At 34.0% G+C, this 144179-nt stretch overlaps 3 protein-coding genes and 3 long non-coding RNA genes across 11 annotated transcripts; 2 read left to right on the plus strand and 4 right to left on the minus strand.

Annotated features, from left to right (window-relative positions):
* Positions 1 to 38254: 38254 nt before the first annotated feature.
* On the minus strand, positions 38255 to 53275 carry LOC112286931 (myosin-9). Of its 2 annotated transcripts, none has more exons than XM_024529353.3 (39): positions 52592 to 53275; positions 51309 to 51437; positions 50268 to 50411; positions 49987 to 50132; positions 49555 to 49711; positions 48838 to 48896; positions 48529 to 48685; positions 48073 to 48222; positions 47746 to 47882; positions 47400 to 47546; positions 47155 to 47256; positions 46886 to 46943; positions 46580 to 46681; positions 46390 to 46427; positions 46135 to 46261; positions 45766 to 45939; positions 45388 to 45519; positions 45151 to 45260; positions 44830 to 44890; positions 44520 to 44697; positions 44192 to 44397; positions 43913 to 44032; positions 43505 to 43603; positions 42985 to 43206; positions 42712 to 42851; positions 42419 to 42533; positions 42160 to 42219; positions 41845 to 41928; positions 41434 to 41604; positions 40988 to 41143; positions 40631 to 40837; positions 40292 to 40435; positions 40082 to 40152; positions 39772 to 39871; positions 39569 to 39625; positions 39304 to 39360; positions 39087 to 39167; positions 38888 to 38970; positions 38255 to 38723 (listed from the first exon to the last, which is right to left on the minus strand). In XM_024529353.3, exons 1-39 carry the CDS (start codon positions 52610 to 52612, stop codon positions 38597 to 38599), a joined length of 4629 nt encoding a protein of 1542 aa, XP_024385121.1. In that variant the 5' UTR covers positions 52613 to 53275; the 3' UTR covers positions 38255 to 38596. The 2 variants fall into 2 exon arrangements, with proteins under 2 accessions (XP_024385121.1, XP_024385122.1); XM_024529354.3 differs by having other exon boundaries at positions 46390 to 46424; positions 52592 to 53057.
* A 5617-nt stretch (positions 53276 to 58892) lies between these two features.
* On the plus strand, positions 58893 to 59807 carry LOC149988402 (uncharacterized). 2 transcript variants are annotated; one of them, XR_016504884.1, is made up of 3 exons: positions 58893 to 59100; positions 59364 to 59549; positions 59728 to 59807. It is a non-coding gene; the product is annotated as an uncharacterized LOC149988402 (long non-coding RNA). The 2 variants fall into 2 exon arrangements; XR_016504883.1 differs by lacking the exon at positions 59728 to 59807 and having other exon boundaries at positions 59364 to 59645.
* Positions 59808 to 59933: 126 nt separating this feature from the next.
* On the minus strand, positions 59934 to 70392 carry LOC112286932 (myosin-12). Of its 3 annotated transcripts, none has more exons than XM_073536474.2 (21): positions 69984 to 70392; positions 68758 to 68886; positions 67663 to 67806; positions 67394 to 67539; positions 67046 to 67202; positions 66003 to 66061; positions 65708 to 65864; positions 65341 to 65490; positions 64878 to 65014; positions 64531 to 64668; positions 64273 to 64374; positions 64059 to 64116; positions 63706 to 63792; positions 63318 to 63355; positions 63060 to 63186; positions 62758 to 62928; positions 62291 to 62422; positions 62023 to 62170; positions 61819 to 61910; positions 61472 to 61591; positions 59934 to 61115 (listed from the first exon to the last, which is right to left on the minus strand). In XM_073536474.2, exons 1-21 carry the CDS (start codon positions 70005 to 70007, stop codon positions 60135 to 60137), a joined length of 3297 nt encoding a protein of 1098 aa, XP_073392575.1. In that variant the 5' UTR covers positions 70008 to 70392; the 3' UTR covers positions 59934 to 60134. The 3 variants fall into 3 exon arrangements, with proteins under 3 accessions (XP_073392575.1, XP_073392574.1, XP_024385123.1); XM_073536473.2 differs by lacking the exon at positions 69984 to 70392 and adding an exon at positions 69663 to 69835; XM_024529355.3 differs by lacking the exon at positions 69984 to 70392 and adding an exon at positions 69583 to 69779.
* A 10284-nt stretch (positions 70393 to 80676) lies between these two features.
* On the minus strand, positions 80677 to 87839 carry LOC112286917 (uncharacterized). The gene is made up of 7 exons (XM_024529318.3): positions 86884 to 87839; positions 84357 to 85263; positions 83991 to 84073; positions 83694 to 83791; positions 83462 to 83535; positions 83101 to 83228; positions 80677 to 82927 (listed from the first exon to the last, which is right to left on the minus strand). The coding sequence occupies exons 1-7, from the start codon at positions 87059 to 87061 to the stop codon at positions 81885 to 81887; spliced, it is 2511 nt and encodes an 836-aa protein (XP_024385086.1). The 5' UTR covers positions 87062 to 87839; the 3' UTR covers positions 80677 to 81884.
* Positions 87840 to 96925: 9086 nt separating this feature from the next.
* On the minus strand, positions 96926 to 97401 carry LOC141045793 (uncharacterized). Its single transcript, XR_012218216.2, has 2 exons — positions 97242 to 97401; positions 96926 to 97094 (listed from the first exon to the last, which is right to left on the minus strand). It is a non-coding gene; the product is annotated as an uncharacterized LOC141045793 (long non-coding RNA).
* On the plus strand, positions 97085 to 98019 carry LOC141045792 (uncharacterized). 2 transcript variants are annotated; one of them, XR_012218215.2, is made up of 2 exons: positions 97085 to 97227; positions 97414 to 98019. It is a non-coding gene; the product is annotated as an uncharacterized LOC141045792 (long non-coding RNA). The 2 variants fall into 2 exon arrangements; XR_012218214.1 differs by having other exon boundaries at positions 97088 to 97227; positions 97395 to 98019.
* The last annotated feature ends 46160 nt before the right edge of the window (positions 98020 to 144179 follow it).

Here is a 144179-nt window from a genome sequence, read left to right on the forward strand (position 1 = left end):
TAGAAATATAGATATGAATGGGAGAAATGTAATATATTGATTATGGAAAGTTGAGAGTGTTCTACAAGAAGAAGTCTATGGAGTCTGGAAATGTGTGAAGTAGATTAGTGGAAATGACAATTAGTTTTGGAAAATTCGAGAGATTGGATTGTAGAATATTTTATGCAGTCTTTTAAGATAATGTAGTATTATATATGATTGCTATAAGTTTAGAGTGGAGAAGAGACAATGAATGTATAGAATAGAATTATCAAGTACAATATTTTATTTATTAGAAGAGGAATTGATAGAATATGGAAGGTATTGTAGCTTTCTTGGGTATTTTTACTAGATCAAAAGATAATTAATTGTATGACCTTAATATATAAATTCATGTAGATAGTCTTTTTTCATATTCAAACTCTTCTTTACAATTTTATTTTGGGAAGATATTTGAAGAATAAATAAAATAATAATTATATTTTGGCATTGTTGTTGGAGATTGACAATAGTATTGAGCATTAGGAATTAACTACCAAACAAGTGGTTTTGGATGTTACACAAAGAGCTTATAAAATTGATGTTAGTTTGAAAGTAAAGCCAAATGTACATTTAAATTAAAAATAGAAAGAAATTTTAATATTATATGATGAAAGATTATAGTTAATAATAATAAGAACATTGTACTAAAAAAAATACATCAATTGAAAGGAAGACAAGAAAGAGTACAAGCAAGAAATTTGTTGCAAGACAAGCAAGAGCATAATCTAAAAAAGAAGCATGAAATAAATTGGATTAAACCATGGTTGCATGCCTATCGGCATATTCGAGTATACCAAGAACTTGACAAACCTTTAATATTTTAGACATATATATCATTAAAAAAATTACCAAGAATATTCAAAGGAAATTTTGTCAACAATCCAGTATATCTCTTGAACCCGTTAATTGAAAGTGAAGGAGGTACAAAAGAATTGGATATTCCATTGGATACTTTTTTAATAGTGGATACAATCAATTCTAACAAGATTGGTTCTTTAGAATGGCATAAATTGCTTGCCAATAAGAGCCAATTTAGCATGTTTCAAAATTTATTGTTTTTACCTCTAATTCAATCAATAAAATTATTTATAGATAATAATAATAAATTGAAGAGGCTTGAAAGTCCAAAAAAGATAATTGAAAAAGATTGTATTTATTTTGATAAAGAATTAAGTGGAACATTATCATCTTCAATGGCGACAGGAGGTCCAACAGTTCCAATTGCGGTCCAAATGGATGTGGTGGGCAATTGCACAACTAGCATAGCTCCATTACATTTTTTTAGATGTTTGCTATGTATAAATCTAGATCAACATTTGTCTCAATTTTTGACTACATGTGTTGTTAATAATGGTAGAACTGAAGATATTTGGTTGAGATGGCTGTCAGGAACCTTGAAAGACATAGCATTTGACTAGTATAATTGCCAACTTATGGACTAGTTTCCTAATTGGAAGGCATTGAAAAATACATTTTTAACCCATTTTTGACCAATTAGATTTAAAAAATATCTTAGAAAAAGGTTAATGAATAATATAATGATACCAGGAGAAGCGATATAGTCATATTATGGCTGAGTAGCAGATATCCTTTGTAAGTGGCCAAATAACCAAATGTCGAATTCGTTTGTTTTATTTATATTGATTAATAGACTATATCCACCAGAATTGAAGATATTTATGAAGAAGATCCAACCTGCCACTATTGCTTCCTTACTTGATCAAGTTAAGGTATGAGAAGAATGTCATTATGATCAATTCCTAATCACCGGAGCCACAATCTTAGGGAGGTTATCAAATGCCAGCTTAGAATGAAGTAGTGGGCACTTATCCATGAATGATTGATTACGATACAAATCTTAGTCTTAATCTGTAGAGAATAGTTAATATTATCCCATTACAGGCTGTACTATCAATAATAGTAATTTCATATTATCCATACTTTTCATATCAAAAACTAATACCTATGAAAGAGTCTCTTAATGAAATAGTATCAAAGTATCTAAACAAGACTTTTTTGTTAACTTTAACAAAGAAGATGGACAAATTGGCTATTAATTTGATAAAAGATAAGAAAAAGAGATATAAACCAACCAATATGTACTCCAATATTTGATGCACTAATTATAAAGGACAAGGCTATTTAGTAATGGAATGTTCTTTACCACCCCAAATAACTATGTAATATACATTTTATCGGGATAAGCATGCCACTACAAATTATTGGAATTTACAAAAGAAAAAGATCCAATTTAATAATTAGATACACCAATTACAAAGGACTACTTCAATCCAATTATGAGAATTCCAAATCCAATATATATATCAAAAATATTATCCATGATCAGACCTAGTCTATTTGCGCAACTCAATGATGTTCCTAAAACCGAGGTATTGATTCAACCTAAACCAATATCATTATCTGGGAAATTTTAAGAGCCATCTTATACATTAAAAGATCTTCTCATGCACAGACATTCTAAAAAATTTCATTCAACTATTCCACTTCCGAATTCCGTAAAAAAAGATATATTATTTCAAGGGATTAAGTTGAAACACATGAAAAAGAAGAGGATTTTGGAAATCACTACCAATATAGAACCATATGATATTTTGAAAGATTTGGATACAATTCAGCCCTCTATTACAATGAAGTAACTTTTGGCAGTAGCTCCGAGATGTCATTTTACATTGAATTCCTCATTAATAAGACGTAGGTTCCATAATAGAAAAATTTGTGAACTTAGTTTGAATCTCGATCCGAGAGCACCAACTATTGATATATCCATCAATGGTATTCTTATTTTTGGAGTTCAAGTGGATGGTGGCTCTAATATAAATCTAATGAATGCCAATACAATGGAGGAAATGGACTTAAAATAATTATTATCCATGACATTGGTATTGAGAATGGGAGATCAAAGACAGGTGAAATCAATAGATAACTTATGCAATATTGACACTATAATTACTGGAATCATATATAAGATTGATTATATTATTTTTTTATTACAAGGTTTCACATCATCCTATCCAATCTTATTGGGTCGGCCATGGCTATATCAAGCCAAAGCTAGGAACAATTGAGATCATGGAACATTGACTATTAGAAAGGATAGAGAAAAGATTGTATTAGAAATATATCTAGTTAAATATCTTAGAGAATCTAAAATTTTGGGTTCAGAGGTAACATCTGATGATGAGGGTCAATCTGACATGGAATATGATGAAGTTACCAATACAATGCAAGTTAGTGATGACCCAATTCACATACAGAAGTAAGGCGTTGTTGTATTGTAACATGACTATATAGTGAAAGATGATAATATGGATCTTATAATAGAAGAACTAAGTTTTAAAATAGATATATATATATATATATATATATATATATATATATAGATAAGAAATAAAAAGGTAATAAAACATTTAGTAGTAATGCTTCTTTTTTTAAAAAGTGACTTCTACTTACTTTGTAGGATCATAAATAAGACAAATCAAAGTAGATTAGAAAAATAAATGATATAGGCATCTTTAAGAAGAAATTGAGAGTAAATTCTAGTAAAAATTACCTAGAAAAATTAGATATTGATATCCAGAGAGGGCCGGTTATGAACTAGGGTCGAAATCAGACCCTAAGGCACAAAATCAAGCCTTGATGATGATTCTGAGTTTCTTTGGTAGATTAGAAAATGGGATTAGAGAGCAGACTTGATAAGGTTTTGATGAATATTAGGAGTGGATGATTTTGATTTATATTAACTTTGTAAGAGCTTTGCAAAGTCAAGATTTATTTTGGATGACTCTAGATTTGTGAAATAAAGTGGGTGATATTTTTTGGAGAATTTTGTAAGTTTGGCAAAAGATCTACAGATAAAATTTTAAATATTTTTGGATTTACATGTGTTCAATATATGTTGTGAATTTGAGATGGATCAAAGAGTTGGATCGAGGATTATTGAGGTTTAAGTAGATTGGAGTCTTGGAAAGTAGAGTTTTAGATCTAGTGTAGGTTTCTAAGATTTCTTGTAATTTATCAATTCGATTGGAGTGAAAATTATTTGTGTAGATAGTAGACTTATTTTTCTATGTATATAAGAAATTTGAAATCAATTGAATGGTTTGATAAGGAGATATTGACATTAGAAATTAAACATTTAGATTAAATAAGGAGGCCAACCAACATCCGTGCAAATATTAGGATGATCTTCTTTTTGGTAAGTTCGATCTTCTTTAAAACATTAGTACTTATAATCAACTTAATTGTAAAGAGGTGTGAAAAATTTGAGTTAAAATCAATGGACCATTGATTATAGAGGTTTTAATTTGTTATAGAAATTACTTGAATTATTTAGAGTTTGGTTAGGATATGTTTAGGATTTGATTAAGATTTGATTAAAGTTTATTTAAGTTTGTTTAGAATTTGGTTAAAATTTTTTAAGATTTATTTATGATTGATTAGGATTTGGTTAGGATTTGGTTAAGATTTGATTAGGTATTAGTTAAGATTTTATTAAGATTTGGTTAGGATTTAGTTAAGATTTGTTTAGGATTTGATTAAGATTTATTTAGGATTGATTAGGATTTGATTAGAATTTGATTAGAATTTGATTAAGAATTGGTTAGGATTTGGTTAGGATTTGATTAGGATTTGATTAGGATTTGATTAGAATTTGACTAAGATTTGATTAGGATTTGATTAGGATTTGATTAGGTTTTATTTAGGATTTGATTAGGATTTAGTCAAGATTTGTTTAGTATTTGACTAAAATTTTATTAAGATTTGTTTAAGATTTGATTAAGATTTGATTAAGATTTGTTAAGATTTGACTAAAGTTTATTTAAGATTTGATTAGGATTTGACTAAGATTTAATTAAGGTTTCTATTTTAATATTTTATTAAGATTTCTATTTTAGTATATTTTTGAATTCTTATGTTATTTCTTTATGATTTCTTTAAAGGGTCTTTAAAAATACTTTTTGTTTCTTACATAATTTTTTGTAATTTTTATTGAATTTGATTGATGTTTGATTATACTTGCTAATCTTTAATTATAATTTATTTAAGAATCTATTAGAATTATTAGGACTTATTATTGTAATTTTTCTTTTAACTTCCAGAGCTAAGTGCCCAGTGCATTTTCAAGCCAAACGCCACATATTACGACAACATGTTATACCAATGTCGAGGACTTGAAGAATATTTAATATATTTAGAGGATACAACAAACTCTGATCATGATGTTATCAATTGGATGAATAATTTTGTGGTTAATAAAGTCAGTGCATTGAAACCAGAATTGGATAGTTTTAATTTGTTGGATTATATGAAAGATTAAGAAACAGAGAAAAAAAATCAAATTGGATGTTGTCAAGGAATCTGTGTGCTAATCTATCAACTTAGGTACTAATGAAATACCAAAGGTTATGAAAGTATATAACAAGATTATGGATATCAAGTTGAAAAATTAGAAGGCTTTCTTCTTAAGTCATAAATCTTCTTTTGTGTAGACATATGTGGATTTGAAAGGCATTCCTGTTAAAGTTTGTGAGCATTGAATTATTTTGAAGGAGAATGCTACACCAGTTTGACAAAGACAACATCAACTCAATCCAAAATATTTCCTTATGGTAAAAGAAAAATTAAACAAACTTTTTGATGGGGTTTTATTTATCTGGTTACGTACAGTGAATGGATTTCATCAATTGTGATGGTGCCAAAGAAGAATGGAAAAATCCAAGTTTGTCAAGATTTTTATAAAGTAAACTCAGCTATCAATAAGGATTATTTTTCTTTATCTTCAAAGGATAGTATCCTGGATGTGGTAGCTCGGCATGAATGTTATTCTACTTTGGATTACAATCAAGTTAAAATTGCACAAGATGACCAATTAAAGACTATTTTTACTATAGACTAGGAGACCTTTATTTATAAAGTTCTACCATTTGGATTATATAATATCCCAGTCATATTTTAGAAGGTGATAATGCAAGCTTTTTAGGATCATTTATGATATTTGATGGAGATATTTTTAGATAATTTTTGCACATTTAATACAAAGGCCAATCATTTGGAATATCTTTGTAAGTGTTTTGATTGTTGTGGCCATTATGGAATCTATTTGAATTTAGAGAGATGTTAATTTGAAGTACCATCTGGTAAATTATTGGGACACATTGTCTCATTGGCTGATATTACTATTCACTCAAATAAAGTTACTCATATATTGGCTTTATCAAAGTTAAAAATAATATTGGGTGTTTGTGGTTTTGTCAACCATATCAATTATTATCAAAAATTTATTCATTCATTTGTGGTCATATATCAGTCTTTAACTAATTTCTTAAAAAAACTACTATCGGATGGATCTAATCTAATTTGGATTAAAAAATATACAATTACATTTGAAAAACTGAAACAAAAATTAGTATTTGTACTAGTATTGGTTGCACCTTATTGGACGAAATTATTTCATGTTTACATTGATGCATCAAATGTTGCTATTAGATCTGTGTTGAGTCAGAAAGATGAAAAGAATTTGGATCATTCAATATATTATGCTAGTCATATCAATTACAATGCTTTTAAGTATATGATTAATAAACCTCAATTGAATGGACACATTCCTTGATAGATGTTACTACTTTAAGAATTTAACTTTACTATCAATATCAGACTAAGAAAGAAACATGCCAATGCGGACCACATGTCTTGTTTATCCAATATACTGGATAATGAGCCTATCAATGATGCCCAACCTGATGCCAAATTATTTGCCATTGATGTGATTATACCTAAATATAATGAATTGATTCAATATCTGACATTTCAAACATTTTTGCCTACATATAGTGAGAAACTTAAAAAATACTTGATTTTAAAAAGTGTGCCATATATGATGATTGGTGATGCCTTGTATAAGCAAGGGCCAAATGGAATTTTACGCTGTTGTATCTTTTAAAGTAAAGTGTGTATCAGATTGGAAGGTTGCCATTTGAATAGTTGTGGTAGATATTTTACAGGTGATAGTACTACTCATAAAGCTTTAATGGTTGGATATTAGTGTTTTTGGATGTACATCAATATGTCTAATGTTGTGATCCTTGTCAATAAATTGGTCGACCTACTGAAACTTTTGCCATGTCATTGGTATCAATTTTAGCATAAGCATCATTTGAGAAATGAGGTATTGATTTTGTAGGACCAATTGCACCAGCCTCACAAAATAGACAGAAACCATGTATTTTAGTAGAGACCAATCATGTAACAAAATGGGCTGAGGCAGTGGCAATAAAAATTGATATTGCCAATACAATAGCTACATTTTTATTTGAGAATATTATCACTCGATTTGGATGTCCTAAAGAATTGATTAGTCATCAAAAAATCCATTTTATTAATTCTATGATTGCCGCTTTGATGGATAAATATGAGATCAAACATCAAAAAATAATCCCATATGACCTTTGGACCAATGGATAGATTGAAAAGACCAATGGTATTCTATGTAAAATTTTAATTAAGACTATGTCTACTGCAAGATTGGATTGAAATACAAAATTATTTGCAACTTTGTGGGCTTATTGTATAATGTATAAAGTAACTATCAATTCTACACCATTTCAATTGATGTAGGAGTAAGAAGAAATATTAACAATTGAATTGGAAGTTCAAAGTTTGAAAATTACATTGGATAAATGTCTTAGCGATAAGAAATTCTTCCAATATCAGTTTATACAATTGAAAAAATTAGATGAAGTTAGGGCTATGGCTCTTTTAACTATAGAAGCTATACAATATTTCCGTAAGAGTTATTATGATAGTAAATTATGTCCCAAATCTTTTCTATCCAATGATCTAATACTTCTTTATGATAGTCAATTTCTCAATTTTTTAGAAAATTTTTAAGTCCATTGGCATAAATCGTATCATATAATAGAAGATTCTCCTAATGATTTAGTTCAATTGGAAGATTTTATGAATATTTAATTTATCACATGTATCAACAGAAATTGATTACGACTTTATTATATATAAATTGAGGATTAATTTTAAAAATTAGAAGAAAGAAGGCTTATCTATTAATGATAGATTTTTTATAATCATAGGTGTATGATGGAGACTAAAGATGGTTGATGGTTGGTTTTGGATCCTAATACCAATTAGTCAAGAAAATTAGAAGTGATATTAGAAAAAACTGGATTAAAAATTATTGATTCAGACCTCAAATAAAAGATTAGGAGCAAGGCAGTTAATGAAAGTTTTCTTTAGTATTTCAAATATTTTTATTTGGGTTGTAATTATTAGAGTATAGAGTTTATTTCAATAAGCAAGAAAGTAGTGTTATTATAAGCAAAGAGTGAGAAGCAAGTATTCCTTAATATTGATGAAAAGAATAAAAAGAGCTATGGACAAAGAAAAAAGTTCTCAAAATGTAAGAGCTAAGAGTAATTTAGGATCGCCGTTCTTAGTGGTTCTTATCAATATAGAACCAATGAAGTTGGAAATTTTTTGTTCTTCAAAAAAGCAAAGAGATTTTAGAAATGTGGACTTATATAAGTTTTTGTAAAGATCGGATAACTTGTTGCCAATTGATGTGGAAATTATGACCTGGATGATGGTTCAAGTATTGTCATGGAGAGCATTATTGGGATCAATGAGACTACCTTACAAAAGATATTGCACCTCCCAATTGGTGAGCTTGTAGTAGGTGTTGAAGTGTTTAGTGATTTCAAATTGAGAAGCTAATTCAAAGGTGGAATGTTATCATTTGAGAAGAATTAAGGTTGGCGAACACCGGAGGTACTTATACCAAAGCTTATGGAGTAAATGCGTTTTGTTCATAAGTAGCTAGACTTGAATTAACACACCATGCATATGTTCAAACGGTTATTATTTATTGCAGTAAGAATACTTGAAGGTATGGTATTTAATTAGGCAACTTTTGTAGCAACTATAATCCATGCAAAGATTGGAGCCAAATGAAAGATGGAAAAATTTGCATCTTTACTTTGCTCCAATTATATGCACTCTATGATTGTATATACATTGAGTCAAAGACCACCAGTAAAAGAAAAAAATATATCCTTTTCAATGCCTCAACGATATGTTTGGAGTTTAATGACACTAATAGTTAGTCCAAGGGTTGTGGTTCACAAAATTGGAGAATCAAGTAACTTGTTGGAACGGGAGGCTATACTAGAGATTACACTAGAGTAGATTTTAATTTGTTTGAGAATCGAGATGAAAAGTGAAATCCCAGTTTTGATGGACATCAACTAATTAGCATTTTTACATAGTAGAATATCAGAAGGAGTGAATCTCAAAGAAGTTATATTGGATCAAATTTTTCAATTACAGCTCACAATGAATAAATTGGATGGAAAGGAAAATTTAAGGCAATAATTGGAAGTGAATAAAAAAGAAATATTAGAACAAAGCTGCCAAATTAAAGAACAAGATTGAATTATCTAAGAAAATGTGGATTCCAAGTTGCTATTGGAGCATAAATTTGGGAAGAAATAAGAAGCTTGTACAAAAAAAAAATACATTTAATGTCTTTTGAAAGGCCAAAGGCAAGAATTATTATAGAATTATAGAATATAGAATTTGAAATGGTATTAGATTGCATGGTTTTTTATCTGAGAATAAACTAGATACCTAGTTGTAGAAATTTTAGTTTTAACTTATTAGGCAAGCTCTAATAAGTTATTTAATTTTTAAAGTAGAAGAAAAATAAATACTATAATATCAAAAAGATATTGTAATAATAAAACCTTTTATATTTAAGAAGGTTTATACATAAGGCTTTCTAAAATAGCTAAGAATTTCCTAACATTCTTGGTTATACCAAATCATAACTAATCATTTGCTGATAAGTTAGATTTTTAATAATTCTAAAGAAAATCCATAATTTCCTCTCAAAAATTCATCTTTATATCAAAATTTAATCATAGCCCCATATATCCATCTTCAACACATACATACATATATATATATATATATATATATATATATATAAATTCTTCCAAAAAAATCCCTTTACTTTTTATAAAATGCTCAAATTATAATAAAATCCCTTCAAAATATCTTTTTACTGCAAAGGTTTTTTTCTTTCTAAACTTTAGAAATTCATATCACTTGATCCAACCATTTAATTCTTTTAAAATTTACAAATTATATATAATTTATCCTTAAGCATTACTACAAAAAAATTCAACCACAAATTTTCTATCAATCGTCTCGCATCTTAAAAGTCCTAGCAAGTGCTTCAAATCCTAATTTATAAGCATCTGAGTACTATTTTCTTTATATCTTTTAAATCCAAAATTCAAATACTACAAAATTTATATATAATATTTATGAACATGATTGCACACATTTTTAAAAATTTTGAGCCAAAATTTCATCAAATAGCTCAAGATGTAGCTCAAAATATAACTACTAGTGAATTACATGACTTAGTACCCTTAGATTTGCAAGCCTTAATTTCAACCTCGAATATCTCTTTCATTCCAACTTTGAATCCATCAAATAGTATACCAAAACTATAATTGAAAAAGTTTCCTCTCCAACCCTAGTCATTGATCTTCTATTGTTTTTTATATGCATGCGTTATATCCAAAAGAGTGACAATAGGTACAAAATTGACACCTCAACTTTGAGCACCTATATTTCTTTTATAAAAACTTCAAATGACTCAAAATTTGTACCAAAACCATAGCCAAAAACCTGAATTTATTGATCTTAGCCTCCAAAAGCTCAAATGGCTCGAAAATATAATCCTAATCTCTAATATGGCCTCAGGCATCCTCCTTGAAGCCCATTGGTCATGATTTTTGATCAAAAGGAATGGAGATTTTCATCATCCATCTCCATTCATCTATATGGATGCCCTAAACTCTCTTTTTGCTACCAAAATCCCTGTCCAATTTTTTTTTTTTATAAGATTTATATAATATATGCCCTAAACACTACATAAACGAAAAAAAATAAGACTTTAAGGATCACCAATATCTAACAAAGGTGATTCTAAATATATAAAGATTACTACTAATAAAATCAACTTCAAAGTCACTATCAAAAGAAAAAAAAGTTATATAAATTCTAATAGAAGTTCTTTTAAACAACCTCTTTTTGACATAGTAATCTATCTACAACCTATAATCAGCAAAAATCAACTAATATGGCTTTCACGATGTTATCTAGTATATTGTGTATTAAACATATAAACACATTATTTTCACATGGTAAGCAAATTACAACACAACAATGGGAGGAGGTGAAGTGTCAGTTGAAAGTGAAATGAGAGAAGGCAAAGTTATTCAAGTAGAAAAAAAAGAAATTAGGTGTCAAATATTGAATTGAAACGAAAAAGTTACGGGCTGAAATTGGAATCTTGAAAGCTATATTGATAAAATTGGAGGGTGATTCAGCCAATATTGGTTGGTGACAGATGTCTGCTCTATGAGTTTCAATAATTGATGAATTGGAGGAAAAGATGAAGCGAGAGTAGTACCATTTGGAAGCAAAAGATGTCAAGATTCTGCAATTGGAGGCTCAAGTTTGTGAATTTGGAGCATGTAATGAGGACTTACTAATCCAATTGAGGAGAGAATCAATGGAAGTATCAAAAGAAGATGAGGACTTATCATTAGAATCGGAATTAGTAGAACCATCTATGGAGAATGTTAGGATTGATCAATCCAAGAAGCCAAAGGGATAAAAACTTTGTAAAGATATTGTTGGAGAAGTTTTTATTTACCAATTCCATATTTGCAAGGACATTACACAATTAAGAGCAAGACTATGTAGAATTGATAAAAATTAGTTTTTTATAGAATATTGATTAGATATTAATAAAATTGATTAATCATTTATAAGGCAATTAATTCAAGAGGTAGGATAGATGATTTAGTCAAAAAAAAGTGATCAAGTAAGAAATAAAGGTTAAAATCTCTATTTTAGGGTAAGTATAAATTGATTAAAGAAGAAATAGACAGAGCTAGATTATGATAGTCATGAACTGAGGTAAGCTCGGTACTACCTCTCGTTTTTATTTTCTTTATAGAAGAAGGGTAATAGATAGATTTTGAATAATGTAAAGTAAAATTTTGTAATGAAAGAAAGATCTGATTTATATGATGTCAAATAAAAAATTAAATTTATTGTGTGCTGAATTATAAGTGAAGAATTGGAAAGTTGAGAATTGAAGATATTTGTGAAGTATGGATATGAATAGAAGAATTATAATACATTAATTATCGAGAATTGAGAGTGTTCCACAAGAAAAAGTCTCTAGAATTTAGAATTGTATGAAGCAGATTGTTAAAAATGATTGTTAGTTTTAGAGAATTGTAGTAATTGAATTATGGAATATTTTATACAGTCTTTTAAGATAGTACAATATTACATATTCTTGTTATAAGTTTGGAGAAGAGAAGAGACAATTAATGCATAGAATAGAATTATCAATTTCAATATTTTATTTGTTAGAAGAAGAATTGATAGAATATGGAAGGTATTGTAACTTTCTTGGATATTTTTAGCAGATCAAAAAATAGTTAATTGTATGACCTTAATATGTAAACTCATGTGAATAGTCTTTCCTCGTATTCGAACTCCCTTTTACAAGTTTATTTTGAGAAGGTATTTGAAGAATAAGTAAAATAACAATTATAAGAGACAAGTTATTTTTTTGAAGAGTTTTATGAATGGAAGTTATTGAATATTGGTCATTATTTGAATACCTTCACTAAACGAGAAAATTGGTCTATAAAAAAATTTAAAAAAATAAAAAAAAGGCATATGGATTTTTATTTTAAGAAGGATTTTTATAGAAAAGACCAAAGAAAGGAATTGGAATGCCATAACAAGTGATAGGCAATAAAGAAGAGTAATAAAAATTATTAAAAGGATTTCATGATAGTTTATGTATAGGACATAGGGAAATTTGGGCTACTTTTGCTAAATTTAAAGAATGATATTGATAAAAAATATATATATTGAGATGTAATTTTATTTGTAGAGTTGTATGAAACTTGTCAAACATATTCTAATATACGACACTGAGATAGTCTTCATCTTATATATCTTTTGGCTATTCATTTTAAATGGTTTGTTGATTTAGTTATTATGCCAATAGAATTATGGCAAATGAAATATTTGGTCTTGAATTGTGAAGATTTATTAAATCAAGTAGAAGGTAGAGCATTAAAAAAAATCTATAAACAAGATTTGTAGATTTTTGCTTGAAGATGTTATTTGTTGCTATAGATGTGTAGAAAATATCACTAAAAATCATAGAGAATTAAATACACAAAAAGCTCATGAATTCTTTGAAAGATGTAGAATTAAGTTATCATTGATTATTGCTTATAATCTTAAAGAAAATGTAAAAAATAAACATAGTCATCCACCAATTGTAAAAGCATTAATTAAAACTTGTAATAGAAAGGTTAGAAAATGGCCACGACTTTTACCATTTGCATTATGAATTGACAGAATAATTCATAATTTAATATTGGGATATATATCTATTGAGCTCATGACAAATTTAAAACCTATTATGCCAATTGAAAAAAAGGTGCTTACTTAGAGTGTGCTATTATGGAAAGATGAATTGACAAGAGAGAAATTTTTAGCTATTAGAATTCAATAACTTGAGCAAAGATTGGAAGATATACAAATAGCATTAGAAAGATTAAAAAGAGTAAGGTTATAAAATAAGGCATAATTTGAAAAGTAATATCAATTGAGACCTAAAGCAATTAAAGAAAGTGATTGGATATTCAACTATGATAGTAGCTTAGACAATCAACATATCACTTTAAGAAAGTTTTTTAAATGTTGCTTTGGACCGTATGTAGTAGCAACTATTCATGATAATACAACTTGTTCATTATGAGAGTTAGATGGAACAAGGTTAAAAATATCAATTACAAAGGAATAAATGAAGATATTCAAATAAAGACAAAAAAAAATATATATATAAAAGATCTTATTGATGATATAGATTTTTAAAGATAAGAAGATGAATTTGACTTAAATAAAAAAAAAAATAATGAAGAGAATTTGGATGAAGGTGTAGAAAACATAATATGAATTAAACATGATTTGGGATTATTTAACATATATCAAAAGATGCACAAGTTTAGAGGAGGTGGATGTTATATAGTAACACGACTATATAGTAAAAAATAAAATTATGGATGTTATCATAGAAGAATCTAATATGAAGATGTAGTAAAAAAAACTACAATAAATGATATGAAGATAATAAAAGGTTTAGTATTAATGCTATTCTTTAGAGATGAGGCTTCTATTTGCTTTGTAGAAGCATAAATACCTCAAATCAAAGTAAATGATATAAATAAATGATAAAGATGTATTTAAAAAAGAATTAACAATATATTTAAATAAAAATTATCTCAAATTACCAAATATTGGTACCTAGAGAGGATTAATTGTCAACCTAGGTACAAAACTATACACCTATGGCGATTCTAGAATTCTTTGGTAGATTTGAAAGTAGAATTCAAAGGCAAATTTTTAAAGAAAGTTTTGAGCATTGATTTTATATCAATCAAGTTAATATTCAATTTTTGAGAGATTTTTAAAATTAATAATATTCTCAATTGGATTAGATTTTAAAAAATAAAATTATATTTATAAAATTAAAAATCTCTTGAATTCTATGATATATATATATATGGATAAATTTTGGATATAGTATTGGCATATTAGTTGTGAATGAAGTGTATAAATTTTGAAATCAATCAAATAATTAGATCAAAATGTGTAAAAGTTTTTGTGGATTGAGGTCTCAAAAATTGGAATTTGAAGGTCAAAGAGAATTTTTTTAGATCTTCAATAATCTATCAATTGGATTGAAGTGGATTTTTTTTTTTTTTTTTTTTTTTTGTGGATATTAGACTTGATTTCTAATAGTTTAGGTAAATTTTGGAAGCAATTCAAAAATAAAGGCATAATTAAAAGAAGCTCAAGAATAACAAGAGATTAATGCAAATGTCTATTACAATGAACAACTACAATTCAATGTGGATAATAAGGTATGATTACTTTGTCACAATACCAAGACTGTTTGTCTTTATAACAAGTTGAACTATTATAAACTTAGACCATTGTAAACTTAGACCTTTTTTTATTAGTGAATAAGTCAATCCTATTGCTTATTGATTATATCTATCAAATTTTATGAAGATCCATCTTGTATTTCATGTTCCTCTTTTTGAATCATATAAGATAATGAATATCTTGAGAAAAAGACAAATACCACCTCTTCCTATAGAAATGGATAATAATTAAGAATTTAAAGTAGAAGAGTCTTAGATTCAAGGCGACATTGAAATAGATTAAAATATCTTATTTATTGGTATGGATATGGTATTAATGAATGCACATAGAAGCAGGTAAAGAATCTTGTAAATGAAACAATGAAGTTTGAAAATTTTCATTAATAAAATCCATCAAAATCAAGATAAAGAATAGGAAATCTTTGCTATAAAAGATTTAAGGTTTGAGAAAGACAGTATTCTACCTTCTACTCTTCTTTGGTACTTTTATGCATTTGTGATGCTAAGAAGATAGAGAATCAATAATTAGCAGATTCAACTCAAGAACTATCACTTGCTGACTTATTAAGCAAAATATTGTAATTATTATAATCTTTAAGATAACGTAATGAAGATGAAGATCTTCAAGAATAATACATCTTTCCTTGAATAGATCGAAAAATACAACGTGTTTGGTATCATGACCTTGGAAGAGACTCTTGATGTTTGATAATTTTATTAGAAGTTAAAATAAATCTTAATAGTGTTCCAAATATTTTATTTGAAGAAAGTTATAAAGGCCACAATAAAGATCAAATAACAAGATGGTCTTTCCACCTTGATATGAAATACTATTAATAATTGAGAGCACTTATCAATCATCTTTAAAGATAAAAAAAAAAAAATAGAATATGTAGCAAATATAATTTATCGCATCTTAAATTTCTTCAATATATGATAATTCCTTCTTGTGGAATTCATCTCTAAAAAGGAAGATAATATCACAAATATATATATTTATTCTAATATTTATCTATATTATTAACTAGAAGTAGATTAAAGTAGATTTATTCATAATATATTTTAGAAAAGCTTCCTAAAAGCTTAATAGATACTATTTTGACTTTATATATATTTGTAGTTATTTAATACAATAGAAATTTGGTCAATAAGTTAATCACATATTGATAGCTTGTGGAATAAGCTAACTATGTGGTGTACATATAAAAAACTTGCCTTGAAAGTTAAGATACATGTCTTACAAAGTCAATACATTTTGAAGGTCTTATAGGATATTACCTTATAGCTCTTAATTAAGAGTATATATAGAGGCAAGAGTGAAGTCTTCTTTACTCTTGTTAATGCCTTTTAAGTCTTAAGTCTTATTTTTAGACTTTTTAATCTTCTTATCTTTGGCAATAGCCATTTTAATTCAATATTATATCGTCTTTAAGTAATTTTTTAATTCTTTTGAGTGACATAAGAGTATATTGAGGATTTTTTTTTTTGAGCTTCATATCATTGATATCCTATTATGTCATCTTAAAGGGTATAATTATTATAATGTCTTATTCTATAAGTCAATAAATGATGGCTATTCAATTGATTTGTTGGCCATTGATTCTCTATCTCTTTGATACGACAATTACATAAAAACTACAAATAAGGATAGAAGATAGAATACAATCTTTCTCAAATTAAGTTTCTTTTATAACAATGATTTGTTATCCTTTATCTTGCTTTTGATGGATGTTATTGATGAAAAGCTTTGATCTTCTCTGCTATATTTGTAAGATTTTTTGCTGACTCCTATGTGTGTTTACGAATGTCATATTCACGTATTAGCTCAAATTTCACCATTCAATGAAATTGATGCTACACAACAAATTCTAGAAGTAGAATGAAAGAACTCTTAATTATATAATTGCTAAATTAATCTAAATTTTGTTATTTACAATTCAATTAACTTTAAGCCTTCTAAGCAATGGTTATCAATATTAATAAAAAAAATTAATAAAATTTATTATAGTCTTTTAAGGCTATTTGCATGATTTTGAGTTAAATCTTAATGATTTATTTAAGATCATTTATATGTTCCTTGATTAGTAATTTTTATAAAATTATAAAATTAAAATTAATTAAAATAATTAATTAATTAATTAGTAGAAACTTATAAATTATTATTCCTTAAATAATTGATGGTAAAAATAATTAATCAAGTTATTACCATTAATCCATAGTTAAAGTAAAAATATTAAAAATTAGATTAAAGTATAAGTGAAAAATAAAATAAAAAAATAAAAAAATATGTAAAGATTAAAAATTAAAAATTAAAAATTAAAAATAAAAGAGAAGATTAAAGGTTAAAACTTATAAATTACTATAAAAATAAAAGTAAAAATGGGACTAAAGAGAGATAAAAATAAAGGTATCTTCATAATGCCCAAGAATTGAGAGCACCAAATTCCTTCTATTCCAAAATTTTCCAAAAATCGTGATTAACTCCAAATTAAATTTTTTTAATTTTTTACAAATTTTACTTAAAGATGCTCTTATTTCAATAAATTTAAATTCAATCCATTATCTAAGCCTCAAAAAATACTCCTTTAAAGTTGAATGACTAAGACTACTGCGGCAAGCAGCCTCGTTCTACTTGAAAATTAACCAAAAATTCAATTCGTCTTAAATTCAGTGAAATTTATGCCATTAGAAGCTCAGCTTGAAGATGCACTTAATTTCAATGTTTCACAATAATTTAATTAGGAAGCATTGAGAAATGCCTTTTTAAAGGTGGATGATCTAAATTGCCAAGGAAGTCAATCTATAAATAGTCAAAATTTCACCAAAATTTCGTCTTTATTCCAAATTGAATGAAAAGATAATATCAAAATCTAAAACCACAAAAAAAATTACATTGAAACTCAAAATATTGAATGGCTGATTGAAGAAAATTTGAGGCACTTGAAACCTTTGGAGTATTTGAGAAACCAAAAGAGCTATCTATTATAATGAAGTATGTTTTAAAATCCAATGACTATTATTTAATACTCAAGATCCATGTACACATAACCACAAAGTTTACAATGAGAATTAAAATCAAAAATAAAATTAAGATTAGAGTTTAGGACCAAAAATTTGAAATGGCTTTATCTTTTATCAAAAGAGGAAAGAGAAAGGGCTTGAGGAACCAAGCCACTCTTATACAATTGAATGGTGGCTTGTGGAAGGGTGGCCACATCTCCAACCTTGATATCTAAGATTCCTAATGTAGATCTATGACCTTCATTCATCCAAGAGCTAATTTCATAAATGAGGCTGATGGCTCTTGTAAGTGGTCAAAGAAAGTACTTTTTGATAACTTTAACTTCACCATTGTATTCAAAACACCTTTTTATGCTAAGATCGACTACTCACATGCCTCAATCCATATTCATTTGCAATTTTTATGAAAGTTTTTACTTATAAGGATCTTGGCAATTCTTGTAAAATTCTTCAAAATGAGAATTTCATTGCTCTACTTGTATTTTGAAGGAGAGGCTGCTAATCTTGTTTTGTTCACTCCATTGGGAGAATCCGGTGCCACCATTGCATTTGAAAGGCTTCCTTTAATTAGAAGAATTACTATGCTACTTAAATTTGTTGAATATGGAAGAAATCTTAAAACTATCATTGCTAAACTTTACTAGATCTTTTAAAAAATTATAATTCTAATTCACTCTAAATCATATGAGATGATTGTAGGTGAACTCATAGGCTCTTAGTCAACCCTCATAGTAGTAACTAATAATCTTTAAATTATTAAAACTAACTAAGTTGCTATTCTAATTTTCCCACTCTTATTACTTTAGTCCTAATTAACCTAAGTTAAGGAATTAGGCTATGATTTATACCATCAAATATTAAAATTATATAAATTCTATAAAATTAAATTCTACCTATATAAATCTTAATTTAATATGCTTAATTATCATAAAATAAAGAAATAATAAAAATTTAAATGTTTGAGCATAATTGAGAGCTTACACCTATGCTAATGAATAAGATATTCCAACCTACATTAGTATCACCTTGAGTCTAAGACTTCTTTTACTTCAAATTCTTTATTATTATCTACTTCTATATAGGGTAGTAATATTTATCTTCTTCTCAAGATTTTTATTGTTTTATATGGCTCCAAAATAGACATGTAAAATACAAGATGGATTTTTATAGATTTCAATAGATGTAATTAATAAGTAATTAAATTGACTTATTTATAAATAAGAAATGGTCCAAGTCTATAATAATCTAACTTGTTACATGGACAAATAATTTTAATATTATGATGAAGTAACTATATCACCATTGTAGAAATGAGGTTATTCCTTGCCATAGGCATTTGCATTATTCTTTTGTTATTCTTAAGCCTCTTTTAGTTGCACCTTTATTATTGTATGTAGCTCAAATAAATAGTTTGCCAAATCTTCCATCATAGGATTATCAACTTTTGAAAAGTCAAAAGCATAAAGTTGTGGATGATAACCATAATTAATAAAAAAAAATATTTATTATATAAAAGAATATATCATGTTATTATAAGTAAACTTTGCTAGTGGCAAAAGAGTTGTTTAATCATCTTATTGATAGTTGATAGTACACGTCAAATATTACTCTAAAACTTGATTTATATGCTTTTTTTATCCATCAATTTGAAGATAAAAAATCAAAAATAGATTTATATCTATTTTTAGAATTTTAAAAAGTATTTTCTAAAATATTGATATAATTTGAGTTTTTTTATTCAATATAATATTCCTAGGCAATTCATAATAGCAATAGATATTGTCAAGAAAAAATTTGGCCATTTCTTCACTTGTGATAGATTTTGTACCTCATATAAAATGTACCATTTTAATAGAATAATCTATTATTATAAATATAAAAATATAAGAACCTGAGATTAAAAGATTTTTGATAAAATCCATAGAAATAAAAGACCATGATTGTTTTGGAATAAGTAATGGCTGAAAAAGTTCATAAAGTCAATAATAAGGAGTTTTTAATCTTTAGCAAATATTACAAGATTGTACAAAGTTTTTGATCGCCTTCCATATTTGGAGCCACCAAAAATCCTTGAATATTAGTTTAAAAGTCTTATTGTTGAAAAGTTATAATAAGCTTAAAGAACATATAATCAAGTTTCATCTATTCGAACATATAAGTGCTCCTTGAAATATAATAGATTGTCTTGAATTCCAACTTGGAAGTATCATGAGATTTTGAGGGATATTTTTTAATATTACAAATAAGAAAATCAAAAGATAGATTTGACTCAACTTGCATAATAAAAATTGAATCAATAGTTAGTATTGATTTCATTACTCAAAAATCAAGATGCTTTGGCTTCAAAAAAATTATTCATTGTTGATGAAAAGTGGCATCTTTTTCTTTGATACAAGATAAGATCATCTAGAAAATATATCTGACAAACCTTATTATTTTTTTAATCAATAAGTAGTCTTGAATTGAAATCTTGACAAGGACATGTTCCAATCGACTTGGCTATAATTCAAAATATATACTAATTTAAAATACTTAAGATTCTTATGATCTATATATACAATGATTGGACTAGGAGCGCCTTCTAGATAATAATACCATTTTTAAAATGAATCCATGATTGCAAGAAGTTCTTTATCATGAATCTTGTGGTTGATCTTGGCTACTGAAAATTTTCTAGAATGAAAAGCTATTGAGTGAAATTTATCATTTATTTCCATTTGTAACAATATAACATCCAAAACAAAGTCTATTGCGGTTATTTTCATAAAAAATAGTTTAAAAAATTGACGCAATACAAGATTGGTACAAAAACAAAGGTTGTCTTCAAATTTTGTCTTCTTGATTCCATTGAAGTTTATCTTTATAAGTCAAACATGTAAATAGAGCTGCAACTTGAGAGAAGTCTTTGATGAAGATCCGATAATAGTTGGCAAATTTAAAAAAGTATTAAACATCTCTTACTGTTTTTGAGATCTTCCAATCTACAATAGTTTGAATTTTTTTAGGATCTATCATAAGTATATCATTTGAAATAATGTATCCTAAAAAGTTGACTTGAGTAGTATGAAATACATACTTTTTTATCTTGACATAGAATCTTATATTTTTTTAATTTTTGTAATGTATAGCAAATATGAAGTTTATATTTTTTACATTCTTAATCAAACTATTATACATTAGAAGATCTCAAAATATGAAGTTTATTTGATCTTTAAATATGATCTTTAAAAATTAAGATGTAATATAGATAAGAAATAATAAAATCATCTAAAAATTCTTAAAAGATATCATTTATTAGATGTTGTAAAATTACTGATGTATTTGTAAGTTTAGAAGGCATGACATTATATCCAAAATATTTGTACCTAGTTTAAAACAAAGTCTTTCATTCATCTCTTTTTTTGATGCATATTAGATTATATACTACTTATAGATCTATTTTTGTATAGATCTTAGTTTGATTCAACTGATCAAAAAATCCAAATATCAAAGATAGGGGATACTTATTCTTGATAGTGATCTTATTGAATCTTTAATAATTAACATAAATTTGTAATGACCTATCTTTTTTTTTTACAAATAAAATTAGAGCCTTTGCTCAAGATTTGAAATAGTATATGAAATTCTTGGCTAAATTCTCTTTAATATATTCTTTGAGTTTAGCCAATTTATTTTCTAATAAATTATACATTCATCCAATTGGCGATTGAGCTCCTTCTTTAAGGTCAATTGAGCAGTCAGATTGACAATGATCTGGAAGAATATTTTCATTTTATTTTTCAAGTACATCTTTAAAATCTTAATATTGGTTAGGAATGCCATTTGAAGATTTTTTATCATGAGAAACAGATATAATATAAATGATTTAAGATAATCTTTTTTTATAGCATGCAAAAAAGCTTTTATACCTATAAATACAAGTTTTATTGTACTAGACTTATGACTTTCTATTTCATTAACTACACCCTTAATTATATTTTCAAAAAATTCAAGACTATGATAAATTCAATTTATTTTAAGATTGCATTTTTTTTAACCACAATAAATCTAAAATAATTGGATTAGAAGGAGATCTAATGATATTAAATACTACAAAACTACTATGATCATTCATTACTACTTTTAAAAGAAATATTTTATGAAGAATATCTTAAGAGAACAATAGACAACTATCTATAACTTCTACATGAATAAGTTTTATCTTCTTTATTAAAGATATATTATGTCTTTTAACAAACTCTTCATCTAAAAAACAAACCAAGGCTTGTAAATCTAGAAATGCAAAAGCTTTGAGATTTTTAGTTCTTAAATTAATATCTATTATAAAACAAGGAGAGGATTTTGAAGAGAGAATAGAACCTTCATTAGCTATTATATAAGGTTCCAGTTGCACTGTCCTTATTACAGCTAGATAAATTCAATTTTTGACATATTGTCTTTTTTAACAGTTGTACTTCTCATTTTATGATTGCATTGCTTCTTTGAACAAAGTTGAATAGTGTATTTTGGTTTTTTATAATATAAACATAATCCTTCTTGATAATAACAAGTCTTTTCTTACTCAGTAAAGAATTTGAAATGTATCATATCAATTTGCATATCTTTTATTTTCAAAGATATGTATTGAGAAGACATTGGTGTTGCCAATAAATTATAATAATATTGAAGTCTACTTATGCAATTTTTAGACTAAAATTTTTAAAAATTAATTGTGATACTTTATAACAAAATCAATTGCTTGACTTAATGATTGAGGATCAAGTAAATTGAGTAGCAATTGCTTTACATCATATTTTAATCCATAAAGAAATTGGCAATGACTGCACTATCATCCTACTTGATATCAATTGCAAGTTTTTAAAATTATAAAGCACACAATGCTATAGATTAATTTTTTTATCACAAAATATGAATCTTATTTGCTATAAGACAAACTACATCATATTCTCTATACATAAATCAAAACTTTGCTTAGAAATCTTTCAAATTATCTAATATTGAATCACGTCATTTAAGAAAAGATAAAAATTATAATAATACAAAATCAAAAAGTAATGTTTCAATAAATTTAACTTATGATCTTCGACTTGAATAGCTTTGAACTTAAAGTTTAATTTCTAATTTTCCTAGATTGAAGAATCTTCAAAATTTTGATCTTGTATTATCAAACTTATTAGATAAGAAAATTCTAGTTTTTCTAGCGCTTGAATAGTGTTTTATTATAAAAAAAGGGATATGATTTGGTACAAATGTTGAAAAAAATTTAATTATTTTTATCATTATTCTTTCTTTTTCTAGTGGTAAATTGAATTGATGTATTATAAGTACTAATTTCTTTAATTGTTCTTGCATTTATGCCATTATACTCTTTATTTTGATAAGCTCTATAATAATAACACTTAATAAAAAAAAAATCTAATATCACTCAGAATAAGTAAAAAAACTTTAAAATAGAAAAAATACTAAAAATTATATTATTTTAAAAGAAAGTAATCTTGAACTTTTAATATGCTTTTGTCTTATCAAGAGAAAGGAATAATTCTCTTAATCAAGAAAAGACAAAGCTTTAATACTGTAAGTGTATTCTTATCAATTTATCAAGGACAAGAATTTGATAAAAGCAAATAAACAAGTGAGACTTTTTCAAAGAATTATGATAAAATAGAAATAAAAAATTATGTATATTAAAAAATAAATTAGAATGGCTATTGCCAAAAAATAAAGAAATTAGAGATTCTTAAAATTAAACTAAAAGCAAGAAAAGAATTGAGAAGAGTAAAGAAGGCTTCACTCTTGCTTCTATATATATTGTCTATATAAGAGCTACATGGCAACATTCTATAGGATTGTAATAATCTAACAAGAAATATGAATTTTACTTAATTTAAGTGAAATTTTTGGAATATATTATTTCAAATAATAATTTATAAATAAAATTTAAAAAGATAAGAATTATTATAGATTTTAATATATTTAAAATATTATATAATATTTTTAATATTTTTTGGAATTTAAAAAATATCATTAAACATTTATTAAAAAATTCTTTCACATTGTTGTTTGACTTATACAATTAATTTTTAAAAAAAATTGAAATAAAATAAAGATGAAAAAGTGGCATTCTAAGATTTAAAAAAATCTTTAATTTAGGTCCTATTTTATGTCATCTAATTTTTTTAAATCTATATTTTAATAAAAATAGGTGCATCAAAACATTTATTAGATAGAATTCTATTATAAATAGATGCAAATAATAAACTTCATCGTATTGTCTTCATTGAAAAAATATTTTTTAATAAAAAATATTAATTATAAGATCTATACTAAAAAAATCTTGATTTAATCTAAAAATAGAATTATTTCTTAAAAGAGGCTTTTTATGCTATGTGAATTTACTCTAATCACAAGAATCTTAAATATTTTATGTTAGCATGTATCTCAAACTATAGGCAAACATATGGAATATGTCTTTAGCAGAATTTGTATTTAATATTATATATTTTCTTAAAAAAAATAAGGCGTATCAGATATCTTATCTAAAAATTCTTATTTTATACCTAAAAAACAAATGCATCTTATATTTATAAATAATAATAATAATAATAATAATAATAATAAAAATAATAATAATAATAATAATAATAATCTATTGAAGCTTGAATATTTTACACTTTTGAGCCATTATGCTAACAATTATAATTGACATTAAATTTTTTATAAATTTTATTTAAATACATTGATAAAAAAAATCTAATTTTTTAAATAGTTTGCATAATGACTTTGAAAATTTGAATTCAAGAAAAATCTTTTTTATTGAAAAAGATATTTTTATATATTTTTTTAAATCAAGTATAATTATATGCTTTACAATCACAATATTACTTTCTAATATTAAGCTACTTCAGACATAATAAAACTTTGGAGCTTATTTTTTAAAAAAAAATGTGGTTTCAAATGTAAAATGAAGTAAATGCATCTATTTAATTATGTGACACTTTTTCTAGAGCAAAGATTGTGCATCATCAACCTTATAGAATTTTTCAACCTCTATCTATTTGAAACCAGCCTTAATCAATTTTTTCTATGGAATCCATCATAGATCTTTAAGTTTCAAATTCTTAGGATTCTATTTTTTAGTAGTGGATTTTTTTACTAAAATTTCTTATTTTTTTATCATTTTCAAAAATAATTACTAGTCAAAAAAGAATTAAACACTTTATGGATAATATTTATCAATACCATAGACTTCCAGGTTACAATGTATTTGATTGTAAGCATCAATTTACATCAAGATTTTAGAAGAAAATCTTTAATATATAAAAAGTTGATATCAAATTATCATCAATTTTTATTTTTAAATTGAAGAAAAAAAATGTATGAATCAAGTATTAGAGCAATATTTGTAGTATATCATCAACTATTACTAAGAAAATTAGATAATATTTTTTCATTAATAATTTTTTTATATAATAATATAGTAAAATTTATATTTAATCAACTTTATTTTTTACCAATTATAATTATTATCTACAATTAGATACTTAAGATCTTTTCAAAGTCAAAAAATTAATAATAAAAGATTTAATAAGTCAAATAAAAGAGCTTCATACAACAATAAAGATATAATTAAAAGATATTCAAAAATAAAATAAAAAAATTAATAAAAATATTCTTTTAAAAGATCAATCTTCATTCAAAGTTAGAAATAAAATATGATTATTTTATTGTAATATCAAGACTAATTTTTCTTATTAAAAATTAAATTATTGAAAGCTTAAATTATTTATCATCTAAAAAATAATAATCGAATGGCACATCAATTGTAATTATCACTATTATTGAAGATCCATTATGTATTATATGTCTCGTTTATTGACTCTTATACAACAATCAATTTACTTAGAAGAAAATAGTCACCACCACTTCTTACTGAAATACATAACAACTAAAAGTTTGAAGTTAAAGAAGAATTTGATTCAAGGAAATGCCAAATTAAATTAGAATATCTTATATATTGATTTGGATATGATATTAGTAAAGGCATATGGAAGTAATATGAAAATCTAGCAAATGCATCAAAATTTGTCTTTGTTTTTTTTATTGACAATATTTATTGAAATCAAAGATTTATTATTGGCAATAAGATGGTTTAAATAAAATAAAAAATAAGTTCAAGAATCAACTTGTAGAATTTTTTTATAAATATAAAAAATAAAAAATTAATAGATTTATTTAAAGATTTATTTACAAAATTATCAAATAAATTACATCAATCTTAACAATATTGCACTTGTAATAAATATTATAAAAAAAAAACATAATTTTACTTAAATAGGTGACAAGTTATAATGTGTTTGGTACTACAATATTTGAAGAGACTTTCAATGCTTAATAATATTATTGAAAGTGGATACTATACTTCATAGAATATAAAATTTATTATTTAACAATAGTTATAAAGACTTCAATATTATTCGAATAACTAACTAGTCTTCTTGCATTGATATGGAGTATTATAAATAATTTAAGAGACATATCAACTACTTTAATGCAAAACAAAGATTAAAATTTATTTCAAGTATCATATAAAAAATCTTAAACCTCATATTTAGACCATCAATTTATGAATAATTTGGTATTTTCTTGAATAATTTATTATTTAGAAAGAAAGATAATATAAAAAAATATCTATATCTACTAATGTATTTATTTGGATAAGAAAATTTAAATTTAAATTAATATAAAATAGATTTAATTGATAAATATCTTATTAAAAAGCTTCTTAGAAGTTTTATAGACTTTATAATTTTTTATAAGTGATTGACAGGTTGAAAACTTAGCCAATAAGGTAACTACATATTGCATATATTAGCAACTTGTAATACAATATTGTTATGTAGCACACATATTAAAAACTTTTCCTACAAGTTAAATAAGGACCTTGTGAATTAGTCACGTATCATATGGCCTATAAAACATTACCACATAGCTCATTAGTAGACAGTATATATATATATATATATATATATATATATATAGAGAGAGAGAGAGAGAGAGAGAGGAAAAAAAAAAAAAAAAAAAAAATGTATATATAAATAAAAATAATGCCTTAATTAATCTTATCAATAATTTTTTCTATTATAATTTTAATTTAAGATCATAAAGTTTTTCTTTTATTTTGGCATATTCATTAAATTGAACATGCATTAGAAGTTTAATTAAGTTGATTTAAAATTATTATAACAAGCCTTATATAAAATTTTACCAATTCCAATGTAATTCATTTATAAGATTGCTTCCTAAATCCAATATGCTTATAGCTAATTTTAGTATAAAACTTATCACTTAAATTCTCCAAAACAACCTCTTATCTACTCAATAATGACAATCAAATGTGAGAGGATTTACTAATTAGAAGACATGGTTTGATTGAACCTATAAGCATTCTTCTTATTTAACATTGAAATACCTTAAACCATGTCACACCCTTGAACTAACTTGTAGATTATATCTGAAAATGCCCTTAAACAACCCAAAATTACTTTTAAGAATGTAAAAAGATTATAAGTTGATTCTAAATCCACCAATGATTGAAAAACTTCACAAAGATGAAGGTGGTGGTTTAGTGTGATAAAGGTGGTGATTTATCTTATTGTTATAGATAGTTTTGGCTAAGTCTATACCTTGGTTTAAGAATAAAATGGAACAAGTGCTTTGGTAATTTTTTTCAATGAAACCACAATTGTAATTCATTTTTTTTTCTTTTGGAGCATCAAAATCTTTTTTTTTCACCAAAAAAAGAAAAAAGAAAAAAGAAAAAAAATCCAAAAAAAATCCAAAAAAATCTACCTTGAGATAGCTGAAAAATCTTAAGTCGATGGTTTAAGGTATTCTGATGTCAATATTAGTTCATCTTGCAATTGTAGTGCAACTTCAATGCTTGAATCATTAATAATGAAGATTATCTGATATACCAATTATTGGATCCATTTCTTATAGATTCTCGTATTTTGTACATGTTGTAAAAACTTTCATATAAATACCATCTTTATTGCATCAATTGAAAAATAGTGGTGCAAATTTTAGAGACCTATCAATGCTTTCAATATCCTTGTGATGTAGAAGCGCCTTGTACTAGACTACCCCTCAAACTAGCACTGCAAATTAAAAAAAATTAGTAAACTGCAATAGCAAACCATGGATATTTTATAATGTCAAGAAATCAAAATCTATTAGTGAGTTGATTCTTTGGAGTCACCCCCATGCTGCTATATATACACATCACTATTACTGATACCATTTGCTTAACTTTTTACAAATCAAATAAATATTGTATAATATTGCATAATGATTATAAAGATTTTGAATACAAAACTTCTCTACAATATGTCAAAACTTTATTGTTTTGATTATACAATGTTAAAAGTATTTCTATGAGTGAAATATCCTTGATTGATCGATTGTGCATGCTCCTTTCAAATGATTTCTCTATTGCAAAATACTAGAGAAAGCTTAAAATTGGAGTTGCAACCTTACTAATTCAATAGATGAAGCATTGTTGAAGATAAAAAAGTTAGGTTGGTCCTCTTTTTTAAGAATTGAGATCATTTTTGTCCTTGAATGAAATAGCCAAGAAAAAGCTAGAATTTGCATGAAATGGTTGAAACTAAAAGGTAGATTTTTCTTACATGGTGATGAAAGAAAGCATGCATAATGATTATAGAGCTTTTGTACCTAGAATGGTGTCTATGTTAAGATTAGTCTTCTTTATTTTATATCTAAGATATAATGTTTTAGATCATATATATGACATTAAGATCCTTATGTAGAAAATCAATTTTCTTTTATAAGAATTATATAAGTGATTTTTTAAAAAATACAATTTGGTTGTTTATTGCAATTAAGAATATTATCATAATATTGTAACAACTTCAAAAGTGCTTAATATAAAAATCCTTTGAAGTATGAAGGTTATAGTACCTCCATGAAAAAATCATGGGTTTGTTGGTATTAAAGTCATGCTAAGTTTTCAAAAAAAGTTCTATTACCCCGTTGGACATATCTATTTTGCTGCAGAGTGTATACTGTACTTACCTTGAAATGGGGAGTGGTGTCGTGATGGAGAGTGGTGTCGTAGAAACATTGTTTAAAAAAGAATTTACAATATTCGGAACCTTGGTTTGTGCAAATTGTTTTTAAAGAAATAGATTTGTCACGTTGAATGTTTTTTGTTGTCTGCCGAAAGTGACTGAAGGCTTCAGATTTTCAGGACTTCAGATTTTGACTTCATAGAACATCCATGTGACAAAGAAGTTGATATCATAAAAGCGAAATTAGAATTTTCAAAAGTAGGAGTTTGTAACTTATCATGAGAATTTTCACTGTCGTCTGAGCTAGATTAGTAATGCAAACTTTTGGAAATATTAGCTTCAATTATGATGTTGGCCAACAGTAACACTTACAAATCATCTTCAAGACACTAGTAGAACTGAGCACTTGATCTCTACGCAAACCACAAGCACTCTTCTCTATTAAAGAATAGCTAATTTACAATGATCACTAATCAATATACCAGAAGTTACCATTTACATTTCGATGTAGTAAGTCAAATGAACCTATTCATCCAACAAAAGCAGGTTACCTATTTTGTATATAAATGCAAATGGTAACTTCTACTATGTAGATAATCGCTAAATGAATAGGTAAACGAAACATAAAGAAGGGAAGCTAATCGGTAGGGAAGAGGCCGCCGTCTTTGTTGCCCACGTCGCGGCCCCGACGTGAATTTAATTATTGATGGTCCTGGCACGTCGGACCCGGCAGAATGTGTCGACTTCGGGAACGACCCTTAAAAAAGTGAAATCGGAGTAGAAGCATCGAGGACTGCGATGCTACCCGGGAGAACGAGAGGATCACCATCATCGTGGGGTTGTACTAAACGGACTGTTCCCTTAAGAATAATGTGTCTGTTTCTGCATCACGTTGTGTGCAGTATCCGAGGTTGTTGGTATTCTGAGACGCTAGAGTCCAGTCAGTACTGTTGCTTGGATCGATATCTTCTCGCTTGCAACATCCAAGCATTGTAGACTGCGATTGTGCAATGACTCACTCGCATCGAAGAAGAAGAAGAAGAAGACGAAGAATCGACGTTCTGGCTCAGCTGAAAACTTTGAAGTAGTCAAGGGGTTGCAGTTTACAGTCCATTTTGTATGAGGTGGTCGGTAGATTTGTGGATTGTTCATGATCTGCGCACCTTGCAAGGCCTGGTATACTAATAAGTCGTGTGCGGTCTTATCAAACTGCAAGATTATCTCACAACCATGACCAAGCCTTCCACGGTCTTCAGCGTTCGTCATGTGATCCAGGTGTTTGTGGTGATGTTCGTATTCTCCTTTTTGGGGCTCATGCATCACAATGAGTGGAGAACGGATTTTAGCAGTTCGGACCTTCTTGTGAAAGATCCCGTGAGAGTGGCGGACGAAATTGTGGATGGAGTAGTCCTGAGCATGAACGACGAAAGATACAATTACACTAAGCATGTCCTTGCGCACCTAGGCATCAACGTTATTCGGAAACATCCGCCACAATGGCAGTCAGCGGAGTTGAACCAATCCATGGAAGCCTTCTTCGGACATCGAAGGTTTCATAATCCTACCAACCTGAAGGTGTGGTCCAACCGGATAGCGTTTACGGATGCCATGACCGAGTTCTCACAAGACCCTAGACTTGATCCTAAAAGGTGGCGGATCTTCCTTGAAGATGACGTCGCGATAATTCCGAACATCACCGATGACTTCGGCAAGCAGATTCTAATCAAAGGTCTACAGCTCGCAGATGCAGATGGGTTCGTGTATCTGGGACTGTGTGGAGGGTCTTGCGAGAACAGCACCGTACTTGAGCAGAACGTGGAGGCTGCCAAGTGCGAGGGGCTGTGCACGCACGCGTTTGGGTTCCAGAAGAGGACGGCTGCTCAGTTCCTGAAGGACATGGAGCTGGACACTCACCGCCTGGGCGTGAGATCAGTTTTGCGACCCTTTGATCAGTACTTTCATGGGTATGGAATGATGGTGAAGAGGATCTGGTTGATCGGCAGCAACTTGTATAGTCCGTCGGTAGAGGGACACAGAGGAATTCTGTTCCAAGATAGGACTAGGTTTGCAGGTACTACTATTGGATTCGGCCAGAAGCGATGACCGCCCCCTCACCTGTTTCTCAGACTAGGTTACTCAAGCAAAACATGTCTTATTTTTGACACTGCTATTGATTTGACGATGTCCACCAGCTACCCGATGTAGTGATACATGATTCTTCAAATTTGTCCCTCATATCTAGTGTTCTATTTTCGATCTCCGCCAGCTTCAAGCAAAACTTTCCGTCTTATTCTCACCATTCTCGATAGATGTGTTTATCGACGCATAGTTGTCCTCGTCGTTGTCGAATCAAGTTGCTCCTCCTTTCACCCTGTAAGCATCAGTCCCCTACCCCAGTTTCCATTGTTTTCTCAGGATGCATTTCGGTGTTAAGCGTACGTTCATTCCGAGAGCCTGAAGTCAGTCGACAGCTTGATTCTGGTATCAACGACACCGGAGTAGGTACCAGAGAAGAGCCATGATGTGGTAACAAGGCCTCTTGATTTTTATAGCATGTTTTGCTTATTGAAGGGTGCTAAGTAAACATAAGTGTTGTTTTTTTTGTTGACTTTGGTATCCTGAGTAAGTGTGTAATGCAGTGAACGTTATGTAATACCCTACATTCCTGCATTCACTGTAATGTTGTTATTCAACTCCATTCTCGTTTCAGTAGATTCTATCAGTTCCGGCTGTAAAAACAGTAGCGGTGGAGCGTCAATCATCCATATTCTGGGAGGAGCAGAGATGGAGAAGTATTAAAGGAGTTGCACAGAAGCCACAAGAATTGCAGAACAGTAGTGGAATTGAGCACAAAACCTCAAGACTGGGCTTCAACACCGCCGAGCTGAAAGATCGCACGCACAAACGGAGGAATCCCTCCATCCTTTGTTTTTTGACATAAGCATGAGCCCGCGCTCAATCAGAGAAGTCTTTAGACAAGTCCTTTTCCCTTGTATAAACCCCCAGTCTGCCCAGTTCCAATTTCCTCGCTTCTCAACAGCCTAGCCTTCAATTCACGCAGTCATTATTGCGGCACTTCTGGGAGAAACATAACCAATCCTCTATCAACACCTCATCATCCTTTTCGTGATTTGCCTTCTTCACCATGCGGTTGCTGACCTCGAATCGGTACAATTCAAGGATGACATCATCAGGAACAACTTCCGTGTCGTTCAAAGCCAAAAGCTCTTCCACTCCCCCTTCTAGATCTACATTACTAGCGTCCGTTTTTAGGAAAACTAGACACCGAAATATCGGTTCCTGCAACAGACCTACTCTTGTGCCCTGTACCGTCATCTTCCTCCACATTGCAGCCCTCGATTAGGAACACACAGAACTGTGGTAACACAAAACTCGTTTCCAAATGCCGCTTGTGCAGATGCACGAAACGGATCGGAAACAAAGTGTGGTAGGCATCCTGGCCACCGATGGATGCATGGGCCTTGCAAGTGACGAAACCTCACATCATCACACCTTGTCAGCGTTGCAGTAAGAAGGTTTGTCGAACCATATCAGTAATTCATATTTCAGCAGGAATTTCGAGTGGGGGGGTTCTGATTGAGTTCGTTCTAGCTGTGCCGTTGTTTGCATGCTGCGTTGTTTAATGGTCGATACATGAAACCCGAAGGCTAAATTAACAAGTCCAATCCTGGAGGGTAACTTTACTGCAACTTGTCTGCGTACTACATCCATCCCGCACCAGCCCGGCCCTGCCAACCTCTGCCCAGGTTTAGTCCTACCACTGCCCCCTCTGCCTCCAACAATTTCAGCCCGTTGCCCAAAGTGCTTGCCCGGGTCTCTCAGCCTGCCCTGCTCCTCCCCTCCCGCGCTGCCCAGCACGCACAGAGCGGTGGCGGGTCCCAACCCTGGTCACCGCCGGCCACCATTATGGCAAAACATTTAGTGAAACTATATTAAAATATAGGTACAATAGTTAACCGCATTTAACATTTAACTAATGTAGTTACAATAATTAGCATGCTTCTACACTAAGGGCATGATTGGTAGCCCAATATATAACCCCAATATTGACCCCAAAATAGAATATGACCACCATTTCTTACAACAAACAAAGGAAAAAATGAGCAAAAGAAAGAGGTATATTATTAATTAGTTGTATATTATTAACTAGTTGTCTACAAGGAGGTCATAGGGATATAGTGATATCAATTGAGGATGTAGTGTTATCAAGTCTCTTTATATATTAACTTGAATTTATTAATTTTTATATATTAAATTGATTATACATTATATAATTATAGCATAACATTATTATCATTATCATTATTATAATGTGATCATTACATGAATTCTTATTTATTATATAGGAATATTAAATTCATTATGATTCTACAATTATATAACTATATGTTTTTAGAAAATTGATATTTCCACTTACACTTTTATTATTTCCACCCATCATGGGACTACTATTACAATATAATAGTTTTTCTACATACGTGGAGTTACAAATAAGGCATTGTATTTCCTCCACAAAGGTCTATGATTTTTTTACTATAATATGTATTATATTAAAATCTTTAAGATTTGGTTCTTGTAATATAATCTACTATAATTTTATAATAATATATGATGAAATTAATTTTTGTATTTTATTTCATGTTTATTTATATAATTTTATGTGATTTTTATGATTATTTTTTATTTCATAATCATATTATATTTTATTATTTTTTTAAAATAATATCTTATTTATACATTAATATTACATATTTTTAATTAGATATATATATATATATATATATATATATATATAATATGTAATAAATTAAACATAACATCAATAAATAGACTTAATTATGTATTTAAGATAATTTTAAATTGATTTATCAATTATTATAAATTAAAAAATTACAATACTTTGTACATAAAACTTATGTAAAATAAAATAAAAAGAAATAAATATTTAGTCATATATATATTAAAAATATATAGTATATAAATGTAATTAGATCAAATAACATAATACTACATAAAAAAGTATGTTTAATTTTCTAACATATGAGGTTTAGTTCTAGAATTTCTTTACAAATAAACTTCTATGAAGTTTCTCTTTTGTTTAATAGATGTACTTGGATTGTCTATCCTTGATTCAAAAACCTTTTTTGAACAAATAGAGTTGGTAGAAATTTGAAAAGTAAGGGTTTGTGCTTCATTATATGTTTAATGGAAAATTGTAGCAAAGTATTGTATTGCAACAAGATCCTCCCTCTACAAAAAAATATGCACATTTTGATCTCTCTTTTTATATCTTTTACATAAAACTCTCTCATGGATGCCATTGATGGTTCTTCAACTTTATTTTTTTCTTCTACTTTCTCATTTTCCTTCTTCTACTTCTTCATTTTTTCTATAACTCTCACAAATATCAAAATCAATAAACCTCTCTTTAATACAATGTAGTCTCATTCTTCTCATCCTCTATGTTTACTACCCTAGAATGTTCCATATAATTTCAATAAAATTTTCAAGGAACAATTAGATATGTAATAAAAAAGAATAGCAATTTTATGTTTGCACATATTGCTTCTTATAGTATGCTCACAAGAACAACATGCATAATCTAAAACAATATTAGAAATTACATGCGAAGGTTGGAGGTCTTGAGAATTTTGATATTTCACTTTCCAAAGATCATCTATTGAAGTTGGTTCCACAATGTCTTTTTTAGAAAGACTCATTAGAAAGATTTTAGAAGACTTTCCTTTATAATTCCTTTGATCTTTTTGATGACAACAAATCTATTATACTTTTGGTCCTCTTAATACATGTAACATATAACAATAAAAGTTGTGAAATCTCACATTGACCAATCTATTCTTCTTTCCAAAGATTCTCTTATCTAATTGAAAAAACCTCTCCTTTAATGCACATTTTATAAATTTTAATATTATTATTAGTATCATGATTTACATGAGGAAGGCATCACAATCCTACTAATCAAAGATCAATTACAAAAAAAAAAAAATAATAATAAGAGACGAAATTCTAAATTAATTGAAGATGTATGATATTTAGATTTCTCTTGACACTAATATAAACTAATCAAGTAACATCCAATCTGTCTTCTGTTCTTTTTTCTTCTAAAAAACTTAAACCAGCTTCCAAAGAATATATTGAGTCATAACTACAACAACTAAATTTACACTTGAACTCCTTATAAATCTTTGAGTAGATACCAAGTCATTATAACTCATAGAATGAAGAGGGGGATTTTGAATACTTAGAATATTTTTACCCTTGTCCATGCTTGCTCTTGATATATATCAAAAATAGAAAAAATTAAAGATATAAAATTTAAAGTACAAATTTTAATTAGAATAGAACCACTTACATATAAACAAGTAAACAGATAAACTTCATAGAAGTTAATAATAAATTTTTTAATAATTTTTGAGTGCTAAAAATAAAATAAATAATTTTAATAAAAAAAAATACATAATAAAAATATGTATAACAACAAAAATATTGTAATATTACAAAAAACTAAAAGAAACTAACTTCAATGCATAAATACTAAAAATTATATAAACTAAACAGTAATCTCTAAAAAATGCATTTTAGTAGTAATATAAAACACCAAATTATTATAATAATAATAAAAACACTTTAAAGTAAAGTATATATCAAATTATTAATTCTAAAAATAGAATTTAATTTTTTTTTTTGGAAACCTTTCTTTCTTAAACCTTGTGACTAGAGCAACTCTACACAAATCAAGGAATCGCGATGCGGTTTTCATGGAATCGCAGGAGAAAGTACCAGATGGGGTTGCGATGGAATCACAGTCGCTTAGGAGGTAGAGCAAGGGGTCACAATGGGACTTGAAGTCGCCCAGAGATTGAAGCGGCGAAGCTAACTGGGGAGCGCAGGGAGTGGATGAAGAAGTCGAGGACTTGCGGCGAGACTACGAACTCAATGGGAATCGCAGCAAGGAGCGGGAGCAGCAGGGAGCAACAACCGGGACAAACTCAACATGAAGTAGAATCACAGCAGGGATCGGGAGTGACAGACAGGTTGCGATGGAATTGCAGCAGACGGGACGAACTCAACAGGGTTGCGGCAGGGAGCAGTAGATGGGATTGGAAGTCGCTAAGAGAACACAGCAGCTGAGCTTGTAGGGGAGCGTAGGGAGAGGGGGAGGAAGCCAAGTGCACGCAGCAGCAGCGTGTGCAATAGGTAGACAATACTTGGTATAGGAAGTAAGGTACAAATTGAGAGCAAATATGAAAATAATTAAATAAATAAAAGGATATTATACTCCCAAAAATGGTAGGCCATCTGGGCAGTAGAGGGCACATTTGAAAGGACAACCAGATGGAGGCAATTCATGGAGACGGCAATTAAGTTTGTTGGGTTCATCCATTAGCTGAACCTAATGACCTTGGACTAGATCCTAATTTGTTCAAGGAGTGACTTCTAAAATAACTCCATTTCTAAGAATCAACATGTAAGGACCACATTTTGATCTTGTGTAATGGCTATCCGTATTACTCAAGTAAATAGTAGTAATTAGAAGTAGAAACATGTAGGAAAGATTATATCTTTTCTTAAAAAGTTTCAAGGAAGTTTCTTTGATGCAGATTAGATACTTAGAGTTTTGTAAACATGTAATGTAGCTATTGAAACTTGTATTACAAGTCACTCACTTTTAGAAAGTCACGTTGGAAGTGACCTACAATTAAGGACTTGGACCACAAGTCTTATGGTCCTTAAGCAGTTTCTACAAGACCTTCATAGTTGTTATATGTTAAGGCAAGATTGGAGCCATCCTCAATCAAGTCAACATCTTTTTTGTATTTTCAATCTTAATTAAAGACTTCTTAGTCTCTTTGAATATGACAATAGTCCTACTAGTACATTTCTATCTTATAACCATTTCTTTTATTGTAATTTCTCTTTTCTTCATTTACAAATGAGTATACTATCTTTTAAGTTTTTTTGTGATTTATGTCTTTGACAATTTGATAAGACTATTAACTTTTTATAGTTGTTTTGTTTAAAAAGTGAGTATATTATCCTATTTTTTAAGATGTATGGTTAAGTTTTAAGAAATTGCAGACTGCTCACATTTAAAATAATATTGTTTTTTGTTTTTTGACAATGACTTTTTTTAAATAGAGTTGACTATCGTTCTTTGTAAGAGTTTATATTTAGTACTAGAGGTTGCAAATTATCCTCATCTAAGTTGACTTGTGTATTTGTTGGCATTATCTATTATTGAAATAAAAGAATATATATATATATATATATATATATATTTACTATGCTTAGCATAAGTGGGTATAGATTTATAACTATTGCAAATCTTCACAAGCTTTTTAATACTTTGGAAGAAAAAATCTCATAGATTAGCAATCTCAACCATGAAAGCACTATTTCTTCACTCATAGAAAAAATCAACATTGAGGTCCAATGTTTATGCAAAGAAGTTGTATAATTAGAAGAAGCAAGTACGAGTGAATCCAACAAATCTAAGAACTACAAGTAAAAAGGAGCCAAAGATACATATACAAGGGAAGTTTAATAGAACAAGATCAGAAATTTGAACATTTCTACAAGTCAAGTTTTTCTTAAGGTTACATCCTCTCAGTACTTTGAAATTTTCATTCAAGTAGAATTTACAGGCACACCCCCAACAAAACTATAATGTATAATTTCCACAATAGTTGTCAAGATTCAAGTGCGGAACTCCATTCATACTTGTCTGCCACCAAATAATGTGCATCCAGCTACTCATTTTTAGTGACCAAAATATTAGAGATAAACCACTCAAGTACCCCTAATTTGGTTAGAAAAAAGCAGCAGTAGGAAATAATACAAGCACAACAGTTGAAGCAGGTTAAGCTGGGTGAACAGAGTAAGCAGTTAACCATCAGATGAACAATTTTCAACAAGGGCAAAGATCTGTTATTATCAGAAATCTTAACATTGAACAAAGTAGAGAAATGAAAAGAGACATAAGAATTTACAACGCATGCTTTCATATTAATTTGAAAAAGTGGTAAATAAGTGACAATTCAGTGACAGTTTTGGTCTTAATATACTGCTTACTCACTGAAAGAATCTGAATATGGGAAACTCGGCAAATGAAAACGCAAAATATAGCTCACCCAGCACATAATCTTCCTACAACTGTTGAGTAAGCCCAGTGTCGAGCAAATAACTGCTCCATGGCCACGGGGAAAATGCTATCAGGATGAAAATTACAGATGGTGGACAGTCACAGTCCATGCAACATATGCTCTAAACTATTTCTAACTACAATCTTTAATCAGTAATTTTGAGTCTACTGAAGATACAAGTAAACTAAGAATCTGGTTGTGGCATTAGAAAGTGAAAGGCAGGGTTATCCTTCAACAAAGGTGGTGGTTCAACTTCAGCCATGTCAACCTCGGGCATTGACTTAGAAATATCGTCTACAGAGAATGGAATACTGCGACAAACCAAAGTTGATTTTAGTACTCAACATTAGAGAGAAAAGTTGAACTCAGAATGCGAAGGTAGCATTCGTGGAATTCCAAGAAAACGGTAATTATTCTTTCATATTGTAACTTAAAAGACTCAAAATAGACTATACAGTAGAGCTCTTGGTCATACCTTGAGTCGTCATCTAATAGGAAGGAGTTGCTGACAGCACTGTTTGAATCCTCAGTCATTAGAACTCTCATGTTAGCAATCACCTGTGTAGATACAAAAGTGAACCAAAACGGTGAGTATACAATCAAATAATATTAATGTCATTGCTCAAGCTTAGATAAGGTGCGATAATCCAGCATGAAAAACAAAAACAATTTACCTCTGGTGAGACGCTGTGGGTGCCGTACTTGTCATCCCAGTACATAGTACTAATACGATATAGCTGCTGGACACTCAACACCTGAAGAAACAAATAATGGCTTTAGTAAGAAACAACGCTGTACTGTAATAGATAAATTGAATCATTGATCACAAAAAGCGCTCAACATGAGTTTGATAGCTTTACACTACGTGTTCTACTGCTGAGATATACTTACCGGACAGAGATCATGAGTGATCTCATCAAGCGACTTCTTTGGCTTTTGATGAATGACCTGCAGTGACACATTTTCAATCGTTAACATTTCATTTTAGGCTATTACAGATGATTAAACTCAGGAAAAGCAGGAAAAGGTAGGAAACACACGCGATTTTATAAGAACTTCGAAATGAAGTCACCAATGTGGGCAATGAAGAAGAAATTCAATAATTACACTTTTTCAGATTAATTAAAAGCTTAAGTAACAGATTGAAAGTGCTTACCAAAAATCCAACTGCTTGTCGGATATACTTGAGCTCATCCCATGACGCTCCAGCATACTGCACACAGGACAAGTTTCATAAGCGAAAGATTCTGCAGAGACAACAAACGAAAGTCCAACAGCAACATCTTTTCATCCATTAGAGTCAACCGTGAACTGGTAAAAACAAATTCTAAGCTAGAGTTCGAAGTAATGAGGATATACCTCCTCCCCAGCTTCATAAATCCAGTGCTCTAGTTCTGCAAGTCCAGCTTTCACATACTCTCCGTTGCTAAATGAGCAACACTCACGTCTCAGCAGCAAACTGCATTGGATCCACAAATTCACAAACTCAGTAATAAAGCCAAACAATGCCATGTAAACGAAGATCGGGAACTAGAACACACAAGTATTCAAGATGTGATGAATACGGTATCCAAAAGTTCACGCCAACAATTAGAAAAAATACGGTTGGCATAAGAGATTGAATCCAGAACAATTTGACATATCATCAAAACTCATGGAAAGGTCTGACCTGTTGAACAGCTGAACATTGATGAACGAAAAGATCTGAGTGAAGAGCTTGCGAACAAGGAAGGGCGGAACCTGAAAACAAGATTCGCGAATTTAGAGCAGGATAGACTTGATGAATTTCACTTTGTTCAGCTTCAATATGAATTGAGCTCCGTATCATGTTATAAAACAAGAAACTCAACAGAAAATAGTTGCAAATTAGGAGGCTCACATGATTGGCACGCATAGTGCTCAGCAACGAACTGAGGCTGGAGATAATACTGTGCCAGTGGCTGCTGAGTGTCTGCTGTGCACTGACATTAGAGCTTGGTGACCTTGAAACCTTCCCGAGACTTGCCCTTGAGGTCCTTGGTGCCTGCCAGATATTTTAAACAAATTCCACCAGTATCACGTCCAATCGTCCAACTAAGAAAAACGGAAAGCAGATAAAAATTGAATTTGTTTAGCTCATTCTAAGTTAGGGTTCCAAATTACAACAATGAATGGTCTACGCCAAATTATTGAGACATTTCAGAAACAAAGAATGTCTACATGAGAAAGTGGATCATACCTGGATACAGAGCCCAAGCAGAGGTGAAATCTCTTTCTTCAGATTGTCACGGACCATGCCATAAATTTTCTCCACATATGCAGTGAGTTGCTGCTTGAAAAGCAGAGCAGGATATTTGGCTTCTACTTGCCGCGCCATTTCTAACCCGCCCATGATACCTCCATTTCCAAATGTGACAGCACCTGGTTGAGGAGACTGACGGAAACCCTGATAGCCCAAATATTGGTCAGAATCTCGTGATACCGACAACAAAGTATATGTAGAATAGTCTCCGGAATTTAATCTTAATTGCAGAACACACTCTTCAATACAGAAATGAATTTGAGTGGGTCGGCCGCACAAAATGTAATCACTTACTTGAGTCATTCTGCCAAACAAAGTCACAGAATTGGAGCGCCGTCTTTGAGGAGCACCTCCAGCAGCTCCGCTGGCTTTAAGGGTTCTTTGCAATAGAAATAGCAGAGTAGAGGTGTTGGATAGCCAATAGGCGAGAACATCGTTGTTGTCTTGGCTCTGCACGAGATCAATATTCATTTTTGTTACCACCTACTGCTCAATGTCCATAAACTAGCTCACATCAATGTAAGGGCCAGGTATAATTTGTTGTATAATTAGAGAAATTCATTGAAGGCACATTAACAGCTTCAAACCAAAAAAAAGAGGAACAGCAAATGTAGAAAATGCCAGCAAATGGTGAGAACAGGGCATGATCTAATGTCAAGATGAGTACAATGCGTCAACCAATGAACTGCTCAAGGTGCTAAGAATTTTGGATAAATCTTCATTCTGGAAAGTTAACTCACTTCAATAGCAGTTCCGATTGTTTGGATGATTCGGTCAAACACATTAGTCCTCTCAGCCTCAAAGGACCGCCATTGGAGCAAGGACTTGTACAGAATGCAAGCAGCAATAGGTCGGTCATTGTTAAAGCCGACATCTTGCATGACACATTGCAGCAAAGAGTCTTGATTCTCCTGAAAGAAAAAGATTAAAATGGGGTCAGTACTGAATTAGTTTTATGTTTTATTAGTACTGTTAAAAACCCAAATGCTGGTACTCTGTTGTGCACAAAATAAACTCAATACAGAAAACCAAATGGAACTAAAACACATTCAAGACATAGTTCCACTGTTGTTAGCATCCATAAGAGCCTACATTTGACGTCATACTTCATCATATCTATACCTGCAAACGAGTAACCAGATAAATCCTACCTGCTGTCTGTCGATCAACAACTTTTGACGCCTCTGCTCAGCCTCACTGTGCTCTCTCTCAATTTGAGCTGTATTTGGCGATTCCTGCAACACAGAATTGCCTTCAATCAATCGCCTACTCCTAAACTTATCAATAATATTCATCTAATTCTTCGCCTCACGAAGAGGTAACAATCAGTTCAAAGGTGAAGGAAAAAATATGCAGGCTTACATGTCAGGGAGCCATGCAATAAAAAATTTAAAGAAATTCCCAAAGCGTATTCAAAAGCGTCTACGCAGCATGAATAAACAATCTGTCGAATAACAACTACTCACCGGTACTGAGCGAGCCTCTCTGTGTTCGTTATTGGCAAGATAACCGTTGTCTGGAGTCCTCTGAAAATTTAGTAGAAACAGATAAAACATCAATATAATAGTGATTGAACATCATGCCACTTAGTTTAACACATTAATAATGGAAAAACTGAAAGAGTGTCGAAGATGTTGGGTATGCAAACACTCAAAATAAATTAAATTATGAAAATCAAAGGTCCACATTGGAAAATAAAAATATCTTTCTATCAAAAAATCTTACCTGGAACACGGTGCTTTTGAATCGATTCGACAAACCCTTGGTCGGTGACAATACGAGCGTTTGTTGGCGAAGGACTTGATTCTCGGACTCCATGTTCGAAAGCTTCTCTTGCAAACTGAACCATAACAGGCATAAATATAAGTTGTCTACACACACTAAGGTAAAATCTCATAAAAGTTGAAGAGCAGCCATATCATAATCTAAAACCGTACCCGGAGAAATATGAAAATAAGATAATCTTGGGCCCTATGGTGGTATGAAGCCAAAACCAACAATCCCAGGGTAGGAGATACCTCTGTAGCGCTTCCTGTGTTTCGGTGATCTTGGCCTCGGCTTGCTCTGCTCTCTTGAGTCTCTCATCGCTTTCTTTTTTAGCTTGAGCAAACTGCTCTTCAGCCTCGGCTGCTTTTTTCTTCAGATCCGCCAAGAGAGCCTGCACAAATAGCAAATTAGGGCTCTGCTTGTATAAATCCGCAAAGATCAGAACTTTGTACCCATGGGGACCATGATGCAAATGAACTAGTCTAACAACACAAAGATAACGATGAAAGAAATAACACGCAAACCTGCAATTCTTCGTTTTCTTTGGTTAGTTTCTCCACTTTAGCATCGAAGACTTCTACAGGTGGCACTTCCTTTATGACTTGAGCGGCTTGACCAAGAGCTAACTTATTGACTTCAAGCTCCTTAGTCAGATGAGTTTTAGCTTCCTGCGCTTGCTTTTGTTCCTCTTCGAATTTCTCTCGTAACTTCGCAATTTCCTGGTTTTTGGCTTCTTCCATGTCCGTCTGCATAACAATCATAAAAACAAATTACGAAGAGCTTTGCGGATTGATTAGAACGTATAAACTTAACGATCACCGAGTACTTCAGCCCTTAAGTCAAAAACATGTTGCGACACGAACAAAAATGCGTGAATCGAAATTTTAAATTAAGTTTAAAATTGGACGAAACAAATTAAATAGCACAACAAAAGTAAAAACGTGTCCAAATAGAAAACTTAGTTTAAGTAGTTTAACAGCAAAAAACCACATTGACATTGGCACAAATATGCAGAAATTTACTCAAAAGTGTAGATGATCATACCCGCATGCGCTTCTCGAGCTGCAGGCGCCACGTAAGCTCTTCACATCTCTTCTCCAACTTCGTTTTTGCTTCTTGTAGAGCTCCGGTTTCTTTTGCGGCCTACGAAAGTCACAAAACAAGTAAAAAAATGATTCGATTAGCTTGCTGCAATTGTTTAAAAGAGATCATGATAGACATTAAAGGGATCGATTCCAAATAGTGTTTAAGCTGTTAAGGAGTCAACAAAAGAGCAGCAAATGAACGAAAGAACACAGTACCCGAACGCTTCAACAAAAGCAACAAGTACACCAATACAGTTGACTTCAAACAGAACAGGTTACCGCACCGACATAAACGAACCAACAGGTTTTTCCATAGCACAGCTTAATGCACGATAAGAAACCACGGCCAATGCACTAAGATACTTACAGCTTTAAGCTTCTTGAGCTCATTTCTGGCAACCCTCCCCCTCCAAGCACATTGAATTGTGATAGCACTTTTGCGACACTTTTTATATTCGGATCTTGCTTTGTATCCACGCCAATGAGCCTATGCAAGGTAGAAAGAGATCAGTCAAAGCATTTTCGATCCAAGATTAAAAGCATTAGGTGATAGAGTCAAAATGCCTAGCAGTTCTAGTTACACCATTCAATCCAGTATTCTCTAAGCCACAGAATGCGATACACTACAAGCAGAGAATCATTTTACCTGAATAAGAGTAGCAGCTTTCGTTTGTCTTATAAATCGTGCATCCTTGCGAGATTTCATTCCTCGGAATCCAGATTGTGCCCGGATAACAGCCTCCTTGATTCGAAGGAACTTCTTTCGAGCAAGCCACATCCGAACGTTCTTTTGAATCATTATTGCAGCGGCTTCCTGACGCAATCTCTCATACCGCTTGCGAGCAAGGCAACCTGCATTGAAGCACAAAAGTCATAAAATACTCAGAAAGCTACTTCTTTTTAAATGATAAAAAAAGATCCGAACAAATTTCAAAGTACACAAATTCTACTGCACCTCGCGCTTGGATACGTACCTCGCCAATATCTCTGGATTGTAATTGCAGCCCTTCGCATGGCAATCAAATGTCTTCTCGCCAGCCAGGTTCGGACTTGTCTTTGAATCGTCTTCGCTGCGTTACTCAACATCTCAGCTCTCTTACCATCAAGTTCAGCCATTTGCCCAGATCGCAAGAACACCTTGGTTTGGCCCAACTGAAACCAAACGAGTTCATACACACAGCGAAATCAGTTAAAAGATACCTTGAAGACTTTGTAGCCAAACATCATCCTTGTGAAGCTCACAACTTAAAGTTCTCACACCATTAACAGTGAATGAAAGGTTACCTGATAGTTCTGCAGATCCATTTTCCTCAAAAGCTGTTCGGTTGCCGCCTTCTCGTCGTAACTAAGCACAATCAAGTAAAATTGCATCAGAACACATTATCCTTCGATGTTCCCAATTCAGCCCCAGATATAGATGGCATGAAATTCAATGCGTCCTTCGTATGCCACGCTCACATAAAGACCTTCAATGTCTAAAAGCTTTCGAGTACACACATTACAATTGCCGGGAATCAAACACCGTGTATGATGCATGTTGACACACTAGAAATGTGATACAACTACTGATGGTAGTGAGATGGGTGAGGTGACGAAGGTACGTACTTGCCCTCGAGGACCTCCGGTGCCAGCATCCCGAAACGATCAAGAAACTCATAAAATGTCCGGCGTGTTGGATATCCCGCACAACTAATTCGAATAGCCTCCAACACTCCCTGTTTAAGCCAATCCCACCCCCATATAACGACATCATTAAATGCGCATTACATATAAAACAAACTCTGCATAAAATTAACCCAAAAGCCAAACCAGGAAATCTACTAGAAAGGTGAGCGCACGTACTCCACATCGAAGCTGCTGGATGACATTCTGATTTTCAAATCGACCAGGCTTGTGCACCATGTTAGGTTTCACACATCGAATATAGTGAGGTTCCGTCGTATTCAAGGTTTCCATTAAAGCTCCCAATTGTTGCTGCACAATTAATTTATAATTAGTACATTTTAGCCAGAGGTGCTAGCAGCTACGTATACAGGTCACACGTGAAGCGGCAAAAGTATAATACTAGTGAACCTTCGTTTCAATAAATTACTGTAAAAATTAGGATTTTTTAGAAATATATCCGCATTTCCATTAACCACAGGTTGAAGTAAGCACCATATCACAATACAAGAAATTACTAAGCATCCAAACCAACGGATTCTCTTCGACAATTCTAACCTTGAAACGAGCGCCGATTGAAGTAAACTTGTACGAGGATTTAGAGCCTTGTTCGGGAGAGCTGGGGAAGAGGCTTGCAACGAAGGGGCATCTAGAAGAACCCAACAATGACTGATGTTCGGCAACGACATAATCTTTGTTCTTATCCAGGAACAAGTCAGTCTGATACGTAACCTGGGAAAACAAAACAGACAACATTTCAGAGCCCAGCAGCATATTGCCTTACGGAGAAGACCGCTAAGTAGTAAGAAGACAGTTGGTATCACACTTGATCAGTTGAGCTTCAACAATTTGAAAGGCACTTGCACCAAGCAGGAAACTACGTTAGCAAGGAAATTGTAACGGAATAGCGCATGAGTAGGCGTTTACATCTCCGGCGTAGTGATTGATTGTGAAGTCAGTCCGAGATAGTTTAGGCTTGGACAACCGCTTGTGATTTCTATACTGCTGAAACAGCTTCGTTGCGAAAGTCTCATTTGTTGACTTGGGAAACATGCTGAAAAAGTAAAATTCCGACTTAAAATCCTGAAATCCCTGGTTAACTCTGGCATTCTTCGATGAACACTTAACACTCAACAAACAGTTAGACAAAAGTAATGAAAAGTAAGGCAATGAGATGCATACCAGGCTTCATCAAGAAGAGCAATGATGCCAGAAGGCTTCTGTGTCACAAATTGACATGGAAGAAAGATAAGGAGGTCTTCATATACATATAGTTCCATATTATTTCAAACATAAAATATATTCGAAGAATTAAAAGAAGTGGTTAAACAAATTAGTTGTTTCATTTAGTAACGGATATGCCTAGAGAAACCTTCTCAATGAGATCCAGAACATCTTGGTTGTCAACAAACTCAATGTAGCTCCAGTTAATGGCCTCCTTGGTGTACTCTTCTTGCTCCATCTTGAAGACGTGCTGAAAGATGACCAATTAATTTTGTAAGCAAACCACTGTTTTAAATTAATATTCTAATGAACTGATTAAAATTAAAAACAACCTTTCAGAATGATGAGCAACCAGGAAAAGAAGTCAATAATGCAGCAGAAACGTGCTTCAGAGACAAAATTGTACACAGAAGTATTAAACCCAAGGATACACATTAAATTGTATAATCAGAACCTGATTGAAATGCTGCTGAAGCTTCTCATTAGCCAGATTAATGCAGAACTGCTCAAAACTATTACATTCAATTAAGTATGTCAGATGCAGAAGATGGAGGAGATATAAAGGTTCGAAGATATAGTGAACAATCTGTAGAAATTTTTTAGTAGATGAATTTGCACACTGGCTGTAGAAGCTCTTAGCCTCAGCTATTAGATCATGATTGACTAAACGAGAAACATACCGGAAGCTATCGAAGATATCAACAAAATAAGGCTGGAATCTACCTGTTGAACTTGAAGCTTTCAAAGCCGTAGATATCTAACACTCCAACCAAGTATGGTGAATCTGGATCTTGACCGATGGATCTGTTTACCTTGTCAACCAGCCTTGTACAAAGTGATAAGGGGACTGTTAAGTATTCACCATCAGAGTTCCCTCACAGTGTTACAAGCTAAGGATTGATCTGGAAATCAAAGACTATCAAAGAGTAAATCCAAGTTGTTTAAAAAATGATTAATCAAAGTTGTACCAGTCAAACAGACGAGAGTAGATCGTCTTCGCCAAAGTATCACGGTTGGTGGTGGCCTGATCCTGATTTAAAGTCATTGTGATGTTGCCATCACGTGTAACGAGAACTCGAGTGCACAAAGAGTCCAACAGCCCCTTCGATTCACATCTATCAGAAACAATTAAACCAAGACTCGGAACTTAGTGACAAGATCAAGCTAAGTCGTAATAAAAAAGACATGGTGTCACAAGAAACCTGGAATTAAGAGGTCTCATCACAAACACAAGAGATGCAAATTGCATTATGACTTTGAGAAAGCCTCAGATGGCTACTAATGGAGAAGAAAAGATTGGAACATGAAACTCACTGAAGAAGCTCTGCAGCAGCCTCTAGATGGAACTTGGACTGATCGTCTTTAAGCTTTGATGAATCAGAATCTGATCCAGCGACAAATTCAATATTTCCCAGGTGCAGCACTGACGCAACCACTCGGAATATCGCTTCCTGTTAATCCAATATAAAAGAAAACTCATGTCAGTAGGATGATAAAACGTCATGAATGTCAGAATCGGCACGAAAGATAGAAAATTACCGAATCATAATCCATAATCTAAAGAAACTCGGGTAGAATACAACATTCTGCTACACTTCCAAGAACTGCTTAGTAGAATGTAGTACTAGGAGACCATCATACCTGCTCCTCAGGGTTGATACCCACGACGTCCATAGCCCTGCGTGTTTTGACATATTCCCGACCATTGGTGGTACCATTCAGCTCAAAACAGTCACTTTGGTTCAAATAATGGAAACTTCTCGCGTCCCCCAGCTTATATCTTTCACAGTCCTATGATGAAATCCAAAATCACCATTCACAAACAGATCAGATTATTTCGTCCTTCATAAAATAAAGCAAAATGGCTCAGTTATCCTGTCCAGTATTGCAGCAACTAAGAACTACATCGCCTTACGAACATCAGTCGCAAAAATCATGTTTGATAGAAGATGTCTCTACAACTGAGTATGTGTTAAAAGAATAACATAAGATAAATTACACAAAGGAGAGCGGATACTACATTATGCTGGCATGATATCCACTACTAACGTCACAGACAATTTCTCGTCAATATCAATCTAGAGGAAAAAATTATACCTCAGGAGATGCACACAACTGGTAGAAGCAGTGGTAATTTCGCTCAGGATCCGCAATTTGGACAACTCGAGATCTTTCCAGAAGGTATGTACGCACAGCTGCACCAGATATCCGACCACTTCTATCGAATTGAATCTCCACGAATTTACCGAATCGACTGATGTCCACACAACAATAAAGATTAGTGCACCAACTAGATTATACATATCCAGACAATCCACAGAGACATGTCAATGACTGACATGAAATGATATTATAGAACCCTGCTCAAGTACAGCCACAAGTCATATGCTTAAGACATCCACATACCTTGAGTTGTCATTGCGAACCGTCTTCGCATTTCCAAAAGCTTCAAGAAGTGGATTAGACTACACATCAATCAAACAAAACAGCATTGAGTGAGCAGTGAACTACCAGTCCCCTCGCTGGGTATTCCAACTACATATCATATAGTTCTCTCTGGGTCTTATGACCAATAACCCACTGTTCCATATCGCTTAAGTAGACAGAACTACCGTGATTCTTATATTCTTTATATAAATTATTGTAAGGTGCAGATAGGCCCTCAACTGTGTATAACTGGTGTACTTTCTCGATAACAAATGGTGACTCCTTTGGGCATTTCTGCGGGGACCTGATCCTTTCACCTGTCAGCGAGACGTTTGATGTATTTTTATGCATTTCTTCTTGAATGGATTTTCGTTCATCTATCCTTTCTTGAATCTGCTGAGATAAGGTTCAACCTTCTCAAGCTCATTTTAAGCACAATTTAAAGGATCTTCACTAGATGTAACCAATAATGGCTTTTTCTTTCATTACTTAAATCTTCCATTTAACTTACATCTGCATCCATGCAATTTATTACATTTTTATTATTTTAATTTTCGACTGTATAGGGAGAGCACGTGTTTGAGAGGGAAGAACTTAACTGCCACGAATAGCTACTATGTCAATTATGGTCCTTGTTTGAACTAATGCGATACTCAGGAAGACGCATATCCGGGAGAGGCAGAAAATGAGATTCACCTCTAAAACTTGCTGCTCTACGGTTCGCCCATCAGTGTTTGCTCGACCACCCATGTAAGCCAAATACTGCATAATTAACTTTGTTGTCTCTGTCTTTCCAGCTCCACTCTCTCCACTCACCAATATAGATTGACTCTTCTTCTCTGTGACCATGGCTCTAAAAACACGGCACATTTTCTTTATGTTAATGCTACCTCCATGAGTTCAGTAAAAGGCAAGTCATTCATAGCACTGCGACACTCTACTGTAAGGGTCAAACGTAGGCCACATGTACCAACTCTGATACCAGATAGCATATTACCGATACTGGCTGCAATGCTGGAATTAATAAGATGTACAGAAGTCACAAACCAGAGAATCGGCACATAATTTTTCATGCACGGCGCCACATGTATCTAGATAGACTAGGCCGTAAAGGTGGGGTAGATATACCTGTATGACGCATCTGCCACTGCGAAGACATGAGGACTTAACTCTCCAAGTGGTGCCCCTCTATATTGCTCCATCATGTGACTATTGTACAAGTGAGGTAGCTTCGCAAAAGGATTAATCGCAATCAGGATATTCCCCGTGTACGTCTGCCACCCATCGCCGGAAAAAATTCTTTGAAATCAGATTCGGAAACCTTCTCAAGGTTAAATAGGATAACAAGCAACGTAATGTAACGTAATAAGCGCTTACACATTCAGTTCAGAGTCAGTTGAAACACTCACATAAATCTCATCCAGTTCATATCTACTAGCAAGATTATAAAGTACTCCTGGCTCATGCAAATAAGCCAACTTCGTCATATCATCCACACCACCAGGCTGAGCATCTGGATCCTTCGCATGAACATTAGATAAGCTTGTTGTAACCTACAACAGAACCATTCATGTAAGTCATGAAACCTGGAAGAATATAAGAATCTTCATATAAAGGATTCAATTCATATCCCACGAGAAACATGTTGACGCATGGAACATCTCAATACATCTGCTGGAGAAAACCATTCAGACTCCGCAGTAACTATTCGTTGTAGCAAAGCTCGAACATGCAACGTCCAGGGACAGTCTCGTTATCGTCGTCAAACCCATTAAGTATCCCTTGGAACGTGTATTCTGCTGATGGCAAGGGTATCACACAATGGACCACTTTTGGCTATTTAAACCTGGAGAGGCCCGTAAGTGTAGCCTCTGACTTCCTAGATGGAAAGATGAGACAAAAGAAACATGTGAAAAAAATTGTCATGTTTCGACACACCCCAACCGACCTAAAACTGCTCGGTTTCTCGAATGTATGAAGGATCTAAAATATGAAACCCATGCGAGTGCGTATGGCAGGTTCAATTGGGCCCAAGCGCTATGTTTAAAATTTAAGATATTTTAATGAACAAAAAATTAAACTCTATTCAAGTGATGAAACGATGAAAACCCTGCGCAAGGGTTCAGCCCTAAAAGAACCGTCTTAAAATACGGAGAGAGGTGTAAATCTAGTGCGTAGGATAATGTCGCCAGAGATTGCAAATGGGCTTCAAAAAACTTATATATCAACTAAACCGATTGATGGAATCACAGCTGGTAGCAAAACCACCAGTTAAGAAGCACGTCCAACTTCAGAACACACCTCCTACCTTGATCATCTATTAAACTTAGTAGGATTTTCCATGACACCAACATTATAATATTTCAAATTCTCCATGTGATTTAAGCTCTCATCATCTCTCGAATGCGTGGTCACTAGCCCCATACTATTGGCAGACTGCAGGCATTTACCTCATTTCCCTTGGTGGTGCGGACTTTAGCTGTTTTCCCAGTAATATCTATTACTTCTCCTTCTAACCAAGCTAACTCTGGGTCCTCCACCCAGACTTGGGCCCCAACCGTTACATTCCCTGCTGTCGCCTGCACAAAAAGCAGCACAAAAAAATAAAAATAATAATAATAATAATAATAATAATAATAATTACACCTCAAACTTTGGATACACTGGACACGTACATAAATGATCTATATTCGCTTACTGATAAACTTGTACATTCCAAGTATTCAAAAACGGTGATTGACATTCCGCACAGCTCAATGAAACCTCGTCGCGTACGGACTACACTCCGACAGTGGAGAAAAGGTGGTTCCCTGGTGATGAACTGCGTTGTTAGCAGTACCCTAATAATTTGAGCTCAGTCTAGGAATGGTGTTCGAGGAACAGTTGCATGTAAAGCTCCGCAATAAGGGGAAAGGAGATCCATGCTGCTAAATTGGCTTACGTAGACTTTGTCAATAAACACGAATGCTAAATGCGTTTCCATTCCTTGGTTTACCCAGGGCACCTCCAGTGCATCTAAGTAGGTAAGCTCCCGGAAACGTGAAAAAGAGACCATCAGTTGCAGCCATTCATGCTGTATTCTTCAACCTAGCATTCCCCTGCGCCAATTTCAAGGTGGAGGTGGTACGGCGCACGGAAGCTATAAATTAAACGTACTGCTAGGGAACTGAGCAAGTCGGCATGCTCTGCCATCCATAATTTCTACTACGAAACATAATCGTTTGCATCTACGATTCGACCCGAATGAAAAACCCGCATTGTGAATCCTAGGTGTATGCTCCGTGAAGGTATTCCTGGTCCATACGAACCCTCAGGACTTACTTCAGGAACCAAACGCAGGCCCAGACCAGCCAGGGTTGCATCCATTAGGTCACGGGCATGGCGAGTGAGGGCGGCTCACAAACATGAAATTCTACTGTCAACAAGCGCTCCCTCTACATAAACAGATCGGAAGCAAAAGAATGGAAACCAAAAATGTCCCATCAAGTAGCCCTTCAACGACGAAACGACGACTCACATCGCATACCAGAACAACAACTGAAAACCAAAACGACACCATTCATTTCCTGCACAGCAAGAGAAGAGGCGCCCGATCCGCTCTGTACACGCCCGCACCGTCGACCAACTACCTCACCCGCATTCAACCCTAAAATACGACCTGCCACCAAATCGCATCATTCCTTTCTCATAAAAACGAATCCCTACTCAAACTCGTCACGGACGCCACACTCACCATGACGGACGACGGCGCCATACGCAACTCCTGTCTCCGATCACTTCATCCACAATCGCATGGCCTCCACGAGATTTGATGAACGATAAGAACACTCAGCGAGGCGCCCCTGCACAGATCCACAACCTCGAAGCTCTCTGAACCCCCGTCCCAATCACCAAGAAAGCGTCCCCTCGTGTTCCTCGTCGTCGTCCTCGTTCGTAATCTAACGAATCTTGCTACTCACAGCAGCAGCCCCTCCCCTGAGCAGCGGCAGCAGCACACTTCCACAGCAAAGAACAAAACCTCTCCTAGCCTGGGAGAAATGAAAGTGTCGATGAAGACCCGGTAGAGAGCGTGCGTGCGTGATCCTAGGTGCCAGCCAACCACAGTAATTGGGGGGGGGGGTGTAGCTTCGACTGTGCGTCTGAAGAGGAGATGACGAGGAGGAGGAGGAGACAGCACCAACACAACCAACGCGAAATCACAATTGAAAAAGACTTCCTCTGACTCTCACGCGCGTTGTTAGAGTGAGTGAGTGCTCAATCAAGTCTACCCCGCTCCTCTACCCGCTTCTCGACGATAAAGAAACGATAAAGACCCTGATCCGAGCTGCGAGCGGGACGCTATCTGCGAGGGGAAGACGGACGAACGAACGACGACGGCGGCGTAGGCAGGACGATTGCGGGCAGGCGGGCGGGCGCAGGAAATCAAGATGGACGAGCGAGGAGGGCGGGGCTAGAATTTGCGGAGGTTGTCTGGGGCGGGAACGGCGAAGGTGGTGGAACCCGTAATTTGGAGACCCCGCGATCACGTAACATCCTGCGGAAATGGAGCGACACCCGGCCCACAGTCACGACGATGACCGGGCCCAGCCCACCATCGGGCTCGGATCCAATCCCATTGCGCCGCTCCTCACCCGGCTTTGCTTGCTTGGTTGCTTGCAACATGCCATAGAAGAAGAAGAATAGTTCCTTGGTTCCTTCCTTTCAATTCCATGTTGTTGTTCAAGTGTGTTCAAGTGGCGGGCGCGGGGCGTGTTTGCGGGGGGCGGCAGAATAGCAATCTCCCGTGCCCGGACTGGGCGAGCGCATACTGGGTCAGACCCCTGCTCCTCCTGCCATTCAAACTGGGTCTGCGCGGGTCCCACCGAACATGCTCCCCCCAAACCCAACCCAATCCAACCTCACACTAGCCTCGCCGTTCCCACTGTGTCGTCGCCCACACTCTTGCTGCTCCCCACCACCGTGTTTCCTGTGTGCATCACCGGGGGATGAATGTCGTTAAACGATTCCAGGGGTGCATTGGAGACTCCTATATATCAATAACACTTGGGTTCAGTCCAAGCTTCAGCGTTCGTTCCGTTTCACTGGGCCTGCATTCATTCATTCATTCATTCCCTTCCATTCGTTCCTCGTACACCACCACCCCGATTGCTTGTTCAAAATAGCCAAAACGGGTTCGTTCCAATTTCCTCATCTTCCACGGTCTCACACTCTACAATATATGGTCTTAACTTCATGTGTTCATTCCACATTAACTGGTTGCTACATACCGTGTTCCAACTGTGTGGAATTTCTGGTTAACCTCCTTCCGAAATCAATGAACAGAAACCACCTCCATGTATATCGCAAACTATAATAAATGATAAATGGCATTAGGTAACAATGATGATATTAATGGCATTTACATGTGCATATTTTACAACCCACTTTGTAGCTTTTTTGTGGCCCTAAACCAAATAATTCTTATATTGAAGTCGAGCAAAATATTCATAGTAATAAAAAAAAATAAAAATAGGAATGGTTTTTTAATATTTTTTTCAACTCCTATCCTGAACAAAAGTGGAGCAGAGACAGACATGTGGCCAGGTGTCAAAGGGGGTTTTTGATAGCCAGATGGATGGGTGTTGTGGATAAATAAGGGCCCAGTTTGTCCCCCCCCCCACTGGTTTGTACCTCAACAAAGCATTGGTCACTACTATACACATTCGTTATTATTTACTCATTTTTCTTAATGAGGATACATGAGCTTGTTATAATATATATATGTACATACATACATACATACATACATAGCGAGAGAGAGGGGCACTTCAGATTGACTTTAGTGGATTTCAGTCCTTTCTCTCATAAAATGAATGGGAACAGAACAGCTTCATCCACTCTAAAGGGGGGTGGGCAGACGAGTGCTGGATGGATGTGAATTGCGAGGATGAAGACGTGATAACTCGTTCATCTTTCGAGCTCGAGGATGGATGACTTCCCCAGCACGCTCACGTGGCAATCCTCGACCAAGCAAGTGACCTAGACCCTCACCATTGGGGTGAGCTGGCATCACCCCCCCCCAATCCCGTCTCCATGAGTTACTGTGCACCTTCATTAATTAATTAATCAACTGATAACATATTTTAAGCATATCACAATGATTTATCTTTGAATAATTTATTAAATTTTGCACAAAACTATTCTTTTTACAAGAGAAGATTAATAACTTATTGTTTACAATGGCAAGGTAGTGAGATATGTCGTTATTATTATTATTATTCTTGATTTATCTGCTTCAGATTAAAGCCACTACTACTAAACACATGGAATCGGTACTATGTGTTTAGTAGTAGTGGCTTTAATCTGAAGCAGATAAATCAAGAATAAAGTGAACGCTTACGCATTCAGCACCGTCCAAAGCACCGTCCAAAGTATTATGCAGTAAGAAACCAGTTTTTTTACATAACATAATATTATAGTACTTCTAATTTCAATAATCTGATTCCAAATGATATTCAATGTTACCAACTTTGTCATCCACAATAAAATGATTTTTTAAAGAAATACGTAAAGAAAATTGTCAGCACTACAGCCCTAATTAATATTGTTACACTCCACATGGCCTTCACACAACTTAAATTGACAAAAAAAACATGCCTCTATGCTTTGGGTGTATTTAGAAACCCTATATTTAGCCCATTATTGACCCCAAAATAGAAATGGTTAACGAAATAAGTTTAGTGGTTTTGGCACCAAAAATACTTATTGATAATACCAAATAACCTTACAAAATACCAATATATAATTGCAAGCTAATTTCTTGGCCTTTACATTATTCATCATTTCTATGATTAGGATATGGTTTTTCTTTTAATTGGTAATAAAAAATATATTAAATTCTTATACTATACTTGTGAGTATTTCATCTTTAATCTTGCCAATGGTTATGGTTAAGATACTATATGGCCTTTTGAGATCTGTTGGAAGATAATTTAGGCAATGTTTTGTATATATATAATTGATTTCTGATTTGTTGTTTTGTTTAAATAGATATGCCAATAACAATATATATATATATATATATATATATATATATGGTTTTCATCAGATTTAATTTTTACCACTCTCTATGCAATTGAATGCAACAAACAAATGTTGCATAACACATAATAAATATTATAATTCAATACAATAATGTGTTTATATCTATCTATCTTACACTACAAAGATCCCTTTTGTTGGTATAAACTTACCCAATACACATGATTAGATATTGTAAATCTGTTATGTTTGTTGGTATTTAAGGCTACAAATATATTTGTAAGCTCAAATGAATTCATACAACCAATTAAATTTCTTCTTACAACAGATGTGGATATTTCAAAGTGAACACAATGTTAAATTACTAGTGGGAAATATCATGTTTGTTATAAAGTCTACACACACATTATATTACCGAGTCTTTGAAGATACTTTTACTTATATTTGACTTATTCCATGCAAATAATTGTCCATGTGTTGGTGCTCTTGTCCACCGAAACTTATTTTTGCACCTTTGAACTTGTCATCAATTTGTCCACGCACCTTAATTTGAATCGCTCAATTTTGATTCCATTTTTCAATTTTATATGTGCACAAAACCTGAAAAATAAAATCAAAATTGTGCAATTCAAATTTATGGTTTAATGATCTGAAAATTACAATCCGAATTGTGGAACACAATCTCATTAGTTTTGTTCAAATATTCAAATTCCATGTACAACAGAAAACCTCATGTATTTATTATTATTAATATTATTTTATTTATTGTGTATAATTTTCACATTAGATTAAACTATACTTATTGTGAATATAACACATTTTAACAAGTTTTTCTACAGGATATTATATATATATATATAATAACACAATTAAGGGTTGTAATACAAAAGCTTGTAGTGTTAAACTAGAAAAAGTAACAATTGTAAGAAGTGGTGTAATGAATTGTAATAATACTGCCTGTAAATAAGGAGCTGACTTCAAAATTTACTCTAAAAACCACAATAAAATATATAGGGCTTAGTAATATTTATAATACGTATAAAATCTAGAATTTAAACAGATAATATGTAAAATTCAATAATCAACATTTATAATAGTTCATTAGGTATTTATTTTAAGATTAACAAAATTTCAATTTTTTTTTCTTTTTTTTCTTTTTTTTTTTCTTTTGAAGGTGAGTTCAGATGAAGTTAGAAACTAAATCATTTTTTTAACCTTTTATATATAATTTTTAGTCTCTAATTTAGCAAAAATTGATTATCTTTGTATGAGACTGTCATCTTAAAGCATGTTGAGTTTCAATCCCTCCGAAATGGTTCGATCTCACTTACATATCTTTGACCATATCATTTTTGTTTTTTTGACTTTTTTGACTTTTTTTGTTTTTAAATTCTTGTTCAGAACGACAATAATGCATATTATTATGTAGGAAACTACATCCCTCGGGGTAAAGTCCATTGGAAATATATTTTTTATAACGAGAAGTTTCACCACTCGATCAATTCTTACCCATTTCAAAAAAAAAATAATATAATGATAATCACAGTCCTCAACACATCCAGAATGTTGAACTTCAAGGTTTTTACCAACTGCAGCAACATGGTGTTGTTGTTGTGGTTTTTTGCAGCATTGTCTTGCTACATGGAACTTTTGTGGAATCACCGCATGAAGAATGGTTTCAACACTCTCGTGACCATTCATCCTAGCAACCAGATGCCATGACAAAAACAAAAATGACAACTTCGTTTTGAAAACTTCAAAGAGAGATTGTGGAGTGTGGGTTGTGAAGCCAGGTGTTGGGTCCTGTTGAGCATGAAGCGCGGTGGCAATCTAGACAGGCACGGAAACACTCTTCGACGCCGATCGAAGCTCCAAGCCGGCGACGCCAGATGGAATCGTCTAGATTGTCTAGATCGGGCCCCATCCGAGCAGATCAGCCTCACGATCGGCGGTGCAAGGAAGGATCTAGATGGGAAGATGAGAGGACTGACTGAGATCCTGGATGATTTATCGAAATGGGGCTTGAACAATAGTTCTAGCAGGATCATCGAGGTTGACTCGACGTCGAAGTAGGTGTGGATACACCGAAGCCTGCCTTTCAACGTTAGTTGCAGTTTTTTCCTTCCGCTGGTGTGGGAGGTGGGTTCTGGAAAAACGTGTGAAAAAACACACTTCCCACTTCAAAGATCCTTTGACCAAGTCTGCGAAACACTAAAGAGTTTGGTTCACAGTACACACCAGCCAACTGCCATTGTGTTGACTTCAAAAGTTAACCTTATAGGTTTTTTATTTTTTATTTTTTATTTTTTTGAGGAGGAGTGTATCTTTCTTCTCTTTTCAATTTCTCATTCCTCCAACAAAAAAACGGGCGATGCTCGTCGTAAAAAACGTAAGAAAATCGCAGGATGCTTGCCTTAAGCAACTAATACAGCATTTTCCTCAATGATTATTTGCTCCTGCTAGTGATTTTTCTCTACACGCCTGTTCTATTATGAAAAGACCTTGAAAAGCCACGATCTTGGTGTTTCACCAGCAGTAGTGTCCGCCCCCAGTCCAACAGTCCCTGGTTGAAGTTTTGTGTGGGTTCGGCGGGCAAACTGGTTCGGTTGCACGGTTTAACAGTTTTCTTGTCAGTTTTGCCTCCTTCAGAACTTGCAGAAAAATGAATTTGCTGAGACAAAGTGGGGGTTGGCCGTGGTCGACTTGAGCTCTAACCCGAAAACAAAGGACGTGAAATCCTTGGGTCCCAAGACTCGCGTCGTGTGATGTAAACACCTCCATGTTATGATCTTCAAGTATTGCTTTGTTTTCTTTCTTTTTGTAGCAGGTCACTACCACACGGGCCGCATCAAACATGTAGGGCACGAGAGGAGTCGCGAGGTCGCAAATCACCGTTTTGAGAGCGGTTTTACACGCCTTCCAGTTGCATTGCTGACTGCTGGTGGTTTTTTCACCTTTCCGACAACAGCCACGCTCAATTTCTTAGTACCCAACTGAATGATGGCGGCTTTCAAGATCACGAAGCATGTTGAATGCAAGGGTCATCTCCGGGAAGGCCATAAGGAGCTGGCGATTGGCGTGAGTTATCCGGTCCACATTCCGTAGAATCTTGTCACCGGTCGTCTCCGAGGATTCCTCCGCCAGTGACACACTCTTCAGATTGTGATGCTCGCCCCTCACCAATCCTTGAGGCGTACAGAACGCATTTGTGGTGGATATGGAGTAAGTGGCATGTGGACTGACGGTGATCTTCGCGTCATGGCAACTTCCGGACTCTTCCACGTTACTACTAATGCCTTCGCTCTCGCTTCGTTAGCTTAATCTAGCAGATCCTTTCATTCCGAATTCATCTTGGTTGCGAAGGGCATCAAATAGGCAGTTGATAATTTTGTCGTTCATGTTTAAAAACAGTTTCTGAAAGGGACTTTCGCTGGAATGGCTCCTTGGTCGGTGCCGCTAACACGACATTCTTCTGCTGCAATTAGGCTTCACCTTGTGGAGAATGGAGCTCGGAAAAATCCGTAATGACCTCATCTATCTCCTCAGCTTCGTGCTGTTCGGACATTTCAGAGGATGCAGCAACAGTGGACGTGGTTGATGATGACGTCACTCGAAACATTCCCTCCGATATTTAATCTTTCGGAAAGAAATCATAATTACATAACTCAATGGTAAACATTTTTCCCATGATGATTTTCATAAGAATTATGTGTTAAGAGCAAAATTTAATCTTTTCGTGCTCGTAATCTGCTAGCATGCTACATATTATGTAGTATCTAATTTTAGAGGATGCGTTAGATTTAGGGCTGAACCGATCTGCTGGATGTTGTTCTGGATCGTAACTGGCAGAATCTTCCGCAATATCATGTGCGTATTGAGCTAAAAGAAAGCAGGCAGGCAATGAATCGCAGAAAAAGCAAAATCTTGACGAGCTAGAAACCAAAGATCTTGCATGTAGGAAAGCAACAGAAATACTGAAGTTCGGTGATCGTGTGACTAATCAAACTTAGTTTTCAGAGACCACTGCCACCTTCCAAGAAGTCTCACCTCCGGGGTTAAAAAAGGCACATCCAATTTAGTCACAAATAATGAACAATTTCCTAGACATTTTTCCCCTCGTGCTCCAGTGCCTGCAGCTGTGCAGCTGTTAACTACAGAACTGGCAATGGCGCAAGGCTCCGTTCTCTGAAAAAAAGAAAAAAAAGAAAAAAAAGAAAAAAAAGAAAAAAAAGACCTAGCCTGCATAATGATACACGTCAGTCACGTTTCGCTTGTTGTTGAAGAATCCTATTATCTTCAGGATAATCGCATATAAAATTCCCATTACTTCTGTTCCCTAAATGAATGCTATTAAGACTCTTATCACCAAAATCAGAATTTAGAACCTTAGCACCCTCATGGCTGGGAGAAGCCAGCGAGAGGACCTCCAGAGGCCGTTTCAACCAGTCCGAGTTCAATCTTCGTGCAAAATCCTCAACCTCTCTGTCAACAATCTCTTTCAAAGCTGGGTCTATACCGTCGTCCTCAAAATTTTCTTCCTCGAACACTTTGTCCTGGTCACGTAGCAGCCTGTTATAGTGTTCAAGGATTGTGCTACTTGTTCCCCTAACTCGTGGGTTACTTGTTTCTCGCACTAATTTTTCATTCTCAAGCTTTTCATCATCCTCGTTGGCTACTTCAGTCTGGGGACGGGATGTGACTGCCGCACTTTCATCACTCTGCCCCTTCTTACGCCGATTTTTTTTCTTTTTGGGCTTCCCAACTTTGTTGTTCTTACTTTCACCATCAATAAATGAAACCAATTCCTCTACAGAACGCTCATCCTTAACCTGCTTTTCGATCGTCGAGTCCGTGGTATTATTTTTCAGCAGCTTCTTCTCCTGGAGCTCTTTCCGTTTTCGAGCATAGAGCCGATTTAATAACCTAATTCGTGGATCATCTGTGCTCATTTTAACAGGTTCCAACTTCTCCTCCTCCGTCAAGTCGTCAGGTAAGTGAAAGATTTCTCGTATTTGCTCAGGGGTTTTCCCTTCAATCATGCGTGCCAGGGCCCGACTCGTTAAGTCACCCAACGGCTTCATGTCTAGACTATCTGCTGCGGATGTTAGTTCGCACAATCTCCGAGTGTCTAGCCGCACAAACCTTTCATCGAAGACTTTGCGTTCCTTGTCAGACCGCCCAGGGACTCGATGAAACCGACAATACTCCAAGATCAATTTAAGTGCCCCTGGACTAACCTGCATCACGGTGCAACACCCCCCTCCTCAGATACCTGGATCAAAACAAGTGCCATACGTTCCTATTCCTTCAAGCATATGATAAGTTTGGTTCACCTCCTATCTGACTTAATAAGAGAGCGCTCTCGCAGATTATCGTTTACAGTAAGAACGGAAAAGAGGAGAGCTATGATAATATCTTGTCAGAAACAAGGCAAGCAATGAGATACGAGCATAAGAACCATCAAGGACAACAGCTTCCTCATGGCATGTAGCAAATAACTCTAAGCTTCACACAGACGTGGCTATTTCCGTTCTTAGAAATTAATTGCCACATCACGGTCGTCTGTTGACTGCGACTTTAGTCAGGACCTCACCGATTTGAACTTTCTCAGTTCGCGCCTGGCAACCCTGCCCCGCCAAGCACACTGAAATGTGATCGCACCCTTTCGCACTTTGTTATACTGAGATCTCGACTTGTATCCTCGCCATCGAGCCTGTTTACAAGGGTAGTAGACCAATCTTAGTCCTTTCAATTCATGACTTAGTCAAGATGATTGAGGTGTGTATTGAGAAACATAAAGTTATATCACACTCCAAAAATTTAGACGAGTAAATTTGCTGTGATATATTTGCAGATACAATCGAGCACATGCAACTAGATTATATGAAAACTCCACGAACTGGATGCTAAACAGAGGCAAGAACTCGTGAGTCCCCAAACCTGAATGATAGTAGCAGCTTTTGTCTGTTTCCTCAATTGATTCTGCATGTGATCTGTTTGTAGCTTAAGATACTGTTGACGAGCAAGAGTCCCTGGATAAGATAACAGAGGATGTAAAATAGTTTAGGTACTTCTGTAAGAATAAGCACATGGAAGTACCAACTCCACAAGAAACGATCTGCATCTTTGTTTAGAAAATCGTACCCCGCCAATATTTCTGAATTTTAATCACATCCATTTCCATGCCAATCAAGTCTTGGTTTCCATCCTTAGTTGCTGCGTCACTAGAAATCTCAAGTGTCTTGTTATCAAGTTCGGTCAGTTGCCCACATTTGATTGCATCCAACAGTCCCTGTAAAAATTATTTCACATTGAGTATGAATAAGACAGCACTTCGTAAAGATACTCCTATTCTACACAAACCATTCCAAAGCGAGAAACAAGCAACCGAGTAGAAGGGAACTGAACTTACCCCACGCCGAAGTTGTCTTCTGACAGCCTGGTTCTCAAAGCAGCCAGGCTTTTTCAAAATGTTAGGCTTCACACATCGGATGTAGTGAAATTCCGTTCCGTTCATCGAATCCATTAAAGATTGAAGTTGTTGCTGCACAAACGCTTGACACTCGGTACAAAGAACAATGGAATGCACAAATAGACAACTGGAATTTCGTACTGGAATAACCCGTGAAAAAGCTGGTGCATAATTTGAAAAAGAAAATGGCATGTTCAGAATCCACCAAGAACATTGAATCCTTGCAATGCAACAAGGTATAGGAAAAAAGAAACACACACATACACACACACAATAATAATAATAATAATAATAATAATAATAATAATAATAATAATAATAATAATAATAATAATAATAATAATAATAATAATAATAATAATAATAATAATTAAAAAAAAAAAAAATCGCAAGTCCTGCAGACTAACCTTGATTTCAGTAGAAATGGAGGAAATTACGCATGAGGACCTAAAGCCTTCATCACTAGAGCGGGGGAGGAAGCTAGAAACAAAAGAGCATGTAGATGATCGTAACAAAGATAGGTGCTCAATAAGATTACTCCTGTTGTCAATCAGGATCCTTTCAGTTTCATACGTAACCTGCCAAATAATATTACTATGGTTTAGTTGCTTGCTGAGGAACACCCTCCTTCAAAAATATCAGCTGCCGAACGGGGCTTGTCAATCGACCCTCGTGAACTCGGTAAAAGAGTTGGAAGGTCAGTGCTTACATCACCAAAAGAGTGTTTTATTGTAAAATTAGTGCTGGCAAGCTCCGGCTTGCTAAATTGCTTGTGCTTGATATATTGCCGGAAAAGGTTAGTGGTTAAAGTCTCGTTCGTTGCCTTGAAAGACATACTGCAAAATTATAGACAAAATTGTTCAGGCTTCTGATAATCGCTAATTATAATCAACCGACTTAACCTCTGAGCTAAGCAATCATCTCTCAAAGCGACAAAATGAAACATGGTCTTAGAACTAAAACTTACCAGGCTTCATCGAGATGAGCAACAATACCTGTTGGCTTCTGCACAATGACGGGTGAAAGATGAGTCGACAGGTCTAGACACCTAGCAAGAACCATACACCAAAAATAAAAATAAATAAAAAATGACACAGAGCACAAGCGATGTTTAGGCAATACAGCAAAACATCTAAAACGAAAAAAGAAAAAAGAGCGAAGATCTGAAAGAAAAATTAAATAGTTTAAACAATTGAACCTAAACAGTAAGTCAAGTCCTCTCTACAAGCACTGAAATTTAGAGATATGACTAAAAACAGAACAGCTATTACGAGACACCATATTCTTCCAGCACCTGCCTCTACCGACTACAACAGATAATTTATTGATTTCATGTTTGAAGGAAATGAACAGACTTCAATAAGGTCCAGAACATCTTGGTTGTCAACGAACTCAATAGGGCTCGGCTTGCTGGCATCTCGGATGTACTCCTTAAAAATATTCTGCATCATGACCACTAGACTGTAAGCAGCCTTAATCTAAATCCAATTACACCAATAACTGCCCCCACATTCTTGAATCCATACTTGCGATCAAGATGATGAAGCAGCTGATATACACATGAAAGATTCCTTCAGATGAAAACTCGAATCTCCAAGAGAGAGAGCGAGAGAGAAGGAAAAGGGAAAGGGAACAAAAATAATAATAATAATAATAATAAAAATAAAATAAAAATAAATAAAAACTTGAATAGGAGGAAATCAAATACCTGGTTAAACTGCTGCTGAAGCTTCTCCTCCGCCCAATTCATGCAGAATTGCTCAAAACTGCATCAACCAAATAGCACCTGAGAACCCTACTGTAACAGTTAAAGGTGTAAGCGATCACTTGAAATCCAAAAACCGATGATACTAGGCATTAGCACCACGTTCCTCCCCCGGATGTCCAAAAACACCATTAATCAGATGTGATCACTAACCCACCTGTTGTAGTTGAAGCTTTCAAAACCAGGACTATCCAACACACCAACAAAAAATGACGAATCTTGATCCTGGGCAATGCATCTGTTAACTTTTTCCACCAACCTGAAGACAGTGAAGCGAAGATAAAATGTCAGATATAGTACTTTTGTTTTAGAGAACTTTTCACACAAATGGGCCAAGGGTAACGCGAGCCAAAATTCCGGATCTGTCACGACAGTTCTAAAACAGTGGTAAAGTGACATGGAATATGAGTTGTACCAGCCAAACAAACGAGAGTAGATCGTCTTCACCAGAGTATCGCGGCTCAAAGTGGCTTGCTCCACATTCAAATTCAATGTGATGTTGTCATCCTGTTTTTGAGTAACCAACAAGTCCAACAGCCCCTTTGATTCACATCTACAAAAAATCAACAGACAAGTATGAGACGTGAAAACAAAAACCAATGTAGTTACGGACTTGTAATAAACACTCTAATTGTACACAACAAATCAAACCTACAGATTGACAGCATTCTACTAGTTCTGAATAGAATTACATACCTATAGACCTGCCAGACTAGCTTAAAAGTAGGGTGAACACATTTATGTGTACAACATGAAGCTCACCGTAGCAGGTCTGCAGCAACTTCAAAGTGATATCTGGACTTTCCATCTTTAAATTTTAATGATTCTGTATCTGGTTCCGCATCGAATTCAATATTTCCCAGATGCAACACGGATGCAAGTATTCTGAAAACAGCTTCCTGTCAATGATGGATACACCTCAAGACATTAGAATCAGCAACAGAGCATCTCCAAGTACACAATACTAGTCAGCATGAAGTTTACTATAACTAAACATGTAAAAGTAAATCCTAAACCTGATTTCACGATCCGAAAAATACTGGCCGAAGCGAAATATACAAAAAAAATAAAAGGTAATGCGTATTCCATACAGTCCTCAATATTCAAGCCTTAAATAATCCTACTAGATACTGGTGACAACAGTGGCTTCAGGAGTCATTATTTATCTGTGCTTGCAGAATTTAGGAGAAAAAAAGTGAAGTGATGCAGTTGGTCATTATCGTACCTGCTCATCCGGGTTAACACCCAGAACATCCATGGACCTACGCGTTTGAATATATTTTTGGTAATCGTTCACACCATCCAACTCATAACATTCACTTTGATTCAAGCAATGAAAACTTCTTGCATTCCCCAGCTTATATTTTTCACGTTCCTGTTTCAACAAACCAAAGCAATCATATGACTGTTCAGTTCATACAATAAGAACATGACACATTAGTAATTTATCGATCGCAAGTCTCAGAAATTATATCATTGTATCTTCCAACCAGTCCAAGAGCCTTTGCTTGGGTGAATTATACCCAGCTAGCGTAAGGACAATCAAACAATATTGTATTCCACCATAGTTTATTAATACTCGTGAAGTATACCTCTAGTGACGCGCACAACTGGTAAAAGCAATGGAAATTTCGTTCCGAATCTGCAATCCGCACAACTCGCGACCTCTCGAGCAAGTACGTACACACAGCAGCACCTGATATTCGACCGTTCCTATCGTATTGTATCTTCACATACTTACAGAATCGACTGATGTTCACAACAGCATGGGTTAGTAGATAGCTACCCAGCACATCCACATAATTTGAAAAATTCCCCCTTCAATGATTACCGTCAAACAACAATGTATGAAATATCCCCATAGTTTAAACTGAAAGCTGCACTTACCTTGAGTTGTCATTGTCTTTTATCTTGGCGTTACCAAATGCTTCAAGAAGTGAAATAGACTGCGCATCAGACAAATGACAGTATCAAATCACTAATCAGCCACCTAGCCAGCATTCCCTCATCCCAGCTACATACAACATAATAATGTCAGAATTGATTGCCTAGTACGCCATCGAAACCTGGAGCACGCTTCAGACTTTCCAGGGGAGAACGTTGTCAAAGCGCTCTGTAAGTTCGTTCAATATTATAATAAGGAGCAGATAGGTTCTCAACTTTGTATAACTGGGTTTCTTTCTTGATAACAAATGGTAGTACATTCGGACATTCCTTTTGGGACTCTATCTTTTCACCTCTCTGCCAGAAGTTTGAAGGTCTTTTACGCCTTTTCTCTTCAGAGAATATGTTTTCATTTATCCTTAGTTGAATCTGCTGAAATAAGGATTCCACCTTCTCAAGCTCATTTCAAGCACAAACAAAAGGATCTTCACTAGACGTGAATAGTAATGGGTTTGCTTTCATAACTTCCCAGGTTAACTTATATCTGCATCCATGCCGTGCATGACTATTCATTATAGCTGACAAATAATTAAGGCAGATATGTTTTTGATATGAAGAAGTGTTCTTACATAGGGGTGGCATAAATGTTACAACTGCACTCAACAACACCTCCCAAATACAGAGTAAAATGCAACCACCATAACAGCTTAAGTGGCTTAAATGTACTGACGAAGTCGTAGAATCAGCATCTGTCGACGAATTTATTATGCTACTTATCTTAGTCCCAGGAAGTTCTTTGGTATGCTTACTCTAATTCAACTGAAAAGCGACTGAATGAGGGAAACCGTTAAAATAGAATAACCATAGAAGGGCAAGAAAACCAAGATAAACCCAAAGCTGTTAGTGTTGAAATGCTCGATTACACACACACACACCCCCCCCCCAAAATATATATATATATATATAAGAAATCAAAAAGAATAATTTAAATTTTGTTTAAAAAACAGAGAGTATACAGCACACAAGGATAGTATAGAAAAAACCACCTCAACAACTTTATGCTCCAAATTTCTTCCACCACTATCCTCTCGATCACCCATGTAAACCAAATATTGCAGAAGCAGCCTTGTTGTCTCCGACTTTCCAGCTCCACTTTCTCCACTCACCAGTATGGACTGGCTTCTTTCTTCAGTAACCAACGCTCTGCAGTGCAGTGCCATTTCCCTTTTGTTAGGTACAACGTTCTCGAGTATATATAAAGTGTTAATATGCTGGCTACAAAGGAATAAAAAGGCAAAAACTAGACATGTGCTTCTAGTGCGAGATACAAAAGCATGCACAATGCTACAAAAATGGAAAGCTGTTGATTCATTATGAAAGCAAGGTAAGTTCACCTGTATGATGCATCTGCCACCGAAAACACATGAGGGCTAAGCTCTCCAGACGACACCCCTCTATATTGCTCCATCGTGTGGTTATTGTACAAATGCGGAAGGTTCACAAAAGGATTAACCGAAATCAAAATGTTTCCCGACTTTGTCTGGCAATTCATCACCCGGAAGTAGCATTAGGCACCGTGAGAATAAATATTTCTTTTTCGCATGATATGTTTTTAAATGTGCCACGATTGACTCAGGTCCATCAAAGTCGGTTGACAACTCACATAAAATTTACCAAGCTCATATCTCTTCGCAAGAATGTACAATACTGCTGACTCATGAAAATAAGTCAACTTCGTCATATCATCCACCCCTCCAGGTTCTACATTTGGCTCCGTGGGAAGAACGTTTGATAAGTTTGATGTGACCTGCATCAACAGCAGTAACGTCAATGTATAACACTATGAAGATTGTAATGCTATATAACACACACGAGACAGCCTTCTGTTGCATGAGTTCCAGTTTGAGCGATCATTTTCTTGGAACTTCGGAGGGAGAAAATTAAACAAATAAATGAACTAAACTAAAAATTAAAATTAAAACGAACACCCAGATATTCCGTCAAGTACTTCGTTCTCTGCTGAGCTTGAACTTAAGGAATTAATGCGAAAACCTGCGAAGTTTTCTATTCAAAAACCACCAACCAAAGGTCTGCTCGATCGTGTATATTAACAGTCTCACTACAAAATTCAGTAGGAATTCGATTTAGACGACGAGTTATGAATTTGAGAAACTACCAAGACTTGAACAGGGGTGAATTATTCAGATCATTAATAAACATCGTACATGATGGAAATCATGTGTAGGTAAATAACTGGATCCTATTTGATGAGATACCAATTCCGTACTCAGATATGATGAAAAACAGTTGGGATGGAATCGGAGGTTAACTTTAGCAACTTCCGTAAGGATTAACCGAAGCATAAATACAACTAGTTGTGAAATCATGCCAGAAAAAATGTCTAAACTCGATAGAGTGGTAGCTAGCATTTAAAGACCTACAGCTTGACGCGTCATTCTCTTTCTAAACCTCCAAAAGTCGTAGGAAAGCAGCGCATCTCGGTAGCAGTGCCGTAGTAAACCTCAAAATATGAAGAACCAACTAGGTCAATAGGTGACCAGCGGAAAAATTATAAAAGTTTCCAGGGCCCTGAATCACTCTAAATCCTCATCCGCAACCGTAATAGGGGATTCTAAAACATCCCTACTAAACATACTCACCCCTCCCAACATCAGTGCGTAGTTCATCCCTGCACAATGAATATGACATCCGATCTTGCTTTCAATTCTACTTGAGACTGCTGTAGGCAGGTGTTTACCTCGCTTCCATTGTTGGTACCGACCTTAACTTTGTTGTTATTAATCTCAATGACCTCTCCTTTCACCCAGCGAGATTCAGCATCTTCCACCCAGACTTGGACACCAATAGCCACGTTACCTACTGTCTCCTGCACAATGCACCAAACCATACTTCCATCAGAAGTCAACACCTTCCGGCATCAGATAGCAGACGGAAACAATAGGAGTAGTTAGACTAGGAGGTTGGGAATGTTTCGCTTCATACATAGCAGTGTAGATGTTTCTTTCCCAGAAGGGAAGAAGCTATATATGAATCTATTTCTTCAACCTACAGCTTCCTCGTGAACTATGCTAGACGACATTGGCCTTACTTGAAAATCAGACAATTAAACATGGATCACTACTTCCACTTCCGTAGAGTGCACCCGACTATAGACAACTTGCCCTAATTGCCGGATTCGGAAGTCCTACTGTTCGTAACGCCCCTTTCCTGCCTTGTTCGGAGAGAAGTTCCAAGGAATAATAACAAACTGCAGGGTATAGATATGATGGACAAAATTGACGAAGTATAAACCTACTACAACTCCAATACTACAGCGTCTATCTCTATTTCGGTGGTAGCCTTTGACCTAAAATGTAACCACATCACAATACTCGTCACGCTTAAATGATCAAAAACCTCCAATTTGGCAGTAATTCAGCACTGGTACACAACAGACAGTTGAGCGTAGGCTCCAGTTTCAAGAGGATTAACCAATAAATAAATAAATAAATAAATAACAGCTTCCTGCGCCAAGTCCATTTCTTTTCAAAACCAGATCCACATCTATGTATGCATGAACAACCTTAATTAATACTAGGCTCAATGAGCTTGCATTTCCAGACTCTTCCCATGGGTCACCAGACCTCATTCAGCAGAAAGAACCTGGCCAATAGCAGGGAGAGAAAGAGTAGCCATCCGCTAAATCGTGGACACACTCTGATACAGCTGGCTGCACAGCACTACAACCCTAGGTCAATTTCAAGAATGGAGATGCTATGCCACAGAAAGGGCTGCAAGATGCCAAAGAGGGCAACCGGACGCAGGGAAGCTCTTCGTCGAAATCTATTGCCAGTGGAATGCTACAGGGCATGACAACCAAGCACCGCATTGTAATTCCCAACGCTGTATTTTTCTGACCAAAACCCTGTTCCCAACTCCATCCTAAGTAACATGCTCTCGTCAGGTTGCGAGTTCATTCCCTACCTTGTTCTTTCCAGGTTCCAACATCGCGCACAACGCAGAAACAGTCCCAAGTGTTCGCAACCGATCCTCAGCGAAGAAAATTAATAAGTAATAAAAAATAATAAATAATAAAAAAATAAAAAGATCCGAAAAGCGCCACCGCTGCTGCAGCCCTGACTACATCGACTCACATTGCACCTTGACAACTTTCAAAAAATACTGTTCGACAGGAATTGGCGTGGGCGCGGGTGTGGGCGCGAGCGTGAACGTGGAAGGGAAAGGAGCGGAGACGAAGGGGATCTTGCTCCGCCCTGCGGTGGAGGTAGTAGCGATGGTATCCCCCAACCCTAAAGTGAAACCACGTGCACCAAATCTGACTCGGACGAACAAACTCAGAGACACACACACACATACCCAAAACCCCGAATAAAAATGACAAAACATATACACACTACGATCCCCCCACCCCCCCCAGGGCCAGAGAGAGACAGGGACGACCCCAATCTGGCCGGGCAGGAGAGATTCGGGTAGCGGGCAGATACCGATGAAAATCCAGTGGCGCCCCATCTCCGTGGTCATATATGCTTTCCGCGGTTTCCCACGACCAAAACATTCACCGCGGCATTGGAAGGCCAAATGGAACGGAGGCCCCAGTGGAACTCCTCCTCCTTGCCCTTCGTTAGTTCGTCTGTTCGTTCGTCTGTTCGTTCGTCTGTTCGTTCGTTCGTTTGTCCCTTTGTTTGTTCTTTCGTTCGTTCCCGGAAAACGTTCGTCGTGTTCCCAATTCTGTTCCCACGTTCTCGTCCCCCCGTCTTTTTCAGTCTCTTGCGCCGTATGCTGAATATCGATATTGAATGATATTGAATGGTATTGAAGAAGAAGAAGTAGATGCCGGCATTCCGTTGCAATTGAATTGGAATTTTGTACAACAAAATTGAATACCCCTCCCCCTCCTCCATTATTGTTGTTGTTGTTATTGCTGTAAATGGATGGATTTAATGTGTATATATTTTGCAATGAGGGATATTTTGCTTATTCTCTATGAACAAATCAAATCTATGTGTACTTATGAATTTGTGGTAAACACCATGTCATATAGTGAATTGGAGGATTGACATTCTTGTATTTATGAGTTAATAATAATAATAATAATAATAATCATAATAATAACAAAAATAACATTCATCAATAAAATAAAATAAAATTTGATGTGTCGTTAGTGCTGTTGTTTTTATCATCTCACATGTATTAGGAAATATTTATATATAACTCTACGAGTATAATGTTTTTAGATTTTTTTCAATTTTTTTTTAAAAAAAAACCTTTCTAGTTACCATTTACAACAATGTTGAAGCAAAGAAATCACCCATAAATTTTTTTTTCTAACAAAAACATTTGCCAAATGTTTTTTGATCTTTTCTTCAAATGGATCATGAAGTAACAATTCTTAGCAAACATCCAATCATATAATAAATTTGATAATTTTACATTTCTTCACACTTTGTTTTAATATTATTCTTCCCAAGAAAATAATATCTGTAAATGATAATGTGTAAATTACTAATCATTTTATTCAATTAAGGCACTTATTTATTGTAAATTGTTGATTATAATTTTGTGAGGTCCAGTATCTAAATTAGGACGTATTAGCATGTTGTGATAGTAACATTTATCAAAAATAACGCAGTTCAAAATATAACAAAAATGTAGACTATAATCTTCTTATTTCATGTAGACATTATTTTATACATCTTTAAATTAATTTTATTACAAGCCTTTCAAAATTTAGCACAGATAGAATTGTTATCATTGATCAAGAAATTAATTTTTTGTTTTTACATGTGTGTAAAATTAATGCAGTAAATTATAAAGTTACAATATTTCAAGCTCTAATCTATTTAAAAAAATTGTGTGTGTATGTGTTTATATATTTCATGTTTTTTACACTATTTATGTATGGACCTAAATGTAGTTATATATATTGGAGTTAAGTCTAAAATATTAGAAAGCTTGGTAATTCTGCAAGCAGTCTAACAAAGCAATAGTTCCAACAATATTCTATCAAGTTAACATATTAAAGAAGATTATTACAATGTCTACACTTCTGTAGGCTTATTTGATATAGTCTCAAATATAAAAAAAAGTTAATCTACATATGTTCATCACTAGTAAAGACTATCTTTATAAGCAATAATGATAAAATAAAAAATAAAAAATAAAAAATACAGGTTTCTATTTTTTATTTTAAATTTAATTTTTTAAGGTAATTTTTTTTATAGTCTCATCAATTTATTTATCTTTATTCATGGCATAGAATATTTATTATTTAATATAAAATCTATGAAAAAATATGGCTAGAATAATTGAAAAGAAAGTTTACAACCATAGAAACTCATGTAAAAAATTAGTAATGTAGAAAGTTCAATTTCAAATTTTTAGAGAATTTATCCAGGCTCAAAAATAAAAATTAAATAACATGTTTAAATAAGTGTATATAAAAAAATCAATGTCAACAACAACATCGATTTAAAAATAAAAAATAATAATAATAACTGTGTGGGTGTGTGTGTGTGTGTGTGTGTTTTTTTTTTTTTTTTTTTTTATCTTTATCTTTATCTTTTGGCATAAGGATTATTCTTCATAAGGTGTAAGAAATAATTCAAGCAATACAAGACTAGCAATTACACAAAATTTTAAAGAGTGAATGGATATTAAAATAATAAGAGACTGGAGTATATTTTTAATATGGAACAAGATACAAACAATCTAGATGTGACTTCAATCAACCATAAAAGCAAAGACCTTAATTCAATTTAAGTTGATAAAAGCTAATACAATAGAATCTGTTTTGCAACACTTGTTATATATATTTTTTGTTTATTTATTCTTTCTATTTTTACAGTCGTTTATTCATTTTCAATATTCTATCCGTATAATTTATTTTTCATGTATAAAAATGTAAAATTATTTAGATAAATGAGATATATTAAACACTTAAATTAGATTTTTTATTTGAAATAAGTATGTGAATTTCAAATTGACAAAAACATTGGCAATAATTTAAATAATTTAACTAAAAATTGTAATTTTAGACACCACACATTAATACCTAAACATTTATTGCATTACATGATCATGAAACCAAAAGATATAAGTATAAAGATACAAAGATAAGATGCAATTTGAAATAATATTCTCTCTCAACTATTTTGGAGTTTTTACACCTTCTTTCTTGATGAATGGTAAATGTGATTCTTTTTCCACCAAAATAATTGTCAATTTTATATTTTACAAAGTAATTGGTAGTAGGATTAAAAAGTTGTTGTGGATGTAATTTTGAAGTTTTTAGAGGGGTCATTTTTTACAATAATTAATTTTATTATTTGTAATTTATAAATTTTTGAAGATGAAGGAATAAATGTTAAGATACAAAGACAAATTAAAATTGGATTTAAAGAGCTCTAAGAAAATAATGCTCTCTTGATTGTAGTGAGAGGATTAAATTTATTGTCATTAACCAAAAAAATATATTGACAGAGTATAAAGTCAAAAGCTACATAAAAACATTTGTTACATTTAAAATTTGTATTTTATAAATTAGCATCAATAAAAAGAAGCTATAGAAAATTTTTCAACTTCATAAGGAAGTTTGGCTAAATTATTGTATTTAAGTTAAGGACCTAGAAAATAAATAGCATTTAAGACAAAAGAATTTGAAAAAATGAATATTTTTTTTGTGATTGTGTTGATAGAAAAAAAAAAAAAAAAAAAAAAAAAAAAAAACATAAATTAATTAATTTATCAATACAAGATTAAAAAAGAGCAGATTATATCTAAAATTTAACATTTAATTTATTCAAATTTTGTTTTAAAGTTAAAAAAAACTCAAAACCAATTCCTTATGTTGGATCGAGGAACAAATTAAAGTCATTTGAAATAGAAGATAATAAAATTATATATTTTTTATTTTAATCATTTAATAAAACTAAATTATTGTTAAATAAAATTTTAAATAAATGATTTGGATACATTTAATTCTTTGGTTAGTCTAATTAGGAATTAAAGACAATATATGAGAATTCAAAAAAATATAAAAAGAAAAAAGAAAATAAATATGATTGGAAAAAAAAAGCTAAATCAAATAAATATAGAAGTAAAAAAAAATTCCATCTTACAAGTTATGAAGAAAAAAACTAGATTGAAAAGATAATAATATTTCTAAAAGGATTTACTTAATTGATTGAAATCTAAGAGGTCTAATTTTGTGGACTTGAACTAACCAACAAAGTCAACTCTACTCAATTGAGCCAATTTAACGTAGTTGAATAAATTTGTATTAAAATTAATATTTATATAGAGCAAGTTTTAACAATCAAATAGGTCTTAAGGAAGAAGTAATTTGATATTAAGAAAATACATATATAGTGCAAAGTAAGACAATTTTTTATTTTTTATTTATTTATTTATTTTTAAAGAAACATTTGATGTGTTTCTTGATAGATTCATGACTAAATTTCGTTTTAAGAACCAAATTCTTATTGTTTTTTTTTTTAAATCTATAAGATAAATCTTTAGTAAGTTAAAGTATTTAAAATTTGAAAGAATCAATCAAGATATTTTTAATATGTTTAAAGATTAAATATGTATGTATATATATATACATATATATATATATATATATATATATCTAAAGATTTATTTTGTTAGATTAAGGTAGTGACCTACAATAGAATACAAAAAAATTGGTTTAAACATCGATATCAAATTATGTTAAATAAAAGAAAATGTTGATCATCAACTAAAGAGGATTACATTAATCTTCTTTTAGGGATTGATTGCTGATCACATAAAAATCTAAAAATTAAAAAATTATATACAACAAAATTTTAACTTAGTAGAAACATAAATAAAAATAAATTTGATTTATTTGATATTAAAAAATTTAAAATTTAAAAAGGCATTCAAATATTATTTTAATATAATTTAGAAAATTTTGAATTTATATATTTTCATTTTTACAACACTTTATAGCATCATTCAAAACTTTTAGAGAAAAAGGATTTTTAGAACTATATCACTGCAACTTGCCAACAACATTACTGCATCAAGTTTGATTTAGTCAATTTTTGCTTTTTGAATAAATAAATAAATATAAATATAAAAACATATATATCAACGACTATTCCAAGGTGTTGAGGGAACACTGTTTTGAAATAGTGAAAGTATTGTTTGCAATTTTCAAAAACCTTCACAGTTTGATAGCAATTTGTTGGATTGACAAATGCTTGTATGGTAGGCAAATGCTTGTATGCTTGACATTATATTGCAAATGCTTTAAATTGAAAATGTGGGATTTGTGAAAATTTTAAATATATATATATGAAAGGATATTAATCAATAGGAGATTTCTGAGTGACAATAAAATAGATGCACTTGAAATTGAAACATGTATATTTTTTTCATTCTTCAAAGTATAATTTGTGGCTGTCTTTGGTAAGCGATGAATGAATTAAGATCTTGTTTTTCTCTTTTAACTCTTCCTAAACCCTTCGTTTTTTTTCCTTTAACTATTCTATCTCCTTCTTTCAAATATTTTATCATGATTTTTTAGACAAAGTTATTATAATTTAAAAAAACCATGTAGAATATCAAAGTTAAATTATCCAAGGTAGGAAAAAAATTAATTATATAAATCTAGTATTATTTATTAATTTTTTGTTTCAACCAAAATAATTATTTTAGTGTGATTGTTTTGTGAATAATCCTAAAAATAATGATATGTATTATGGTTAGCATTTTATTATTTACTATATTTTTAATATTTAGAATTTAAACTAATTGAGTTATTTTATTGAATCAAAAATTATACCATAAAACATATAAATGAAAATTTAAAACAAATAATTATTATAATATGTCTATAGCATAATGAATTACTTTAAAAAAAAAAAAAATTTCATAACACTATTATTTTAGTATTGAGTGATATAAGTTTCTTACCTGTATTACTATTTTTTTTAAATACGCTGGTAATATAATTTAAAATTTAAGTAGAAAATTAACATAAATAGTAATAAATAATATAATGTAATTTTAAATTTATTTTTAAATAAAAATATTCCTTCAATTATCTAACATATGCCAAATATTTAATGGATATGTATTATGTATTTTGAAAATTATTAAACAAAATTTAAACTTAGTAGCATTTAAAATGTATAAATTAAATTTATAAAATAAAAAAGTATCTTATAAATGGTTCAAATCTTCTAAATTTATTATATAGTTTTTTAGTTCTTTAAATTAATTTTATAAGTTTCTCGTAAATCAAACTTTAATACCAAAAAAGATCTATCTTAAGAAAGTGTTGTGAATGTCATTATAATGTAACATTTTTGAGATTTGATATTCTTTTAATATTCTATAATATTCATGGATAAGCTTTATGTATAAAACATATTTGAATAGATGCAAATTCAATTTTTTTCTTTTGCAAAATCATTCGTAATCAATAATCTATATAGACTTTATAATAAAAGCCAAGAAATGTATTTTAAATACAAAATTTTATATGTACAATAATTTAATACTCTTAATTTATATACTGTGAGATTATACAGTTTTACATGTATATCTTTAACTTTATTTGTATATGTGCAATTATAGTTATTATTGAAAAAAATCGTAATAATTTGTATTTTTTAGATGATTTTGTAAAATATTAAATGCACTTAAAAAAATAATTTAGTTATTTTGAATCTCATCTAAATTATATAGTAATTTATTATTTTTCATTTGAATTTATTTTATACAGTAATGATTAATACAGTAAATAAATAAAACTAAGACTTTTTAATTCTATAAAGTCCATTATTGTCATTTATTACACTTCTTTGAGTTATTTCATTTTACAATTTTTAATTTTTTTTATCAAATAATTTTTCAAATATTAAACTAAATTTAAAAATTAAAAAATATTTTTCTTTGAGAAATAACATTCTAAATTGGAATACAAAATTTTTCCTTGCAAATTGTAAAAAACCTTATCACTAGAGTTTTAATTTCTTCTAAATTATTCAAATTTAAATTTTATACAAATTTATCAAATATGTATTGGTTTTTAAGTTTAATTTATTAATTTAAGATTAATATAAATTTAGTCATCCACTAAATAAAACATATTTTTTTGATTCTTTGATAATAATAAATTGAAAACGGAATATATTTTAAGTTTTATATCTCTTCAAATATCTTAAAATAAAATTTAAAATTCAACCATGTTAATTAGTTCTGTGCCAATCTAAGCAAGTAAAATTTTTTATTTATTAATTTTAATAATTTAATAGTAAATATGCCAAAAAAATCATATTTTGTAGAAATTTTTGAACTACTCCATAAATATAAAGTTTTAAAATAATTTTTAAAAGGTTAAAAATCTACAAATTTATTCTACTTTATAATATTTTATGCATAATTTTTTTCTTTTTAGATTCAATTTCCTTAAAATTTTTAAAATTTTAATTATATAAATATATATTTTTTAATTTAGAAACTATTGATGTAATGAACCACCATAATAACATTTTAAATATGAAATTACTATATTTAATAATATATTTAAAAATGTGTCTGGTTAAGTATATTATATAGTTTAAAAATGATTTGATTTGACACATTGTATATACATTTGGAATTTTTCCATGTTATTTTATTAGATCTATTGCTAAATCTTATAATATTTGAAATAGAAATGAAATTGTATAACTACTATAAACATTTTAAACTTTAAGTAACCATAGATAATTGTGTGAGAAATTGTTGGAGATATTTTATATGTATTATATAAAAATATTTATATATATATATATATATATATATATATATATAATTAGACGTATTTTTAAATTTTTAATCACTATTATATTTTATACTCTATATTAAATATTTTTATACATCAATAACTATGTTTTTTTTTTGGAACATTCTTATGTTTACTTCATAATAAAATAGTGTATACAATATAAGAAGAAGTAAGAGTTTTTTAATCAAATCATATATATGTTTTCAGAAAATTTACTTTTTATAAAATATTTTTTATTCATATAATTAAAAATATGGTTTTATTTTTATTAAAGACAAAAAAAAAATTACTAACTAATATTTTTAATATAATCATATCAAATTTAAGATTATATATAAGCCAATGATTTTTTTTTCTTGTAAAGATAAATGAATTGTATTTTTGTAGTAATATTTTTTTTATTTTCAAAGATTATAAATAATAGACTTTTATATAAATGTACATATTCTTATGTTTTAGTTTATTCTTATTGAACTAATAAAAGATTTATTCACAATCAATTTGCATAACATACTAAATATTTTTTCATCTTTGCTAATTGGTCCAATTTGAAAAAAAAAACCAAAAAAAGAAAAAGAAAAAAATGAAAACCAAACAAAAAAAATCAAGCAACTACATTCAAATCACTGTAATTTTATTCACTGATAAAATGAGAAAATTATATAAAATTTAAATACAGTTCCAATTGGTTTTTTTATGTTTATTTTAGCTTTAAGGTAGTCAAAGCTAAATCCAAATTAATTCCAAAATTAATGTTTGCCCTGTAGTGGCCTCACAATAGAAGGCTGTATAATTGGTTACAAGAGTGGCAATATGAATATCATTCTTTATCTCTATTCTAGTTAAAGGCGGACAATTTCTAAAGTAATTTTCTTGTCATTTTAATGTTGAGACTACTTTTATACATTTATTAGTCTTATCAAAGATCTATAATGTCTTTTGATTATTTTTTTGGTTAAATATTACTAGTTTCTTTGATATGCACCATATTATTCTTGGATCTAATTTGTGCAATTGAAAACTTAAATTGCTTAGCTTTGTGTTTTCAACACTCTTAACAATGTACTTCCTTTCATTGCAAGTTAGATAATTTTTTTATTTCTTTATTACATATTTTTATCATAATTATATTGTGGTTCTTGTATCATTGTCATCATCTTGTTGCTATTAAAATTCTTGAATTGAATTGAGGTCTTTTGATTGTATAGACCAAAAAAAAAAAAAAATAGAATAAGTACAAGATATAAACCAAAAGATATAATGTTAAATAATTATATATTAACTAATACATGGCAAAGTGATGGCTATTTATTTAAAATAGATGCTATTATTTTTAATTTCTTATGTATTCTGTACACTAAAAATATAAATTTTATTAGATTAAACACTTTATTATTCATGTGGTTCTTTTTATTTGACTTCTTTAATATTACAAGGAGTCTAAAGAGGACTTGATACATTAATTTGGTCATTTTGAATAAATGCTTGTGTTAAAATAGAATAGATTAATTTTTAAATTATAATTAAAGATAAATAAGTACAACCACTTTTTATTTTATATATATTTTTATTTTTAGATATAATAATTTTATGTGGTAGTGTAATTTTTTTAATATATATAATCCTAATAAAATGTAATAATAAAGTGAGCTATTTATTTTTTGTAGATTTTGAAATCTGAAATAATCTTAATTAATGGTTATTAGTTTTGTATTATTTTTGTATTATTTAACTAATTAATTAATCATTGAATTTAAAATTTAAATATTTGTACAAAAATGATACAAAATACTCATATCTTTAAAAGTTTTAAAAATAAATGAAATAAGATTTGAATTTCAAAAGTATTACATATAAAAGTATAAAAGGCAAAAAAAATGGTTATTGACGTTATGTACTAGTAATGTACTTTATACAATGCAAAAATCTAAACAATAGTAACAATACTTGCAAATCAAATGGCATACAAAGCATTGGTTTTGAGATGAAAATATTATAATATGCTATAATAATTATTTTTGAACTTAGTAAAAAGATTCATTTTTAGATTTTTTATTATATATATATTTAAAATAATAATAATAATAAATGTAACAAAAATACTAATGTAATAGGTACACCAATGTGTTCAGACATGTTAGTTTAATCATCATCATAAAATCCATTTAAACTATTATTGCAAAAATATAATAAATTAAAATATTAACGTATTAAAATTATCAAAAAATGCATTAAACTTCATTCTTTATCAAAAGTTTTTTTTTTTTTTTTTTTTTTTTTTATTTTACAAGCTTCTCTCTATTCAATACCTTAGATATTTTTCAAAGTCTAAACAATCACTTTGTATAGTCTAAAAATATTTTTTACTTTGTTATTCATGTTAGACTATTTACAATCCATCACATCAATATTTAGTACTACATATAATAAGTGGTCGAATCCATCAACAGTTAAATTTAATAATACTACACAGCATTAGATTTAGGCAATCAATTTATTTCATTATTTTGTACGTTAGATTCTCTATCTATATTCAATTTATGTAATATATAAAAGTTGGATATTATGGCAACCTTTGATTTTATTAATGATAAACTTGGTAAATTGAGTTGATTACTATTAAAAAAATCTCATAGAAAAATAAGATACTTTGTTTGATTTTGGTTTAAACATATTTAATACAAATTCCATAGTTTGGTTTGGTTTTGATTAAATTATTCTTGATTTGGTTTGATTAAATAGTGACTTGAATCAAATACCTTGGTCTCTAAGCACCTAATTAATATGTCTTTCCTCTAATTAAACTTGAAACAAATAAATCCAAGCTTAACAAAAACAAAATTGGACACTCCATGAGGTTAAATAACTGAATCAGTTCCACTCATGAATGAACCAAAACAGTTTCAGCCCGCACTCTTAACATTAGCAAAGTCCTTATGTACAATAACTGAGTTCGAGCTCTAATGTATGTGCACGTATAACTAAACATTCGGTCGGTAACTAACAGTTAGAATCTACTCCGTAGCAAAATGAAGTTAGATGCGAAATGAAATGAAGTTACGCAGATTCAGCTCCGAAGATAAGTCTGAGCAATTTAAGCACATACAGGCCCTCTTCCAGGACGCAATTAGATACATCCCCGCCAAGCTTCTGAAAACAATACTACAAAGCATCTATTTACAGTAACTGACAACCCTGTGTTGGTTCCATGCCTTGGAACGCCTTCACTTGCTTAAGGGCAAACTAGTGCACCCTTGTGCAACACAATCGTGTCCCCATCGCTGTTATAAAAGCTCGTGTAACCTCGCGGTGTGATAACTAACTCCACCACACAGCAAGTCACAGTCCGATCCCGCTCGGATCATTGTGATAGTCTTAGAGTTGGTTAAGTTTGATTAATCATTGCCTGTCCAACTCTTGCTTGGATGCCAGCTACAGCATCACCTGGACCCAGTCTGTTGCCACCATCAGCTCCCATCCATCAGATCATTTGCCAAGTCCTGAAGTGCTGGGAGAATTAACTTCAGCATAGCCGTCTCGGCAGCAAATCCATGCAACTGGAGACACCAGTTGCCGGGAACAGACTGGGACACGGACCATCGAAATCTGTGGGCTGAGGAGCATCAGGCGGAACGAGATTGGGGGTGTGGAAAGAAGTCTGACCAAAAACATTGTCGTCCTTATCGTACTGGGAATGAATCCCCTCCTACTAACTGGGCCCATGAAATGAATTGTTTCCGCTCACGCAAGGGCAGAAAATCATCATTGTCATCGATCAATTGTACATGCCGCCAATGTTAAGGTCGGGGGCCGTCGTACCACATAATTTTGTATCAACACTTGCCATATGTGGGACTTTTGAGCTAATTCTAAAACCCACCACCCTGCTATTGGTTGCAGACGGGGTAAGAGCCGAAGGGACTGAATCGCACTCCACGCGCTGCAAGCCGGTGTCCTCCATCCGTCTGGGACTTGGAATGGCTGCAGCCCAACATTTGGCCTTAGCACCATTACCCATCTGCTCGTCTGCCACCGCTCTACACTGTCACTCTTGCCCTCTGTCATTCGTTCCATGACTGCGTAAAAATGGGGCCGGATCCCATGTGCCCACCCATGCTCAAGTTGGACCGCTCCGTCAGCCCCTGCACTGTTGTGGAATTGCTGCCGATCCACGGCGACATTGAGTTGCTCTCCACATAGCTCGCCATCTTCCCTTTCGATCCCGACCCTGGCGACAAGTACAAAACTCCGCTGCGCGACAGGTCTCCCTGCAAAACGGGATCGTACCCCGAGCTTTTCGAGCTCGCTTCCTCGCTCTCATCCACCGAATTCTTCGGGCTGTCCACCACTGCCCCCCTATCGAGGCTACCCTGCTGCTGCTGTGGGTAGACCGAGTTGCTCATTGGTGGCGAGTTCAAAGTCCTGCCATCGCCGCTCTGGTACACGCCCGAGCCCCCGCCCTGGAAACCCGACGAGCTGATCATGCTACTGGAGCTTTGCATTCCGTGGCCCATCAGCGCCTGGTTTGCCGAACACGAGCTCTCACCGGCTCCTGCATTACGATCCTGCGGAAATGCTTCTAACCCCATAAGGTTCCGCAGCGACGTCCCGCTCGTGGGGGCTGGGAACTTCGACTGTGTATTAGGGGCTCGCATCGAATCCACCCCAAATCCCAACCAGCCTCGCTGGCTATCCCCCTGCGAACTAGATCCCCAGCTGTTTCTAGCCTGTTGCTGATACAACATCTGCAAGTCGTGGAGGTTCTTGGAAATCCCACCTTGACCGGACAGCACCTCAGTGGTTAGCAACTCAGTGGTGCCGGTGGAATGTGTGGTTGTCTGATGGTCGTCGTCAATCTGGCTGAGCTCGATCATTAGAGCAGTCTGCGCCTGACCTGAGTACTGCAAAGGCGTCGAGATCACAGATGCCGACAATTCGCCTTCCTTCGCTGCTTCTATAGACTCTAGCCCGGGGTGATCATTCACGGCAGCTTCCTGAATCTTGTTAGCTAGGTAACGAGAGATATGAAAGTTTGTGACGGCATTAATTCCACGATATTTTATGGCAGCTATGTCGTAGGCCTCCGCTGCTTCCTCTTGAGTGCCTGAATTACACAGCCAGTTTATTCAAACATTTAGATAACATGGGCACATCTAGATCCAGAACACTCCGACGTCTCTGGAAGCAACGTCGGAAGTCCTATCAGGAGAAATGACCGCTATATGGAGCGAGAGTAATCCGCTACTGTGCACGAATTCATGTGAGACCTGCACTTACTGTAAGTGCCCAGGTACAGGTCCTTGTTTCCCGCAACTCGCCCAATGCGTGCTTGCCATCTCCCATGCTGATGGTGTCTCGTCACCCCTCGATACATGGATGCTCCTCTCGAAAAGCCACTGCTTTTCCTGTCCAAGCCAAGTTGCGACAACAGTTCCACCATGTCAAAGAATGTTCAATTCATCATCACATGCTGCCATGGAGGACTGAAAGCGTAACACCATAAATTCAAAGTTGCAAGCGCATTTCCGTGTGAACGCAATCTCTCACAGTCTGTCCCTGAACTCAAAACCCTTGTGGACACAAATCACAACTATATCAACCTCGACTATGTTATCAGGAAACTCCTCAAGGATTGCACCTTCTCAACGAGGCAACATACTCCTGCCGAGACATGTTCTTCATCTCCTCCAGCTCTTGTTCGTATGTATCAAGCTGCCGCACAACATTCCACCATTCCACGTACATGAGGCACCATTCCTCAGAACTACTAAGCATCACACCCACCACATTCCTTGTCATCAAGCTCAGAACAGTTGTGGACACATTTACTTGCAGCAAAATGACATGAGGGCACACGTTCTATGACATACCGTGAAGTTGATGGTGGTGCTGACACCCCAATATTTGAGCGCTGCCAAGTCATAGGCTCTGGCTGCCTTGTCTTCTTTATCATATCCTCCTAAGTATACTGCTCAGCACATGACAGTACCCAAATACATTAGATCGTGAGATGCTGCGTATGCAACCTTCACCACATTGCAATTGTCGCCTGATTATCCAATGAATGCTCTAGCTCAGAAGTTCAGCAGACTGTCCTTTCAACTTCACTACGACTCAGAAGGAAACTTATAAAGAGAGTTCTGGGCTACAAGATCCTCCAGTCATACCTTGTCGACCTTTGCGAGTTTGACCTTCCTTTCTACAAGTATTGTCCCACAGATGTGCCTCGTACCGTCCAGTCCAACGATGCCTACAAATCAAACACACAATACACCCCCCAACATCCTCAGACCAGGACATGACCCTCAACCACTTCGACCTTCGCCAAGCCTAAATTCAGCTCTACACCCTCCTATCGGTACAATTGAATTCATCTGTCCGTAGGGCTGTTGCACAGTATCCACCGTGGCCTATCCGGTGTGTCCAATTCTAGGAGTTCACAAACATGTGATCTTGCTGCACTTGCTAAGGTATATACACAGATCACATTTACAACAACCCATCAAATGATCCAGATCCTGATGGACACCCACCTAGTGACGCCTCTGTACACAGATGTTCTCTGGCCGAAGGTATCGATGGACTTGCGGGGGGACGGATCTTTGTTGTCAGACCGCCCGGCGCCTCGCTTGCGAGGCTCGAGCCCGGTGGGGTAATCCGCAGTTGTTAATAGTCCGGCGGTTTGCGCAGGTGAATAGACGCTGCTCTGGTGGGAGCCAGCGCTCATGGATAGAGTAAGTGGTGGCAGACAAGCCAAGTTGGTCAGTGCTGTCTTTTCAGCTGTTGCTTGATGTCTCAGCCACATGTTCAATCCAGGATCCTCGCTGTTTTGATTCAGCGATCCACCTGATGGTAACTCTAATGCACTATGAGACAGCAGCTCCGCCGTCGTGGATCGATTCAGCGTCGCTTTCATAAGATTCTGCGGGTGCAACCGGGTTCCGGACAGCAAATTGTTCCCCTGAAGCTCCGGCTGCGAACGAGTGTGTGGATGTTCGTAATTGTGCGGACTCGAAAGCCTAGACTGATCCGGAACTCCACCGTATGCGATTCGAAACGACGATGGGACGTCGTGAAGGGAACCTGCGCCTTGCTGCAGTGAGTATGGCAAGTTCACGTTGATACGCGACTGGTTGTCTTGGACGTAACTCGTGGCAGTAGTTCCGGCGCTGTAGTATAAGGAGTCCAACTGCTGTTGTTGCGCTTCCCGGTCGGCATATTGTCCACCCAAGGATGCCCCGCCCAAAAAGTCCTCCAGCTTCGGGTCTTCGCAGTTCTCCGCAGCAGTACCCTGCATGTCATAGTGGCAGTGAGAACCCGTCATCTGCTGCTCGCGTGTGCCACCATTGCCCGCTAGTTGCGACAGTTGATTAGTCATGAGAAAGGTGTGCTGGTGAACTCCGCCATCCGACTGCATTGCGCGCTGCTGCTGCCAACGGTCTGCGGTGCATCCAAATGGACCATCACAACGCTTAGCCATCAATCTCACAATAGCGAACGTGAACGATAAAATCTATGCCATCTCCAGGCTAGCTGAACCGCGTCTAAGCTATACTTTCAATCTCAAGTTGTCAAAATGGATGCGTGATGTTCCTCCTAGTGTTACTCGAACACTCCAAAATAGTAATCTGAGACCCGGAGTTAGAACAGAACTACCTAAACTTAGATTCCTGCACAATCGACCCTCAGAAGATTACTCACAGTTTCATGCCTACAAGCCGGGCAACGTTTGTAACACGAGGATGCGCGTAATGATTGAGCTGGATCTGACTCCATTCAAACGAGCGACTGGCCACTCAGTATTTAGATCAACATCTCAATGTAATACGTGAGAGTTTCGGGCTTTCACCACAAGGTTTTCATTGTCGTGAAAGTAGAATCCTTTCCTACCTTTTTCCAGCCAAGAATCCATTCTTAAGCTACAAACAAAAGTTCTATGCAGCGCATCCGAACCGGAACCAAAGCCCATCATGTTCACAATTGTCTGACCAATATTCGGGCTCTAGTAACTGACATGTAGCGGCGGCATATCATAAACATGGTAATACTAAAACTAGACTGAACCGCGACAGAAAACAGCATTGACTTCACCTACTGTATACCAAACTCATAGGTGTATGCGTCTCGCTATGATCACGGTGCTGAAGCCGACTCGGAGCGGACTGACTGCGTGTTGTGTCATATTTACTACCGCTTAGTTTTCTAGCATTGAACTTGTCTTCGCGAGGGACAAGGTTGATGATCTAAACATAGTAGGTCGCAGTTTCATTGCTAGTTGTCCGCATTGAATGCAGACGACCTTCAGGTTTACTACGTCAATGTCGAAAAGAGCGAGAAAAACTGGACTTCCCTCCCCTCTCAAATCCACACGCAAGTGACGTGCGGATCAGTAGTCTTTAAGCAGTGTCGAGGATGCGGAGTGTGGATAATGAGACTCCTCAAAAATAGTAGTACCAAGTCACTAAATATTGAGGCAGAGGATAAAATGGCCTTGGGCTCGTGTTAGTGTTTAACGGGGAGGTTTGGAAACGCATAGCAACATGGTCTCCCATAGACAGCAGAATATATATATATATATATATATATATATATACTGCGCTGTTTAGACTGGCAAGAATCTCTCCCTTCTTAGTCATTTTCTGACAATTCGATGTTACTGTTCCCATTAACTGTACGCATCAGCTGGTTAAGTGAGGGACCTAGCGATTTCGGTTTCAGAGGCAGCGGGTAGCTTGAGTACTTCTATGTCTTCGGTGTGCAGAATATTCGATCAGCAATCTGTAGGTTGATTGCCTTTACTTATTGCATTAGCTGCTTCCTAAAAAGAACTTCAATAAGTGCACGCAAATAATGTATCGAATTTCTGTAGTTTGCGAGCACTTATTGAAGTTCTTTTTAGAACATTTCAAACAAGATCGACAGCGGTGGCAAACGTAAGAAACCCTAGATGATAAGCTACAGACACTGGAAACTGCATAAATTCGATACATTACAGTTTTGGTAAATGTAGTTTGCCTGTGAGACTTTGAAGTTGGGGGTTGGCAAGGTTAGCACTCTAACCTGCAGCGTGAGACCTACTGAGGGCTTCCACGATGCAAAGGGATCCATTTGACTGCATTCTCTCTAGTCCCTGACCAGAAATCGTGTTGCTGCCTTCGCCGCTGGAACGAATAGAATTGTAACAATTGTTCTCCGAGTTTTGGTATCCTCCTAAGTTGCTGCCATGGTTCTGCGACATACTTGTCAGAATGAGGCTGCTGGTACTGATAGACTGGGTCGCTGACGGGGTCAGACTGCTGTTTTACTCCACCAAAAGCGAATTAAGGGGCTAGTAGCGAAAACGTAAGCCAACCATAATTGGAGTTAGTGAATTGCCAGAATCACAGTCCAATTCCATCTGCAACCAGTGCATACACAGACTCTGACCGGCACCTTGTGAGGGAGACCTTGGATGTGGTATTCACGGATTGATATCCTTCAAACTCAAGAGCTTCAGAGAGGAAAAATGTAGGTGCTAGACTCTCCTCGTCATCGTCGTCGTCGTCGTAGTCACAGATGCTTCAGCAAACTGGTTGGCATTGCGTGAGAGCACTCACTGTTTGTGAAACCAGATAGCCATAGTTGGAATTAACTTTCCTAGGAAACAAGCTGTGTTATGCTTCATGGTCTGTTATGCGTTGTGAATCAGCAAAGCCAGCTTTCATTCTTAATAGATACTTCACGTGCATCAAATGCTCAACGTGGAGTGAAGTCCCTTGGGCCACCCTAAAAACTCTTCCATCGAGCTATTTCCGATGACTCCACCAGGAATGCGCGAGTTGAGAGTGAAGTTCCTCCCGGAATTTCCCGTCAACACTTCTACCAGCTTTGTGCTAAGATAGATGTCAGAGCCCCAAGCTTTAGCGTTGAAAGCCGCGGAGCACTCTACTAACGCCGCATGAGCTACTGGACGTCCACTTTGGCAGCTCTATTTATGCTACTCGTTGTCGTCTCAACACCAGGCTCAAAACCTGATGATGTTCAATCATGCACTGCAATATCCTGTGACCATCCAACTGCCGCGGCCATTGACCTCAGTGTCCAGCTTCATTGCCTGGATTACAACGGTACTGTCCGACGTATGATGACGACTACTGACAATAGGATCATTGCTACTCCACCATCATCTCTGGGAATCAACTATGCACGACCATCCTCTTTCAGAATTACAACGGCGGAGACGTTGGCCGACGGCTCAACCTCCTAATTTGCTCCTACTTAGTTGATTGCCAGGAATAAGCGTCGATCCCCAGTAACGTGGACAGTCATTGACAATACTCAACCCTGCACTCCTGTAAACTTGCGTCGAACATCGTGTTCTCTTGAAAGTGAAGCTCAAGGGGTTTGATCGAAGAGGGACGAAACACCACAACCTTGGGCCCTCTGCAACTCATCTTGCCCAGGTGTCCACGTCTAGCCAAAGACAATGGACCCATGGGCGGATGCTGTAACGTTGTTTCGGCACCTGGCTATGGACTTGGAATCTACACAAGGACAAGCTCGCTACCAGTTACCCCAGTTTTCTGATCCTACCAACACGGTGCTGCAGGTTTTAATACCAGCCACTGTTACGGGGTGGCAAGCAAGCGCTCGAGGGCTTGGCTACCTGTGTTACAACTTCAGAGTCGACGAGTTCAAGCACACATAACGGTACCGCCATGATCGTGAGAACCTGAAGTGGAGTAACTTCGTCCGACACACGTGTGCCTCGCCAAAGTCTCCAATTGTGTAGCACGGTCCAAGTGACAGCAAAGCCCAACAACAAGTCCCGGTCACAGTTCGCAGACACGCGCGTGGCACATGCCTTGCAGTGTGCTCCCTTCAAAACGCAGCTACCCTCCCGAACAAGCGGATTTCCCAACCCACTGTTTATTTGCACTCCACCGCCGCCGTCCTGAAGCATCAGGAACTTGTGGGCGATCAACCCAAAATCTTCAAGGTAGAATCCTGACTAACAAGAAAACCCTCAACCATCACAGCAATTGGCACCACTTACACGGACTGTTAGCGTGGAAACAAAGCTTGCCTACCCCAGGCAAGGTTTGCAGGCCCGACCAGACAGTATTCCCCTGGAAGCGGCGGTGCAGATGGAATGACACACACACACGGAAGAGCTTATCGAAACGGGTGGTGAAATTCGGGACCACTGCAGTAGAATCGAAAGAAAGGGAGGCATGGCAACGGGCTGGTAGCGCGAGGCTGGAATCAGACTAGTTTCTGAACAGCACCACCTCGACTGGTCTGCGAAACTGATGTTACGACGACGACGACGACGACGACGAAGACTCGTTTGGCAAAGACACCGTAGCATGAGACCAGTCTGGTCTGGTCTCCTCCCTCCATTCCCCCTCTCTCTCTCCCCCCCCCCCCCCCCCCCCTAGTTCTCTCCTGGGGCCCAGCACTGCTTCTCCTGCTATGATTCCTTGCAAATTTAACTTCCAGAGAAACTTCCGTACCCTCTCTCTCTCTCTCTCTCTCTCTCTCTCCGGCTCTCATCCACGTCCACAGTGCCAGAGCAGTAAATTTCCTGCTCTTCTTTCTGCCTACAGTTTCTTTGTCAACCATCCGCATCAGTAGTCGTGTACCTTCTTCGCCAGGGGCAAGAACCTCGAGCATCGCCCATGTTCGAGGCCCCACCTCAACCACAACCACAACCACAACCCAATCGTCCTCCCCTTCCTGCAGTAGTCGTAATAGTAGTAGTAGTAAAACTACTTTCTCTGAAGGCTGTGCCGGTTCCAGTGTTTGAACCGACACCCACATGAAGCTGTATAGGCTCATGAAGCTTCTTCCAAGTACAAGAGAGAGGCTTTCGTGTGCGCAGTCATGCAGCCATAGTGCAGGAAAACCCTCAGAGAAAAGCAGGGACATTACCTGATTGTACATTGCTACTACTACTACCACTGCGACTACAACAGCAGCAGCAGCAGAAGGAGTACATCTTAAACACCCCCCTCTGTCTGACATGGGCTGGATCCCAGAATACTAATGTATCATAATTGGACACCTAAATTCTTCTTTTTGTACTCTCCTGGCATGTTTACTTACCTCTGTGTTTGTTTGGTTGGGCTGCTGCAGGGCCATGATGTTGTGGCCAATTCCATTGAGAATGATGACAATATATGAAGCCTCACTTTGGTTTGGTTTGGTAGCTTGTTGCTTAGGGCTTTGTATCCAGGGGGCCCACTGAGAAGAATCATCCTCCTCCAGTTTAGGGTATTGGGAAAACTGAATAACAAGTAAAATTAATGTTTATTCAAAAGAGACGTTTAGGAGGGTCCAAAATACAACCACCATGTCCCTTAGTGGCCCAAAGTTCAAGAATGATTGAATTTGGCCTAGACAAGGTAGCCTAAGGAGAATCCAAGTGTGAGAGAGCATATTGAGAAAACCCCAAAACTTCAATACAATACAATATAAAAATATCAACAATAACCTCTACCACCACCAAGGATTGCATTTAGACTCAGTTTTCTTTTTCTTTTTTTGAATCAATATTTACATCTAATATTCACAGAAATATATAATTTACAATTCATATGTTATGAATGGTTGTAAATGGTTTATAAATTATGAATGGTTGTAAATTGTTCATAATTTTTATTGATATTTCTGTTTGAACTATACTGTCTTTTTGCTTCTACAACATGTTAAAATATCATATAAAATACATTTTTTTATATAATAAGTAATTATCCTAGATGCATTAAATTTGATTTAGTCATATATTAGCATATGGTTTTGGCCAGAAATGGAAGATCAATAGCCAAATCATACATCAATGGTTCTTTTGCTTGTATAAATATATAATATTAAAAAAAATATTATTTGCATGTAGAGTTCTATCATCTCAGCGAATAAAATAAAAAAAAAATATTAAAAAAAAAAAAAAAAAAAAAAAAAAAACTGACCTTCGTAAAATGCATGACATGGAAAATTCAAAAAAACATTTTTTACTTGGAAGTTAAAAAAAACTTCTTCTACCTATTATTTCACTAATAATAGGTAGTCTTGAATTATACATTGGAATATTGAAGTCGTACAATGAGCAACATATGAATTGATAACTGATTTATTTTTGAAGCCTGTATGATATAAGATATATGCATATACGTACAAAAAATTAAAGGGATATAATTATCATAAGTTTTTCATGTTTAAATAAACATATCAAAATGTGAAATTATGCGTATGTATGTGCATTGATTTATTTATTTATTTATAGACATGCATATAGAATCAGAGGTATCTAAATATTTTATTTGAGAAATTTATAGCAGATAATTGCATTCTATTTTATTGAGCCTAATCCATGAGCTTTGATTATCCATTGGAGTTTCAAAATACATATGACATTGGTCATGTTGAAGCATAGTAAGAGCAATTGTTTTTTTTCATCTTACAAATTCTTACTTTTCAAAGATTTTGTCATAACAAACTTTCAGAAAACAATTCACATGTGGACAAAACATTTTAAAATATATATATATATATATATATATATATAATTGAAACACGTGTTACTTTCCTTGACTTAGAGTGATAAAATTCTACTGCACTCAAATATTTAAGTAATGAGTTTAAAGCTTGACGTTAAGTATATATTGTTATTGTTATTGTTAATTTAACAATTCAAAGCCGATCTACAGAATTAGTTTGTGTAATCTCGAAACTGTCGAGACAAAGCCAAAACAGTGTCATTTACAAAAATATGTATTTATTTATTTTATTTTTTTGTGATTTTCTTTCATGTGTGAAAATATTGATGATTAATATCAGATAAATAGATAATTTTCACTGGAATCAGCAACAATTGATGCTCCAATTAAAAAATTAAAAAATATATATATAATAATAATTCAAGTTTTCTAAAAACATTCTAACCATTCAATACCATTCTTGAAATGTTAATTCAAAATTATTCCTTTTTTAAATTAATCAGTTCCACATGCACACTCTGCACATGTCTAATCCCTTTTATAGCAAACCTTTGTAACTTATGTCAAACTATGCAAGCCATGAAAACTACATTCTTTTTGTATTTTATATATATATATATATATATATATATATGAGACTATTCCATGATTTTATTAATCCACATAAAGTTAAGGAACAATGAATGTAAGAAACTGCTTGTAGCATTCCAATGATAATTACTGTTGGTAAGCGGCAATCCTTTGGCATTAATTACTGCTGATCCTACAACTAATAAATGGTAATGCACGCAAATAAGATTCTTATATTTGTCTCATATGCAATGTTATTAATCCATAAAGTTCTTTTTCGCATTTTATGAATGAAAGCAATAAAAGGTAACTACTCACACTCACTTGTGTGATATACCCATGAATCATAAATTTTACCAATACATCTGAAAATGAATAATGCTGGTTTAAAGTAGTAACTCTGTGTATCTTTATTCAAATTAAATTGGACCAATAATGTGTGATCTGAACCATCTTTGCTATGATCTTCAATTATTTTGCTAAGATATCAAGTAAATGAAAATACAATACAAATGTAAACAAGTAGATAAAGATACATAATATGTGTTTAATATTTATTAAATAATAAAATCCTTTAATTTTTTTATTTTAAATCCATTCCTAATTTTCTAATGGCATAAAGAAAAAAGTTATGTAATCATTAAATTATATTTCCAAAAGAAGTTTGACTATTGTAAATAACATGTTAGGTTAATAGAATGCTAATTTTGTATTATAAGATTATCTGAGTTTTTAAATATTAGTTTTATACTATTAACACGTTAAGTAAGTATGAACAGAGTTAAGTAGAATTGATGGAGAAGTTTTTTCTGATTCTTATTAGTCAAAAAGTTTACTTTATAGATATACAGTTTTTTTTCCAAAAAAAATTAAATTATTTCTATGCAAATAAATAAAAAAAAAAAACAAAACAAAACAAAACAAACAAACAAACAAAACAAAACAAAACAAAAAAAAATAGTTAAATTTAATTTTAAGAGGTCTTTATACCTAAAAGCCCATTTGAAAGGACATTGTTCCATAGCCTTGCAAAGGTCCTATACTTGATAAAGAAAAGTTGTCCTTTAGAAGCCTTGACATTAGAAAAGAGTCATAAGTAAAAAAGAAACCATAATGTGAACCAAAGAGAGTTGTTATTCTGGTTTTAAATATAGATGTTTATATACTATTTTTAAAAGGATATTTATAGACGATTTTAACACAACTTCTTAATTGTTTATAAAAACTACCTCTTGAGGTGGGGCTAGTGTACAATTATTTTTTTTAAAACTCTATTACACCATATAGGGAAAAAAAATTATATTTTACTAATTTCTTTTATTTTTTCTCTTATAAATTTTCAATTGGTTTTTCAAAGTATAAAGTCTCGTAAAAGAGACTATTTATTTCCAACAAATCACAAGCCTTGAAAGTTGTTACCTGATGCATACTTTTCCAAGCAAAGAGATCTTCTAAAGAAAATCATTATTTTTAAAAATCATTCGAACAATTATTTTAAAAAGAATGAAATGAATTAATATTTGCTTGTAATAATAAATACAAACATACTTACAGTAATCAAATAAACAATCATGATTGACATTTTTTCGGTGGACTATTATATGTATACAAGAGATATTAATAAACTGCCATAGAGGGAGGAATTTTAAAATAAAATAATTATTATTATTCATGTTTATACCATATAAAATTTGAATTCAATATTAATAGAACTGAACTGAGAGTAAGATAATTAAATTTAAGTATAAATATGAAAAGGTAATAATAAAAATATGGTTTATTTCTTCTTCATTTTTGGAATTTTAATATGATATATTTTAATAATGAAAAAATATTAAAAAAAAACTAGGGATTACCATGCATTGTATTGTTATATTTATTATTGTCAAAATGTATAATTATAGGTATATGAAGAAAAAAATTATAGACTTAAGATGCAATCCTAAATTTTTATTACAAAATATTCTAAAAGGATTTGTACCCACTCCTACAAATCTCTATAAAAGTTACAAGTTACTACAACTAATACAAAGGCTTTTATGGAAGTATTTTTTAAACATGTGTAAGTATGTTCTTTCTTTGCTTATCCGTTTTAGACTATAAAAAGGTTTTTTTAATCATGATTTAAAACCATAGGTTCATTGCAAGTAGTTTTACTTTGACATATATTTTTGGATCATGCCATGAAGTAGTATTATCTTGGAACTTTATAATAGTTTATGAAACATTATTAAAATTAAGTAAAATACTTTTGTTTGCAGTATTTTATTGACACCTTATCAATATATATATATATAATCAAAAATAATATGTCAAAAATAACAAAGAAGTAATATTTTCAGCATTTGAAAATTAGAATGAAGCAAAAACGAAAAAGAAAATACAGAAACTATTAACATCAATATTTTAAATCACAACATATATCAATAATTAGTCTCAGTAAAGATGTACATTGATTATGTTTGCTCTTAAGCTAGTGTTCTATTATAACTCAAACAAATGTAAATGCTCTACAATAATCCATTGTTTTTTTCATATTCTACTAAAACTCAAATTCATTCAGATGATTATATGAGATCCAGCTTGAATTAGGGAATTAAAAAATATGTTTGTTTTTTCTATATATAACATGAATTTATCTCCATTCGTTGAACAAATTATGTATCAATGATTGTTCTCTAGCATGATTATTTACTTTCATTATCCTTAAACAATTCCCAATCTCAAATATTTCAAATATCTGTATAATAAATCTTAGATTTATTTAATTAAAGAGTTAATCACTATAACCAAATTATGACAAAGCTTTTTGAGTGCAGTGTTGACTTGAATCTTGTAAAACAATTAACCAAAAATCACTTTGTTCTATTTCTCTCTTTCTACAAATAAATAAATAAATCAATAAATCAATAAATCAATAAATAAATCTGAATTGTAACCAAATTTTTAAAAATTCAATACATTAATTATGATTTTAATTTAGTGTGTAAAACATGGCTATCCAGTTGGTCTTCTAGAAGCAAAATAACCATCACAATTGTAAGGCCACATGGAAGAACAAACTATGGCATGACCACGGAGATAGGGTAGAGGGGAAGGTCTATGACCATAAAATCCTAATACCGTGTGGAGGGAGGGAGCTGACGACCTGATCGTAAAAGGGTCGCGTGATTTAGGGCTTGTCTTGTGCACCCGGGATTCAAAGTCACCCGACCCGCGATGAGGAGGTCATCGAAACTGGGTCAGGGCGGGTGGAATGGGGAGGGGGGGGGGCTCACCCACCGCCCGGCCCTTTGAACGCGTGAATCGTGGGCAGAAGTAGGACCAGTGGTAGAGAACAGGTGGGAACACGATCCCAAGGGAAGTGGGGGGGGGGGGGGGGGGGGGGGAGCGGGGGTTCCGCACGTTCTCTGAGGAGGTTCCCTTCCATTCCATTGACGGACTGCTGCGCCACTGCGACCCAGTCCCGCACGAGACACCGTTCTTCATCCAACATACTTGGGATGAATGTGCCTTGTCTCCGTCTGCATTCATCCGTGTGCTTTGGATGGTTTGAACTGATTCCAAATTATCAAATATATATATATATATTGTTGGCAAATTACATATTATATATAAACTTATGAATAATAAATATTACACTTAACTTCACATTAATGTATAAGCATGTGTGTATATGTATATATATATATATATATATATATGTATCTCCTCACATACATGCACTTTAAAATAATTAACTTTGAATAATAGTTATTGGTAGAAAATGAAAAGGAACATTTTCATACAATACTTAACGACATCTTTTGTACATTTTTTTGAGATTTGTATTTCTTTTGAGGCACCATTTTTCCTTGATGCAAGAGAATGTATGCTTGTGACCATGTTCCTTGGATGCATTGCTTAGATAGAGTCACTCTTATTTTGTATTTAGTGTAAATTGTAACACATGTGGGGTGTGGAATTAGTCAGTGTTAGTGTGCATAAAGTTATAGCATAGATTAAAGTTTAATCTAATTGAGATTGATGTGGATTATTGAAGGAGTATATATGTTTGTAAACACGCTGTTCATAACTATCTACATCCAAAAATTGAAGAATGTATTTATTTTATAAAATTGGGTATAAAATTCGAAAGTTAGAAGAAATTTTAAACAATGCTACAGAGTCAATCAACAGATGCATTCTGAAATTAAAATTTATGCACTTTTATAGATACTAGAGTTTTATTTTTTGAAAAAATTAAACTGAAAACGTTTATTATTATTTTTTTAACACACTCTTAAAAAATAACTTTATATGAATGTCGACCTTCTGGAAATTAGAAATGAAATAGGATAGCGTTATTTGTCAGATTGTGTGAATAGAATACGTAAAAAATCTAAAACGAAACTATTGAATAGAGTTTAAAATACATGGTTTTAGAAACACACATCATGTAATTAATGAATAGATGTTGCAATTTAAAACGAGCTTTGTTAACTTCGTCCTTATTTTTTTTTATTCTTTCATGACTAATCCAAGTATCACAAAAGATTTGTACAATTTGTACAAAATATTCTTCTATTTTTTTCAAAATCTCGTTTTATTTTTTCTGAAAATTTGAAAATTTGATTTTAAAAAATACAGCTTGTAAACAAGTCAAAATAACCTTATTATGATGTTATAAACATACATCTAGAGTGAAACAACATAAAAACATTTATTTGCAATTCAATAAATAATTGATCCACATCGTTACTGCATAATTAATCAACAAATTATAGCCAAAATTGCAACTTATGCTCAAAATATATACACAAAGGTTTAATACATCTCAATGATTTTAACAAATCAATCATAAGCATCAAAAGGCTGAACCTGCAGTTGATATTTTTAAAAATAAGCAAATCAAACCTTGTTCTTATCAAATTGTTTTCTTCAATGCTTGAGGCCTAGATTATATATATATACACACATTATATTATTGTTACTAATGATTGTACACTATGAAAACATATCGTGATCTAAAAAAATAGATCATTGTATGTATGTACATATATATATATATATATATATGTATTGAAAGATGGTTTCTTTCTTACATGTTCAATGGTTTCAGTTATTAATGCTTGAAAATAGAATGAAATAAAATAAGGTTGACATCACATTGTTTTCAGAGGTTTAATTTCAAGGATAGAGAATCCCCAGCAAAAACGTTCTCACTGCGTATTTCTGTGAATGCTAAATAAAAAGGGATAAAAATGGGTATAAATCAATTAGAACAGTCAAGAAGAAGAAGAAGAAGAAGAACTCTGATTGAGTTATGACAATCTATGAAGGCGGCATTGACTAGAATTCTAAATTTATGTACAGAGTACGTAGGCTTACATGCAATGTATTGGAGATAATGTAATGTTTTTACATTAAAATCAATAAATTAATAAATAAGATTCCTTGAAGAACACTGCTTTGATTGTACATATATTTGTGTGTCTGTGAAAGTATTGAAAAAGAACAACAATAATAGGGATCTGACAACAGGGCTATTATTGCATTATAGAGTGGAGACTGGTTGAAATGAATATGTGCACACCATTCAGCCTCTCCTTCATCTATTCTATTCGGCAAACGGTGCCAAATACGAGAACAAAGATAAAGGCGATTGGGGTGGGCCAAATTCCGCACAGAACAGTCCTGCTCTGCTCCAGGCTTGGCTCATAATGGAAGCATGGACCTCTAAAGAAGACCCAACAACAGAAGAATAATGTCCCCTTTTTCTTCCTTAAAAAACGATCTCTTTTCCACTATAAAAAATAAAATATAAAACAGCATTCGCATACTCAATAACCTGGTCACAAAAAGAAAATCCTTCAATCAGAAAAGCTGCCATGGGATCAATGAGTCAAGCCTTTGACTGCCACAGATCCAACGCCACTGTACAGTTTTCTCATTCTAAATATTATTATTAGGGTTAGGGTTAATACATGGAATTATTGTAAGGTATTTGTGAGTGATTAACAAAAATGGGTATCCCAACTTGGTCAAACTTTTAGTTTGACTGAGCCAAACCCTAATTTATAAAACTGGGTCATACTTTCTGCAGCTTTATTGCGAACCCATTTCTGTGAAGGATTTATTTAATGGCACTAGTCTTCTTTCTTTCAAACCCTATTCTCTCTTTGCCTTTCATTTATAACTCAAGTGTCTTTAAATGCACTAGTTGTTTGACCACTTTTTTTCTTTCTTCCTGTAAATAAATTATGGACTCAAAATTAAAATCAGTGCATGTTTGTGGTGAATCACTGAGTTGGGAATGGTATTGTTTGTCAGTATAGTTGATTAAAAAGTACGTGTCATTGTACCATGATTTTGGGACATGCACGCTCTAGACTTCAATCAAAGTTTGACTTGAAATTAATATGTTCATTAACATTTTCATGTCTTATATTTAAAAATACATGAAGCAATATTTACGCTAAACTATTTAACGCAAAATTATATCTTTCAATATCAAAATTGTTAACACATGCCTTCTTCTTTTTAGATAAACGACATACTTAATATTTTATCAGTTTTAAACAGTCATTATAAATATTTATGCTCACTCACATCAATGGCATTACTTTAATCACTTTGATTTGGTTTGTTGATTCTTAGTTAGGTTTTTAATTTTTTTGGTTTTTAGTTTTCATTTGTTTTATTTTATTTTATTTTTATGTAATCTTGAATCTTAAATGTTCTCAACAGCTTTGAAAGAATCGTGTTTGCAACATTTATTAAATTACTCCGTGAGAACAAGTTGAATATGCAGCATTTAAGTTTTACTGTTAATAAAAATTTGAGCAACTAGTGTGTATACATTAATTATCTGTTTATAGTATAATAGGTTTAAAGTTTTTTAAAAAATGATCAACGTATATAATTGCCTTCCCACAAACATGTAAATTTTCTTAGATCTAGAACCATTTATTATATTTTATGAACTTTTCATGAATTTTTTTACATGTTCAATAAAAATATTTGTATTTGATTACTTACTTACTTAATTAATTAATTAAGTAGTTTGTTTTGAAATATCATGCTCAAAATATAGTTTTAAATAATATATATATACATACATATTATCAATCTAAAAATATATAGGTATATTGTGCTATGGTTCAATTGTTTATATTATATTTAACTGTTAACTACTAAAAAACTAAAGGTAAGACAAAGCTTCTTTGTTTTTATGTAAGATTCTTGTATATCTTATTGTATGTCTTATCATTTTATTATTGTATTTGGCTATTATAACAGATGGTCTAAGAATTTAAATTTAACAATCAACACATCTTTCTCAAAGTCATTTATTTAAGAATTTTTCAGTAAGCTATTTTAACTTTCTTGTTTTACAAGCTTCAATTACAATATATATTGTAAAAATAATTCTTGAGTATTAAAAAAAAACTGCAATTAAGTACAGAAATATAATTTTTATATATAATATTTGACCATATATTTATTATGCAGTGATTTTTTATCTAAATATATATGCAAGAAGGTGGCTTAAATACTATGACAAAAGAATCTTAAAGCAAAAAACATTTACTTTGCAAGTAGTATGTTATTGATGACAGTAAGATCACAAATAGTTCAATCAAATACTTTTTTAACATATTTTTTTAAAAGCTTACAAACCTTTTTAATAATATTTGAGAAGATGTTTAAAATATTATATATTTTAATTGTATACTCATTTGCAGTTCTTAAAATATTTCTTTGAATCTTATTTTTTTATAAATTATCTCTTAAAACTCTATTTTAAGACTACCAAACTACTACATATTAGTTTATAACAAATATTTTAAGTTTGATTAATAGGTTTTTGAAAAAGATTGCTATGTTTATATTAATAAATATTAAAAGATGCTACTTAGAAATAATCATTGATTATGAATATTATAATCTATAATAATTTAATAAAAATATATTTAAGAGATTCCCAATTCACACAAATAGATTATAAAATGAAGTAGACGTATTAGTGAATTGATTATCACACTTGCATACAACCAATATTATAAAAGTTCAAAACTAACTTTTGTTATGACTATTTCATCTTGGTTGTATAGACTTAAATATTAATATGATAAATAATCTATAATACCTCTCTCTCTCTCTCTCTCTCTCTCTATATATATATATATATATATATCTATATAATTTAAATTAATAAATAAAAATAATCCAATTAGATAATACCATCACATTTTTATCCTAATTATAAGTTTTTTTAATACCTATTTAAAATAACCTATGAATTGAATTCAATTCATAGAAGATCAACAAAAATAAGAAGGGGATTATTCAATGTTACCATCTCTACTAAAATAGAAGATGGTGGCTTCTAATTATGCAAAAAAAGTTGCATGTTTTTGTTTCATGGCACTATTTTTTTCCCTTAAACTGATCATTCTTTTCAAGTATTCAAGAAAAATTTAAGAGCAATATAATTTGGAATTTGATCCTCTAGAAATAGGCACCATTGATGTGATACCAAAGGATACAACATTGAAATTAAGAAGTTATGTTCCTTGATTGTATCAAACTTGAATTATACCACATTCAAATTTGTGAGAAGGTGTGTGGATACAATCCATTCTTAAGGAATCACATTCACTTTTCTTTGAGGTAGAATGTACACTTATATTCTCACCCTCTTAAGTTGGAATGTAAACCATGATAAAATGCATACAGAATTTGGCACATATTATTGAATCAAACAGTCCAAAAGCCCAATTAGTACGATACAAAATGAAATAAAATAAAATAAGAAGAAAAAGAAGAAGAAAAAGAAAAGATTTTCAACTATTTTGTACCACCTTTCTGCCTTCAAAACATTTTCAATTTAGGCTCTAATTGCTCTTTACAATGGATGGTATCTACTACACCTCCTAGCATTGTACATACCCTTTAAAGCAAAAATATGCTATGCAAGTAGTTTTGTGAACAACTTTCTAAATTGCAATATTCTTTACATTTCTTACAAAATATTATTGAAATGAAGAGAATTAGTTGTTTCTATCATAATATACAACTTGCAATATCTTCCCCATCCTAACCCACTTCAAAAGGAAGAATTGGCCAAATTTGTAGATACTTGCAAATTCAAAAACCCATCTTAAATATTTTTGCCTTGTGTTTAAATACTCAAAATCTAATCAACATGTTGCTTTGGATTAACATAATCCTATTATGAGTCAATGAGTCCAAGTTACACTTACTTGCAAAATAATAGCATCTAATGACAAATGACGTGGTTTTACATATCCAAAAGTTGAAGAATCAAAATCACAAACAAAAAACCCTGAACAAATCCATAGTATACCAATCAATCTAAAATGCACAATTTTTTAATTTTTTAATTTTTTTTCCCCTTTCAAATGCATCAATTACGAGCTAAAATCACAAAATGGGATGAGTCCGTGTTAATTAGTAAAGAAGATGGAAGAAAATAAATTAAATAAGCTTAGCCTTTCTCCTCTTCAAATACACACACACAAACAAAGTACTTTTCTATTATGCAATGACATAGAAATGCAGAATGATGATGGTGAGCCAGAAGAAGAAGAAGAAGAATAAGAAGGAAGTACTATGATCATCTGTATTTTACATTTTTGTTTTAATTTTTTAATGTTTATAAAATCAATAAATTCTCTGTCCTGCTGCCCTTGTCCAGCCCTGCCCCTGCATTGGATTTAGAAATCATTTTGAGCCATGAGTGTCCAAGGCAGTAAACAAAATAAATAAATAAATAAATAAATAAAAATCTGAACTGAACAACCTTCTTTGACTTTGTTGTTCCATTTTAAACAAGATTATTGCTACTACTATTACTATTGTCGAAATATAAAAAGTAAAATATATGTTGAACAATTATTCTCTTCATAATATTCATCTACTTCCACTTGATATACCTTTTTATTTCTTTATATTTATTTATTTTCCAATGTACAAATATGAAAAGATAGATGATTGCATTTGGATGAGATTTGGGGATTTTTCGCATGAACAAATAAATAGATGAGGCTATAGATGGATATGGGAATAGATTAATACAAGTATGGAAAATTGGAGGGATTAGATTGGATTGTGAACCCATTTGAGCATATGTAGAGAAGAAAAAGGGGTGACATTGGAGCTAAAATAATGATTTGTTGTCATCTCCAAATTATTTAAAATAAAATGCAAGTATATTATCTTTTTTCTATAAATTCATTTGCAAAATTCTAAGAAAATGAATTATAATACTATATATTGATTTTGTAGCCTATATACTTATAATTTTTATTTAATTATTTTACTTAAAAAAATAACTGTATGCAGTTCTTTTTCTAATTGAAGCCATAATATTCAATTTAAAATAAGGTGGATAGACTAGGTGAATAGATAAGATAAGACACAATTAGATATGGATATAAGTAATATAATAATTATTTTATATTTAGTGTATATATTCTTAGATTAAAGACAAGTTTACTAATAGATACAAAACACAAGTTGAATTTCTACCATACTAGCATTAACTTATCTCATCTAGATTACTCCAACACCAATTTCTTCCCTCCTTTCATTCAATCTTTGCAAATAGATTGACTTAACAAAGAAATAGTGTAGATAAGAACATACCAAATGTAGATCTCTTTGTGCATATGTATATATATATATATATATATATATATATCAGATTAACTTCTATAAAAGAGTATTTCATTTTAATATTGTATAAGAATACTTTCTAGATGCTTCTTTAATAAATCAGTTAATAGTCATTTTTCTGATCTAAAATAGTAAAAAAGCAAAATCTGTATTAAGATAAATGTTTCTAAAACAAAACTCTTACATAATAAACTTCTTCTTTTGTCTCATAAAGTTTTTGTATAAGAATAAACATATTATCATATACTTTTAGAAGATCACAAGATTATAAGATGATTTTACTATCAAAATGGTATTTATAGGTAAGAAAAGAAAAAAATTTAAAATTCCTAAGAGAACTATTGTGATAACATATAACAAGAAGATTAGAAACCTATACAAACTTATAGAAGAAATTGAAACATGTAGAGTTGATATTGTATATAATATATTTTTTTTCTTTTGAATAAGAGTCAGTTATGGCATAAAAAATTGGCTAAAATTAATAAATATAAACTTATAGAACTTCACAAGTGACAATCTCTAAAGAAAATAAATTTTTAGAAAGTAGAATTGTGTAACAATTTAAAATTCAAAAATCATTAGAGAATTGGCTTTAATCTTAATATTTATCATATTAATGATCCATTAAATTACATACATTAAGATGTATAGGGTCTTATACTTCTTGATTCATAAATTAGATTAATATGTTTTATTTCTATTATAAATGATTACACTAGAAAGATGTAAATATAATATATATATAAAATGAAGCACAAATTAGAAGGATTATTAATTTTTAAAGAATAATAATAAGAATTTAAGATAAAAATATATAATTTAAAAATAAAAGAGAATATTAACCAAATTTTAATATATTTAATCTACAAAGATAAGAGAATTTTCTATTCTTTTACAATCCTATGAACTCCGCAACAACATGGAGTAGTGTAAAAGTGAAATAGTATGTTGTTAGAAAAAATATAAAGAATATTGAAGAATATTTGATTGGAAAAGAGCTTCTACGCTGAAGCTATCAATATTGTTTTAGAAAATCCCTCTCTATTTATTACTATTGAAGGCAAGACACAAAAGTGGATGTAAAATGGTAGACTTGAAAATTAATTAAAACCTATTTTTTTAGTTGCTCAATATATTCATGTTTAATAAGATGAAAGATTGAAATTAGACCTTAGGCTAGAAAATAAATTTTTTTAGGTTATAAAAAATTTGTAAAATAATATAAAAAATTAAGATCCAAATTTAAGTTAGACCATTGCAGATTGATATGTAAAGTTTGATGAAATTTCTATGTTAAAAATTAGTAATTTATATAAAGATGAAAATAATTAAAATATATTTAATATTTTTAAGATAGAGGTTGTTGTTTATGAATCTTTGCATAGTCTTAAAAAGATTTCATGTTTTAGTACACTTATGCTATTTGATGATAAAAAGAAAATAAATCTAAGAATTTTGAAAGTTACAAAGAAAAATAAAATAAAATTTTTAGATTTTTCTTCTCATATATATTATGATATTTATTTATTTATTTCTTATTTAAAAATAATGAGAATTCTACATTTTAAGAATCTATTTAAAATAATAAATAATAAAAAGAAGAAAAAAATATAAAGATATGGATTTTTTTTTTTATAATCATTAGATACAAGATTTAGTATAATTATGTAATAGAAATATTACACATGGTTGCAAAATATATATATATATATATATATATATATATATAAATATAGATATCTTATCAAAAAAAAGTAGAGCAAGGCTCAATGCAAGACAAAAAATTATGTTAAATAAGAAGGTATTGATTTGTAGTCAATCTTATTTTTATTTACGTATTATTAACAATAGTTGCACAACTCAATATGGATTTTGAGCAATTTGATGTTGATATTACTTTTTTACATATATAATTAGAAAAAATATTCAGATAAATTTGGTTGAAGGATTTAAAAGACTTATAAAAAAATCTTGAAGATAGATAAAAAAAAATATATATCAATATAAATAAAGACAAGTTCTATACAATGGTCTCCATAATTTGATGTTATGATTGAATTTTTCGGTATAAAATTTAAGATAGAATGGTTGGATTTTTATTTATTTATTTATTTGTTTGTTTTTTGGTATAAAAATGAATATATATATTCAGTAAAATACACTATTAAATTCAAATGAAGTTATTAAAGTTAAATAGAGAAGATTATAACTTAGCAAAAATATATGCCTATATCTTTATCTTTATTTATATATATACTTATTAGAAATATTAATTTAAATTAGCCTAATATTTAAATAAAAATTCAATAAAAAAATAAGCTAAACTTCTTTGGCTAATTTAATTCAATTATTTTGCAATAAATGTCTAATAGATTCAGATTCACCTACAAATTTGATTTTTATGTCAATTATATATTTTATTTGTTTTGAAGATGGTTCTTACAAATGTTAGAAATTCAAACAAGTAAATATTTTAAAATATAAGCAATCTTTTTTATGTATAAAATAGTCTTAAATTATTATAGTTAAAGCTTGTAAAGAGTGGTTACAAGTAAATTAAATTATTTTTTCTTCTAAACTAAATTTTTAGATTAAATGTGTTAATATTATATAATCTATTAAAAAATAAAAAATATATAGATCCAGAAAGTTTAATTTAAAGTAATTAAAAAAGATATAAATATATATAGATATATTATAATATAGCAAAAAATTCTTAAAAAATAAAATAAAATAAGAATTAGAAATAGTCAAAAATAAACATTATTTTTTGTATAGATAGGAAAAAATGGATAGCTGAAGAAATTTTAAGATTCATAAACATTAATATAGTTAAATAGAACAATGATATTAAGATTTTTTAAAAAAAATTAACACAAAATTGAGAAAGAATAACTATCAAGATATATAATTATAGAGTTAATATTTAATAAATTTTTTAATGGTCATGAAATTTGATCATATTTTATTATTTTATTTTACTTTTTATTGTATAGCATAAATACAAAGCATCTTCATTAGATCTGATTTCCTAATAATAAATATTTTCTTTCAAATAAAGCCATATTTGTCTTTGTTATCTTCCTTTTTTAGCAAAATTAGTTTTCTGTTATTAATATTTATAAGGGATTATTTAGATTTAAAAAAACTTATTTTAAAAAATTGCATTTATACTAATTTCTTATGGGACATAGAAATATTAATATCAATTTATTTTTACAATCATACATATAGATTTGATTGTTTAAAAAATAAATATGTCAAAAACATAAAAAGCCAAAAATATGAGAGGTATAGAATAGGACCTCTACCATCTAGTGCAACTTAGAATTGATAGTTGATTCTCCAAGTTTTACAAAGTCTAGCAAAAAAAAAAAAGATTTGATCTTTTCTCTCTCTTGTTACTCAAGCAAAAGACAAAGATATCAAATCCTTTGCATATGGTGGAATTGCCATGGAAAATAATGTATTGAACAATTTTCATTTGTAAATCCAATTTTGAGATTTATTTACAAAAGTCTGCACATGACCTTTTCTACTTCCTACTAATGGATCCCCCACCAATACCAACTTTGGCATATTATAATTTTTAAAAATAAAAATGTTAAGTATAACTCTTAAACTATTTTCAGAAAACAAAAAACAAAAAAATCATCAGTTTTTCCAAAGAAGCAACTTCGTACTCACTGAAAAACTACGAACTGTGCTCTCTGGTCATCACACACACACACACACAACACACATGCCATATTTGCAACATTCTTTCAATATTTGTCTCCACTTCGTGGATTTCCATTCTCCTTCCCCAATACGCGAAGTTTTCGCAACATTCTGACAGCATGTGTGATCGTGAAAACTTTGATCTCTAAACTGCTATTTTAACTGGAAAGAGAGAGAGACAGAAGCAGGCAGAGGAGGCATGGCAGATACAGCAACCCACCTGACGAAGCGTGGAGACACACTTGCTCCCACGTCCAGTGGGCCTGGATTCCGAGCACAAATCCCCACGCGGAGCAGAATCATTCAATGCCGATTCCACGCAGTGATGGCGTCGAGGATTCCAGAAGGATCTGCCAGAGCACCGGTTTCTACCCTGCAGCGTAGCCAGTTAAGTTACACCTTGCCGTTGAGCGAACCAACCTGGTAGATGAGATGAAAAAGAAATGAGAAGAATTGAATTGAATTGAGTTGAGGAGGAGGAGATGGATGGAGGTGGGCATGGCATCGCATGGCATCGCATCGCACCACCCGTCGTTCAACGCTTATACAGGTGGGTTCAAGATGCCCAGACAAAGCCCGGACTTCAGTATCAACTGTCCAGTCCGAAAGTGCTGCAGAGATATAGATATTCTTACTGCGGCTGATATTTTCCTGCTCAGCGTTACCGTTCACCTGAATGTTAATTACACTCCCACTGTCAAACCAAGACCCGTAGGATTGGAGGCAGGTCGAAGACTGCAAGAAGGACAGCTTTCTGGGATAATCTGAGAGTTTCGAGTTCCTCAGAAGAACGGAATGCCAATCGTGTTCTAGACGAGCAATGACATCGCGCGCCACGACCGGGAACTGCATCCTGCAGCTGAAGAGACCTCTCACAGATTGTACCGGTAAGAGTAATTTGTTGACTTCTCACCAGCAGAAGCAGCAGGATGTGCATACACATCTGTTCTGAAGACTCCAGCACTGGAGCAGTTGGCGACGGTAAGCCCAACAGGCGATCAGGGCTAGTTTGAAGCTTCTGCTGTCATCATTGGTCTCATTAATCTCATGGTCCAACGCTGCCGGTCACAGAAACGACGACATTCGTTAAGAACTTGGGCAGAAATATATTGAAGACGATCTCATTCCCTTTCTGTCATCGCTGAGCGAGATCTTCCCCTTCATAGCCTCAACAGCGCTCCATACCACAAGGATTAAAAACCTCCTTTTAATGCAGATTTACACGAAATGCAGTTATCTCCTTCCACCAGAGACAAAAGCATTCAATCAGAGCGAGTCCAGGATTTCGATTCCTACAACATGTATCCCTGCCTTGAGTGCATCGTCCATCGTAATTGAACCTCCACCTGCGCCTCACTGGACTTCTTGACAGCTAATAGGACTCCACCGCAGTGGTCTCGTCTTCAAAAGCCTCATCAACGAACCCCACCGCTGGCTTCCACTGCATCAACACAAAAGGGGGGAGGAGCAATCAGTAGCATCCGAGCAACCGACGAAGATCGATGGAAAAACAGCAAAGCCCTCCACAAGCATCCCTGCAAGATCCTCCTCCATGCCGAATAGCGATCTGCTGCTGGGCCAGAGCGGGATTCAAGCAACCCATGACGAGGAAACCAAACTGAGCATCGACGTGGTGCCAGGCCCCATGTCAGAGTCCCACTTGGGTACAGAAATGGCCCCGTGCCAGACAATAAGATCAACACTCTTTCCACCATCGCTTCCCCATTTTGTTCATTTCTTTCCTTGATCCTTTCGTCTGTTAGTTTGTCGATTGCCTTCCAAGCCTCCCACAGTCTCACAAAACCGGCAAAAAACTCCTCAGCGTCATCGAAGAGGAGCCCAATCCCCTGGCTAGGGTGTGAGTTTGATCGGCATGCCACTGGTTTAAGGCTACCCGGAGTAACACCATTTCTGATGCAGTGGCTGATTGATTTCTGCCCATGCGAGACAGTCTGATCCATTCTCTGAAAACTCAACATGGACACATTGATATTGATAAGGGAGTGAGGATGTGGTGTTGTAGCATGTGCAACACAATGCTATTCAATCCCAACCTTTGTTTTGATAACGTTGATTCACTGTCACAGTTCACTGTGTGCATTTGTACATATAGGAGTGAGGAATGAGCATTTAAACGTTGAAGAAGAGACGAACAGGATTTTGTGTAGAAAATTGTCATGTTCGTGAAATGCTTTTGCAAATGTTATCGTTTGTTTGGGAAAATTGAAAACAGTGACCGTTCAATAAGAGACTTTGTCTAAAGTTTGTTTGGGAAAATTGAAAACAGTGACCGTTCAATAAGAGACTTTGTCTAAAGTTTGTTTGGACCATTTTTTAGAAATTGTTATCACTGTATGATTGATTTTTTTAACATTTGTGTATAGTGTCGCATTTAGTGAATTGGGTTCCCAGAGAATAATCAATAATTTTTTTTTTTACTTATTTGATTCTGTTTATGATTTTCTAACATTATGTTTAAAACTTTAAGAATATTATCAAATCATGTTAAAATAGATTGTTGAAGGTTTAAAACTTTAGGATAAATGACTGAATTTATATTTTTTGAGCCTTTATTTATTTTGTGTAATTTATAATATCAAATAAAAAAATATTGTAACTTGTTATATGATTGATATTAATGTTATATTTACCTAAAATACAATACATTGTAAGAAATATTTAGAAAACAAATTCTTGTCAAAAAGGCTTTGGAGTGTGTTTATAGTTTTGATATGAGAATCTTTTTAGAAGATACAAATAGATATATTAGATGTTGTTTTGTGTCATAACAAACTTATTATTATTTTTTAAACTAGTCTATATAGCTAAGATATGAAGAAGAAATTTGAACTAAATATACTATCCTTATGAAAATGTTTCTATCCAATTATTAATATCATATAATTAAAAGACCTAATTAAAGAAATTAAAATTTAAGAATACATTATGTTATTGATTATTTATTTAAAGTAATAAAGATATTTATTATATAAACAAAATCATGATTATTTTATATTATAATTAATAAATAATTATTTAATTATATTTCAAATATCTTTGGTTTTTTCAATATATTCTTTATAAGACCTAAAAGCTATTATATGTCAAATAGTATGATTCATGAACTAAAATTATTCTTGTAGCCAAAACAAATAATTGAGAATTGAGTAGAAATTGTCAAAAACAAGATTATATTTTAGATCCTTTGTTATATTTTTATATACTTGGCAAGTTCTTTGCTAAAACTTAAATCATGTTGTAAATTTGGTTATAGCTTTTTTTAATCTAATATATATATATGTATATACATACAATATTTAATTTATATTATAATGTCTTTTTTATATTACATTCTTTAGACTATGAATCTAAAAAAAATTAATAGATTAGATTATTTAAGCACAAATTTGTCTAATATTTACCTTGTTAGTGAAGAAACAAAATTTATCTTAAAATCAAGGGAGTTTATTCTTTTATTGTGAATGCACTAACTAGCTAATATTCTTAAAATTCTTGCATAAGTATTAATTTTTCTTTTTGTCTATAAAAAGTTCTTTGAAATATATTGTCATGGACATACTCATGTAAGCCAGTAATTATATATATAAATATGTAGAAGTAAGTAAAAGTAGATAAAAGTAAGTTAATTCTATAGTATTTGATATAAAAGCTTCTTAGAAGCTTCATAGATACTGCTTTGACTTTATAGGTGTCTTTAATTGACTTCTTGGATTACAAACGTGGTCAAAAAGTTGGCCATGTGCCACACATGTTGTTAGCTTGAAGACTAAGCTAACAATGTGGCCCATACATAGAAAAACTTGCCTTGTAAGTCAAGGCATGTATCCTACAAAGTCAACACTTATTGGAGGTCCTGTAGAACATTGCCACATAGCCCCTAGTTAGATAGTATATATAGATACAAGAGTGAAGCCTTCTTCACTCTTATCAATTCCTTTCTTACTTCCAGTCTAGTTTCAAGAGTCTCTAGTTTTCTTGTCTTTTGGCAATAGCCATTCCAGTTTCTCTTTCAATATACATACTTGTTTATTTATATTTTTTTACCTTTCTTTGAGTGAAGACTCACTTATCTGAATTACTTTTTCATTGAGTTCTTGTCCTTGACAGATTGACAAGAGTACACCTACAATATCAGAGCTTTGTCTAATCTTGATTAAGAGTGGATTACCCCTTTTTCTTGATAAGATATAAGCATATTAGAAGTTGTGGATTACCCTCTTTTAAACTGATATTGTCCTTAGTATTTTCTTTGTTCTCAAGTCCTCTCTTCTATTTGTCTTAAGCGATATTAGACATCTTCTCTTTTCTAAGTGTTATCATGGCAGAATTTGTTGAAATGAAGAGTGCAATGGCACAAATGTAAGAGCAATTCAGAGAGTTAATGCTTATAATGCATGAACTCATTTTACCGCTACAAGGAGCAATAAGATTGGCAGGAAGTGAAGATATAGAAATGATTGGAGCTGCTTCAACATCTCCACCAAATCATATCCTTTCTCCTATGGTGGAACGCCCTTCCAATGTTAGAGAACCAAGAATTGCCCTACCCTAGAAGTTTGATGGCACCAGATCCAAGTTTCGAGGATTTATCAAGCAAGTGCAATTTGTGATTGAACTTCAACCTCAAAGCTATCCAATTCCAAGATTGCAAGTTAGATTCATTGGTACGCTTCTTTCAGGTTCAACACTATCGTGGTTTTCATCTTTTTTTGAACAACGAGATCCAATATTAGATAATTTAGAGGCTTTTTTGGCAGAGTTTTGATCCATGTATGGAGAACATGATGCAATTTGTGTTGCAACCAATAAAATCCATATTTTACAATAAGACAATTGATCAGTAATGTAATATGCTTCCCAATTCAACAACTTACAACTGATATCAAGTGGAATGATGCTGCACTTATTAGCCAATTTCTCTATGGATCATAATATGACGTAAAAAAATTAATGCTCAACTTACCTGATCTTCAAACATTGAGTCAAGCAATTGACTTTGCTGTGAAGTGCGACAATCACCTTTTTGAATTTTGATTTGAGAACCGTACAAGTGGACCTCAACATTACTATAATTCAATGGCAACATCAACACCTCTTCAATACATACATTCAAAAGTAGAAGATATGCAAATTGATGCAATACGTTTCAAACTTCTTACTGAGCAAAAAAAGACTCATCGTCGTCAAGAAAGATTATGCTTATATTATGGAGAACCAAAACACACTGCTCAACATTGTCCAAAGAAATGACGCAACTACAAAATGAGGAGTATGGCTGTCAAAGAAGACAATATGTCAAAAAATGAGTTTGTCCAACTACAATAGGAACCGTGCGGCTAGAACCTTGCACAACATCTAGTAAAGGTCCTATTCTCTCCTTAGAGTCCTCTCTTTTTTTTACATTAAATGTTATTTTAGGACCTAAACATTATAAAGCCTCTGCCTTGTTAGATTCAGGAGCCTCAGCATGTTTCTTACATGAAGAATTTACTAAAAGACATAGCATATCTTTAGTAAAGAAAACTAAAACTGTTCATGTAGAAGTCATAGATGGTCGTCCATTGTTTTCTAGAGATATTACTCACAAAATCCTTCCTATAGAAATAATAATCAATAGTCATAATAGCTTTGTAGTATTTAATATCATTAGATCTCCCTCTAATCCAATCATTTTAGGTTTATCGTGGTTAGAAAAATACAACCCTCAAATAGATTGGATTTCCCGAATTCTTACTTTCTCTAAAAGTATAACTAATAGTATAGTTAATTAAATAGAGAGTCATAAGTCCAGTTCAATTAAACTTGTGTTTATAGGTGCAAAAGCTTTCTTGCATGCTGCTATGAAAGAATCACCATATAATATTTATGCCACACTTGTTTCTACTGGTGGAAAGACTTCAAGTGGCATTCCAAGCCAATATCAAGAATTTCAAGATGTATTTGAAAAAAAGAATGCAGATACACTCCCGAAACATTGTCCCTATGATTGTTCAATTGACCTTCAAGAAGGAGCACAACTGCCATTTGGACCAATCTACAATTTATTACAAAATGAGTTGACTAAACTCAAGGAGTATATTGAAGAAAATCTAGCCAAGAATTTCATACGCCATTCTAAATCTCCGGCGTGAGCTCCAATTCTATTTGTGAAGAAAAAAGATGGATCATTGCGGATGTGTGTTGATTATCGAGGACTCAACAAGAATAGGTATCCACTACCTTTAATATCTGGAGTTCTTGATCAGCTGAATCAAGTTAAGATCTATACAAAAATAGATCTCCAGGGAGCATAGAATCTAGTATGCATCAAAGAAGAAGATGAATAGAAGACTGCGTTTTGAACTAGGTATGGACATTTTGAATACAACATCATGCCTTTTGGACTTACAAATGCACCGGCAGCTTTTCAACATCTAATGAATGATGTTTTTCGAGAGTTTTTGGATAATTTTGTGATCTGTTATCTAGACGATATCTTGATTTATTCTAAGAATCCAGAAGAACATGAACTTCATGTATGTCATGTATTACAAAAATTAAGACATGCAAGACTCTATGCCAAGATAGAAAAGTATGTATTCCACACTATTCAAGTCAATTGCTTAGGTTATATCATTTCAAATGATGGACTTATGATGGCTCCTAAGAAAGTTCAAACTATTATAGATTAGAAGATCCTAAAAACGATAAGAGATGTCCAATGCTTTTTGGGATTTGTCAACTACTATGAGATCTTCATCAAAGACTTCTTTCAAGTTGTAGCTCTACTTACACGTTTGACTTCTAAAGACAAACTCCAATGGAATCAAGAAGTGGAAGTTGCTTTTGAATCTTTGAAGACAACGTTTGTTTCTGCACCAATCTTGTATTGTATTGATTTTTTCAAAGGATTCTTTATGGAAACAGATGCATCAGACTTTGTTCTAGATGTGGTTTTGTCACAAATGGGAACAAATGACAAACTTCATCCAATAGCCTTTCATTCAAGAAAATTCTCAATAGCAGAAATTAATTATGAGATCCATGACAAAGAACTTCTTACAATTGCGGATTCTTTTCAAGAATGGCATCATTATCTAGAAGGCGCTTTCAGTCTAGTCAGAGTGTATACAGATCACAAGAACCTCGAGTATTTTATGTCAACACGCATATTAAATCGTCGTCAAGCTCATTGAAGCATGTCTTTATCAAGATTTGAGTTCATCATCACTTATCGGCTAGGAAAACAACAAGGTTTGTTTGATGCCTTGTCTAGACGTTTTTATCTTGCACCAAAAGAAGGAGATGCAGCTTTTGAGTAATAAAGAACGGTTCTCTTGGAGCCGGAGCAATTTCATCTTCGAGCAATAAAATCAACATTAACTATTGATTTAACTTTTCTCAAGCAAGTCCAGTTAAGTATGTCTTCAGACCATCTTATTCATGATATCAAAAATAATTCTTTTAAGTCTCATGATCCCTCTAAATTCGAGTTCAAGAAAAACCTACTCTATTTCGAAGAACGTCTATATGTTCTAGAAGGAGAAGCACGTTTACGTATTCTTCAAGCTCGTCATGACTTCCCAACAATAGGACATTTTGGATACAATAAGACTTTGGAGCTGACATCTAGAGATTTTTGGTGGAATCAAATGTGGAAGGTAGTCAAAGATTTTGTACAATCATGTGATGTTTGCTCAAGATCAAAGATTCCTCTTCATCAACCTTTTGGACTTCTTCAATCATTACCCATTTCATAACAACCATGGTCTTCTATTTCTATGGACTTCATCACAGATCTTCAAATCTCAAATTTTTATGACTCTATATTTGTGATAGTAGATCGTTTTACTAAGATGGCACATTTTGTACCATGTACAAAATCTATCACATGTGAAGAAACAACTAAGCTCTTTCTTAACAATATCTATCGCTATCATGGATTACCCAAGGATATTATATGAGATAGGGGACCTCAATTTGTATCAAGATTTTGGTGGACTCTTTTCAAGATTCTAAAAATGGATGTAAAACTATCTTCAGCATTCCATCCTCAAACTGATGGACAAACGGAGCATGTTAATCAAGTTTGGAACAATATTTAAGATGTAACATTAACTACCAACAAGATGATTGGACAACTCTTTTGCCATTGGCATAGTTTACTTACAATAACACGGTACATTCTTCTACAAAACAAACACCTTTCTTTGCTAATTATGGTTATCATCCACAACTTAATACTTTTGACTTTTCAAAAGTTGATAATCCTGCTACAAAAGATTTGGCAATTCATTTGTCAGAGCTACATGCAACGATAAAGGCGTAATTAAAAGAAGCTCAAGAACAACAAAAGATCAATGCAGATGTCTATCGAAAGGAATAACTACCATTTCACTTGGGTGATAAGGTATGGCTACTTTGTTGTAATATCAAGACCACTCGTCTTTGTGACAAGTTGGACTATCGAAGGCTGAGACCATTTTCTATTTCTGCACAAATCAATCGAGTTGCATATCGTTTACATCTTTCGAAGTCAATGAAAATCCATCCAGTATTCCACTTGTCTCTTCTTGAATCATACAAGATAGTGGACATACCAAGAAGACGAGAAGCTCCACCTCCTCTTATAGAAGTGGACAATAATAAAGAGTTTGAAGTAGATGAAATCTTAGATTCAAGGCGGCGATGAAATAAATTAGAATATCTTGTCTATTGGCATGGATATGATATTAGTGAATGCACATGGAAGCCAGTAAAGAATCTTGTAAATACAGTAGAGGTGGTGGAGGCTTTTCATTGACGACATCCATCAAAATCAAGATAAAACCTTCTTTATAAAAGAAACAATATCTAGGCAAGATAACATTCTACTTTTAATCCTTATATATAGCTTCTTTGTAGTTGTGATGCTCGGGAGATGGAGAACCAACAACTAGTGGATTCGACTCAAGAGCCTTCATTTACTGACTTGCTGGACGAGACATTATGATTTTCACAACCTTCAAGATGATGCAATCGAGATGAAGATCTTCAAGAACAACATGTTCTTCCTCGAATAGATGGTCAGATACAACGTGTTTGGTGATTTTATGTCACGGACACAAAAATACAAACTTGAGATCTAACAAGAAGTTCAAGAAAAACTAGTAAGAACTAGATTAATCAGATGAGAACAACACCAGAGAGGTGAGCTAGAGCTCCAAGAGATGTGTTGTCGAGTCTGAAAAACTCTTCAGCCTCGATTCCAATATATACTTCTATATAGGAAGCTTCTCAAGCAACTTCTATCAACTAGGAAGCTTCTAGAAGGTTCCAGAGACTTGCTTCTAGAAGGTTCTAGAAACTTGTCTCTAGAAGGTTCTAAGGATTATGTCCCTAACATCACCCCCTCCTTTAGCTTCGAGGTCTTTGAGAAGCAATGTTGTTGTTAATCAGTACCAACGCAAGAAAATGAAGATCTGTCGCATAATGTCTGCTATGAACTCCAACTGTTGTTCACGAGGCAAGTGGTTCATTGGCCCTTGAAGCCAATGGTAGTGGCCCACTCCTTCAACTTCTGACCAAGCATGAACTTTTGTGTCCTCATTGTGAAATTGTCCTGCAAACATGCCTTCTGGCTGACCGTCGTAAGCAGGCTCGGACTCAAATACAATCACCAATGATTGATTACTTGGTATCCTCCATTGTCGTCGTGGTGTAGGCGGTTCTTCATCTCAGAGTCGCCTTCGTGAGCTAGTCGTTTGAGATAATTTGACTGGCATAGTATCTATCTCTTGGCTATCTATATCAGAAGACCAAACTATGGCTACTGAAAAAATTCTATTTTATCTTGGAGAAAATAACTACATCAACTACGAATTTTGGTGGTGCTCTCCTCTTTTCTTATATTCTTGGGTGAGCAAGCTTCAAAAGGAAGCTATCATCAAACTGGCTTAGGTTTATGAGGATGTTGTTGATGAAACTCTTGTACCTTTTGCGATGCATTGACGAGATTTTCAGCTGGCTCCCACGTTCGCTCATTAATGTTGTAGCCGCACCAATGAATAAGATACTCCAACTTACCCTACCTTCGCTCTGAATCCATTACCTTTTCAACCTCGTATTCCTTGTGGTTCTCGATCTCAATACTAGGTGGCGGACATTATACTCTTCCAGGAAAAGACGACTCTCGATAAGGCTCTAATAGAGAAACATGAAAGACTGGATGTACCTTCATAAAAGTCGGTAATTCTAGACGGTACGCCACTGGATTGATTTGCTTCTGGATGATAAATGGTCATAATCTTCGATAGTCCAACTTATCACATGGTCGCTTGGTCTTGATATTCCATCGAAGAAGCCATGTTTAATCTCCAATTTTGAAAGTAGGTGCTTGATTCTGAAATCTATCTGCAGATGCCTTGTAGGATTCTTGAGCGGATTGTAATTGAAGCTTCAATGTATCTTGAAGCTCTGATAGTTGTTTCGTAAATCCTTCAGCTGTTGGATTGTTATTTATTGACGGACTCAATAAATCAAGCTTCGGATAATACCTATAGTTGGAAAAGAATGGTGTGTATTGAATCGATGCATGGAGGGTGTTGTTATATGCAAACTTGGCTAGCGGTAGATATGTGGTCCAATCGTCTTGCTGATAGTTGATGTTGCATCATAAGCATTGTTCTAAGACTTGGTTCACCCGTTCCGTTTGGCCGTCAGTTTGAGGATGAAAAGTCAAAGAAAGCTTGATATCCACCTTCAATATCTCAAAGAGAGATCTCCAAAACTTTGATACGAACTGGGTTCCTCGATCTGATATGATATCATCTAGTAGTCTATGATATCGATTCACATTATTGAGAAAGAGCCTTGCTATGACTTCACTGGACGATGTCTTCTTGCAAGGAACAAAGTAAGCCATCTTTATAAGCCGATCTACTACGACAAAGATGCTGTCAAATGAGTTCGATGATGGAAGGTCCATGATGAAGTCCATGGAAACTGAAGACCATAGTTGACGTGGAATCGGCAATGGCTGTAGGAGTCCATAAGGGCAATGTTGAGGATTCTTGGATCTTGAACGGATGTCGGAGGAGAGGAAAAAATCTTTCACATCCTTCTAGATTTGAGGCCACCAAAAATCTCGAGAAATAAGCTCCAAGGTCTTGTTGAATCCAAAATGTCTCGCAGCTGGAAAATCGTGGCGAGATTAAAGAACTTGGAGTCGTGTTGGTCCTTTTGGGATATACAACTACTCCTCAAAGTATAAAAGATCTCCCTCTACCTTGAATTTGTCGTCATTGGCACGCTGCTTGATATCAATGGCTACTAAATCTTCAATGGTCATGGCACATAGCTGATTCAAGAAGTCAGCATCAATTGACACAAAAGTAGCGCAAAGCCAAAATTGCTCTGGCTTCAACAACGTCGTACATTGTTGATCAAACGCTGCTTCTCCAACCTTTGGTACAAGATACCATCTCCTCGATAAGGCATCACATAGTCCTTGTTGCTTTCCAGGTCGATAAGTGATAACAAAATCGAACCTAGATAGCAACATACTCCACCAAGCTTGACGTCAATTTAGAACTCGAGCCGACATGAAATACTCCAAATTCTAATGATCTGTATATACGGTCACTGGGTGTGTAGCTCCTTTAAGAAAATGATGCCACTCTTGGAAAGAATCCACTATAGCAAGAAGTTTCTTATCGTGGATCTCATAATTGATTTCAACAGCAGAGAACTTTTGAAAATAGAATGCAACCTGATGGAGCTTCTTGTCTTCTCCCATTTGTAAAAGTACAGCTCTCAAAGCAAAATCCGAAGCATCAGTTTCTAAATAAAAGGCCTTTGTAAAGTCTGGATGTACCAAGATTGGAGTCGTAGTAAATGCGGTCTTCAAGGCTTGAAACGCCTTCTCCGCTAGAGGTCCCCATTCCAGCTTATCCTTGCATTTCAACCGAGTGAGAGGAGCAAAAATTTGAGAGTAATTCTTGATGAAGATCCGATAGAAGTAGGCAAAGCCAAAAAAGCATTATACGTCTCTCACCGTCTTCGAAACCTCCCAGAATACGATTGCTTCTACCTTCTTGGGGTCCATCTTCAAGCCTTCCATTGTCGTGTTGTAACACGAGTATACAGTGAAAATAAAAAGAAAGGGGAATTTTATTAATATTCAGTTACCTCGAATATTGGGAACAACGACCAACTCCTGTACAAATACTGAGTGGCCAGGTTCAGTCACCCCGTTACAGTGAACCGGGGCATACTGAAATGCTCCATTCAATTCCAATAACAGGAGTCAGTAGGAAGAGAAGGACCAATTCACACGACGGGTTTGAAGAGCCAATTGGATCCAATTTCGAGAATCCAATCCAGATCTTCTTACCCAATATGAGACCTGAATTGGCCGGTCAACCCAATGCAATCTAATTACGGGAAATCCAGGTCTTACTACGGGTCTTAGCCAATCTGATGTGAGGACCAATTTGACCCAATTATGCGAACATTTAGGTTACTACGGGCATCTTTCCCAATATGGGACCTGAATTGGTCGGACGACTCAATGTGGACCCGAGTACGGGGTTTCGATTTTGTTTCAGGCTGTCCTATTCTCTGTGTCATTTCAGGGAACGTTGTTTGCGGTAAATGGATCACTTAAAGGTAAAAACGGAGGAGAAGGCCTTGATGACGTGAGCCAATTTCGGATCTAAGCTCTGACGGCGGGAGCCAATTTTGGATCCAAGACGGAAGATTGAAGGAATTCAAGAGGATAAGGTTAGGGGGAGAATAAGTTTGAAGGGGAATCAGTTTTTAGGGGGGTTTTTTTTTTTTTTTTAGATCAGAGATCAGGGGGGGTTTTTTTTTCTCTGGGAATCGGGGGGAGCTAATTTTCAAGCTTTTGCAAGGTTACTAGTTTGGTTTTCATTGGAGGTTTTTGGAGATCAAGGGGATTAGAGAGAGGAGCTTCATACTTCGGGTCGGGGAAGGAAAGACATAGAATTTGGATTTTTTTCTTCGTAGAGTTTTGGGAAGACTGAGGCAATCGCTGTTAAAGTCAGTATTGTAATGGTGAATCGGAATTTTTAATGAAGTGGGTTTGAATACTCTTGACTGTTTTGTGAAATCAAGTTACGTCTATGATTGAAGGATTAAAAGGGTGTCTATAGGATTGAGTATGCGGAGTGAATGAAATTTATTGGATTAATCTAACAAGACAGTCAATGGATACAAGATCGTAAGTACAAAGCGGTATTGAAGATTAACAGTTTGGGTTGTTCGGGGTTCTCTGTAACGTCTAGAGACCTACCGGCTGGGGCAAAAAGGACTTCGATAAGTAGTCGAAGAGCATCCGTATAGATTTACGGTACATTGTTGCAGTCGTTTATATTCCAGCAGTCAAAACTGATAGACTGCTTGACTATCGGCGAATCTCCATACTACCTTCTACAGCCAGACGCCCGGCGCGTTCTCGAGCAGAAAAGCACGTAATACGACAAAAAGTGGTGAACCCGACGTGAAAGCTTGAGGTGGAAGGTATTGGATTTCGGTTGATTTTATCTTTATTTTTATGGAAAACGAAAATAAAAATTTTGATGGATTTTTGGGAAGAGTTTCTGGTGGGGAGACTTTTAAAGGACAAGATATGCACATGGATCTATCTATTGCTAGTTTGTTTCAAGCCTTCTCATTGTCAATGCAGCAACAGCAAAGCAATGATCGAAAGGAAGCTTTGGCAACCAAAGCATTGCAAGCAGTGGTCAATAAAATTGATCAATTTGATGGGAGGAATATTTCAAGGTATTTAAGATGTTATGTTCGTGAAATGGAATTAAATCGGGTTTCTTAGAAGAAAATGGTTGCACTATTTGGACTTGCCACGATACCGGAGATAAGAGACCACATTACATCGATTACGGATCGTTATGGGAATTCATGGGAGGATTTTTCACATGCATTGAAAGACGAATATTTCTTGGAAGATGCTGATCACGTTACTAAGAAGCTGTTTCTGGGATGGATTGAACGGCCCAATAAGAATTTGCAAGCAATAGAGCTACTAAGGGAATTTGAGAGGCAGTACTCTCAATTATCGAAGGTAGAAAAATTGACATTGGAGCCGAACAAAGTTGATCTATTTCTTCAAGCTGCTGATGGAGAATTGCAAGAGAAATTAGAACCCCTTCTTGAAGACAAAGAAGAAGATGAAGGATTGACAACGAAGTGGAAGAACGTTGAAGATGCGGTGGGGTTGCTTACAAAAAAAGAAAGGAGGAAGGATAGGAGCAATATTCCGAAAACAGTACAAGCACTCAAAGCTCCAGTACGTACAACACCACCAACAATGCCTACAGTTCAACCTTCGACATCCTTGTCAAAGAAAGCAGATATGGGTATGGAAGAAATTATACGAGGAATGCGAGATCTTCAAATCAAATTGGCAAGACTTGAAGAGAATACTTCTATAAACAATTCAAAGAATGTTTCAAAACAATGATATGTACAAAGATGCATTTGGTGTGATGATGCTTCACACACTAGAAAAGATTGCAATGAATTTAATAATATGATATGGCAGGGAATTATTTGCTGGAAAGATGGGAAGATAGCATTGAAAGATAGGGAGGATCTTCTTCAAACCAATTTTGGCAAGGGAGGAATGAGAGCATTGGTTCAAGATTACTTAAAGGAGCATGAAACAGTAGTACGAGAAAGTGCAAGTTATGGTGCTAGAGTAGATGATGAAATTGGTGGAAGTACGGAAACTAGTGAGTTTTGGGCTTCTGCCGTTTCTACAATGCAAGAAGGGAAATTACCTCGAGAAGCGTTATTGAGAACTGCAGCTACAATATGAGGTAGAACAGGTTGGGAGGATCCTGTTGAGTCTCTTTCAGTTCATGCATATATTGCTAAGAGCCAACATGAAGCTTTGATGGAAGAAAAAAGACAAGGAAATTTTGATGATACTAGAGAAGGAAATTTTTTTAAGAGGCAAACTCGAGGAGAGAAGGCTCGGGAGGCAGCTTCACAAGAATTACCTGTAAAGGATACCTCAGCATCATTGGGAGAAAAAACAACAGAGACAAAAGATAAGGGCAAATCAATTGCTTATAAACTACTTTCTGACATTGAAGCGGCAACAAATTTGAAAGGGGTGTTGGAAGAACGTATATTAAACGCTAAGGTGGAATTCACATTGAAAGAAGTCTTGGAAATTGTAAAGAAGGAGTTTCATGATGTTATCATTGACAGCATTAAGCGAAAGAGGTAATTAATGGGCGAAACTGGAATGAGTCATGCTATTGATGCAAGAATATGTAGAGATGAAGAAGAGGTTGATATTGGTTACAAGCAACCAACAAATGAAAAGAATGGGTATAATCAGCGAGTACATTTCGAAGATTCTAGTGACAAGGAAATGAAAACTTTGAGCCATTATACTCGAAAGCATTGGGCAAGGGCAACTACTAAGGTATTGGTGAAGGTAAGAGATATAGAAGAACCAATAGTTGCTTTGGTCGACCATGGTTCTGAAATAAATCTCATGTCTAAAGATCCTTATAAGAAGCAAAAATGGCCAATTGATATGGAACATGGATGGGCAATACGAGCAGCTAATAACACACGGGGCGAATTATATGGAGCTTGTCCAGATGTCAAAATTCGGATTGGGGACGTTGCGACGGAGCAACATTTCTTCGTTCAAGATACAACGTCTTATTCGTTGATTTTAGGACAACCTTATATCACGGCAACACGGATGGAAACAAAAGTACTTGACGATGGTTCTGCTTATGCAAGGATACGGAGCGAAGATGGGAGGAAAGCTGTACAATTTCTAACAGTACCTCCTAACCATGAACGGAATCGAGATAGGTTGAGGGAGAAACCATTGCCAAAGATTGTTGAAGGATTTAAGGATTTTGGGGAGGTACCACTGTAAAGCGAGATTATGGAGGTACAAAAGAGGAGGTACTCCCGCGAGATGAAGGTGCCTTTGATGCGAGTTTTATTGGTATATTGGAGAATGGAAATATTATGTATAAGAAAGTTGATGATTTTAAAAGAAAAGAAAGAAAAAGATTATATAATATTGAAGGAAAATTACGCAAGATAGGTACATTACAAGATGATGAGAGGATTTTAGGTGTTTATGAAGAAAATGGACTGGAAGATTCATTGGAATTGATTACATCTATTGGGTTAGGGGATAATGATAAGATTGTTGAGATTCATTCAAGAGAGGTTTATACCATGCTTGAATCTTTTCAAGCACCAGAAGTCACAGTAGAGACGAGATATAAAACGGCAGATAAGAAGATAAAGCCTGTTGCCGGACCATTACCAGAGGATTCTAAAGAACAAATGGGAGAAGCATCAAAAGAAGCAAGTTTAAGAGATCCAATGAGTATTGGACATCAGTTTACTGAAGAGACTTTTGAAGAATTGAAGATTGGTTCTGATGGTTCTTTATTGCCGGAGGAAATTACTTGCTTCAAAAAGATGTTGGCTAAACAAGGTAGATCGTTTGCCTTCGAATCTCATGAAATTGGGTGTGTGGATCCAAATATTATAACACCTATGGTTATATTCACTGTACCGCATGTACCTTGGAATCTAAGACCGATTCCAGTACCAAGGGTACATTTACCTAAATTGGTGGAACTATTAAAAGAAAAGATAAAGATGAAAATATTGGAACCTACATTTGCGCCGTATTCTAGTCGATGGTTTACGGTACCTAAGAAGAATGGGTCACTACGGTTTATTCAAGATATGCAGCCAGTGAATGTTGTAACTGTCAGGAATGCAGAAATTGGACCTATTGTGGATGAATTTGCTGAGGCGTTTGTTGGAAGGGCGATCTATTCAATGGGTGATTTGTATTCAGGTTATGATCAATTTCAACTTGTCGAAGGAAGTAGAGATATAACAACGATGAGGATACCGCTTGGATTGGTTAGAATGTGCACTCTTCCTCAAGGCGCGACCAACTCAGTTGCGCATATGATGAATGAGATGAATAAGGTATTGAGAGATTTTATTCCGAAAAAGACTATGCCTTTTCTGGATGATGTTCCTATAAAAGGGTGCAGAGAAGGAGACAAGGATGAAACTTTAGATACGAGGGGATGTCGTAGATATGTTGTTGATCATATACAAGATTGTGAAAAGATTTTAACTCGACTTGGAGAAGTTCATCTTACATTATCAGGTATGAAGTCCGTATTTGGAGTACGAGAGGTTGTAATTGTTGGACATTTATGTGGATCTTACGGAAGAAAACCAGATCCGACTAAAGTTGATGCAATTGGAAGGATGAAAGAGGATTGTGATTCTTTAACAGAGGTTCGCAGGTTTTTGGGTGCATGTGTATTTTATCGAATTTGGATCCCTCATTTTGCTCACATAGTGGATCCATTATATGAATTGTTACGCAAGGGTTATCGATTTAAATGGGAAGAAAGGCATATTCAGGCAATGCAAAGATTGAAGAAATTATTGATGTCACCTCCAATATTGAGGAAGGTTGATTATAAGTGCAATAGACCAGTGATTCTTACTGTGGACGCTAGTCCAATTGCCATTGGATGGGTTGTGGGTCAAGATGATTCAAATGGGAGTAGATTTGCAGTTCGATTTGAGGCTAAAGTTTTAAGTATTCATCTGCGTGCATATTTGCAAGTCAAAAGAGAACTTTGGGGAGTCGTTTCGGCTATGAAAGCTAAAAAGGACTATTTGATTGGGGCAGTAGTAGTAATTGAAACAGATTGCTTGCCATTGCTTGGAATGATTATTAACTGTTCAACGCCAGATATTGCAATGTTGAGATGGATTGCTTAAATTAAGTCACTAAATTCAGAATTTAAGCATATCACTGGGAAGGACAATTTAGTAGCAGACATGCTATCTCGAGCAAGATACGAGAGGGAGGACGAAATGGTTGAAGACATTGATGATGTCGGATTGAAATTCTATTCAATATCAAATCTCAAGAGAGAAGACAAGCTATTTGTTGAAGAATCTTATGAAGGAGAATTATTGGATGTTGGTCATTATTTGAATACCTTGACTAAGCAGGGGAATTGGTCTACAGAAAAATTCAAACAAATAAGAAAAAAAGCATATGGATTTTTACTTCGAGATGGATTCTTATGGAAGAGACCAAAGAAAGGAATTGGGATGCCACAGCGAGTGATAGGCAAAAAAAAAGAAAGACTAAAATTATTAAAGGGGTTTCATGATAATTTATGGGCAGGGCATAGAGGAATCTGGGCTACTTTTGCTAAACTCAAGGAACGATATTGGTGGAAAAATATGTATCGAGATGTGCTCTCATTTGTAGAGTCATGTGAAATCTGTCAATCGTATTCTAATATCCGACATCGAGATGGTCTTCATCCTACGTATCCTCTGGCTATTCATTTTAAATGGGTTGTTGATTTGGTTATTATGCCGGTTGGGTTATGGCAGATGAGATATTTGGTTTTAGCTCGTGAAGATTTATCAAATCAAGTAGAAGGAAGAGCATTGAGGACAAAATCTACAGAGGGGATTTGTAGGTTTTTGCTTGAAGATGTCATTTGCCATTACAGGTGCGTAGAAAAAATCACTGCAGATCGTGGAGAATTAAATGCACAAGAAGCTCGTAAGTTCTTTGAAAGATGTGGAGTTAAACTATCACTGACTACTGCTTATAATCCAGAAGGGAATGTAAAAAGCGAACGTGGTCACCCACCGATTGTGAAAGCATTGGTTAAAGCTTGTAATGGGAAAGTTAAAGAGTGGCCACGGCTTTTGTCATTTGCATTATGGGCTGATCGAACAACACATAGCTCGGTGACAGGATATATGCCAGTAGAACTTATGACAGGTCAAAAACCAATTATGCCGATTGAAGAAAAGGTACTTACTTGGAGTATGCTACCATGGGAAGATGGATTGACAAGAGAAGAACTTCTGGCTATTAGGATTCGACAATTGGAGCAAAGAACGGAAGATGTCCAGATAGCATTGGGAAGGTTAAAAAGAGCAAGGTTATAAAACAAGGCGCGATTCGATAAGCAACATCGATTGAGATCAAATGCAATCGAGGAAGGTGACTGGATACTTGTTTATGACAATAGTCTGGATAATCAACATAATACTTTGCGGAAATTCTCAAAACGTTGGTTTGGACCATATGTGGTAACGACTGTTCATGATAATGCGACTTACTCATTACGGGAGTTAGATGGTACAAAATTGAAAATACCAATTGCAGGGAAGCGAGTAAAAATATTTAAACGAAGACACGCAGAGATGAATATGGAAGACCTTAATGAAGGTATAGAGATTCCGCAGCAAGAAGATGAAAGTGATTTGGATAATGAAGGTGACGAAGACAAACTGGACAAAGACGTAGAGGATATATTTTGAAGCAAACAGCAATTGGGTAAATTGGTACATACCGGAGGATGCACAGGTTCAGAGGGGGTGGATGTCGTGTTGTAACACGAGTATACAGTGAAAATAAAAAGAAAGGGGAATTTTATTAATATTCAGTTACCTCGAATATTAGAAACATCGACCAATTCCTATACAAATACTGAGTGGCCAGGTTTAGTCACCCCGTTACAGTGAGCCGGGGCATACTGAAATGCTCCATTCAATTCCAATAACAGGAGTCAGTAGGAAGAGAAGGACCAATTCACACGACGGGTTCGAAGAGCCAATTGGATCCAATTTCGAGAATCCAATCCAGGTCCTCTTACTCAATATGAGACCTGAATTGGCCGGTCAACCCAATGCAATCTAATTACGGGAAATCCAGGTCTTACTACGGATCTTAGCCAATCTGATGTGAGGACCAATTTGACCCAATTATGCGAACATCCAGGTTACTACGGGCATCTTTCCCAATATGGGACTTGAATTCGTCGGACAACTCAATGTGGACCCTAGTACGAGGTTTCGATTTTGTTTCAGGCTGTCCTGTTCTCTGTGCCGTTTCATGGAACGTTGTTTGCGGTAAATGGATCACTTAAAGGTAAAAACGGAGGAGAAGGCCTCGATGACGTGAGCCAATTTCGGATCTAAGCTCTGACGACGGGAGCCAATTTCGGATCCAAGACGGAAGATTGAAGGAATTCAAGAGGATAAGGTTAGGGGGAGAATAAGTTTGAAGGGGAATCAGTTTTTAGGGGGGTTTTTTTTTTTTTTTAGATCAGAGATCAGGGGGGGTTTTTTTTTCTCTGGGAATCGGGGGGAGCTAGTTTTCAAGCTTTTGCAAGGTTACTAGTTTGGTTTTCATTGGAGGTTTTTGGAGATCAAGGGGATTAGAGAGAGGAGCTTCATGCTTCGGGTCGGGGAAGGAAAGACATAGAATTTGGATTTTTTTCTTCGTAGAGTTTTGGGAAGACTGAGGCAATCGCTGTTAAAGTCAGTATTGTAATGGTGAATCGGAATTTTTAATGAAGTGGGTTTGAATACTCTTGACTGTTTTGTGAAATCAAGTTATGTCTATGATTGAAGGATTAAAAGGGTGTCTATAGGATTGAGTATGCGGAGTGAATGAAATTTATTGGATTAATGTAACAAGACAGTCAGTGGATACAAGATCGTAAGTACAAAGCGGTATTGAAGATTAACAGTTTGAGTTATTCGGGGTTCTCTGTAATGTCTAGAGACCTACCGGCTGGGGCAAAAAGGACTTCGATAAGTAGTCGAAGAGCATCCGTATAGATTTATGGTACATTGTTGCAGTCGTTTATATTCCAGCAGTCAAAACTGATAGACTGCTTGACTATCGGTGAATCTCCATACTACCTTCTATAATCAGACGCCCGGCGTGTTCTAGAGCAGGAAAGCACGTAATACGACACGGTAGTCGCAACGAATCCCAAAAACTCCATCTCTATTTGGTGAAATAAACACTTCTGCAACTTGGCATATAGTCCACGCTTATGTAGTTTTTCTAAGACCAAATGAACGTGCTTTTCATGCTCTTCCTCATTTTTGGAGAATATCAAAATATCATCCAAATAGATGATAACAAAATCATCAAGGTACTCTCGAAAAATATCATTCATCATATGTTGAAAGACCGCTGGAGCATTGGTAAGATCAAAGGGCATGACATTATACTCAAAGTGGCCATACCTTGTACGGAACGCTGTCTTCCACTCATCTCTTTCCTTGATTCGTACGAGGTTGTAGGCTCCCCTTAGATCAATTTTTGTAAAGATCCTTGCACGTCCAAATTGTTCTAAGAGACCAAAAATCAAGGGTAACAGGTAACGATTCTTCTTTGTTACCTTGTTGAGGCCTCAATAGTCCATGCACATCCGCAATGAGCCATCTTTCTTCTTCACAAATAAGATAGGTGCTCCAGTTGACAATTTTGAATGACGGATGAAGTTCTTGGCTAGATTCTTGTCGATGTACTTTCGCAACTCTGCCAACTCCGTCTGCGATAGATTGTAGATTGGGCCAAAAGGCGGTTGTGCTCCTTCCTGTAAGTCTATGGCACAATCATATGGTCTGTGTTCCGGTAGCATGTCGCCATTTTTCTTTTGAAACACATCTTTAAAATCCTTATATTGCTCCGGTATACTTGCTGTCGAGATCTTCTTCCCAGTAGTTGGAGGCGCATAAATGACTGACGGTGTGCCTTCCTTGGATGATCTTATAAACGCTCTTGCTCTAATAAATAAGGATTTCTCTATTCGGGGTTTTCTACTAGGCTTGCTCTTGGGTGGTTTTGTAGGAAAGGTCATCTTTCACAACTTCCAATCTATAGATGGATTATGCTTTTCTAACTAGGAAAGACCAAGAATAACAGAATTTGATGGAGTTCTAATAATATTGAAAATAATATGACTACTATGGCCCTTAAACGTCACTTCTATAGGTTCTGATTCATGGGTGATACTACCAGATAATAAAGGTCGCCCATCTATGACCTCAACGTGAACAGGTTTGGATTTTTGTACTAAAGAAATCTTATGATGCTTCACAAATTCTTCGTCTAAGAAACAAGCAGATGCTCCTGAATGTAATAATGCTAAGGTTCTTAGTTTCTGAGGGCCAATAAGCAAAGGAATTGTAAAACAAAGGGTAAGTTGAGCGAAAAGAAAGGAACTTGGTTGTTGTTGCGATATTTCACTGTCCTGTCGCACGGTTCCTATTGTGGTTGGGCATCCTCGTTTTCCTGAATAAACGTGCTCCTAGTCTTGATAATACGTTGATTTTACTTCTTGAGGCAGTTTCCAACTTTGTGGCCTTCTTCACCGCAATATGTCACGGACATACATATAATTACCTATATGAATAGATAAAAGTATGTAAAAGTAGGTTAATTGTGTAATATCTTCTAGAGAAGCTTCTTAGAAGCTTCATAGACGCTGCTTTGACTTTATAGGAGTCTATAGTTGACTTTTAGGTTAGAAACTTGGTCAACAAGTTAGCCATGTGCCACGCATGTTGGAAGCTTAAAGAACAAGCTAACTACGTGGTCCATCCATAGAAAACTTGCCTTGCAAGCAAAGGCATGTGGCCTAGAAAGTCAACATATATTGGAGGTCTTATAGAACATCGCCACGTGGCTTCTAGTTAGATAGTATATATAGAGGCAAGAGTGAAGCCCTCTTCACTCTTGTCAACTCTTTTCTTGCTTCTAGTCTAGTTTCAAGGGTCTCTAGTTTTCTTGTATTTTGGCAATAGCCATTCCAGTTTCTTTCTTAATATACATATTTCTATTTTGTCCTATTTCTTTTTTGAGAAAAGTCTCACTTACTCTTTAGCTTTCATCGAGTTCTTATCCTTGACAGATTGACAAGAGTACACTTACAATATCAGAGCTTTGTCTTTTCTTGATTAAGAGTGGATTACCCCTTTTTCTTGATAAGACATAAGCGCATTAGAAGTTGCGGATTACCCTCTTTTAAACTGATATTGTTCTTAGTATTTTCTTTGTTATCAATTCCTCTCTTCTATTTTGAGCGTTATTAGACATCTTCTCTTTTCTAAGTCCTACTATGGCAGAGCTTGTTGAAATGAAGAGTGCAATGGCACAGATGCAAGAACAATTGAGGGAGTTAATGCTTGCGATGCATCAACTCAATTTACCACCACAAGGAGCAACAAGAATGGTAGGAAGTGAAGATATAGAGATGATTGGGGCTGCTTCAACATCTGCACCAAACCATGTCCCTTCTCCCAGAATGGAACACCCTTCGAGTGTTAGAGAACCGAGAGTTGCCTTGCCCGAGAAGTTTGATGGTACCAGATCCAAGTTTCGAGGATTCATCAATCAGGTCCAACTAGTGATTGAACTTCAACCCCAGAGCTATCCAACTCCAGGGTCACAAGTAAGATTCATTGGTACACTTCTTTCAGGTTCAGCATTGTCATGGTTTTCATCTTTTCTTGAACGACGAGATTCAATATTGGATAATCTGGAGGCTTTTTTGGCGGAGTTTCGATCCATGTTTGGAGAACATGATGCAATTCGTGTTCCAACCAACAAGATCCATATTTTGCGACAAGGCAATCGATCAGTAACATTATATGCTTCACAATTTCGACAACTTGCAACTGATATCAAGTGGGATGATGCCGCACTTGTGAGTCAATTTCTCTACGGATTACAATATGAGGTAAAGAAATTGATGCTTAATTTATCTGATCCTCAAACATTGAGTCAAGCAATTGACTTTGCTGTGAAGTGTGACAATCGACTTTTTGAATTTCGATCCGAGAGTCGCACAAGTGGGCCTAAACGTTACTACAATTCAATGGCAACACCGACGTCTCCTCAACACATACCTTCAGAAGTAGAGGATATGCAAATTGATGCGGTATGTTTCAAACCTCTTACTGAGCAAGAAAAGTCTTGTCGTCGACAAGAAGGATTGTGCTTATATTGTGGAGAACCTAAGCACACTGCTCAACATTGTCCAAAGAAGCGACGTAACTACAAAATGAGGAGTACGGCTGTCAAAGAAGACAGTATGTCGGAAAACGAGTACGTCCAGCTACAATAGGGACCGTGCGGCTGGAATCTTGTACAACTTCTAATAAAGGTCCTATCCTCTCCTCAGAACCATCTCCTTGTTTTATAATAGATGTGCGTTTAGGACCTAATAATTACAAAGCCTCTGCCTAGGTAGATTCAGGAGCCACATCTTGTTTTTTAGATGAAGAATTTGCTAGAGGTCATAGAATATCATTAATACAAAAAACTAAACCTGTACACGTAGAAGTCATAGATGGTCGTCCGTTGTCTTCTGGAGATGTAACTCACGAAACACTTCCTGTAGATGTAGTAATAAATGGTCATAGTAGTTGCGTAATTTTTAATATAATTAGATCTCCCTCTAATCCAGTAATTTTAGGCTTATCATGGTTAGAAAAGTATAATCCTCGAATAGATTGGATTTCTCGTAAACTTGATTTTCCTCAGAGCATTAGTAACAGTTCTATTAACCAAGTAAAAAACCATGAGTCTAGTATAGTAAAACTCGCACCTATAGGTGCAAAAGCATTTATACACGCAGCAAAAGAAGGATCAACTTTTGCTATTTATGCTGCACCTATTTCTGAAAGCGTAAAGACTTCAAGTGGCATTCCAAGTCAATATCAGGATTATCAAGACGTTTTTGAGAAAAAGAATGCAGATATTCTTCCTGAGCATCGCCCATACGATTGTTCAATCGATCTCAAGGAAGGAACTCAGCCACCATTTGGACCAATTTACAGTTTATCGCAAGATGAGTTGGCTGAACTCAAGACATATATTGACGAGAATTTAGCGAAGAATTTCATACGCCATTCAAAATCTCCAGCAGGAGCTCCAATTCTATTCGTAAAGAAAAAAGATGGATCTTTACGAATGTGTGTTGACTATCGAGGACTCAACAAGATCACAATCAAGAACAGGTATCCATTACCTTTGATATCAGGACTCCTTGACCAGTTAAATCAAGCTAAGATTTATACAAAAATAGATCTAAGAGGAGCATATAATCTAGTACGGATCAAAGAAGGAGATGAATGGAAGACTGCGTTTCGAACCAGGTACGGGCATTTTGAATATAATGTCATGCCTTTTGGACTCACGAATGCACCAGCTACTTTTCAACATCTCATGAATGATGTATTTCGTGAATTCTTAGACAATTTTGTCGTCTGCTACCTAGACGATATCCTGATTTATTCTAAGAATGTTGAAGAACATGAAATACATGTTCGTCAAGTATTACAAAAACTCAGAGATGCAGGATTGTATGCCAAGATGGAAAAGTGTGTATTTCACACTACTCAAGTTGACTTTTTAGGATACATCATTTCAAATGATGGTCTTATGATGGATTCTAAGAAAGTCCAAACAATCATGGATTGGAAGATTCCAAAGACTGTAAGAGATGTCCAATGTTTCTTGGGATTTGCCAATTACTATCGGATCTTCATCAAAGACTTCTCACGAGTTGCAGCTCCACTTACACGCTTGACTAGTAAAGATAAATTCTAATGGAATCAAGAAGCGGAAGCAACATTTGAAGCCTTGAAGACATCGTTTGTCTCTGCACCAGTCTTATATCGTGTTGACTTTTCCAAGGCATTTTTTATGGAATCAGACGCATCGGATTTTGCCTTGGGTGCAGTTTTATCACAAATGGGAACAGATGACAAACTTCATTTGATAGCTTTTCATTCAAGAAAATTCTCAGCAGCCGAGATCAATTATGAGATCCACGATAAAGAACTTCTTGCAATCGTGGATTCTTTTCAAGAATGGCGTCATTATCTAGAAGGTGCTTCTAGTCCAGTCATTGTGTATACAGATCACAAGAACCTCGAGTATTTCATGTCAGCACGTGTGTTGAATCGTCGTCAAGCTCGTTGGAGTATGTCTTTGTCAAGATTCGACTTCATTATCACTTATCGGCCAGGAAAACAACAAGGTTTGTCCGATGCCCTATCTAGACGTTCTTATTTTGCACCAAAAGAAGGAGATGCAGCTTTTGAGCAACAAAGAACGGTCCTCTTGAAACCGGAGCAATTTCATCTCCGAGCAGTGAAATCAACATTGACTGTTGATTCAACTTTTCTCAAGCAAATCCAGTCCAGTATGTCCTCAGACCCTCTTGTTCATGATATCGAGAATAATTCTTCCAAGTCTCATGATTCTTCTAAGTTCGAGTTCAAGAATAATCTATTATATTTTGAAAGACGTCTATATGTTCCAGAAGGAAAAGCACGTTTGCGTGTTCTTCAAGCACGTCATGACTTTCCAGCAGCAGGGCACTTTGGATATAATAAGACTTTAGAACTCATATCAAGAGATTTTTGGTGGCCACAAATGTGGAAGTCAGTCAAAGACTTTGTACAATCATGTGATATTTGTTCAAGATCAAAAATCCCTCGACATCGACCTTACGGACTTCTTCAGCCATTACCTATACCAGAACAACCATGGTCTTCTGTTTCTATGGATTTCATCACAGATCTTCCAAGCTCAAGATCTTATGATTCTATATTTGTGATAGTAGATCGTTTCACCAAGATGGCACATTTTATGCCATGTACAAAATCTATCACAGGTGAAGAAACAGCTAAGCTTTTCATTGATAATATCTATCGCTATCATGGATTGCCTAAAGATATCATATCGGATAGGAGAACTCAATTTGTGTCGAGATTTTGGAGGACTCTTTTCAAGATTTTAAAAGTGGACATAAAGCTATCTTCAGCTTTCCATCCTCAAACTGATGGACAAACAGAGCGCGTAAACCAAGTCTTGGAACAGTATTTAAGGTGTACCATCAACTACCAACAAGATGATTGGACAAACCTTCTGCCATTGGCAGAGTTTGCTTATAATAATACGGTACATTCCTCCACGCAACAAACACCTTTCTTTGCCAATTATGGCTATCATCCACGACTTGATACTTTTGATTTTTCAAAAGTTGATAATCCTGCAGCAGAAGATATGGCAAATCGGTTGTCAGAGTTACATGCAATAATGAAGGCGCAGTTGAAGAAAGCTCAAGAACGACAAAAGATAAATGCAGATGTATATCGTAAAGAGCAACCACAACTCAACGTGGGTGATAAGGTATGGCTACTTTGTCGCAATATCAAGACCACTCGACCTTGTGACAAATTGGACTATCGTAGGCTTGGCCCCTTTTCTGTTTCTGAACAGATCAACCCAGTTGCATATCGGTTACATCTACCGGAGTCAATGAAGATCCATCCTGTATTCCACGTGTCTCTTCTTGAACCATATAAGACAGTGGATATACAAGGAAGAAGACAAATGCCACCGCCTCCTATAGAAGTAGATAATAATGAAGAATTTGAGGTGGAAGAGATATTAGACTCAAGGCGGCGCCGAAATAAGCTGGAATATCTTGTTCATTGGTGCGGATATGATATTAGTGAGCGCACATGGGAGCCATCCAGGAATCTAGCAAATGCATCAGCTAAAGTCAAAGTTTTTCATCAACGACATCCATCAAAACCAAGATGAAAACCTCTCTTTTTAAAGAGACAAGATTGAGGAAGTTATGAAGGCCTCAACAGTGATCAAATAACAGGGTGGTCTTCTCGCCCTGGAATGGGACACTATCGATGGCTAAGAGGACCCATCAACTATCTTCGAAGAGAACAAAGATCAGAGTATGTAGCAAATACAATTCGCCGCATATTAGATTTTCTCAATATATAATCACCGCTCCTCGTGGAACTCGTCCCTAGAAGGGGGGGTAATGTCACGGACATACATATAATTACCTATATGAATAGATAAAAGTATGTAAAAGTAGGTTAATTGTGTAATATCTTCTAGAGAAGCTTCTTAGAAGCTTCATAGACGCTTCTTTGACTTTATAGGAGTCTATAGTTGACTTTTAGGTTAGAAACTTGGTCAACAAGTTAGCCATGTGCCACGCATGTTGGAAGCTTAAAGAACAAGCTAACTACGTGGTCCATCCATAGAAAACTTGCCTTGCAAGCAAAGGCATGTGGCCTAGAAAGTCAACATATATTGGAGGTCTTATAGAACATCGCCACGTGGCTTCTAGTTAGATAGTATATATAGAGGCAAAAGTGAAGCCCTCTTCACTCTTGTCAACTCCTTTCTTGCTTCTAGTCTAGTTTCAAGGGTCTCTAGTTTTCTTGTATTTTGGCAATAGCCATTCCAGTTTCTTTCTTAATATACATATTTCTATTTTGTCCTATTTCTTTTTTGAGAAAAGTCTCACTTACTCTTTAGCTTTCATCGAGTTCTTGTCCTTGACACAATATAAGCATAGACCTTCCTCCATACGCCGCTTTTTTTCTTCTAGAGTAAGGGATTTGACACGTACCACATCAATTTACATGTCTTCTACCTCTGAATATGAATTCACGCTGCTTGCCAACATAGTTGGGGCGTTGCAAATCATATGTTGTCTTGAACGTTGGACTTGGCAGCGTTGGAATAGGTGGTTATCGTACTTCATAGCTTGGCTAATAGCTTCGTTGAGCGTTTGCAGATCAGGAAGAGTTAACAGCAAATCCTTCACATCGTCTCTTAAACCCCAATAGAATTGACTCATCAACGCTTCTTTGTCCCAATTGATGTCGTATGTTAATTGCCTGAAGTCCGATGCATAGACTGATGTAGAGCGCATCTCTTGTCGTAGTGACTGGATCTTTGTTGTAGCCCATCGAACCTTGTCGTGTTCACCAAATGCTTTCGCAAACGCCTCCAAAAAGGTTTCAAAGTTTTTTAGTATGGACAATCGTTTCTCAAACAAAGGAGCAAACCATGATAGAGCTTGTCTTGTAAGTAAGGTTCCAACAAGCCCAACACGTGACTCCTCCTTTGGATAGCGTTCGAGTTGTAAAACTGTTATCGACCTGATTTGGTTGATGAATCCTCGAAACTTGGAACACATACCATCGAACTTGTTTGGAAGGTTAATTCGGGGCTCCTTATGTTGTAGAATCAACGGTGCTTGTCGAACTTGAGGCAAAGTTGCTTCTCCAAGTGAAGAAGTTTGAGGCTGGTGCAACCTAGATTGTGCCATCCCAGATGCTCCATCATTATAAAGCCTTGCCACGACTCCTTCAATCTCTGCAGTTCTTTGCGATAACGTAGCGAGGGCATTCATGATAGCATGCAACTTAGACTCCAAACTTTTTGTCATACTAATGTCTTGACCCCCGACCATTCTAAGAGAAGAACAGAAATGACTGTACAAGAAGACAATATTGGTTTAGAAGAGGGTACTCCGCAACCTCTGAAATGCTTTAAGAGCTTCAAGAAAAGGGGTAATCCACTCTCTTCAAGAAGAATAAGACTCCAATATTGTAACAAAAGAAGTATCAGTTTAGAGGAGGGTAATCCTCAACATCTAAAATGCTAGTACACTTCCAAGCAGAGGGGTAATGCACACTCTAACAAAGAAGAAAGTAGCTCTGATATCTGAGGTGAATGAAGTCTCGACAAACTGTCACAAACACAGAAATACAGACTCGAGATCTAACAAGAATTTCAAGAAGAACTAGCAAGAACTAGATTAATCAGATGAGAACAACACCAGAGAGGTGAGCTAGAGCTCCAAAAGATGTGTTGTTGAGAGTGAAGAACTTTTCAGCCTCAATTCCAATATATACTCCTATTTAGGAAGCTTCTCAAGCTACTTCTATCAACTAAGAAGCTTCTAGAAGATTCCAGAGACTTGCTTCTAGAAGATTCTAGAAACTTATCTCTAGAAGGTTCTAAGGACTATGTGTCAAGGACAAGAACTCGATGAAAAAACAATTCAAACAAGTGAGCATTCACTCAAAGAGAGGTAACAAAATATATATAAACAAGTATATATATTGAAAGAGAAATTAGAATGGCTATTGCCAAAAGACAAGAAAACTAGAGACCCTTGAAACAGACAAGAAAGGAGTTGACAAGAGTGAAGAAGCCTTCACTCTTGTCTCTATATATACTATCTAACTAAGAGCTACGTGGCGACATTCTATAGGACCTTCAATATGTGTTGACTTTGTAGCGCGCATGCCTTGACTTACAAGGCAAGTTTTTCTATGTGTGGGCTACATAGTTAGCTTGATTTTTAAGCTAACAACATGTGAGGCACATGGCCAACTTGTTGACCACGTTTTTAATCCAAAAAGTCAATTAAAGACACCTATGAAGTCAAAGCAGCATCTACGAAGTTTCTAGGAAGCTTCTATATTAAATATTATATAATTAACTTACTTTTACCTACTTTTATTTACTTCTACCTATTTCTATATGTAATTATTAGCTTACATGATTATGGCCATGACATTACCCCCCCTTCTAGGGACGAGTTCCATGAGGAGCGATCATCATATGTTGAGGAAATCTATGATGCGACGAATTGTATTCGCCACATACTCTGATCTCTATTCTCTTCGAAGATGATTGATAGGGCCTCTCAACCATCGGTAGTGTCCCATACCAGGGCGGGAAGACCACCGAGTTATTTGATCATTGTTGAGGCCTTCGTAACTTCCTTCGAATAGAATATTTGGAACACCATCAGGAGTTGTTCCTACCTCTAGCAAAATCACCAAACATCGGGAGTCCCTTCCCAAATCGTGATACCAAACGCATTGTATCTCACCATCTATTCGAGGAAGAACATATCGTTCTTGAAGATCTTCATCTCGATTGCGTCGTCTTGAAGGTTGTGAAAATCATAATGTCTCGTCCAGCAAGTCAGTAAATGAAGGCTGTTGAGTTAAATCCGTTGGTTCTTGGTTCTCCATTTCTTGAGCGCCACTACTACAACGAAGCTACGAACAAGAATTGAAAGTAGAATGTTATCTTGCCTAGATGTTGTTTCTTTTTTAAAGAAGGTTTTTATTTTGATTTTGATGGATGTCGTCGATGAAAAGCCTCCATCGCCTTTGCTTCATTTGCAAGATTCTTCATTGGCTCCCATATGCGTTCACTAATAACATATCTGTACCAATGGACAAGATATTCTATTTTATTTTGACGTCGCCTTGAATCTAAGACTTCTTCTACTTCAAACTCTTCATTATTGTCCACTTCTATAAGAGGAGGTGGAGCTTGTCGTCTTCTTGGTATGTCCACTGTCTTGTATGGTTCAAGAAGAGACACGTGGAATACTGGATGGATTTTCATTGTCTTCGAAAGATGTAAACGATATGCAACTGGATTGATTTGTGCAAAAATAGAAAATGGTCCCATCCTTCGATAGTCTAACTTGTCACAAGGACGAGTGGTCTTGATATTACGACGAAGTAGCCATACCTTATCACCCACGTTGAGTTGTGGTTGCTCCTTACAATATACATCTGCGTTTATCTTTTGTCGTTCTTGAGCTTCCTTCAATTGCGCCTTCATTATTGCATGTAACTCTGACAACCGATTTGCCATATCTTCTGCTGTAGGATTATCAACTTTTGAAAAATCAAAAGCATCAAGTCGTAGATGATAGCCATAATTGGCAAAGAAAGGTGTTTGTTGCGTGGAGGAATGTACCGTATTATTATAAGCAAACTTTGCCAATGGCAGAAGGGTTGTCCAATCATCTTGTTAGTAGTTGATGGTACACCTTAAATACTGCTCCAAGACTTGGTTTACACGCTCTGTTTGTTCATTAGTTTGAGGATGGAAAGCCGAAGATAGCTTTATGTCAACTTTTAAAATCTTGAAAAGGGTCCTCCAAAATCTCGACACAAATTGAGTTCTCCTATCCGATATGATATCTTTAGGTAATCCATGATAGCAATAGATATTATCAATGAAAAGCTCAACTGTTTCTTCACCTGTGATAGATTTTGTACATGGCACAAAATGTGCCATCTTGGTGAAACGATCTACTATCACAAATATAGAATCATAAGATCTTGAGCTTGGAAGATCTGTGATGAAATCCATAGAAACAGAAGACCATGGTTGTTCTGGTATAGGTAATGGCTGAAGAAGTCCGTAAGGTTGATGAGGAGGAGTTTTTGATCTTGAACAAATATTACATGATTGTACAAAGTCTTTGACTGACTTCCACATTTGTGGCCACCAAAAATCTCTTGATATGAGTTCTAAAGTCTTATTATATCCAAAGTGTCCTGCAATTGGAAAATCATGACGTGCTTGAAGAACACGTAAACGTGCTTCTCTTTCTGGAACATATAGGCTTCCTTCAAAATATAATAGATTATTCTTGAACTCGAACTTAGAAGAATCATGAAACTTGGAAGAATTATTTTCAATATCATGAACAAGAGGGTCTAAGGATATATTGGACTGGATTTGCTTGAGAAAAGTTGAATCAACAGTCAATGTTGATTTCATTGCTCGGAGATGAAGTTGCTCTGGTTTCAAGAGGACCATTCTTTGTTGCTCAAAAGCTGCATCTCCTTCTTTTGGTGCAAAATAAGAACGTCTAGATAATGCATCGGACAAACCTTGTTGTTTTCCTGGCTGATAAGTGATAATGAACTCGAATCTTGACAAAGACATATTCCAACGAGCTTGACGACGATTCAACACGCGTGCTGACATGAAATACTCGAGGTTCTTGTGATCTGTATACACAGTGATTGGACTAGAAGCGCCTTCTAGATAATGAAGCCATTCTTGAAAGGAATCCACGATTGCAAGCAGTTCTTTATCGTGGATCTCATAATTCATCTCGGCTGTTGAGAATTTTCTTGAATGAAAAGCTATCAAATGAAGTTTGTCATCTGTTCCCATTTGTGACAAAACTGCACCCAAGGCAAAATCCGATGCGTCTGTTTCTATAAAAAATGTCTTAGAAAAGTCAACACGATATAAGACTGGTGCAGATACAAACGATGTCTTCAAGGCTTCAAATGCTGCTTCCGCTTCTTGATTCCATTGGAATTTGTCTTTATTAGTCAAGCATGTAAGTAGAGCTGCAACTCGTGAAAAGTCTTTGATGAAGATCCGATAGTAATTGGCAAATCCTAAGAAACATTGGACATCTCTTACCGTCCTTGGAATCTTTCAATCCATGATTGTCTGGACTTTCTTTGAATCCATCATGAGACCATCATTTGAAATGATATATCCTAAAAAGTCAACTTGAGTAGTGTGAAATACACACTTTTCCATCTTGGCGTACACTCCTGCATCTCTAAGTTTTTGTAATACTTGACGAACATATATTTCATGCTCTTTGACGTTGTTAGAATAGATGAGGATATCGTCTAGGTAGCAGACGACAAAATTGTCTAAGAATTCACGAAATACATCATTCATGAGATGTTGAAAAGCAGCTGGTGCAATCATGAGTCTAAAAAGCATGATATTATATTCAAAATGTCCGTACCTGGTTCAAAACGCAGTCTTCCATTCATCTCCTTTCTTGATTTGTACTAGATTATATGCTCCTCTTAGATCTATTTTTGTATAAATCTTAGCTTGATTCAACTGGTCAAGGAGTCCTGATATCAAAGGTAATGGATACCTGTTCTTGATTGTGATCTTGTTGAGTCCTCGATAGTCAACACACATTCGCAAAGATCCATCTTTTTTCTTTATGAATAGAATTGGAGCTCCTGCTGGAGATTTTGAATGGCATATGAAATTCTTCGCTAAATTCTCGTCAATATATGTCTTGATTTCAGCCAACTCATCTTGCGATAAATTGTAAATTGGTCCTAATGGTGGCTCAGTTCCTTCCTTGAGGTCGATTGTACAATCATATGGGCGATGCTCAGGAAGAATATCTGCATTCTTTTTCTCAAAAACGTCTTGATAATCTTGATATTGACTTAGAATGCCACTTGAAGTCTTTACGCTTTCAAAAATAGGTGCAGCATAAATAGCAAAAGTTGATCCTTCTTTTGCTGCGTATATAAATGCTTTTGCACCTATAAGTACGGGTTTTATTATACTAGATTTATAACTTTTTACTTGGTTGGTAGAACTATTAGTAATACTTTGGAAAAAGTCAAGTTTATGAGAATTCCAATCTATTCGAGGGTTATATTTTTCTAGCTAGGTTAAACCTAAAATAACTGGATTGGACGGGGATTAAATTATGTTAAAAGCTATGTAGCTAACATGACCGTTTATTGTTACTTTTATAGGGCGAGTTTCATGAGTGACATCTCCAGAAGACAAAAGACGGCCATCAATGACTTATACATGTACGGGTTTAGTTTTTTGTACAAAAGGTATTTTATGACTTTTAACAAATTGTTCATCTAAAAAACATGTTGAGGCTCCCGAATCTAATAAAGCAAAGGCTTTGTAATTCTTAGGTCCTAAATATAATTCTATTATAAAACAAGAAGAAGGTTTTGAGGAGAGGATAGGACGTTCTTTAGGAATTGTACAAGGTTCCAGTTGCACGGTCTTTATTGTACCTGGACGAATCTGTTTTCTGACATATTGTCTTCTTTGACCGCCGTACCCCTCATTTTATAGTTACGTTGTTTCTTTGGACAATGTTGAGCAGTGTGCTTAGGTTCTCCGCAGTATAAACACAATCCTTCTTGACGACGATGAATCTTTTCTTGCTCAGTTAGGGGTTTAAAATATACCGCGTCAATTTGCATGTCTTCTACTTTCGAATGTACGTTTGGCGAAGATGCTGATGTTGCCATTGAGTAATAACGTTGAGGTTCTCGTGTACGACTCTCGAATCAAAATTCAAAAAGTCGATTGTCACATTTTATCACAAAATTGATTGCTTGACTCAAAGTTTGAGGATCAGGTAAGTTGAGCATCAATTTCTTTACTTCGTATTGCAATCCATAAAGAATTTGATTGATGAGTGCAGCATCATCCCACTTGATGTCAATTGCAAGTTGTCGAAATTGTGAAGCATATATTGTTACTGAGCGATTTTCTTGTCACAGAATTCGGATCTTGTTTGTTGCAATACGAGTTGCATCGTGTTCACCATACATAGATCGAAACTCTGCCAAAAAAGCTTCTAAATTATCCAATATTGGATTTCGTTGTTCAAGAAAAGACGAAAACCACGATAATGCAGAACCAGAAAGTAGAGTGCCAATAAACCTGACTTGTGATCCTGGAGTTGGATAGCTTTGCGGTTGAAGTTCAATTACCAATTGTACTTGATTGATGAACCCTCGAAACTTTGATCTTGTACCATCAAATTTTTTGGATAAAGCAATTCTTGGTTCTCTAGTGCTTACAGGGTGTTGTACAATTGGAGAAGGAATGTGATTTGGTGCAGATGTTGAAGCAGCTCCGATCATCTCTATATCTCCACTTTCTGCTATTCTTGTTCTTTCCTGTGTTGGTGAATTGAGTTGATGCATCGCAAGCATTAACTCCCTCAATTGTTCTTGCATTTGTGCCATTGCACTCTTCATTTCAACAACCTCTGCCATAATGATACTAAGAAGAAAAATTTGTCTGATATTGCTCAAGACAAAAGAAAAAGAAAAGACTTGATAACAAAGAAGATACTAAGAACAATATCAGTTTAGAAGTGGGTAATCCGCAAACTTCTAATACGCTTATGTCTTGTCAAGAGAAAGGGGTAATCCACTCTCACTCAAGAAAAACAAAGCTCTAATATTGTAAGTGTACTCTTGTCAATCTGTCAAGGACAAGAACTCGATGAAAAAACAATTCAAACAAGTGAGCATTCACTCAAAGAGAGGTAACAAAATATATATAAACAAGTATATATATTGAAAGAGAAACTGGAATGACTATTGCCAAAAGACAAGAAAACTAGAGACCCTTGAAACAGACTAGAAGCAAGAAAGGAGTTGACAAGAGTGAAGAAGCCTTCACTCTTGTCTCTATATATACTATCTAACTAAGAGCTACGTGGCGACATTCTATAGGACCTTCAATATGTGTTGACTTTGTAGGGCGCATGCCTTGACTTACAAGGCAAGTTTTTCTATGTGTGGGCCACATAGTTAGCTTGATCTTTAAGCTAACAACATGTGTGGCACATGGCCAACTTGTTGACCACGTTTTTAATCCAAAAAGTCAATTAAAGACACCTATGAAGTCAAAGCAGCGTCTAGGAAGTTTTTAGGAAGCTTCCATATTAAATATTATAGAATTAACTTACTTTTACCTACTTTTATTTACTTCTACTTATTTCTATATGTAATTATTAGCTTACATGATTATGGCCGTGACACTATGTCCCTAACATTTTACTAGAGGTAGGAACAACTCCTGATGGTGTTCCAAATGTTCTATTCAAAGGAAGTTATGAAGGCCTCAACAATGATCAAATAACTGGGTGGTCTTCCCGCCCTGGTATGGGACACTATCGATGGTTGAGAGGCCCTATCAATCATCTTCGAAGAAAACAAAGATCAGAGTATGTGGCAAATATAATTCATCGCATTATAGATTTCCTCAACATGTGATGACCGCTCCTTGTGGAACTCGTCCCTAGAAGGGGAGGTAATGTCACATACTCATGTAAGCCAGTAATTACATATATAAATAGGTAGAAGTAAATAAAAGTAGATAAAAGTAAGTTAATTCTATAGTATTTGATATGGAAGCTTCCTAGAAGCTTTATAGATGTTGCTTTGACTTTATAGGTGTCTTTACTTGACTTTTTGGATTAGAAACGTGGTCAAGAAGTTGGCCATGTGCCACACATGTTGTTAGCTTGAAGATTAAGCTAACAATGTCGCCCACACGTAGAAAAACTTGCCTTGTAAGTCAAGGCATATGTCCTACAAAATCATCACTTATTGAAGGTCCTATAGAACGTCGCCACGTAGCCCCTAGTTAGATAGTATATATAGATACAAGAGTGACTCACTCTTGTCAAATCCTTTCTTGCTTCCAGTCTAGTTTCAAGGGTCTCTAATTTTCTTGTCTTTTGGCAATAGCCATTTCAGTTTCTCTTTCAATATACATACTTGTTTATTTATATTTTTTTACCTTTCTTTGAGTGAAGGCTCACTTGTCTGAATTACTTTTTCATCGAGTTCTTATCTTAGACACGTATTCAATAATAAACTATTCTTGACCATAATTAAAATTAAAATAATTATTTTAGATAGTATAATTTATTACTAGATTTCTTAATAGTTTAATTCTAATTGATCATCAATATTTAAGTTTTTTTTCAAGAATATTTAAAATTAAAATATATTAATTGCTTTACATTCAACCTAATTTGTTTTAAAAAAGTCTAAAGAAGTTCTTTTTATTTGTATATTATCATCCATATTTATTTGAGTATTGATGTCTATAAATTCTTTTAGTATGAAATATTTTAATTTTAAAAATTTAATTAAAATTTGATGCTAAATTTAATAAAGTTAATTTTATAATTATATTTATATAATATTTCTTATTTTTAATTGATATAATTTTTTATTATATTAACCAATAATGATTTATCTTTAATTTTTTTTGAGGCACAAGCATTTTAAATAGTCTTTTCTTTGTGCACAATTTAATTTTTTTTTATTATTTTATTAAAAAATTTAAAGATACAAATAAATTTAAATATTTTCCATATGTCTCCTTTTAAATTTTAAATTTATACAAGAAAACAATCCTATTGAAATTGAACATAATCTCTCAATTTATTTATATATTCAAAATATATAAATTAAGAGATGAAATCGTTTGCTTTAAAATACAAACAGAATGTATAAAAAATAAACACCATCTTAAGTCATAAAAAAACTTAACTTGAGAAGCAATGGCTCTTGATTTTTTTATTATTATCTAGTTAATTGCTTCATTATATTAGATCAATGTCATATTATATCAAAATAATTACATCAACATAATATATTGATTTAATGTTATATTTAAAATATTCCAAAGAGGAAAGTAGACTAATTTTAATATTTTAGTTTAAAAAGAACTTTTGAATTATTAACTTAAGGAACTTTATACATATATTTTATGTATAAGAAAAATTACAA

The sequence above is a fragment of the Physcomitrium patens genome, chromosome 9 (genome assembly GCF_059467195.1).
Source record: "Physcomitrium patens ecotype Gransden chromosome 9, ASM5946719v1, whole genome shotgun sequence".
NCBI lineage: Eukaryota > Viridiplantae > Streptophyta > Bryopsida > Funariales > Funariaceae > Physcomitrium > Physcomitrium patens.

What these genes read in the sequence shown, in the direction of transcription:
- LOC112286932 (XM_024529355.3), bottom strand. Translation starts at nt 69,648, where the DNA reads ATGAGGTCTGGTGACCCATGGGAAGAGTCTGGAAATGCAAGCTCATTG. An exon ending in AAAGACAATGACAACTCAAG is followed by an intron (nt 65,865 to 66,002) that starts GTAAGTGCAGCT and finishes TGTGAACATCAG; the next exon opens with TCGATTCTGTAAGTATGTGA. An exon ending in TTCAGCAGCAGTTTAACCAG is followed by an intron (nt 63,793 to 64,058) that starts GTATTTGATTTC and finishes GTCATGATGCAG; the next exon opens with AATATTTTTAAGGAGTACAT.
- LOC112286931 (XM_024529353.3), bottom strand. Translation starts at nt 52,612, where the DNA reads ATGGCGCCGTCGTCCGTCATG. An exon ending in TACTCTCGTCTGTTTGACTG is followed by an intron (nt 47,257 to 47,399) that starts GTACAACTTTGA and finishes ACTTTGTACAAG; the next exon opens with GCTGGTTGACAAGGTAAACA. An exon ending in CCGGAGGTCCTCGAGGGCAA is followed by an intron (nt 44,891 to 45,150) that starts GTACGTACCTTC and finishes GATTGTGCTTAG; the next exon opens with TTACGACGAGAAGGCGGCAA.
- LOC112286917 (XM_024529318.3), bottom strand. Translation starts at nt 87,061, where the DNA reads ATGTCGCAGAACCATGGCAGCAACTTAGGAGGATACCAAAACTCGGAG. An exon ending in GTGTACAGAGGCGTCACTAG is followed by an intron (nt 84,074 to 84,356) that starts GTGGGTGTCCAT and finishes TTTGATTTGTAG; the next exon opens with GCATCGTTGGACTGGACGGT. An exon ending in AACTCGCAAAGGTCGACAAG is followed by an intron (nt 83,792 to 83,990) that starts GTATGACTGGAG and finishes TGTGCTGAGCAG; the next exon opens with TATACTTAGGAGGATATGAT.